Source organism: Malus domestica, chromosome 11 (genome assembly GCF_042453785.1).
Source record: "Malus domestica chromosome 11, GDT2T_hap1".
Taxonomy (NCBI): domain Eukaryota; kingdom Viridiplantae; phylum Streptophyta; class Magnoliopsida; order Rosales; family Rosaceae; genus Malus; species Malus domestica.
Window position 1 is genome coordinate 5197043 of NC_091671.1, and position 134456 is coordinate 5331498.

At 39.3% G+C, this 134456-nt stretch overlaps 19 protein-coding genes and 1 pseudogene across 31 annotated transcripts; 5 read left to right on the plus strand and 15 right to left on the minus strand.

The window, feature by feature from the left end:
* The first annotated feature begins 1283 nt into the window (after positions 1-1283).
* On the plus strand, positions 1284-3809 carry LOC103447312 (CBL-interacting serine/threonine-protein kinase 10-like). 3 transcript variants are annotated; one of them, XM_008386511.4, is made up of 2 exons: positions 1284-1418; positions 1825-3809. In XM_008386511.4, exon 2 carries the CDS (start codon positions 2231-2233, stop codon positions 3632-3634), a length of 1404 nt encoding a protein of 467 aa, XP_008384733.2. In that variant the 5' UTR covers positions 1284-1418; positions 1825-2230; the 3' UTR covers positions 3635-3809.
* Positions 3810-4731: 922 nt separating this feature from the next.
* Positions 4732-7591, minus strand: LOC103447313 (UDP-glycosyltransferase 87A1-like). The gene is made up of 2 exons (XM_008386512.4): positions 6921-7591; positions 4732-5977 (listed from the first exon to the last, which is right to left on the minus strand). Exons 1-2 carry the CDS (start codon positions 7411-7413, stop codon positions 5100-5102), a joined length of 1371 nt encoding a protein of 456 aa, XP_008384734.3. The 5' UTR covers positions 7414-7591; the 3' UTR covers positions 4732-5099.
* Positions 7592-11739: 4148 nt separating this feature from the next.
* On the minus strand, positions 11740-14317 carry LOC103422658 (UDP-glycosyltransferase 87A1-like). 2 transcript variants are annotated; one of them, XM_070807643.1, is made up of 2 exons: positions 13761-14317; positions 11740-13002 (listed from the first exon to the last, which is right to left on the minus strand). In XM_070807643.1, exons 1-2 carry the CDS (start codon positions 14251-14253, stop codon positions 12161-12163), a joined length of 1335 nt encoding a protein of 444 aa, XP_070663744.1. In that variant the 5' UTR covers positions 14254-14317; the 3' UTR covers positions 11740-12160. The 2 variants fall into 2 exon arrangements, with proteins under 2 accessions (XP_070663744.1, XP_070663743.1); XM_070807642.1 differs by having other exon boundaries at positions 11740-13035.
* A 4119-nt stretch (positions 14318-18436) lies between these two features.
* Positions 18437-19594, minus strand: LOC103447602 (UDP-glycosyltransferase 87A2-like; annotated as a pseudogene).
* A 3913-nt stretch (positions 19595-23507) lies between these two features.
* LOC139189391 (uncharacterized) lies at positions 23508-24179 on the plus strand. Its single transcript, XM_070808337.1, has one exon. It carries the CDS (start codon positions 23508-23510, stop codon positions 24177-24179), a length of 672 nt encoding a protein of 223 aa, XP_070664438.1.
* Positions 24180-26666: 2487 nt separating this feature from the next.
* LOC139189392 (uncharacterized) lies at positions 26667-27104 on the plus strand. The gene has a single exon (XM_070808338.1). The coding sequence runs from the start codon at positions 26667-26669 to the stop codon at positions 27102-27104; it is 438 nt and encodes a 145-aa protein (XP_070664439.1).
* Positions 27105-28827: 1723 nt separating this feature from the next.
* Positions 28828-32047, minus strand: LOC103447314 (UDP-glycosyltransferase 87A1-like). Its single transcript, XM_008386513.4, has 2 exons — positions 31061-32047; positions 28828-30101 (listed from the first exon to the last, which is right to left on the minus strand). Exons 1-2 carry the CDS (start codon positions 31551-31553, stop codon positions 29227-29229), a joined length of 1368 nt encoding a protein of 455 aa, XP_008384735.2. The 5' UTR covers positions 31554-32047; the 3' UTR covers positions 28828-29226.
* Positions 32048-33002: 955 nt separating this feature from the next.
* LOC103412791 (UDP-glycosyltransferase 87A1-like) lies at positions 33003-36194 on the minus strand. Its single transcript, XM_029088164.2, has 3 exons — positions 35679-36194; positions 34173-34673; positions 33003-34089 (listed from the first exon to the last, which is right to left on the minus strand). The coding sequence occupies exons 1-3, from the start codon at positions 36133-36135 to the stop codon at positions 33170-33172; spliced, it is 1878 nt and encodes a 625-aa protein (XP_028943997.1). The 5' UTR covers positions 36136-36194; the 3' UTR covers positions 33003-33169.
* A 2029-nt stretch (positions 36195-38223) lies between these two features.
* Positions 38224-47754, minus strand: LOC103422775 (UDP-glycosyltransferase 87A1-like). Its single transcript, XM_070808772.1, has 2 exons — positions 47158-47754; positions 38224-39434 (listed from the first exon to the last, which is right to left on the minus strand). Exons 1-2 carry the CDS (start codon positions 47648-47650, stop codon positions 39055-39057), a joined length of 873 nt encoding a protein of 290 aa, XP_070664873.1. The 5' UTR covers positions 47651-47754; the 3' UTR covers positions 38224-39054.
* Positions 47755-51955: 4201 nt separating this feature from the next.
* LOC103412792 (UDP-glycosyltransferase 87A1-like) lies at positions 51956-56134 on the minus strand. Of its 4 annotated transcripts, none has more exons than XM_070807805.1 (3): positions 55594-56134; positions 54809-55326; positions 51956-53028 (listed from the first exon to the last, which is right to left on the minus strand). In XM_070807805.1, exons 2-3 carry the CDS (start codon positions 55299-55301, stop codon positions 52139-52141), a joined length of 1383 nt encoding a protein of 460 aa, XP_070663906.1. In that variant the 5' UTR covers positions 55302-55326; positions 55594-56134; the 3' UTR covers positions 51956-52138. The 4 variants fall into 4 exon arrangements, with proteins under 4 accessions (XP_070663906.1, XP_070663905.1, XP_028943999.2 ...); XM_070807804.1 differs by having other exon boundaries at positions 55559-56134; XM_029088166.2 differs by having other exon boundaries at positions 54809-55368; positions 55594-56120.
* A 3197-nt stretch (positions 56135-59331) lies between these two features.
* On the minus strand, positions 59332-61533 carry LOC103447316 (UDP-glycosyltransferase 87A1-like). The gene is made up of 2 exons (XM_008386515.4): positions 60975-61533; positions 59332-60394 (listed from the first exon to the last, which is right to left on the minus strand). Exons 1-2 carry the CDS (start codon positions 61471-61473, stop codon positions 59508-59510), a joined length of 1386 nt encoding a protein of 461 aa, XP_008384737.2. The 5' UTR covers positions 61474-61533; the 3' UTR covers positions 59332-59507.
* A 750-nt stretch (positions 61534-62283) lies between these two features.
* Positions 62284-64579, minus strand: LOC103447605 (UDP-glycosyltransferase 87A1-like). Its single transcript, XM_008386798.4, has 2 exons — positions 63967-64579; positions 62284-63369 (listed from the first exon to the last, which is right to left on the minus strand). Exons 1-2 carry the CDS (start codon positions 64562-64564, stop codon positions 62462-62464), a joined length of 1506 nt encoding a protein of 501 aa, XP_008385020.2. The 5' UTR covers positions 64565-64579; the 3' UTR covers positions 62284-62461.
* Positions 64580-72191: 7612 nt separating this feature from the next.
* On the minus strand, positions 72192-88468 carry LOC103422776 (UDP-glycosyltransferase 87A1-like). The gene is made up of 3 exons (XM_070807857.1): positions 88299-88468; positions 74306-74802; positions 72192-73369 (listed from the first exon to the last, which is right to left on the minus strand). Exons 1-3 carry the CDS (start codon positions 88427-88429, stop codon positions 72462-72464), a joined length of 1536 nt encoding a protein of 511 aa, XP_070663958.1. The 5' UTR covers positions 88430-88468; the 3' UTR covers positions 72192-72461.
* A 5986-nt stretch (positions 88469-94454) lies between these two features.
* On the minus strand, positions 94455-96630 carry LOC103447319 (protein CHLOROPLAST IMPORT APPARATUS 2). The gene is made up of 3 exons (XM_008386517.4): positions 95759-96630; positions 95083-95232; positions 94455-94980 (listed from the first exon to the last, which is right to left on the minus strand). Exons 1-3 carry the CDS (start codon positions 96287-96289, stop codon positions 94957-94959), a joined length of 705 nt encoding a protein of 234 aa, XP_008384739.1. The 5' UTR covers positions 96290-96630; the 3' UTR covers positions 94455-94956.
* A 6711-nt stretch (positions 96631-103341) lies between these two features.
* LOC103447320 (LOB domain-containing protein 12) lies at positions 103342-104490 on the minus strand. The gene is made up of 2 exons (XM_008386518.4): positions 104198-104490; positions 103342-103790 (listed from the first exon to the last, which is right to left on the minus strand). Exons 1-2 carry the CDS (start codon positions 104354-104356, stop codon positions 103419-103421), a joined length of 531 nt encoding a protein of 176 aa, XP_008384740.2. The 5' UTR covers positions 104357-104490; the 3' UTR covers positions 103342-103418.
* A 6350-nt stretch (positions 104491-110840) lies between these two features.
* LOC103447321 (protein DOUBLE-STRAND BREAK FORMATION) lies at positions 110841-113759 on the minus strand. Of its 2 annotated transcripts, none has more exons than XM_008386519.4 (5): positions 113455-113759; positions 113176-113383; positions 112788-112931; positions 112023-112209; positions 110841-111411 (listed from the first exon to the last, which is right to left on the minus strand). In XM_008386519.4, exons 1-5 carry the CDS (start codon positions 113490-113492, stop codon positions 111227-111229), a joined length of 762 nt encoding a protein of 253 aa, XP_008384741.3. In that variant the 5' UTR covers positions 113493-113759; the 3' UTR covers positions 110841-111226. The 2 variants fall into 2 exon arrangements, with proteins under 2 accessions (XP_008384741.3, XP_017191366.2); XM_017335877.3 differs by having other exon boundaries at positions 110841-111400; positions 113455-113620.
* Positions 113760-114298: 539 nt separating this feature from the next.
* On the minus strand, positions 114299-117918 carry LOC103412797 (transcription initiation factor TFIID subunit 15b-like). 6 transcript variants are annotated; one of them, XR_011572840.1, is made up of 8 exons: positions 117614-117918; positions 117411-117528; positions 116471-117188; positions 116119-116269; positions 115967-116042; positions 115309-115515; positions 115132-115186; positions 114299-114614 (listed from the first exon to the last, which is right to left on the minus strand). XR_011572840.1 is itself a non-coding variant. In XM_029088170.2 (6 exons), the coding sequence occupies exons 1-6, from the start codon at positions 117834-117836 to the stop codon at positions 115407-115409; spliced, it is 1395 nt and encodes a 464-aa protein (XP_028944003.1). In that variant the 5' UTR covers positions 117837-117918; the 3' UTR covers positions 115128-115406. The 6 variants fall into 6 exon arrangements, 2 of the variants coding, with proteins under 2 accessions (XP_028944003.1, XP_028944002.1); XR_011572839.1 differs by having other exon boundaries at positions 114299-115024; XR_003766598.2 differs by having other exon boundaries at positions 115309-115518.
* A 362-nt stretch (positions 117919-118280) lies between these two features.
* On the minus strand, positions 118281-121025 carry LOC103412795 (glucan endo-1,3-beta-glucosidase 9-like). The gene is made up of 2 exons (XM_008351326.4): positions 120555-121025; positions 118281-119571 (listed from the first exon to the last, which is right to left on the minus strand). Exons 1-2 carry the CDS (start codon positions 120890-120892, stop codon positions 118458-118460), a joined length of 1452 nt encoding a protein of 483 aa, XP_008349548.2. The 5' UTR covers positions 120893-121025; the 3' UTR covers positions 118281-118457.
* A 5196-nt stretch (positions 121026-126221) lies between these two features.
* Positions 126222-128555, plus strand: LOC114819455 (uncharacterized). The gene has a single exon (XM_029088171.2). It carries the CDS (start codon positions 126222-126224, stop codon positions 128553-128555), a length of 2334 nt encoding a protein of 777 aa, XP_028944004.1.
* Positions 128556-129519: 964 nt separating this feature from the next.
* On the plus strand, positions 129520-131576 carry LOC103412915 (nuclear matrix constituent protein 1-like). The gene has a single exon (XM_029088172.2). The coding sequence runs from the start codon at positions 129618-129620 to the stop codon at positions 131574-131576; it is 1959 nt and encodes a 652-aa protein (XP_028944005.1). The 5' UTR covers positions 129520-129617.
* The last annotated feature ends 2880 nt before the right edge of the window (positions 131577-134456 follow it).

A 134456-nucleotide genomic window follows, 5' to 3' on the forward strand; every position in this document is an offset into this window, starting at 1 on the left:
TGCCAAAATTGGTCTTTGACACCTATTTTCCACCGCCAACCAACCCTCTCCCTGCTTTTGTGACATCAACCGTATATAAATACGTTTTACCGCAGTTGATATTTGTTCATTCTACTACGGATTTAGTTTCCACTAATTCTCTTTCTCCTTGATAACTAAATCAGTTGGAAGATAAAACATTTTAAATAATAGGAAAACTAATGAAAAATGCTTGAAAACTTTGAGTTTTAACGATAAGGACAAAATAAAAGGTAAAATAAATAGTACCATATTTGACCTTTTAGTGTAAAAATGTGGTTTTTCATTAAAGTGAACAGTACCGCGGGCTTTTTATTAAAACTTCCTTTAATAATACTACACTTAATTATCCTTAAAACCTTTCTTTCTCCATGTAATTATATAATAATAAGGATTTGATCTAAAAATCAAATTCTAATACGATAATCCCTAAGATAAGATTGTCGAATGAGTACGAGTTATGGATGAGTATGACAATCCATTTATATTCAATTGATATATACATAGTGATATTGATGCGCAATCTATTTTAATTCAAGGCAAATCAAATTACGTCGGAGTTGTCTTACTAGTGTCGGATCTAGAAATTTTACTTAACGGAGCAAAATTAGGAAGAATTAAACACCAATCTTATCAAATTAAAAAGTAAAAATAACAAATAACCCACAAAATCTTAACGTGTCTAGGCACACGCTCAACTTGCCATATTTTCTCTCCTAAACAAGGATTTAGTGTGCACGGGTTGCGCATGACCATGTTGTGTTTAATGACGTCATAACGAGACTGCAACAACAACAGTAAAATTAGGTCAAAGGCTGATCATGCACAACTTAGGATGAATCGTTATAGTGTCAGTGGAATATTAAAGTATCGTTATAGTGTCAGTGGAATGTTAAAGTATCGTTATAGTGTCATTGTAGCATCTTAGACTGTCATTAGAATGTTATTACGACGTCATTAGATTAAACCAAATCATTGTGTGCAGTTGAGAAAATCTACTCAATTTACTTCTTACGCATGAGCTCACACGTAAGACCGCACAAATTAATATAAAAATCGAAAGCCTCACAAATTAATTTTGAAGTAAATTTTAGAATAGTGTCATCCATACATTTGTTTTGGTCGTACATTTGTTTTTATCGCAACAATTTTTTGTTAAACTTTTATCATTAATTTTTTGTAATTTATATAATTAGGCGGTTTAAAATTAAAAGAAAAGTAAAAAATTAAGAAAAATATAAAAAGTTAAAATGAACGGCTGGATAAAAAATTCTCAAATTTTAATGTTAATATTTTGAATTTGAGCACCACTTCCTGCTTTCCTCTCTCTCTTTTTTTTCGTTCGGCCTTTGGTTTTGGGGATCGCCATCCCCAGGAGCTTCTCCTTCGTCAACAAAAAGGTATGATTTCCAATTTTCCATTTGTTTTTTATATTATTTTTCATCGTCTTTAGCTGCTTTTGAGAATTGATCGAAACACCTAGAAGAAGTTGGAATTTTCAGTCAAGAACTTAGCCGGATTATTTTCCGATCAAAAGCTTATAGAAGAATTAACTGCTAGTTATTTTCATTAAGGTTTGTTGTTTTATAACCTTGTTCTAGTTCCTCTGCTCGGCGGGCTTCTAATTGTTTTGATGAATAAAAATTTGAATTTTGATTCAGGGTGTGTTATCAATTTTTTGTCAAATTAGAGCTTTTTCTTATGTATTATGTGTAATTGTTTCAAAGGGTTGGTTTTTTTTCCATGGAAATGACAAAGATTGTTGCTTTTTCGTGTTTTAATCGTGGTGCTTTTTTGCGTTTTCAGGTTTTGCTTTACAAATTTGAGCTAAATTATGGGTATTGTATAGAAGGTCGTTGCGTTACGGTTTGTTTGCATAATTTCAGCGTTGTCTTGGAAGCAAAAGCCCAGGGAATGCTGGAAGATGTGCCTAAGTGCGGACTCTGCCTCACAACTCCATGAGGTTGTGTCTATAATCGAACTGCCCTTCTTGATTCTTGCTGGTGGGGAACCCGTAATTCATAGCTGGTTTGTTCTCGGTTCCCAGAAGCAAGTTGGGCCTCTTATTATGCACGCAGCACCGGTTGTGTTAATGCATGACCATTGTGAAGATGGTTGAGCTTCTGGTGGTATTATAAACTCCTGCTCTGTAGATTGTGGATCATACGCAGGAGGAAGTAGTGTATTTATTGTTTATTAGGTTTAGATCGGGATGGAGAATAAATCGCATGTGCTGATGCAAAGATATGAGCTAGGGAGATTGCTGGGTCAAGGCACATTTGCCAGGGTTTACTATGCAAGGAGCTTGATAACTAATCAGGGTGTGGCCATTAAGGTTATTGACAAAGAAAAGATTATGAAGGTCGGGCTGATGGATCAGATCAAGCGAGAAATCTCTGTTATGAGACTGGTTAGACACCCTAATATTATACACCTCTACGAGGTCATGGCAACCAAAACTAAGATATACTTTATCATTGAATATGCTAAAGGTGGTGAGCTGTTTAACAAGGTCGCTAAAGGAAAGCTGAAGGAGGAAGTTGCAAGGAAATATTTTGCGCAGTTAATCAATGCTCTTGATTTCTGTCATAGTAGGGGTGTATATCATCGGGATATAAAGCCAGAGAACTTGTTGCTCGATGAGAATGATAATTTGAAGATCTCTGATTTTGGGTTAAGTGCCCTCGCTGAATGCAAGCACCAAGATGGGCTACTCCATACCACGTGTGGTACTCCTGCCTATGTTGCTCCAGAAGTTATTAACAGGAAAGGCTATGATGGTGTGAAAGCTGATATTTGGTCTTGTGGGGTTGTTTTGTATGTATTATTGGCAGGCTATCTACCATTTCATGATTCAAATTTGATGGAGATGTACCGGAAGATTGGGAAGGCAGAATTTAAATGCCCAAATTTTTTCTCACCAGAGGCACGTAGGCTACTGTGCAAGATGTTTGATCCAAATCCCAATACTAGGATTTCCTTAGCCAAAGTTAGGGAAAGTCCTTGGTGCAGAAAGGGGCCATACTCAAAAAATATGAAATCTGAAATGGGAAACAAGGATGTGGCTCGTACGAGCGCAGAAGCTTCTACTTCCAGTGAGAATATTATGGCTTCTGAGGAAAAGCAAGAACCAGGAAGACCTCCGAACTTGAATGCTTTTGATATTATCTCCCTTTCTGCTGGATTTGATCTGTCTGGCTTGTTTAAAAAAGATCCTTTTTACAAAGAAGCAAGATTCACTTCCAGACAACCTGCGATGGTCATCATCTCCAAGTTAAAAGAAATGGCTAAGCAACTGAAGCTGAAAGTGAAGAAGAAGGATGACGGATTGTTGAAAATGGATGGATTAAAGGAAGGTAAAAAGGGGATTTTGTCCATAGATACAGAGATATTTGAAATCACTGCAACTTTCCATCTTGTCGAGGTGAAGAAATCAAGTGGGGATACTTTGGAATTCCAGAAGATGTTGGACGACATAAGACCTGCTCTCCGAGACATAGTCTGGGTTTGGCAAGGTGAGGAAGAGCAACAGCTGCAGGAGGAGCAGCAACAACAACAACAAGAAATCCAGCCACATCCACAAGAAGATCAACTGCCTCAGCATCCGCCACAATAGTAAAGTTACCAGCTTTCCCATGGTATCATATTTTTGTTTGTACATTTTACAGTCTGATAAGTTTTCAACTTTGCATGTTTGTCCTTGCAAGTGTCATGACCGGCTTAATAAACTTTGTTCCTCTTATACGTACATGATTACAATGATAATATGAAATCTCGATTGTTGTTTTTGACATGCTTGCATTTTTCTGCAACCATGATCTATTCATGGATTTCGATACCAGTTCTATAATTTGACGATATTTGGAGAATTAGTCAAGTCAATAATCACAGGATAAGCACCAGTTACTCTGCTTTTCTTGCCGCATAAACCGCTTCTGCATTGGGGAGCTGGAGTCGTCAAATCTATTTCTTTTTATTTCTCATCAAACGAATGGTATTACCCCGGCTCCACAAGGCCTGAGATAGCTTTTTCCGGGTGACTGATCATCACCGCAACCATAGTTGTCAGTTGTCACCCTGCACGTTGGCTCAATACAACGCTACTGGAATTCATATCATCATTTCATCCCCTTCCATATATTCATTTCGAAAAGGTCATCAGATAGTTTAATGCATTAAGGATGCTCAAACTCTCACCTTCATCTGTTCCGGGAGGCGAGGACAACCAACATAATGCTTGGTGTACTGGCTGGAAAACAAGTTTCTAATAATGTTAAAAATTGAGAGGGGCAAGAAGCACCCCCCCCCCCTCCCTCTCCCCTTCTCTCCTTTTCTCCGTTGATGAATCAAAGAAACAAATTTCACTTTTTTATTAGTAACAGAAAGGTCATGGTTTGAGTCGTGAAAACAACTCTTTGGAAAACAAGGATAAGGCCCATAAGGGTGTGTACGATAGACGTTCTTTGTCCCCCCCCCCACCCTCGCAAAACGAGGAGCCTTGTTGTCTTGGAGCCACCCTTTTAGTAGTAACAGCAAAACTATGTGTACACGAATAAGTCCTCCTAGGGTTTTAAAGCTTGCAGCAGCCTTGCCTGACTGACTGCTTTTTATATAGTTTGGTTGTGCCAGACCCATTCAAATTGAAACTGGAAAAAGACCTTCACATTAAACGTAATAAGAACATAGTTCTCAAAAAAATTGGAATTTGGAACGTTCCCGAATGCCAATCTTTATTAATCCTCAAATAAATTTGATCCCGGTCGATCAATATAATCTGGAACCAAATTGATCCCAGATTTGGTACAAACTAGAGTCGAACCAAACTGGAAACACCCTCAGATGAAACACAATTAAGTATTTTAGAGTCCCAATAGCAGGCCCTTGAATAAAAACGAAAGTGCATAAACAGATGCAAACAACAACAACAACAAAGCCTTATTCACTAAGTTGGTTAGGCTGGCAATTGAAGTACAACCCCTTGAACCGACGCCATGTATTTTCATCGACGCACCAGACAAGTCACTACAAGCTTTCACCATCTTTTGAGAACCTGTAACAAGAAGTTTCATTGTGCTCAATGCTCATGCATGGCTCTGAGAAATGTCTCTAAGGAAGGCACTGATGTTCGTTTGAGATGATCCGCCTTCGTCAATGGCACCATGACATATCTGCTTAAGTTCTTTGGCCCTTCTCCTCATCTCTCTCCCTTCATCATCCTCCAAATCCATAAACTTCTGCGCCAGCCCAGCAATCTCCTCTCTTGTCACCAAATGGTCCATTCTGTCCTCAGCCTTCCTCAACCTCCACCCAACTTTCCAATCCTCCACAATCATATTACTAACCATGCCTTGATCCATAAGTAACGGAAACGTCAGAAACGGGACACCAGCAAAAACAGCTTCCCTAACTGAGTTCCAACCACAATGTGTCAAAAACCCACCAACACTAGAATGGCACAAAACCCTCAACTGCTCACACCAAGGGACTACCAAACCCATGTCGCCACAAGCATCTTTTAACCTATCCGTTTCCCCACGAGCCACCCAAATGAACCGAACCCCACTCATGCGTAAACCTACTGCAATCTCATCCATTTGGGCACCTGAAAAAGAAAGAAAACTTCCCATGGAGATGTACAGAACAGAGCTGCAAGGTTGAGAATCTAGCCATCGTAGATAGTCGATGCCAGCACTCGGGTGATCGTTAGATTTTCCGTAGGGTATTAATGGACCAACTGTGTAAATGGGTAGTGAGAACTTTGATCTTAAAACGTCGATGACTTGGGGTTCAAGCTCATAGATGGAGGGGAATAAGAGAGACTGTGCTTTAGGCACCCATGAGAAATCTTCGTGGATGTGGTGGAGAATCCTTGGGGATATTCGATTCATGAAATGAGGCAGGTCTGCTAGTCGTGTTGAAGAAACTCCTGGGATGTAGTCCACCCGTTCATTGCCCCTCTCTATAAACACACAGGAGAGCAAAAAAAATTAGAAAACGACATGGAGGGCACAAAATTGTGACCCATGCGGTGAAAAACTTTCTTACAAACTCATGAACTTTGTTGTTAAGACTTAAGCATGCTCGATCTAGTCCAAATCGAACTTTGCATCCTAATTTTGAGCAAGTTATGGGTTAACATGTTATTTTAAAACATTGAAGCTCTTGAAATGACCGTTTCACCATTCCACATGAGACACACACCGGTAAAACTTAAAAAGAGAACAAAATTAGATTGTTAAGTTTGATATGGATGATATCGACAAGAAGTTTAACCACAAGGGCATTGTTAACATACATTGAGCTTTGATCCCAAAATTAGGAGAGGCTATCTAGAAATTCTTTTATTTTATTTACACAAGCATAAAATTAGGGAGGAATATCGATCACGTACCCATAAAAATGTATAAGGCTAAAAATATGGGACTTGGCTTCTCTGTCCTCTCACTTCCCATACACTCTTATCTCCTCCTATTTGTGCGGTCACGGTTAACTCACGTCAACATTTTATATTACTATTGTTTTTTATCTTATTATTTCTATAAAAAAATCAATATAAAATGTTGACGTAACTTAACCGTAACCGCACAAAATAGGAGGGGATTGAAGTGTATGGAAAGTGGGAGGACAAAGAAGTCGGTTCCAAAAATATGTGTTAACTTACTACTTAATCTAATGGTACTTCTCTTTTCATGGCGCCAGATATCCAAGCTTTCGACTTTCTAGCTATATTTATATAGCTACAATTTTTATATTACGTATATACTAGCATAGGCTGTATAGCTAACTAAAATAACTAAAAATCAGCACCAAAAAGGAAAGAAAGAACAGATAAAAAAACAACATTCTTCAGAACAATCAGATATGTTACCCAAAAGAGAAGTCAATGTGACAGAGACACTAACCTAACAATTCAACCGGATAGTGCCCATTTTGCGCTAAAAGATCAAAATGTTGGAAAACGGAGAAAAGGGACGCCGGCATCGGCCAAAACGACGCCGCCGGGATACTCCTCCGGTTCCCGACACGGACCGCCCAAGGCAGGAAAGTGTCGGCCACGATCAGGCACGGAGGCGGCTCGAGCCGATCCATGAGCCGCTCGAACGGGGCCTCCATCTTCGTCATGATGGCGTCGATGAAGCCATCCATGTCGGCGGCGCGGACCAGCTCCGACGGGACGACGTTGGGAATCGTGGTGAGTCGAATGTTGTCCGGGGTGGCTTCGGAACCGATGAAGCCGAGCCATTCCTCCGTGACGACGAAGGTGATGAGAATGTCAGGCTTTTGTGAAGTCAGTAGCTTGCAGAGGTTCATCATCGGGTTGATGTGGCCCCGACCGGGATACGGCATGGCCACCACGTGGCAGATAGGGGCTCTCTGGTCTCTGGCGGGGTTCATGTCTGCGTTTATGAAGAAGAAGATGTAACTTTGTAGTTATAACTTATAAGAGTGGTTATATAGAGAGGTAGGTACAGAGGAGAAAGAAGGCAGTTCGAACTGAAATTAAGTTGGGGTTGCTTGATGGGTATGGTTGGCGACTCCATTGAATATTCAAGGTTCCGTATTTGGCTTGCTTGCTTGATTTGGTAAAGGGATTCTCTTGTGACGGATCCAAGACGATTATGGCATTTTTAATGATAAATTGTTAATTATGATGTTTATATTAAGAAAGGAAAATTGTTATTGGTATTCTACAATTGTCATTTGACACTACAAATTTTTTATGTTTAGAAAGAACAATACACGTGTGAAATGCAAATTGAGATTTATAGAGTCTAAGAACGGTTTTCTAAGACTATCTCCAACACTTGGGCTAAAAGTTAAATTTTTTAGTCCGGAAAATTTAGCTTTTGGCTTATATCCCATAAACAGTTTTTTTACTCCAACCCTTCTGGCCTAAAATTTTAGCTCAGGATTATTAAAGAATGAATTTAGGCTAATTTTTTTCTTAAATTAACTTTAAAAAAAATTATGTAGACTATCGTAAATTAATTTTACGAACATTTTAAGCTAAAAATATTTAAATTCCGATTAATATTGAAAAATTACTAAATCGATATGTGAAACTCATGAAACACTGTGATGAATATGAAAATCATGATAGAGATGTATAAACACAAAATACATAAAACACACAAGGTACACAGAACACATGTGAAACACATACAAAACACATTTAAAACACGTACACATGTGAAAGACATACAAAACACATGATAGAGATGAAGCACACATATAACACATGTGAAACACATGACACACACGAAACACATACAAAATACATACAAAGCAAGCCTTCAACTTTCACCAATCGATCAACTTTCACCAATCTTTCAACAAACTTTCAACTTTCACCAATCGTTCAATTTTCACCAAGGATTTGGTTGAGCATGTATGGCGCCGAGAAGGTGAACGTTGATGATGTTAGTTAAGCATTTATGAACGTTGATGATGCTGGTTAAGCATTTATGTAATAATTTTAAATATACTATGTTGGTATTTTCTAGTAATAAATTTAAGTGTCTTCTTGTGCAAAGTATTTTGTGTAGTACATTGGATAAATTATTGAATGGAGATTGAATTATTGAAGACATCTATTCTACATCAAAGTGCGGAATAATAAATACAATAATTATTGAAGGCATCTAGATTAATATAAACAATAATTCATAAGCCATAAATTTAATACACATGACAATTAATAAAGTACATAAACTTAATACAAACGACAATTAATAAACCACATAAACCACATAAACTTAATATAATCGATAATTCATACACTACATAAACTTAATAATGATATCTACTATCTTGACTTGGTGGTGGACTTGGGATATAGAGTTGAGATGATATACTCCTTGTAGCATACTTTCGCAAAATTTCATTTTGCTTACCACGTAAGAACTTCTTCATTTTTAGAGTGTATTTGTTGAGGTCCTCAATCATGAAATTAATTTCAAACCTATCTTGCTCCCTATCCCCTTCTTCCTTCATTTGCAAACGCATTTGGGCCGCTTCTTTTTTGCGAGCGCTATGGGTTTCGCTCAATCTTGCAATTATTTTAGTTATTTTAGCCGTTGGATTTAAATTTGGGCCGTTAGATTATTTTTTTACCGTTATATTTGATTATTTTCGATCTCAGCCGTTGGATTCAATGTATTTTAAAATTACATTTTTTTTAAAAACAAAATTTGAATTTGGACCGTTGGATCAACCAACCAATGGTTCGTAAAGCCCAGCTGTAGGATGTAGAAAAGAGCCGTTGGGCTCTGGTTGGTGGCCGACAGCGGCCCTGATAGTGGGCCCCCCTGTCAGGCGCTGAAGCCAAACGGCTCGTGTGGGGCGAGTGCGCAAGTGAACGGGCCGAGATTGGGCTCCCTTTGGGTGAGTCCACGCGTTTGTGGGCTATTTCTTAGGGGGGTATTTGGCCTTGGTTTGGCATTTGGCTTGGGTTGGGTTTTTTTGGGGGGGGGGGAGGGTGGTATAAATGAGGTAATTTGGCAAATAGCCCAGGGTTAAGTGTGGTCTAAGAAAGATCATTTATATATGTTGCGAAACTTTTCAAACTCTTTTAAAATCTTTCCAAAATCTCAATTGAATATGTAATCTTTTAAATGTGTTATTCATGTTCAAAAAGTATTAGACTATTAAAATACTGAGTCAGGTATCAACACTTAAAAGTGAACAAGTGCATGTGTGGATCCACGTAGGTACGAGTGGTCCTGAGACAAACCTGAGGTAGGAAAAAAAAGCTAGTGAAGGTCCTTCGTGGACTATTCAGATGTTTTGTGTCCATCCAATGTTTAATGAATGAATGTTTGGCATATATAGATATCATTTTGCTGGACGTGTCGATTTCTCTTAACACAAGTTGCATCAATCAGCAAAGGATCTCGACAGCACTTAGTAGATACATCTACGTGGCACGGCTCGATAGAGGACAATAAGCACATCAAGCGCTCGACGTAATTTCCTTTTTGAAACAAAAAAAAAAAAAAAAAACTAAAACAAGATCTGCACGTTGCGTGCTATCTTTGTTAGAAAAATGAAGATCATTAAACCAAGACCCCTCAAGGTTAGAATTTTGAATCTGTCAATTAACATGTGCCTAGAAGTTTTAAACACTTTCATCACAAACATCAACAAAAAGTAGAGTTTTATTTGATAGAAAAAGAGAACAAAACAAGAAATGCTCAATCCTCACGCACGCCCTCTGCGAAATGACTAATGAAGGCCTTGATGATGGTATGAGATGATCCACCTTCTGCAATGGCATCATGACATAACTGCTTAAGTTCTCTGGCTGTCCTCCTCATTTCCTTCCCTTCATCATCCTCCAAATCCATAAACTTCTTCACTAACCCTGCAATATCCTCTGTTGTCACTATCCTCAACCTTCCTCACCCTCCATCCAACCCTCAATTGGTCACACCAAGGCACTACCAACCCCATGTCACCACAAACCTCCTTTACCCTATCGGTTTCCCCACGAACCGGCCAAATGAACCGAACGCCACTCTTGCACAAACCGGCTGCAATCTCGTCCATTTGGAGTCGGACGCTAGAAACTGAAAGGAAACTTCCCATGGCGAGGTACAAAATGGATGCAGGAAAATAAGCAAGGGTCTCGAAGAGACGAGGGATAGAACCTGGGAATCGCTCAACCAAAGGCAACGGAGCTTGCTCAACCTCGCTAATCGTGAATTCACTCACACGATCAAACCAAACGCTTGATTTGAGAAGAAAGAAAATACTCTTTTCGGTTGCACAAAGCAATATATTTGTAATTAATCGTCTCCCAAATGCTTGTATTTCATCATAAGAGACTCACCATAATTTAGATGAACTTAACAAATTCCCGAAGTAATTAAAATAGACAGCCTTTATTATTCCCAAAGCATAGTAGTGGTCTTCAAATTGTTTTCTTCAAGGCCTGCCTCTCCCTCATAAAAAACTGAGCTACAAGGTTGAGAGTCTAGCCATTGGAATAGTTAGCATCACTAGTTACTTGGGTAGGAGGGTCATTTTGCTCATAGTAGGGTATTGATGGGCCCATAGTGTAAATGGGTAGTGATAATTCTGATCGTAAAATGTCGATGGTTAGGGTTTCAAGTTCATAGGAGATGGCAGAGAATAGCAGGTATTGTGCTTTAGGTACCCAGGAAAATGAGTTAAGCAAGAATATTTCGGTTGCTTTCATAGATGAACTGAGGGAGGTGCGCTAGTCGTGTCGAAGAAACTCCGGTAATGTAGCTCACACGTTTATTTCCCTGATCTGTTAACAATGCAAAATTGTTGTTATAAGTAGCAAACTTACACAATAAAAACGAAATCTTAAACGAAATGTTAGACTTACAACACGAGGATGTGCTCCTGTCATATACGTAAAACTATCAGTTAACACTCACTAATATCTTAAGAAAAATGTTCTCTTCCTGCACGTTGGCTCAATTCAACACTACTGTCATCAGAAATTGTGGTAGCGACACTCAGAAGATGGCACTCTCACCGGTGATGTAATAAAACCAAATTGCAGTGTGCAATCTTCTCTTACTTCTTGATTGCATCCATATATGGAAGCTAGAACTTAAAAATAAGTCCTCCAGGGATTTTAAAGCTTGCAGCGGCCATGCCTAACTGCTTTTTATACAGTTTGGTTGTGCCAGACCCGTTCAAAGTGAAACAGGAAACACCCTCATATGAAACATAATAAGAACAAAATTCTCAAGAAAATTGGAGTTTGGAAAGTTCCCGAATTCCAATTTTTATTACTCCTCAAATGAATTTGATCCCAATCAATCAATATAATCGGGAACCAAATTGATCCCAGGTTTGGTTCCCAACCAAACTGGATACACCCTCAGATGAAACACAATTAATTATTTTAGAGTGCCAATAGCAGCCCCTTAAATAAAACCAAAAGTGCAAAACCAGATACAAACAACAACAAAAAAGCCTTATCTCACTAAGTGGAGTCGGTTGGCAAAACTAGATGCAAACATTCCACATAGTTGAGAATGCACTTGAAGTACAACCCCTTGCACCGACAGTTTGTATTTTCATCGACGCACAAGACAAATCACTACCAGCTTTGCACCGTCTTTTGAGAACCAGCAACAACAAGATTCAGTGTGCTCAATGCTTATGCATGGCCTTGAAAAATGTCTACAATGAAGGCATTGATGTTCGTTTGAGATGATCCGCCTTCTTCAATAGCATCATGACATATCTGTTTAAGTTCTCTGGCCCTTCTTCTCATTTCTCTCCCTTCATCGTCCTCCAAATCCATAAACTTCTGCGCCAGCACAGCAATCTCCTCGCTAGTCACCAAATGGTCGATTTTGTCCTCAGCCTTCCTCAACCTCCACCCAACTTTCCAATCCTCCACAATCATCTTACTAACCATGCCTTGATCCATACGTAACGGAAAGGTCAGAAACGGGACACCAGCAAAAACACCTTCCCTAACCGAGTTCCAACCGCAATGTGTCAAAAACCCACCAACACTAGAATGGCACAAAACCCTCAATTGTTCACACCAAGGCACTACCAAACCCATGTCGCCACAAGCATTTTTTAACCTGTCCGTTTCCCCACGGGCCACCCATATGAACCGAACCCTACTCAAGCGCAAACCGCCTGCAATCTCATCCATTTGGGCACCTGAAAATGAAAGAAAACTTCCCATGGAGATGTACAGAACAGAGCTGAAAGGTTGAGAATCTAGCCATTGTAGATAGTTGATTCCAGAACTCGGGTGATCGTTGGATTTGATGTAGGGTATTAATGGACCAATTGTGTAAATGGGTAGTGAGAATATTGATCTTAAAACGTCGATGACTTGGGGTTCAAGCTCATAGATGGAGGGGAATAAGAGATATTGTGCTCTAGGCACCCATGAGAAATCTTCAAGGATGTGGTGGAGAATGTTTGGGAAGATTTCACTAATGAAGGGCAGGTCTGCTAGTCGTGTTGAAGAAACACCTGGGATGTAGTCCACACGTTCATTTCCCCTCTCTATAAACACACAGGATAGCATAAAAATTTAAAAACAAAATGGAGGGCACAAAATTGTGACCCATGTGGTGAAAAAGATTCTTAGTACAAACTGAACTTTGTGGTTAAGCATGCTCGATCTAATCCAAATCGAACTTTGTATCCTAATTTTGAGCAATCTAACCGGAACTGGATCCAAAAGGATCTGAGTCCATTAATTAATGAATCTGGACCATTGATATTTGATACAACGATTACAATTATTATAACTTTAAATGAATCTTCTGTTTGTAATCGTTAGATCAAATTTCAATGATCCGAATTCATTGATTAGTGGGCTCTGGAATGAATCTAGTTCCAATTTAACCCATGTGGACATCATGTGCAAAGATGAAAAGATCATTTTAAGACGTATAAGCTTGTTAATTTATATCTTAAAACTTGCTTGAAAAGATCGATTCACCTTTCTACAGGAAGCACACACTAGTTAAACTTAGTAGTGGACAAAATTAGATTGTTAGGTTTGATGTGGAAGCACACACTGGAATGAACGTTTCACTCTTTCATGAAGTACTTTAAATTCTTTTTCAAGATTTCTTTGAGTTTTTATTAAATATTAGTTCTAAAAACATTTTTATCAAAAATATTTTAAATTATTTAAAAATATATCTAAATAAGTTTTAAGATAAAAAAATGCGTTCGTATAAAAATTAAAAATTAAAAAAAAAAGGGACAAAGACACTAACCTAACAAGTCAACCGGGAAATGCCCGTTGTCTGCTAAAAGATGAAAATGTTGGAAAAAGGAGAAAAAGGACGCCGGCATCGGCCAAAACGACGCCGCCGGGATACTCCTCCGGTTCCCAACACGGACCGCCCAAGGCAGGAAAGTGTCGGCCACGATCAGGCTCGGCGGAGGCTCGAGGCGATCCATGAGCCGCTCGAATGGGGCCTCCATCTTGGTCATGATGGCTTCGATGAAGCTGTACATGTCGGCGGCGCGGACCAGCTCCGACGGGACAACGTTGGGAATCGTGGTGAGTCGGATGTTGTCCGGGGTGACTTCGGATCCAATGAAACCGGACCACTCCTCCGTGACGACGAAGGTGATGAGGATGTCAGTCTTTTGTGAAGTCAGTAGCTTGCAGAGGTTCATCATCGGGTTGATGTGGCCCCGACCGGGATACGGCACGGCCACCACGTGGCAGATAGGGCCTGTCTGGTCTTTGGTGGAGTTCATGTCTGGGTTTAAGAAGACGACGACCTAACTCTGTAGTTGTATATAACTTTGTTTGGACCCAAATTTACATCATCGGCCCATGTAATCAAAGCCGTTGAGTAAACGTAGTTCTCAACCGTCGGATGGAAAAGTGGAGATAATTTTTATTGTTAAAGGATAATATTATGATTTTTATCATAATATTTATCGTTTAAAAAATTATCTTGATTTTTTCTTGTACAAGATGAGGTGCAAATTATATCTTCAAAGTGAGCAGTACAGTTCTATTTAATTTGGGGTTCTTGGGATTTAAACGTGAGGTAGATTAGAGCATCGGAGTATTTTATTGTTATTATCCATTTAAAAGTGGGTGATAAATGGTGGATAAATGTTGTTGAGCACGTAGCTTGGAATCGATCAAGATGGTTTGTTGAGATGCATGCATGATGCATGGATGGGATGAAATTATGAGATAAAATGAATTTAATATTCATTTAAAGGAAGCCTAGAAACGTAGGTCTTTTTGGTGATGTGATGATACGGTAGGCTAGGTTTTTAATGCTTATTTCTTGGGTTGGTTCCGTGAAGATGGATGGAGGAAAGCAAGTGGTGAAGCCACGTCACCAAAGATCAAATCCTTTATAGATCAAGTCACGTCAGATATGGGAATTTGAAATAAGAGTCTGATCCACGTCAAGAAATTCTCACGCAATACTCGGCAGCACATCCCTATAAATACAGAGGCAGTAGCAACGAAGAGAACACCCCCACAAAATCAATACAAAATTGCCCTGCGCAAACTTTCACAACTTGTGATTTTTTTTTTTTCCTTTTTCGCTGACACATCTTCCGTTGGCATCAACAGCACTGTGGAAGCAACCGGTGATATCTTAAGTCGGCATAGATAGCTCTGTCACCGTAGAGTCAGTCAGTCTCGCAGTACCTTCCGTTGGCATCAACAGCACTGCGGCGAGAACGATTGATTACCTATCCAAGTCTCGGTCGAGAAGGGTTTCTAAATCCTTATTGGTCGAGGTCATCTCATCAGCCTTCTCGGCGAAGTGAGGTGTTACAGTTATTACATTCGGCACATTGAAAGCCGAATTTGATATTGAACTTCGTAAGAATAGTAACCTTGTCTTCAGGTTCGAGAGCCCAAGAGGCCGAGACGTGTTCCTTTCTCGGCCGCAATCGCAAGACGCAGAAGTCAGTAGCGCGACCCAACGCAACATCAACAAATTTACTCCTCGGCCGACGAGTTGGCACGCCCCGCATTCACCGAAGGACGTAGTTAGCTCATTAATTACTCGGCTTGCGCGCCACGTAGGCTTTGTAGTTTCTAGGGTCAACAAACTTATAAGTGGTTATATAGAGATGGATATATACAGAGGAGAAAGAAGGCAATTACATCTGAAATTAAGTTTCCAACTTTCCATTGTTGGCTTGGCTTGCTTGATTTGATCAAAATACTCTCTTTTTATGAAGGACTTAGATTGTCTGTCCTCACATCGGCTTAGATTGTCTGTCCTCACATCCCATATCATTTCCATGTCCTTTTATTTATGTGGTCATGATCAAGGTATAAAATATCGATGATATCGGAAATATCGGTAATTTAAAAACACGGAAAATTCGATGGAAATATCGGAATATTATCGATATCAATAAAAATTAAATAAAAACCACGGAAATTGTAAGAAAAACTTGGAAATTTTTATTGAAACTTTGCAGGATGTTTATTTAGTCAATTATCTATTAGTTTATCCCAAAACAATTGGAAGGAAATGCATTGGATGATAAATATAACTGATTTAAGTTGAATATATAACGAGCTGGCAAACATTGTGAGTGTAGAAAATATGTAGTAATTAATGAAAAAAGTTTAAACACACCATAATCATTTATATATAATGAATTAGTACAATATTTTACACTTTATACATTGCATAGTAAGATACATGAGTGACTTAGCAAGGTCTAAAATATCGATGATATCGGAAATATCGGTAGTCCAAAAAAATATCGATAGTCCAAAAACACGGAAATTTCGATGGAAATATTGGGATATTATGGATATTTTAGACCATGGTCATGATTAAGCCACATCAACATTTTATATTCTCATTACTTTTTATCTTCTTATTCTTTTATAAAAAATCAATAGAAATATTGATATAACTTAACCGTAACCATATAATATAAAAGGGCATGAGACAAACATGAAATGGAGAGAACAGACATTCCAAGTTCTTTTATGAAAGCTTGCTTGATTTGATAGAAATATTTTTTTATAATGAAAACGATAATATTGCATTGATAGCAAAGTTACAAAAAGAAATGCTAGGGAAGTCTTTCAAAAGTGAAGTTTTTCACAAATTCTTTGACACTTAACATTTTTGAGAATTATTTTTTAAGAAAACTAATGAAAAGAGTTTGAAAACTTTGAGTTTTAATGATAAGGACAAAATAAAGAGTAAAGTAAATAGTATCAGATTTGACTTTTTAGTGTAAAAATGTAATTTTTCGTTAAAGTGAACAGTACCATGGGCTTTTCGTTAAAACCCCCTTATTTTTTACATTGTTTTATAATGTTGATACGGAAATTGACGTTAAACTATGAAGTGACAAAAAATTGATAATGAGTCTCTATTTTGAAAAAATCCTTTTAGCATTTCTCTTTTAGCACAAAAGGAGAACACAAAGGTCAGTCCATTACCATTGATGAACATCCTCCAAGATCACATCGGCTATAAAGCCGGGAGGTGCATCTAACCAAATACAAGGACTAACAGCTCCAAGGGCATAACGAGCTAGATGATGAGCAACATTATTGGCTTGACGACTGACTTGGGTATAAGAATCCTTAGCGATCCTCCTCAGCCTCCTCAGTAGGTCTCTGGAATCTTCAAAAATATGGCCAATGGGAGACATATTAATGGAAGGATCCTTTAGTGCCGAGATAATCTAAAGCAAATCGCTTGTGATGGAACAAAGGCGATTATAAGTTTTTCACGATGAATCGTTAATTTTTTTGTTTTGTATGAACAGTTAAATCATTTTTAAACTAAAGTACTTTTCTAAATTAATTTTTAAAATAAGATAAAGAGAATAAACAATGTCAACTATGACGTTCATTACGAAAGATGTTGCATTAATGAGGAAGGAGATCTTCCCCCTTTAATAAGAATGAACTCTCCAATAAGAATGAGAAATAGCACTATCCTTCCTAATAGCACTTAGAACGTGAACAAATTTCTTTGTTCAATTATGTATAGCATGTCAAGTTCATTTTTTTCTTTGTTAGATAGTGTAGATGTTATACTGCCAAGAACGTGAACAAATTTCTTTGTTCAATTATGTATAGCATGTCAAGTTCATTTTTTTCTTTGTTAGATAGTGTAGATGTTATACTGCCAAACTTTTAAAACACTTTTAAAATCTTTAAAATTTCAATAGAATATACAGTCTATTAAACATGTGATTCATGTTCTCATGGTAAATACTGAGCCAGGTATGAACACTTAAAGCAACACAAGTGCTTGGGCAGATCCACGTAGAAACCAGTGGTCTCGGACGCTCTTGAGTTCGGAAAAATGCTAGTGAAGGTCTTCTATGGACTCTTTAGATGTCTAGTATGAATTTTTTTTTTGTGCCAACCATTTAATTAAGGTAACTTTAACGAAAAACTCATAGTACCGTTCATTTTAACGAAAAACCATATTTTTACACTAAAAAGTCAATCATTGTACTATTCACTTTATTTTTTATTTTGTTCTTATAATTAAAACTCAAAGTTTTCAAGTCATTTTCATTAGTTTTCCTTTTAATTAATGCATGTTTGTCATATCTCGATACACTCTGCATGACGCGTCGATATCTGTCGGTAAGATGCATCACTCGACATATGGTCACGACAGCACTTGGTAGATCTCAACATCTACGTAGCATGCCTCGACAAAGGACGATAGAAACACCAAGTGCTCCACGAATTATGAATCTGCCACTGAACAAGTGACTACAAGTTTTAAACACTTCCATAAGAAACATCAAGAGTTTTATTTGATAGAAAAGGAGTTAAGAGCACACATTGGAAGGAAACTTATTTAGATTCTACACTATTTTACATACCAGATACAAGGCTAATTTGCATACTGAACCTCCAAGCCCAAGTAGATATATACCACGCACAGCCATGTTAAATGGATCATGGATAAGGAAGTCGTGTCTCCATTTGAAGATTGCAGGTAGCTTTGCCAATATCCCTGATAAAATCATCAAGATTTGTATCAGATGAACCTCATTTTGCAATCACTCGGTGTCACAAATCTCCGAGCTCTTTCGCTCTTCTCCTCATTTCAGTCCCATCACTGCTTTCAGGATCCATAAATCTCTTCACAAGTTCAGCAACCTCTTCTCTTGTCATCAACTTTTCATCATGTACCTCTGATTTAACCCTCTTGCCAATCTTCCATCCTTCAACTATTTGCCAGTTGTTTGGAATTTGATCGGGAAAAAGAGGAGAAGTAAGCATTGGGACACCGGCGAAAACAGCTTCTAAAGTCGAATTCCATCCACAATGTGACCAAAACCCACCCACAGAAGAATGGCACAACACTTTAAGTTGCTTACACCATGGCACCACCAACCCCATACCATCACTACCACTACAGCTCTCACTCAATCGAGCCACCTCCCCCAACACAACCCACAAGAACCGAACCCCCGCTACATTTCAGCCCGGCTGCGATTTCATCCATCTGCATGTTTGAAACAGAAAGAAAACTCCCCAATGAGATGTACAAGATAGAGGCTATTGGTTGGGAATCAAGCCATTTCATATAGTCAATGCCATTGTCACCAACTGACACAGAGGAATTTTTTCCAAGCTCCAAGTAAGGTATGGCAAGACCAATTGGGTACACAGGGAATGGGAGTTTCTCCTGGAAAGTGTTTGTGGCTAGAATTTCCGTTGGGGATGTTTCCTAGCGGACGAACACACAGCTCCCCGAGAGGTTGGCGCAGGTTGATACTTTCTGTCGGGCTTCTGCTCACTGGCGGGCTTGTCGGGCAAAGCTTGTCGAGCAAGGCTTGTCGGGCAAGGCTGAAAGAAAAGGACATGGTTAACTTTGAAAGGTGTCTTTATAGGGCCTTAGGTGTAGGCCTTTAGGCTCACAATTAAGATTAACTTTTAGGTGTTCAGGCGTGCCATTGCCATCTTCAGCATGGCAGATGTAAAACAGATGTTGAGTTTTAATTGTATATATACCCGAGAAGCTGTTTTAGTTTATGAAAAGTGCCTTTATGGGGCCTTAGGTGTAGGCCTTGAGGCTCTCAATCAATAACTAACCCAGTACTCGAACATATAATGTTTGTTTCATTGATTGCATAAGTGTTATGACTATTATACTTCTAATTACCCGAGCCCGAAAAGTAGAATGAATCCAAATATGTGCCTTTGTAGGGCCTTAGGTGTAGGCCTTGAGGCTTCCCATCAGAATTACTTCTATACTCAAATGTTCTACGATAATCATAATATAACAGAAATAAAACTAGGAAATAGGTCGATTACTTGCGCCCCAAGTAACTTCGGACTTCTTCTTATCAAAGACTGTCGTGGATGGGTTAAATCCACATAAGGTTCTTTTTTATGCCTTGAGACCAAGGACTTTTGAATGATCAATCTTACATGTCCGAGGGTTTAGAACTTAGATCTTATTTAAACTGTGAATACAGATTCCAATCGAATTCAAGAACTGAGGAGTCTTTTAAGCATTAACTTGCTAGAAATAACTTGGATACCAATGGAAGTATACAACATATTACTAGACTTATGAATGAAAAGACAAAAACAAAGAGGGTCGGGCAAGGTTTCACCTTGTCGGGCAAGGCCTGTCGTCTTGCAACTTCCTATCTTTATGACTGATAAAGGGGTTTGAGAGCTTAGAGAAAAGGATAGGGGGATGAGTTTACAGAAAGAAATCGATACTACAGTAAGATTTAGACAAGGTAGCAGAGCTTTTACAAAGGCTTTTGGTGAGGGTTGATCCCGAAAGGGATGAAAGCTTGGGCTGACTACGGCTTCGTTGAAGGCAAATCTGGCTTGAGCAAAGTTTGTGCTTGTATTTGTTTGTTTGTTTGAGTGTCCTCATCTCTGATTTCTCTTTCTTCCTTTATAGACAGTTTGACTTGGCCTTCTGTAGCATTAATCTTGCCTGAATGCAGCTTGAAGGGCAATGACTCATCAGTTTTTTACTTGTACTGCCACTGTAAAGTGATTTTAGGCTGATTAGCTGGCTGGTCTACACCACTTGGTCTCTAAGTAGGTGAATAAGTGGTTCAAATGATCTGCACATAGTCGGGAAAAGGCCTTTTCTGCCTTCTGGGCTTTGGCTGAGCTTCGGGCTCCTTTCCTCCTAGTCCTTCTTTTGGGCCAATTCCCTTTTGAGCCCAAAGTTCAAGTTTTAACCCAAACAGAAATAGTGGAAGGTTTCAGGTTCGAGCTTATAAATTGTAGTGAACAGAAAACACTGAGCTTTTGGAACCCATGAAATGCATTCCAGAGCAAGCTTCATGACTTTAGGGTCGATTCTTCGAAACACTTCTCCAAGGTCTGCTAAATCAGATGAAAAAATCCCTGTAATTTGGTCTCTAGAATCTATCACATAGAAACAGAAAACTCAATTTCCATATTAATTTCAATTTGTTAGAAAAAGGAAGATCTTTAAAGTAAGACCCCTCAAAGTTAGAATTTTGAATCAGTCAACTAACATGTGCCTAGAAGTTTTAAACACTTTCATCACAAACATCAACAAAAAGTTGAGTTTTATTTGATAGAAAAAAAAAGAACAAAACAAAGGCAAACAACAAAACAAGAAATGCTGACCAGGTGGGACAAGGATTAAAATACTCAGAACCAGGGAGAAAAAAGTCGACCAGGACCAACAAAGATAACAATCGCTGTTCTGGTTTTCTTCCATTAATTGTTGTGTTTTCGGCTGGTGATTTAGTAATAGGGATGGTTGGGGATTGTATTTCCGCTTTGTTTCTTTAGTATTATTTTGGATCATTTTCGCCCCTTTCAAGCCCTAATTAGTTTTTGTCAGAATTGGGGGAAGGGTTTGGCCCATGTGGTCCTTGTCTTAATGGGGAAGCTGAGTTCCCTAATCCCCGACAAAATGAGTCGGAAGGGGAATCTGACACAGATGATTATGCCTGACTGTAATGAGACGAAACCCATAACTACTAAAGGCTTCAGGTCTTCAATTTCCACCGGATACAGGTTACTCCAACCACCAATATTAATTGCCATTATCTTATATTTACAACAAACAAAAGAAACTGATTGTGGGGTGGAAAAGAATACTATTTACTCTGTTGTTAGACTGGAAAAAGCCCATTTGTTGCACTTGAAGTACTCTGCAGTGCAAACGAGTCAAACTTTGCAGCTCAATTCGGATATGGCGCAGCAGGGAGTGGAGGAGCTTATGGTTCATTTGGAGAAAGCAATGGACTTGTTAGCTATGGAGCAAGGTGTTAAACTTGTGGGTTCGGTGCTAGCGAACAAACCTCTAAACAGATGGGGAGTGAGGAACATTCTACGTGCGACTTGGAAGAGTTATGGTGAAATAAAGATCAAATGGGTAAAAGACAACATCTTTATCATCACGGTCCCAGATGAAAGTGTGGCAGTAAAGATTCTTGATCAGGTGCTTTGGAGGGTTATGAAAAAAAACTTCTTGGTCAATATTTGGCCCGCAGTGCTTGCTTTGGAGGAAGTTGAAGTGGAGAAAGTCCTGTTTTGGGTCCATATACGAGGAGTCCCTCTTTGCATCACCTCTTTAGAGAATGTCAAACGGTTGACTACAGAGGTGGGGACATGTATGGCTATGGAAGATCCAGTAAAAACTCGCAGGTTTTTTAAGGTTAGACTTTTGATTGACTCGACCAAACCACTAGTTACTGGATGCTGGTTAAGAAGAGAGAATAATTAAGATACGTGGGTAGAATTTTACTATGAGAGATTACAAGATTTCTGCTATAGATGTGGACGCCTAAGACATGTTAATACGGATTGCACTTTTAAGGCAGCCAAAGCCGGGGCAGCAGGTTTCGGAGATTGGATGAAGGAACCTCCAGTTAGGGATGTGACGGAGGTATCAAAAGTCATGATGACAGGAACGGGTGATCGAAGGAAAGCTGGAGCGGTCAGACTGCCTGCTACATATTTAACTTCTTTAGGGACTACTAGGCTGGATCATTCCACAGAGTTTTCTGCGGATAGTGTAAAGGATAGGGATAAGGTGCAAGTTCAGGGAGAAGGAAGTGCTATCCAACCAAATGGGAGGAAAAAGTGGCAAATGAGGTCTCGTGACCAGAGACACATCGAAGGTTCGGTGGGGATAAATAATCAGCTACATTGGCTTATTCCACAGGGTGTAAGACAATCGTTATGGGGCACTGGGTCTAGTTGCTATACTTTTTTTAAAAACTTGAATGTGTAGCAGCCGGGGGCCGGTATGCAATCGGTTGTTATACATGAGATCAATGAGGAGACGACTACATTGCAACAAGTGGCTGATAGGGGTAAAGTAAATGATCAGGGAGAGGGTGGATCCTTGACTTTCCCAGACTCTTCTCCTTCGGTTAGAAATAGACAGAAAAAGGAAAAGGGAACCTCTAGTGATGGAAATATCACAATCTCCTCAAAAGAAGGGCAGGGGTTCTGATAATGCTTTCTCTGTAAAAGATGCGGGTCTTCTGGCCTGGGATGGTGGCGGCTGGCCCTCAACAACCGCAAAGTCCCCATGATCTTTCTATTTTGGAACTGCCGTGGTCTGGGGTCGGACATAGTAGTTCGGGCCCTTCATGGGCAGATAAGAAATGCAAGACCCTCTATGATCTTTCTTTCTGAAACAAAGATGAAAGATCATAGAATTAATGGAGTACGTAGAATGATGGGGTTCACGAATGGGTTTAAAGTTCCTCCCATGGGAAGGGTAGGCAGCCTAAGTTTATGGTGGGAGGATTCAATAGAGGTGAACATTCTCTTCTCCTCTAAACATGTAATTGATGCTCAGGTGAAGTCTTGTGAGATACAGCAATGGGTTCGTGTCACTGGGATTTACAGAACAGCTTATAGAGGCGAAAAAGCGGAATTCTGGGGATGGATGAATGATCACTTTACCTCTTCTGATATGCCCTGGCTTTGTGGGGGGGGGGGATTTCAATGAATTTATTTGGGATCATGAAAAATCGGGCGGAGCTCATGGCAAGGAATGAGGAATGGCGAACTAGTGGAGGAACGTCTAGACCGAGGTCTGATAAACAAGAAATGGCAGGATCTTTGGCCAAATTCCACTGCTATTCACGGGACAGTTCTGGGGTCTGACCACTGTCCGGTTATTATCAAAACGGAGTTGGATGGAAAGAAGGGAAGAAAACTCTTCAGGTTTGAAGCTTTTTGGGCGAAGGAAGATGATTGCAGGAAGTTGGTGGAAAATTGTTGGGCCCGGCCGAACTGTGGGGATGTCCAAAGGAGATGGGTGAAGAAAATCTATGACTGTCGATCTCTCTTGATCAAATGGAGCAGAAACAAATTTAAAAAAAAAAGGAGATTACAGATTGAGGAGTTACTCGGACAGTTGGGGGAACTTCAAATGAATTGGAGCACAAATGTATCCGAGATAAAAGAGAAGTCCAAACTTATTGATACTATGTGGGCTCAAGAGGAAAGTTTCTGGCACCAAAGGTCTAGGGTGAAATGGTTATGGGAAGGAGATGCGAACACTAAGTTTTTCCATCAATCCACTCTACAGAGACGCGGACGAAATATGATACTAAAGTTAAAAGATGGTGAAGACAGTTGGGTGGAGAATCCCACCCAAATCCGGAAGCTGGTGGATAATCATTTTCTAAATGTTTTCAAATCGGGGGGACCTCGGGACTAGAGAAACTTGCTAGAAGGCATAAATACTGGAGTTACAGATGAGATGAATATGGCTCTCATGGAGTCGGTTTCCTTGGAGGAAATAAATGAGGCTGCTTTTCAAATGGGGGGTCTCAAAGCTCCAGGTCCGGATGGTTTTCAGGGGATTTTTTACCGGTCTTTCTGGGAGATTATTGTGTAAGATGTAAACAATCTAGTGAGGTCTTTAATGCAAGATGTGGTCAGCCCGACGGAGATAACTAACACCCATATTGTGTTGATCCCAAAGATTCCAAACCCAGAGTCAGTGTCTCATTTTCGTCCCATAAGCCTATGCAATTATTCTTACAAGGTGCTATCCAAAGTTCTGGCTAACAGGTTAAAAGTCATTCTACCGCAAATTATTTCTCCTTCTCAGAATGCTTTTGTGGCAGGAAGACAGATTCAGGATAATATTGGGATAGGACATGAGGTGTTTCATTTTCTGAAAGGGCGCAAGTCAAAAAATAAGTTCGAGTTGGGTATTAAAGTGGACATGCAAAAAGCTTATGATAGAGTCGAATGGGATTTTCTGAATGCAACAATGGAAAAATTGGGTTTCTGCAAACAGTGGAGGAAACTTATCATGGGATGTGTGTCTCCTGTCAAGTTTGCTGTCATTCTCAACGGGCATTCCGGAAACAAGTTTGCTCATTCTAGAGGCTTACGGCAGGGAGACCCTCTATCACCGTATTTGTTCCTTCTGATTGGAGAAGTTTTATTCAGATTGATCCAAGTTGCGGTGGAAAACAAGTCTTTGGATGATGTGAAATTGGGAGTCACTGGGCCAGTTCTTTCCTATATTTTCTTTGCAGATGATATGTTAATTTTTTTTAGAGCAAATGAGAAAAATTGCAGGAATCTTGTCAATCTCCTTAGGTCGTTCTGTGATGCCTCAGGTCAGGAAGTAAACTTACAAAAATTCAGTGTTTTCTTTGGGGCGAATACTCTGGTGAGAGTTTCTGAGGAGTTGGGATCTATTCTTGGCATGCCAGTAGTTGACAACCCGGGTACTTATTTGGGAGTCCCGACTTTATGGGGACGCTCAAAGAAACAGGGCCTCGCTTATGTGAAGGGGAGAATTATAGAGAAACTTCAAGGGTGGAAAAACAGTACCCTTTCGAAGGCGGGCAAAGAGGTCCTAATTAAGGCGGTTGTTCAGGCTATACCTGCATATCCAATGAATATCTTTAAATTTCCGGCTATGGTCTGTGAGGAGTTGGACACTTTGGTTGCTGGTTTTTGGTGGGGAAACATGAGTGGTGACAATAAAATTCACTGAGTGTCGAAGAAGGTCTTGGGCCTCCCTAAGAATTTGGAGGGTTTGGGCTTTCGAAACTTCATGGAATTCAATGATGCGCTTCTAGCAAAACAATGTTGGCGTCTTCTTTGTGATCCATCCTCACTGTGTGCTAAAGTGATTAAGGCTCGTTACTTTCCCAATTGCTCTTTCTTGGATGCCAAAAAATGGGGTAGGGCCTCTTGGGCTTGGAGTAGCCTTCTTATGGGTCGTGATCTTCTTATTAATGGAACTCACTGGCAAATTATGGGAGGTCAGGATGTGAGAGTCTGGGTTGATCGATGGTTACCCTTCATTCCTTTAGAGCGTCCTTCTCCGCTTGGTGAGGCTATGGTGACTAGAAACCTTCATGTTAGCTCGCTTATTTTCCCTCAGTCTCGTGATTGGGATATCATTTTTCTACTTCCTTTCCTTTCGATGGCTGACCAAGAGGCAATTGAAGGTACGCCTATTGGGGATATTAGTAGACGAGATCGTTTGATTTGGGCTGCAACAAAAAATGGTAGGTACACGGTAAAATCTGGGTATAGATGGTTGCAATCAAGGTCTCTGAGCATGAGAGATCATCGCCTACCTCTTGTTCGATCTATCCCGGAGAAGCTGTGGAATTGTATATGGAAGGTCGATGTTCCACCAAAGATCCGCCATTTTCTATGGAACTCTATGCACAATATCGTGGCAACTAAAGCGAATCTGTACAAGAGGCGGTCTACCACTTCCCCCACCTGTCCTATTTGCTTGGGCGATGACGAAATTGTTGAACATTTATTCCTTGTCTGCCCGTGGGTTCAAGCTGTTTGGTTTAGAGGGGTTTTGGGTTATAAGATAAACAGGCTGGCTATTAACTCATGGATAAGTTGGTTGCATGATATTTTTAATCCTAATATTGGTAATTCTGTTGAGTTATTATGAATCCAAAGGATGGTGGCTTACATTTGTTGGTATATTTGGAAAGCCAGGTGTGCTTTTGTGTTTAACCAGGTGCGAATCAACCCATTAAATGTTGTTTTGGCAATCTCTAATGCGGTGAGGTCTTTCCTGGCTGTTTCCAACGATTCGGTGGTTTCTAGGGTTTAGGAGTGTGTCGGCCAGGCTCCAGGCCGAGCCACTTTTTGGGTTCCTCCTCCTCCTCCTTTCACTAAAATAAATGTTGATGCCAGCTGGTTCAAGATGTCGTGTTTGGGGTTTGTGGGAGTGGTTTTACGAGACACTGAGGCTCATTTCATTGCGGTAGCTCGATACCACATTCGGGCCCCATGTGCTGTAGTTGCCGAAGATTTGGCTTTGCTTCGCGGATGTGAACTGGGTGCAGCTTTGGGTTTTTCTGAGGTAATCCTGGAATCTGACTCTTCCGAGGCGATTTCTTGCCTCTCAAATTCTATGAAGAATGGCAGTTGGGAGGCTAGTCCTACATTAGAAAGGGTGAAGCTCTTGGGGGAAGACTTTCAGAACTGTCGCTGGTCTTGGGTCCCAAGATCAGCCAATATGGCGGTTAATGCTCTTACGTCGCGTGATTTTGCGGAGCTGTGTGATGTTGTTTGGGTCGATAGGCCACCATCTTCACTGGTTTTTGTTTTAAACAATGATGGTCTTCCATGTCCTCATTAGCTGTAGGTGGTAGTGTAGGGGGTGACGTTTTTGCCTAGTGGAAGCGTCTCTGTTTGTAACTCTTTACACTGCCTTCCTTACTTTTTCTTGTCTGTTGTTTGCCTCTTTGTTGACTATCTTGTTTCCTCTCTAGCCTCTGTGCCCTGGAATACTATTTCCTTGTTCTTCAAAAAAACAAAACAAAACAAAACAAAACAAGAAATGCTCAATCCTCACGCACACCCTCTGCGAAATGTCTAATGAAGGCCTTCATGTTGGTATGAGATGATCCACCTTCTGCAATGGCATCATGACATAATTGCGTAAGTTCTCTGTCTCTCCTCATTTCCTTCCCTTCATCATTTCCAAATCCATAAACTTCTTCACTAACCCTGCAATCTCCTCTCTTGTCACCAAATGGTCAATTTTATCCTCAACCTTCCTCACCCTCCATCCAACCCTCCAATCCTCCACAATGAGGTTACTATTCATTCCTTGATCAAGTAGTATAGCTAAGGTTACAAAGGGAGCACCAGCAAAAACACCTTCCGTAACCGAGTTCTATCCACAATGACTCGAAACACCCCCCCCCCCAAAAAAAAACCCTCGAATGGCACAAAATCCTCAATTGATCACACCAAGGCACTACCAACCCCATGTGGTGACCGTAACCGAGTTCCATCCACAATGACTAGAAACACCACTCCTCCCCACACAAATACTCGAATGGCACAAAACGCTCAATTGGTCACAGCAAGGCACTACCAATCCCATGTCACGACAAACCTCCTTTATCCTTTCGGTTTCCCCATGAACCGAACGCCACTCTTGCGGAAGCCGGCTGCATGCTAGAAACTGAAAGGAAACTTCCCATGGCAAGGTACAAAATGGATACAGGAAAATAAGCAAGGGTCTCGAAGAGACGAGGGATAGAACCTGTGAATCGCTCAACCAAAGGCAACAGAACTCGCTCGACCGCTAATCGTGAATTCGTTCACACGACCAAGTCAAACACTTGATTTGAGAAGGAGGAAAATACTCTCTTCAGTTGCACAAAACAATATATTTGTAATTAATCAAGTCTCCCAAATGCTTGTATTACATCATAAGAGACACCATAATCTAGATGAACTTAACAAATTCCCAAGTAATTAAAATAGACAGCCTTTATTATTTCCAAAGCATGGTAGTGGTCTTCAAATTGTTTTCTTCAAGGCCTGCCTCCCGAATAAAAAACTGAGCTACAAGGTTGTGAGTCTAGCCATTGGAATAGTTAGCATCACACGTTTATTTCCCTGATCTGTTAACAATGCAAAATTGTTGTTTTAATAGCAAAGTTCCACAATAAACACGAAATCTTAAAACGAAATGTTAGACGGACAACACGAGGATGTGTTACTGTCATATACGTAAAACTATTAGTTGACACTCACTATTATCTTAAGAAAAATGTTCTCTAGCTGCACGTTTGCTCAATTCAACACTACTGTCATTAGAAGTTGTGGTAGCGACACTCAGAAGATGGCACTCTCACCGGTGATGTGATACAACCAAATTGCAGTGTGCAATCTTCTTACTTGTTGATTGTATCCATATATGGAAGCTAGAACTTAAAAATAAGTCCTCCAGGGATTTTAAAGCTTGCAGCGGCCATGCCTAACTGCTTTTTATACAGTTTGGTTGTGCCAGACCCGTTCAAAGTGAAACAGGAAACACCCTCATATGAAACATAATAAGAACATAATTCTCAAGAAAATGGGAGTTTGGAAAGTTTCCAATTTTTATTACTCCACAAATGAATTTGATCCCAATTGATCCCAGGTTTGGTACAAACTGGGGTCCCAACCAAACTGGAAACACCCTCAGATGAAACACAATTGAGTATTTTAGAGTGCCGATAGCAGCGCCTTAAATAAAACCGAAAGTGCAAAATCAGATACAAACAGCAACAACAAAGTCTTATCTCACTAAGTGGAGTCAGTTGGCAAAGCTAGAGCAAACATTCCACATAGTTGAGAATGCACTTGAAGTACAACCCCTTGCACCGACACTTTGTATTTTCATCGACGCACAAGACAAATCACTACAAGCTTTGCACCGTCTTTTGAGAACTAGCAACAACAAGATTCAGTGTGCTCAATGCTTATGCATGGCCTTGAAAAATGTCTCCAACGAAGGCATTGATGTTCGTTTGAGATGATCCGCCTTCTTCAATAGCATCATGACATATCTGTTTAAGTTCTCTGGCCCTTCTCCTCATTTCTCTCCCTTCATCGTCCTCCAAATCCATAAACTTCTGCGCCAGCCCAGCAATCTCCTCGCTTGTCACCAAATGGTCCCTTTTGTCCTCAGCCTTCCTCAACCTCCACCCAACTTTCCAATCCTCCACAATCAGCTTACTAACCATGCCTTGATCCATACCTAACGGAAAGGTCAGAAACGGGACACCAACAAAAACAGCTTCCCTAACTGAGTTCCAACCGCAATGTGTCAAAAACCCACCAACACTAGAATGGCACAAAACCCTCAATTGTTCACACCAAGGCACTACCAAACCCATGTCGCCACAAGCATCTTTTAACCTGTCCGTTTCCCCACGGGCCACCCATATGAACCGAACCCTACTCAAGCGCAAACCGCCTGCAATCTCATCCATTTGGGCACCTGAAAATGAAAGAAAACTTCCCATGGAGATGTACAGAACAGAGCTGCAAGGTTGAGAATCTAGCCATTGTAGATAGTCGATTCCAGCACTCGGGTGATCATTAGATTTGATGTAGGGTATTAATGGACCAATTGTGTAAATGGGTAGTGAGAATATTGATCTTAAAACGTCGATGACTTGGGGTTCAAGCTCATAGATGGAGGGGAATAAGAGATATTGTGCTTTAGGCACCCATGAGAAATCTTCAAGGATGTGGTGGAGAATGTTTGGGAAGATTCCACTAATGAAAGGCAGGTCTGCTAGTCGTGTTGAAGAAACACCTGGGATGTAGTCCACACGTTCATTTCCTCTCTCTATAAACACACAGGAGAGCAAAAAAAATTAGAAAACGACATGGAGGGCACAAAATTGTGACCCATGCGGTGAAAAACTTCCTTACAAACTCATGAACTTTGTTGTTAAGACTTAAGCATGCTCGATATAGTCCAAATCGAACTTTGCATCCTAATTTTGAGCAAGTTAACCCACGTGCGTGCACGGGTTAACATGTTATTTTAAGACGTTGAAGCTATTAAAATGACCGTTTCACCATTCCACATGAGACACACACTGGTAAAACTTAAAAAGCGAACAAAATTAAAAGACAAAATGGACGGCACATAATTGTGACCCATGTGGTGAAAAAGATTCCTAGTACAAACTGAACTTTGTGGTTAAGCATGCTCGATCTAATCCAAATCGAACTTTGTATCCTAATTTTGAGAATTTAACCGGACCTGGATCTCCTTCGGATCCAAAAGGATCTGAGTTCATTAATCAAAGAATCCAGATCGTTGAAATTTGATACAACGACTACAATTATTATAAATTTAGAGATGTTCTCTGTTTGTAGCATTTGAATCAAATTTCAATAACTCGGGTTCATTGATTAGTGAGCTCAGATTCCTTGGAACCGGAAGGGATCCAGTTCCAATTTAACCCATGTGGACATCATGTGCAAAGGTGAAAAGATCATTTTAAGATGTATAAGCTTGTTAATTTATATCTTAAAACTTCCTTGAAAATATCGCTTCACCCTTCTACAGGAAGCACACACTGGTAAAACTTAGTAGTGGACAAAATTAGATTGTAAGGTTTGATATGGAAGTCGAAAGTTTTTCAGAATTTCCTTATCTTTACTAAATATTAGTTCTAAAAACAATTTCATCAAAAATATTTTTAATTATTTTAAAAATATATCTAAACGAAAACACGCGTTCATAAAAATTAAAAAATCAAATAAATAAATAAAAAAAGTGACAGAGACACTAACCTAACAAGTCAACCGGGAGGTGCCCGTTTTCTGCTAAAAGATGAAAATGTTGGAAAAAGGAGAAAAAGGACGCCGGCATCGGCCAAAACGACGCCGCCGGGATACTCCTCCGGTTCCCGACACGGACCGCCCAAGGCAGGAAAGTGTCGGCCACGATCAGGCTCGGCGGAGGCTCGAGGCGATCCATGAGCCGCTCGAATGGGGCCTCCATCTTGGTCATGATGGCTTCGATGAAGCTGTCCATGTCGGCGGCGCGGACCAGCTCCGACGGAACCACGTTGGGAATCGTGGCGAGTCGGATGTTGTCCGGGGTGACTTCGGATCCGATGAAACCGAACCACTCCTCCGTGACGACGAAGGTGATGAGGATGTCAGTCTTTTGTGAAGTCAGTAGCTTGCAGAGGTTCATCATCGGGTTGATGTGGCCCCGACCGGGATACGGCACGGCCACCACGTGGCAGATAGGGCCTGTCTGGTCTTTGGTGGAGTTCATGTCTGGGTTTAAGAAGACGACGACCTAACTCTGTAGTTGTATATAACTTATAAGTGGTTATATAGAGATAGATATATACAGAGCAGAAATAAGGCAATTACATCTGAAATTAAGTTTCCAACTCTCCATCGTTGGCTTGGCTTGCTTGATTTGATCAAAATTCTCTCTTTTTATGAAAGCTTGCTTGATTTGATAGAAATATTCTTTTTATTTTATTTTATTTTATTTTATTTTTTTAATGAAATCGATGGTATTGCGCAATATTAGTACAAAAAGAAATTCTAAGGAAGTTTTTCAACAATAAGACTTTTCATGGATTCTATAACATTTAATATTTTTTAGAACTATTTTTTACTTTATTTCAGACCGTTAGAGTGAAAATCGACTTTAAACTATGAAGTGACAGAAAATTCATAACAAGCATCTTTTTGGAAATAGTCCTTTTAAAATTTCTCTTTTAGCACAGAATGGAGAACACAAAGGTCACTCCATTACAATTGATGAACATCCTCCAAGATCGCATCGGCTAGACAGCCGGGAGGTGCATCTAACCAAATACAAGGACTAACAGCTCCAAGGGCATAACGAACTAAATGATGAGCAACATTATTGGCTTGACGACTGACGTGGGTATAATCTGAAACAAATAGCTTGTGATCGAACAAAGGCGACTATAAGTTTTTCACGAAGAATTGTTAATTTCTTTGTTTTGTATGAATAGTTAAATCAATTTTAAATTAAAGTATTTTTCTATATTAATTTTTAAAATATGATAAAGAGAATCAACAATATCAACTATTACGTTCATATTATGAAAGATGTTGCATTAATGAGGAAGGAGATCTTTCCCCTTTAATAAGAATGAGCTCTCCAATAAGAATGTGTGCACCATCCTTCCTAATAGCACTTAGAACGTGAACAAATTTCTTTGTTCAATCATGTATAGCATGTCAAGTTCATTTTTTCTTTGTTAGATAGTGTAGATGTTATACTGCCAAACTTTTAAAACCCTTTTAAAATCTTGAAAATTTCAATTGAATATACTGTCCATTAAACCTGTGATTCATGTTCACATAGTAAATACTGAGCCAGGTATGAACACTTAAAGCAAACAAGTGCATGGGTGGATCCACATAGAAACCAGTGGTCCCGGACGCTCTTGAGGTCGGAAAAATGCTAGTGAAGGTCTTCTATGGACTCTTTAGATGTCTAGTATGAAAATTTTTTGTGTCAACCATTTAATTAATGCATGTTTGTCATATCTCGATACCACTCTGCATGACGCGTCGATATCTATTGGCAAGATGCATCGCTCGACAACACTTGGTAGATCTCAACATCTACGTAGCATACCTCGACAAAGGACGATAGAAACACCAAGTGCTCCACGAATTATGAATCTGCCACTGAACAAGTGACTACAAGTTTTAAACACTTCCATAAGAAACATCAACAAAAAATTGAGTTTTATTTGATAGAAAAGGAGTTAAGAGCACACATTGGAAGGAAACTTATTTAGATACTACACTATTTTACATACAAGATACAAGGCTAATTTGCATACTGAACCTCCAAGCCCAAGTAGATATATACCACGCACAGCCGTGTTAAATATATCATGGATAAGGAACTTGTGTCTCCGTTTGAAGATTGCAGGTAGCTTTGCCAATATCCCTGATAAAATCATCAAGATTTGTATCAGATGAACCTCCTTTTGCAATCGCTCGGTGACACAAATCTCCGAGCTCTTTCGCTCTTCTCCTCATTTCAATCCCATCACTGCTTTCAGGATCCATAAATCTCTTCACAAGCTCAGCAACCTCTTCTCTTGTCATCAACTTTTCATCATGTACCTCTGATTTAACCCTACTGCCAATCTTCCACCCTTCAACTATTTGCCGGCTGTTTGGAATTTGATCGAGAAAAAGAGGAAAAGTAAGCATTGGGACACCGGCGAAAACAGCTTCTAAAGTCGAATTCCATCCACAATGTGACCAAAAACCACCCACAGAAGAATGGCACAACACTTTAAGTTGCTCACACCATGGCACCACCAACCCCGTACCATCACTACCACTGTAGCTCTCACTCAATCGAGCCGCCTCTCCCCGCGCAACCCACAAGAACCGAACCCCGCTACGCTTCAGCCCGGCTGCGATTTCATCCATCTGCATGTTTGAAACCGAAAGAAAACTCCCCAATGAGATGTACAAGACAGAGGCTATTGGTTGGGAATCAAGCCATTTCATATAGTCAATGCCATTGTCACCAACTGACACAGAGGAATTCTTTCCAAGCTCCAAGTAAGGTATGGCAGGACCAATGGGGTACACAGGGAATGGGAATTCCGCCTGTAAAGAGTGGAAGGTTTCAGGTTCGAGCTCATGAAATGAAGTGAACAGAAGACACTGAGCTTTTGGAACCCATGAAATGCATTCCACAGCAAGCTTCATGACTTTCGGGTCGGTTCTTCGAAACACTTCTCCAAGGTCTGCTAAATCAGATGAAGAAATCCCTGGAATTTGGTCTCCAGAATCTATCACATATAAACAGAAAACCCAATTTCCATATTAATTTCAATTTGTGTTATATAAATATATATGCAAAATATTTACTTACCAAAACATTCAAGTGGGATGTCCTTGTTTTGTGAGAAAATATTGAAACGGTGCAGCATTGACAAGAAGGTGGCTGGCATAGTCCACAGCAAGGCCACCGGAATATTCCTCCGAATCCCAACCCCGACTCCCCACCGGACCTCTATATCAGCTATGACGGCTGTGGCCGGCGGGTCGAGCTGGCTGAGGAGGAGCTCGAAGGGAGCTTCCATCTTGGTCATGACAGCTTCGTAGAAGCCAGGGAAGTCGGCGGCTTTTAGCCGCTCGGCGGGGATGACGTTTGGGATGGTGGAGAATCGGATGTTGTCGGGTTTTGGGTCGGAGCCGATGAAGCTCAGCCACTCTTCGGTGATGATGAAGGTGACAAGGAGTTGAGGGTTTTTGGAAGCTAGTAACTTGCAGAGGTTCATCATGGGGTTGATGTGGCCTCGGCCGGGGAACGGCATCGCCGCCACATGGCCGACGGTAGTTGAGTCAACGTTGAAGTGATCCATTAGATGTTCTACTTTGATAGTTTGATAAAGAGAATGAGCTTATGGCTTATGGCTTATGGCTTTAAGAAGAGAAACTTGGCAATATTTTAAGACTCCATTAAGCACTCATGTATAATATAACCTATATGTTAACCTATACGACAATAAGATAGGATTTCACTCAGGAAAATGGTAGGGACACCAACTATTTAGATTAAATTTTATAAATTATATGACGTGGTTGTTGATGATTGGATTATTAAATGTTTATTAACGTGCATATTTTCACTTAGTGATACATGATTTACAAATTTGGTCTAAAAAGTTAATCTACCTAGCATTACTCTTTCACTTAACATGCACCTATATTGTTATATATTCTAATTTATCATGCAATAAAGTGAGTATTGATCTTGAACTAAAAATTCGTGAGTATTGGTCTCTGAACTTGTTATAATGCGGAGCGATGCTCCTTTTTGACTAACTCTATTAGAACTTTCATCCAAAACAAAGGGTTTAAAGAGAAAAAAACATAGATGAGAGTTCTAATAGAGTTAACCAAAAGTATAATTGCTCAAAATTATAACAAATTCATGTACGAATACTCATGGATTTTTAGTTCAGAAAGCAAAAGCTCCAATTATAAATTCATAGACAAATACTCACGTATTTTTAGTTCAGAAATCTAAGCTCTAATTAGACCAAAAATCAAAGACGATTGTTCCAATTAACTTAAAAAGAAGTCAAATTGTCATGCAGTTCAAGTCTAAAATTTCTTATACAAGTAGTGTCATTCTCGTCGCTTGAAAGTTCTTGGAATTTAAATTTCTCATATATGAACAAAATATGAACTTAAAACGCGATCATATTGTCATGAAATTAAAAATTTTCATATATAAGTGTGAAATTAGCTTAAAAAGTTGAGCATCAAAGTTGTTTCTCGTCTCTGAGGCATTTTATCATTCATTTTGTGTCCACTCTCAAAAGTGTAATTTTAACTAGTCATATTCGACCTAAACAGAAAACAAACATACCTAACAGATTCAGCTCCCTATTCCGGAAGAGGAGATGAAAAAACGATGCCGATGGAGTCGAAAGTGAAGCCACCGGAATATCTCTCCGGCGGCCGGCGGGAACCGCCCAAAGAAGCTCGATGTCGGCTATAATGGTGGCCACTGGAGGCTGAATTCGATCGAGTAATCGTTCAAACGGAGCTCCCATCTTTGTCATTACGGCGTCGTAGAAAGCGGGATAGTTAGCGCCGCGGACTAGCTCGGACGGAAGGACGTTGGGGATGGTGCTAAAGCGGATGTTATCGGGTTTCGGTTCGGGTCCTATGAATCCAAGCCACTCTTCGGTGACGACGACGGTGATTAGAATGTCGTTTTTCTTTGCGGCTAGTAATTTGCAGAGGTTGATCATGGGGTTGACGTGGCCTCTGCCGGGATACGGCATCGCCACCACATGGCAGACTTTGGAGGTGGCGTCCATTTGTCTTGAGGTGGTGCTCACCACGACACCACCTTTTATAAATGCTTTTAACCGAATTTTTTTTGGGGAAATTAGGTAGAACCTATATTTTAATAAGGATAATGTACTACTCACACACTCTCTTAATGACCGTGAGATTGAATGAATTGAAAATAAAAATCAATAACAAAAGATTAACAAAGATATGTGAGAGGTAAACATAAGTGTATCAATAACATTTTCTTTTAATAAAACTTCAACCAAATTCTAAATCGTTTATTCTTTTTTGAGTTTCTGCTCTCATTTTTCACTAGTTATTTGAAGAGGGTTTTGATGGTTTTTAATTAGAATGATCATGTCACTCCCTTCGAGTGTTCTAAAATTCAGCCTAGGCGCTAGGCGGAGACCAACCGCCGCGATTAAGTCTTAATCGGTTGCAAAATCGAAGAAAGTATTAGACAGACGTTGGGCGGGATTTGGCAGGTCTAGGCGGAGCTATGTAGGTCTGCGTGGGGTTGGATGGGGCCAGGCGGACTCTAGTCGGCAATATCTGAAGACGCCAAAACCAGGAAAAATTTCAAATCTGGAAAAGCTGTGTTGCAGATCGCGAGGAAGAAGATGACTGGTGGGAACCACCATTTTTTTTCAATTTAAATGGACGAATTAGGAATTTATGGTCCCACCATACTATTTTATGTTCTTTTATTTCTTTTTTTTTGTTGGGTCAAGATTCTTTTGTTTCTTTTCTCATCCAAATCAATCATCATTTTTTTTTTTTTAACATATTTTTGTTTTGTTTTATTATTCCTTTTTCTTTTAAGACCATTTATATTAAAAATCCTAACATGACATATATATTATTTATATAATAAATTTAAATTTTATATTAAATTAACATAAATCCACCTAGGACCCATCTAGCCGTCTAGGCGCTAGCCCCTTCTCGCTGCCCGATTAGTGCCTATCATCTTTTAGAATTCGTTACTGTATGTCCAATTTACGCTCGGCGCTCCTCAATGTCTCCAAAGTAAATTTTTTTAACTCTTTTGACGGTCTTCGTGCTTCCTTCTCAAAACAATTGCCTTTAAGTTCTACTCTTATCGCTACTCAGTACTACGGTCTGATGATATTCCTCTTTACTTGTAAGTCAGAGGTCTTAGGTTCGAATCTCGTGGATGACAAATTTGATACCAAATTAAGTTGCCCATTATGTGGCTTAGCCCAACTCCTCATTCTCTTAGTGTAAAATATATCGTTGTACTAAAAAAAAAAATTCTATTCTTATCATATTAAAATATTTCATCAAATTACTATGCATTTTTTATGAAGATTAAAAAAGGATTAAAGTCATGAATGAAGAATGAGCACTTTTTTGTATGAGTACTAAAAGGTATTGTACCCTGTGACTCTCCTTACGGAATAGGGCGGCACCATTGATTGGGGTATTGGCCATTTTATCTAAAGTGAAATTTTATGGCCATTAGTACTACTAGAAACATAAGCAGCGTCGAAAACTATTTCATGTATAACAAAAATCAAATACATGTGGTACAATGTGAAAGGAATAGTTTGCTCACGTGGTTAAATTTTGGGTATACTGTATGTTCAATTTATACAGGCGCTCCTCAACGTTTCTAAAGTAAAGATGTTAACCATTTCGTTGATTATCTAGCTTCATTCTCCAGAGGATCACTACTACAAAAGGGCCTTATAGTGTTAGTAGGTGGTGTCGGTTTAATATAATATAGTGGCGGACAAGACAGTTGCGACACTAAGGTTCTAGATTTTCTTATCAAATTAAAAAATGTCATCAAATTATCATGCACTTTTCTAATGAGGATTTAAAAAGGATTAAAGTCATGAAAGAAGAATAAGCACTTTGATGAAGGAATAGTTTGCTCACGTGGTTATATTTAGGGTATTCTATCACTATATTTAATTGAAAAATCCACTAGGGATAAAATTTGATTTCAATTTTTAACCAAATAATAGAATTTATTTGTTCATGGATTAATTTCACTTTCACGACATGCACAAACCTAGTTTGTGTTACACGTATTTGTACAAATTCATTGTTTTTTCGATGCATTTTTTATAGGAAATAAAACATTCAAGAGTAAAACCTTTAATACATCTGTTCTGAGTACAATCAAATAAGAAAGCGTTTCTAATAGCAGTAGCTAAGGACTTAATCTAAATATGAATATCATGAATAGAATATCTTGAGTTTATAATAGCGTTAGCAAAAAAATTCAACTATCGATAGACATTCACCCAAGATATTACTTATTACATATATCACAACCCAACTGCAAAAAGAAAATAAACTCCTCATTCATATTGATACCTCCAGTTATAATTTTGTATATTACAATTGTCTTGAAAAGCAAGCAAGCATGTGTAGCAGCTACCACATTCCTCAGCTTAATGGCACGCAATTAATTATGTCCTTGTGAAATATCCTTAAGAAAAGCATCAAGGTTTCTATCAGATGAGCCACCATTGACTATTGCACCTCGACAAATCTCTTGAAGTTGTTTAGCTCTTTCCCTCAAATCCTTCCCCTCCTCGCTTTCCACATCCATAAACTTCTTCACAAGTTCTGCAATTTCCTCGCTACTCACAACAAGTTCGACCCCCACCTTCTTCTTCACCCGGTATCCAATCCTCCAATCTTCCACAATCTGCTTACCGTTAGGAATTTGATCCCAAAGTATAGGGAAAGTAAGAATTGGAAGACCAGCATAAACAGCTTCCAAAGTTGAATTCCAGCCACAATGTGACCAAAACCCGCCAATCGAATCGTGACACAAAACCCTCAATTGGTCACACCAAGGCACCACCAAACCCAAATCACCAACACAATCTCTCAACTCACAAGTATCTCCACGAGCCACCCAAAAAACCCTAACACCACTACTTTTCACCCCAGCAACAATTTCATCCATTTGGGATTTCGAAACTGAGGAAACTTCCCATGGAGATGTACAAAACAGACTTTTTGGGTTGAGAATCTAGCCAATGCAGATAATCGATGTCGTTTTGATTAGTGGTAAGTGTTTTTGAAAGTTCAAAGTGAGGTATGCTTGGGCCAATAGGGTAGATAGCGAAAGCAAACTTGGCTTTGATGGCTTCAAAGGCTTGCGGATCAAGCTCATAGACTGAACTAAACAAAAGATACTGTGCTTCTACTACCTGAGAAACTGCTTCAAGGGGCTTCTGGAGGGCTTTTGGATCGTCTACAAAAAACTTTGCGGGTAGATCTGCAATGCATGTGGCGCTGACTCCAGGAATGTATTCTATTATCTCATCTCCATGCTCTGTAATTTTCACATCACATTGAATATAAAATTTTACGTTGTACAACATTATTATATTGTATATCAAGCAAGAAAAATTGCTTCTTCTTTAACAAAAACATAAAATTGCACCAAGAATACTCGTTATAAATTTATGAGAGACTTTTTAGTGTGCCAGGAACACGGTCCGGTACATAAAATGTATTAGAAGTTCGTATTTTTTTTTCAGGTCTCCAAACAGATATTATGACGTTTGGTGTACCTGGCCGTGTTTCCAATACACAAAAATTCTCCTTGGGTAGATCCTAAAAGAGCATACATATTATAAATGATATCATGCTATGTTACAGTTGAAAATTACTAAATTAACCAATACAAATTTTTCATAAGAATGTGTAAAGCTCGCAAATGCATCAGCTTCTTTATAAATTAGAGAAAGGCTTTATGCAATTATTTCTGGTTACCAATTTTATGTTGTGCACTTATTAGACAACAAGTGTCTTAAGAAGTATATGAATAAATATATTATAGTGTCTGAGGCTAAAGAAGAATCTAATGTGTATTATACCATATTGTAGAGACAAATTAAAGACCAAGGCATATTAAATTGATAAGGTCATGGTAAAATTCATTATAAATTTAGCTGAACTGGTGTCATGGTTCAATTACTATACTATTAATATTAATGTTAGAAATCTCTATAAACATTAAGTTTAATATTTTTCGGCTGCAGTGTTATCAAGGGCGAATAAAAGCCCTGACCAACAAACTTATTCGTGTTTGACTATGTTGCGTAACTCCGAGTATAGTTTACTCTGGAAAGATTGGCGAGTTAAAGTTATATTACACGAAAAAGAAGCAAAGGAAGAAAAGTTTTAAGTATTTTACTCTAACGTGATTAAAGACTTGAGTGAAATAAACTTAGAAAAGCATCTCCTAAGGCATCTAAGTCATTCTAGAGGTAAGTGGCGCATTTTGCCCTACATCCAGCTTTTCAACTAAGAATTCAGAAGTTTGACTAGAGGTCTAAAATATGGTTCAGAACTCAGGAATATCAAATTTTTTAGAGACAAACAAGTAGGACTAGCTGGACTTGGTTAGCTCCAGATCAACAAGCAATTCAAAGGTCATTTCAATTCACATTCTAGAAAGGTCATTTTGGAAGGATTCGCTCATGGTCCATTGTGCTATCCATACTCAAGCGGAGCACATTTTGGAAGCATAGTTAGGGTATTTGTGGGACCATTATTTTCTACATTTTTGACACGTGGCACTCAGGATGGTTAGACTGAACGAAAATCTCTCAAAGTAAGATGGAAGCTACATGGGTATTCCAAGTCAAACCACCACATGCTATGGCAGTGTGGGACGACTCCATTAGCTCTAAGGCCATTGAAGATATTACTTGTCTGGCAAGTAAAGAAAACCCTAATTCGTGTAAAATTAGGATATCTATAGATTAGACAATGTAATCATAATCTTGGAAGAATTGGGTATCTTACCCTAGATTCCCTCATAGATAGTCTCTTGATTTAATGGGAATTACTCTCAAGGTCTCTATAAAATACTATAGCCTTGGTATTTATCAAGGGACTTCTCTCTGACTGTTTCTATTTCTCTCATACACACCGTTCGTCTACGTAGGCATGGATAAGCATCTCCTATACACGTTGTGCCATAGATTATTCGTCAATGATATATTCAATGTATAGCACATCATACATACTCTTTTCTAGAACACCCATTGTTTGATTCTCATTCTTGAAGATATGTACATAGTCCAATATGGATTAACCCCCCCCCACACCCCCCCCCCCCCCCCAAAAAAAAATTCAGTTCATTCAACCGTTGTTGTTATTCATGGGCAACTTGTTGTACCAGGTTGCATTCCCGTATACAGAAAATAGTTACAAGAATGAGATGAGAGTCCAGATGCTTGATGAACACAAAATAAGAAGAGCAATTTTTACAGTGCTTTAAATTTTGGCCCTTACAATTCATGATTCCTAGATAAAAATACATCTACATATAAACGTCCAATAAAAAACCCAAATTTAAAATCTGCAGCCATATCGGAACACTATTGACCTACTAATACAATTTATTTACACTCATGCCACTTTCTCAAATCCCTAAATTTATTCCAAATTAAAAGTTGTAGAAAAAAGTGAAATAAAATATATATACTGTTGTATTGCACTAATTGTATCCATATGATACCAAAAGTTTACCTTTTTTGTGATATATATATTTTGCATTAATTGGGAAGTAAATTAATTTGCTCCAATTACTAAAAAAAAGTATACTAAATTTGTATTATATATTTTGAATCAAATAACACTTCTCTAACTTGTGCATAAATTATTTTTCATGTATTGTTACATATATTAGGCACGTTTTATTGTTGTATAAATATAGGTATAGAAGAGAATGCTTTGAATAATAATATATTCTTCTCAATAAGAGGAACTTATAGGGGTACAACCCTAACATAAAAGGAAAGAAAACTAATTACAAGTTATTACATGGGATTACATATCAATTAGGGATCCTACCTAAAATACAAAAGTCAACACTCTCCCTCAAGTTGGTGCATATATGTCGCTCATGCCCAACCTGTGTAAGAAACTTGAAAACTTGTGACTCGAAACAGCTTTTGTGAGGATATCTGCCAACTGATCTTCTGTTCTTATCGCCGGTACTTCAATTATTTTCCTTTCCAATTTTTCTTTGATGAAGAACCGATCAACTTCAACATGCTTTGTTCTATCATGTTGTACCGGATTATGTGCAATGTCACGAGCAACTTTATTATCACAAAATAATTTCATGGGCTGATCATGTTGTATACCCAAATCGCTTAACAGAAGCTTAAGCCACAAAATTTCACAAATCCCCAAAGCCATACCTTTGTATTCTGCTTCTGCACTGGAACGGGCAACCACATTCTGTTTCTTATTTCTCCATGTAACCAAGTTACCCCCAACAAACGTAAAGTAACCTGATGTTGAGCGTCTATCATCAATGGAACCTGCCCAGTCTGCATCAGTATAACCTTCAACACTAAAGTGATTATTCCTCTTAAACAAAATTCCTTTGCCCGGACTTCCCTTCAAATATCGCAATATTCTCATCACGGCATTCATATGTTGTTCTCCAGGATCATGCATGTATTGACTCACTACACTCAAGGCATAAGCAAGGTCCGGTCTTGTGTGTGCCAAATACATCAAACGGCCTACTAACCTTTGGTATCTTCCTTTGTCAACTGGTACTTGATTAGGATAAACACTAAGCTTCAATCCTTCTTCTAATGGTGTAGCTACTGGCTGACAAGCTGACATGCCAGTTTCGTGCAACAAATCAATAATATACTTCCTCTGAGACAAGAAAATTCCAGAACTGTTTCTCGACACCTCAATCCCTAAAAAATATTTCAGGGATCCAAGGTCCTTCATTTCAAATTCTGTAGACAGGTATCTTTGCAAGGCCCCACGTTCTTCCGGATCATTACCTGTTACCACCATATCGTCTACATACACAATAAGTGCAGTAAGCTTCCCATTCTGTCTTTTCAGGAACAAAGTATGATCAGAGTTACTTTGTATGTAACCGAATGCTCTCATAGATTTTGTGAATCTTCCGAACCATGCTCGAGGAGACTGCTTCAAGCCATACAAGGATTTCTTCAACCTGCACACTTTTCTTTTGTATTTATCTGAAGCATTACATCCCGGTGGAAGATCCATATAAATCTCTTCTGTCAAGTCTCCATGCAAGAAGGCGTTCTTCACATCGAACTGTTGTAAATGCCAATTAAGATTTGCAGCCAATGACAACAAAACACGAACTGTGTTGATCTTGGCTACAGGTGAAAATGTATATGTGTAGTCGATTCCATATTTTTGAGTGTATCCTTTTGCTACCAGTCTTGCCTTGAAACGATCCACCGTCCCATCTGCTTTGTATTTCACAGTATAGACCCATTTGCATCCCACAGGTTTCTTACCTGCTGGCAAATCTGTGATTTCCCAGGTAGCATTCTTCTTCAAAGACTTCAACTCTTCATTCATTGCTACTTGCCAACGTGGATCAGTTAAAGCCTCATGCACACTGTTAGGAATAGATACAGTAGATAATTGATGCACAAACGACTTATTTGATTCTGACAGGTGACTGGTAGACACATAATTACTTAACGAGTATAACACATTAGACTCAGGGTTGGGCTTACTCACTGGATACCTAGTTTTGCATTTAGGGTCGGCTTCATGAGTAAGTTTAGGAATACCTCGGTTGACGCGATCAGGGAGACGACGTGGTGGTGGTGCATCCGGGATCGAAGACGATTGATTATGGTTATTGGGACTCAAGATCGACTGTGAGGTAGCTGGCGACACAGGGCTGTCCGGTGGTGAGGAAACTGGCAGTGAGCTATCAGGCAGTGAGTTATCTGGCGATGTCGACTCGTCCCTTTCAAGGTTTTCAACATTGTTTCCATGTGAATGATCACCACTTGTCTCCAAGACATTACCACTTAATTCCAATTCATTCACATCATTATTTTCGTGTGAATGATCACCACTTATTTCCAAGACATCACCACTTAAATCCAAATCATTCACTCTATCTATATCTGAAATAGTATAATCAAGAGTTTGAACTTTTTTCTGATTCTCCCCCTGAAGTGAAAACTCGGGATTGGCAAAGTACATATCATTCTCATGAAACGCAACATCCATAGTGACAAACAACTTATTCGTCGGTGGGTGATAACAACGGTATCCTTTCTGCCTTGATGCATACCCCACAAACACATATCGTAAGGCTCGAGGTTCAAGCTTACTTCGTTGTTGTTTCTGAAGATGAACGAATGCCACACAACCAAACACATGAGGTGGAAGATTAGGGACTACAGGAGCATCAACATGTGAAGAAAGTGCCTGAAGGGGTGTCTGAAAATCAACCGATCGGGATGGAACACGATTAATAAGATACGCAGCTGAGGTGAGAGCTTCTCCCCAATAGGATAACGGGAGACGAGCCTCGAGTAAGGAAGCACGAACAACCTCCAGAAGCTGACGGTTCTTGCGTTCGGCAACCCCATTTTGTTGTGGAGTATATGGACATGTAGTTTGATGAACAATCCCATAATGATCAAGAAAGGCACGAAGTTCAGAGTTAACATATTCGCCACCATTATCACTCCTGAGAACCTGTATTTGTGACTTATATTGTACTTGTACCATTTTGTAAAACTATTGAAACAAAGAAGTAACTTCACCTTTGGATTTCATCAAACAAACCCAAGTCATACGTGTGCAGTCATCAATAAAAGTAACGAACCAATGAGCACCACTAAATGTAGCAGTTTTAGATGGACCCCAAACATCAGAACGAATTAACATAAATGGAACAGAACTTTTATTCAAACTGGATGGAAACGAAGCACGATGACTTTTAGCTAGTTCACAAACACCACATTTAAAGCTAGAAACATCATGCTTACCAAAGAGGCTAGGAAACAACCTCCGTAGATAGCCGAAAGAAGCATGTCCAAGTCGACGATGCCACAACCAAACCTCCGAAGCTTTATTCCTATCCCCCGGATTTCCTTCCACTGCAAGAGCTTGAGTCAACATTCGAGAACTGTTTGATGTCAGCTCCAAGTAGTAGAGCTTCCCTTTCCTAATACCATAACCAATCGTCTTGCAAGTCCGAATATCCTTAAAAACACAAAAAGAAGGCCAAAAAATCACAAGGCAATGCAGGACGACAGTTATTTGAGCAACAGATAATAAATTATAGTCAAGAGAAGGCACAACAAGTATGGTATCAAGACTAAGGGTATCTGAAAGGGAGACGGTTCCTTCCCCGATAACAGGGGCAGGATTACCATTGGCGACACTGACGACAGTTTTGGTGGATGGTTTTAGGGTTTCTACCTGTCTAGAATCACAAGTCATATGTTCAGTAGCACCAGAATCAATTATCCATGTATTATTCGTAACAGAGGTAGAAACCTTTAAAGCCTTACCATTGTTACCTGTATTAGCAGAATCACAAGTCCAGACTGCCATTCCCAAGCAACTTCAATCAATACGTCACTCGGTGATTGATAAAGCCCAAATTTCCAAGCAAACCAAGCCCAAGAAGCTTCAATTTTTCACGGCTTCAGATCAAATCAGAAGCAAATAGGCCAATTGGTCTGTCGTGTCACACAACAGAGAGTCAAACGATTCGATGAATTCGAATCAGCAACGACGGCGTCGCTCGCTGTTCGTTTCGAATTCAGAGAGGGTAGCAACGACAACAGTCGCTCGCTGATCGAGGTCGACGCACCACACACGGCTGAGCCGCAACAGTGCTATCACAGCTATGGGGTAATTTTTTTCTTTTTTTTTCCGACCTGGCTCTGATGCCAAGAAGAGAATGCTTTGAATAATAATATATTCTTCTCAATAAGAGGAACTTATAGGTGTACAACCCTAACATAAAAGGAAAGAAAACTAATTACAAGTGATTACATGGGATTACATATCAATTAGGGATCCTACCTAAAATACAAAAGTCAACAGGTATGACATAATATTTTTCAATATAATACATCAAATTATATTTCTTCTTGTTATGGGTAAATTATTCTCCATGTATTAGTGAAAAAAAAAGATATTATATTACACACGGGGTATAATTTTTTGTAGGTAAATTATTGGAAATTAATTTGTAGGTAGGTAAATTAATTTGTTCCAATTATATAAAAATATATATATACTACACCTAGATTATATATATATATATATATTTTGAGAAAACCTAGATTATATATTTTGAATCAAATAACATTTTTGTATACATGGTAGGTAAATTATTTTTCATGTATTATTACATATATTAGCCTATTAGGGACGTTTTTTGGTAAAAATATATAAAGTAATATGTATATGATTGTTTGTAGGTAAAAGATAAAATCAAAAGCATGATCCAATTCCTAAGTTTATGCAATATTTTGTTGTTGGTATACAATATCTTGCATAATTGGAAATGAACATTTCCAATAGTAGGTAGGTAAATTAATATGGTCTAATTATATAAACACACACACACACACATATATATATATATATACACATTTTGAATCAAATAACATTTTTGTATATGGTAGGTAAATTACTTTTTTTTTTATGTATTATTACATATATTAGGTTTTTTTTTTTTTTTTTGTAAAAATATATATATATGAACTCATAATGCCAGATACATAGAATTAAGCCAACAATTCAATATTTGATATTAATATGCAATGAATTTTTTAACATTAATGTCTTATTTTTCTTTTTGCAAAATTATTAACTCTCTCCTTACAATCTGCATAGAATTAATTGTGCACATCAAATATGCAATAGGGGTATTTTAGGCATCTAAAAATGTAAAATGTGTAAAGTAATATGTAATTAATGAATTCACTTAGGTGGATCCTAGTCACTGGAATTTTTTTTTTTTTTGTGTAAAAAAATTATGTTGGGTTTTATATGAAAAAATTTGAATTTGAAGGGTTAAGTCAGATTTTCAGTTATTTATATTCTAGATTTTGTAATCAGTCTTAGTTATTATATCTTTTATTAAGAAAGTCTTAGTTATTATATCTTTTATTAAGAAAATCTGATTAAATATTGAATTATAAGACACTATAAAGTAACTTTAGAACATACTCCACTAATGATCGTGGTAATTGTACACGCACCTGAGACATCGAGAGGGGAGTGGCCATTTTCTTTGAACAGCTCAAAGTGATGCAACAATGAGAACATCGTCGGCGACTGGGTCCAAAGCGAAGCCACCGGAATATTCCTCCTAATCCCGATCCTCAAAGCCCAAACAAGGAAGGTATCAGCAACTATGGCGGTCACCGGCTGCTCGAGCCCATCCATAAGCTGCTCAACCGGAGCTTCCAGCTTGGTCCACACAGCTTCCGCAAACGCGGCAAAGTGGTTCGCGCGACCGTGCTCTGAGGGTAGGACGTTAGGTATGGTGGCTAATCGGATGTTGTCGGGTTTTGGGTCGGACTCGATCAGCCCGTGCCACTCTTCGGTGACGACGAAGGTGATGAGCAGTTGAGGGTTTTTTGAAGATAGTAGCTTGCAGAGGTTCATCATGGGGTTGATGTGGCCTCTTCCAGGAGTGGGCAAAGCCACCACGTGGCAGACTGTGATTGGCTCAACTTCCCCTGTGCCCATTTCTCCCTTGTATGAAGATTGAATATTGAAGCTTTGGAGCTATTGCCATCCCTTCTTATGTATAATATGCAAGTTGACTGAAGGGTCATGGGGAGCTGCTTGCGTGAAACTCTTTGAAGACAAAAATACCCTCATGGTCGCCATGAGTGTAACAAGTGTGTAAAAAGTATTTGTGATTGACGCTTTGTCCAATTAATCTTGGAAAGCGATTCTCCTGATTCTTTCTTCATAATCCACCAAATTCAAAAATTCAGGCTGTTGAAATTTGATTTTACGGCTACAAACAGGGGCCCAATTTAAAAGTTATATTAACTTTAGTCGTTGAATCAAATTTCAACAATCCGGATTCCCGAACTTGATGGATTATAAGAAATGGATCCGAAGATGATCTCTTTCCATTAATCTTTTTCAAAAGTATATAAAAGGAATTTTCAATTGACTCTTTTTAAATAGTCATTTTCAAATTTCTTTCGTATGTCTTTGTAACGCACATGTTGTAGAAAATGCGGATCGTTTTTCTTGACAAAGTGAGTAGAAAATTCGATGTTAGGGCAAGCATGAGCCATGCCTTTCAACCCACGTGGGATCTAGAAGTTGACACCCAAATGTAAACTTGAAAAGTAATTTTTTTTTGTTGGAAATTTGAAAAGTAACATTAAGAAAACTAAAAAGTAATGCTAGGCAGATTAAACTAGCAAACTAAATGATGTGTCACTAATAAAAATAAATAAACACGTTAATCAATAGTTAATAATAATTCAATTATTAACTTTCATTTTAATTTATTAAATTTAGTCAACAAATGTAGTCACCATAACATTATCCAAAACTAAAATGGATCCACCTCTTCTTCTTATCCAGCAACCTTAGATCCCAATAGGTTGACGGAGAACAACACCACGTACCTCTCCACTGGAAACTCCCACCTCGATCACTTCGTCAACATCGTGACGAGAAGCTCCCGCAAGCCTGGGCCTACAAGGTGCGGAGGACCCAACGGGTGGAGTGGAGGAAAAGGAAAAGGAAAATAAAATATTAAAGAGAAAAACCTTTAGTATATCCATTCTCGGTACAATTAAATAAGAAAAGCGTTTCTAAGAGCAGTAGATAAGCAACACCTATCCCAAATATGGAACCGGATCCTCTCCGGATCCAAGAGATCTGAGTACACTAATTAATGCATATAGGCTATTGAAATTAGATCAAACGACTACAAACAGAGAGTTTATCTGAAAGTTATAATAATTGTAGTTGTTGGATCAAATTTCAATTGTCTGGATACATTGATTAGTGGGCACATATCTTTTTGAATCCGGAGGGGATCCAGTTCCCCCAATTATGAATATCTTGAATACAATATCTTAAGTTTATAATATTTTTTTTAGTACATATAACACAACCGAACCCAAATCACCAACACAATCTCTCCACTCAGAAGCATCTCCACGAGCCACCCAAAAAACCCTAACACAACTACTTTTCACCGCAGCAGCAATTTCATCCATTTGGGATTTCGAAACTGATCGGAAACTTCCCCTGGAGATGTACAAAACTGACTTTTTGGGTTGAGAATCTAGCCAATGCAGATAATCGATGTCGTTTTGATTAGTGGGAAGAGTTTTTGAAAGTTCAAAGTGAGGTATGGATGGGCCAGTAGGGTAGATAGGGAAAGCAAACGTGGCTTTGAAGGCTTCAAAGACTTGCGGATCAAGCTCGTAGACTGAAGTGAACAAAAGATACTGTGCTTTCTCTACTACTTGAGCAACTGCTTCAAGGGCCTTGGGGACGACATTTTGATGGTCTGCAAAAAACGCTGGAGATAGATCTGCAAGCTTGTGGTGCTGACTCCAGGAATGTATTCTACCATCTCATCTCCACGTTCTGCAATTTTCACATAACATTTTACGTCGTGCAACATTATTATATTGTATATTAACCAAGAAAAAATGTTTTTTCTTTTACAAAACCTTAAAATTTAAGATCCTCAAAATTATAGAGCATGCATATAAGAAAAGTATCTGCTATGTAAGTATTACAGTTGAGAATAACTAAATTAAATAATACAAATTGTTCATAAGAATGTCTTAAGCTCGCAAATACATCTACTTGTTTATAAATTAGAGAATGGCTGTACGCAATTTTTTTCAAACTGATACAATTATTTCTGGCATATGAATAAAATATTAAGTGTCTTAAGTATATGAATAAAATAATATAAGAAAATATAACGAAAAATCCTTAAAAACTTTAGTTTTAATTAAAATGACAAAATAAAGGTATAAGTATGGTACCATGAGTGATTTTTCAAGGTAAAAATATTATTAACGTTAAATGTGAACAATACCATAAGTATTTCATTAATATTTCCTAAAATATAATATATTGTCTTAAGCTAAGGAAGAATCTAATGTTTTTTTAAAGGGGTATAATTGGTGATGAATCACAATTATTCACCTATTTAGATTCAAAGAAAGTAAAAATTACATCTTATTTTTAATTACGATCAAATAAATTCACAACTTACAAATTAAAGACCATGGCATATAAAATTCATATGGTCATGGTCAATTTTGAGCTTTCAAGTGCAAAATTGTTAATAAAGCACAAATTCATCTCAGAAGTCTCTAACACCTCCCGATAATACAGGCCACGTGCTTTATCCTTTTGGCAAGTGGCATGTGACAAATTACCAACTTGGAAGACAAAAAAGCATTTAATATTTCAGGGTTCGTAATCATTCTCAGTTATACGCATCAAAATCTTTCGCGCAACTGTGCTCGAAGGGTATGACGTTGGGTATGGTGGCTAATCGGATGTTGTCGGGTTTTGGGTCGGATTCAATGAACCCGTGCCACTCTTCGGTGATGACGAAGGTGATGAGGAGTTGAGGGTTTTTTTGAAGATAGTAGCTTGCAGAGGTTCATCATGGGGTTGATGTGGCCTCTTCCCAGATAAGGCAAAGCCACCACGTGGTAGACTGTGATTGTCTCAACTTTCGCTGTGCCTATTTCTCCCTTGTTTGAAAACTTTGAAGCTTTGAAGCTATTGCTATCCCTTCTCCTATATAATCTAAATTACATATTAATAGAACTCTCATTGTTAATCAAAAATTTATAAAATTACTAATTTAATTCTCTAATTAAAATTGAACATGAATAAGAAATATGGGCAGAAATGTAATCTTCCACAACCAAAATTTTGTTTTTTTTAAAGCCTCACATACATGTGATTCTAATATATCTCTAATAAAAATTAAAAATTAAAATAATAAAATAAAAAATAAAGCTCTCTCTCCTCGCTCACTCTCTTCCTCTCTCCTTCACTTAAAAAAAAACACTCACACACACACACACACACTTTGTGTGCGGCCATATACTAGTATATAATAAGGAAAAATAATGAAAAAAGCTTCAAAATTGTGAATTTTAACTAAAAATTTTGTAATAATTTTATTTAATAATAAGGGAAGAGGTTCCTCTTCAGATCCTCTTTGTGGGGATCCGGAGGATCAATCAATCGTGTCTATTCATCGTACATCGTGCGGTTAAAAATAATCTTAAATTTTAATTTAAAATTGAATATAAATAGTATTTAACAAAAACTGATCGCATGATGTACGATAAACGGATACGATTGATTGATCCTCGGTTCCCACAAAGAGGATTTGGAGAGGATCCTTGTCCGTTAATAAGGACAAGATAGAAAAATAGAAAGAAAAAAAAAACCAAAATAAAGGTGCGTGTAAGGAACTTCAGGCCAAGAAGACTTCTTCCAAAATAGTGTCAGATAAAGGCATGCCAACTTGTATTCAGTTTCAGCAATAGTGTCCTTGTTCTGCTTTAGAAATTAGTGTAGTACCTATGTAGTTTCTGAAATAATTAGCGTTTAATTTTCAGAAATAGTGTTCAGTTTCAGAAATAATATAGTACCGTTCAGTTATAAAAATAGTGTAATACTGTTCAGTTTTAGAAATAGTGTGTGTGATGGACGCAAGCGCGTCATTTTTTTTCTTGTATTAATATATTGAACTTTTGTTATTTTCATTAAAATTTTAAGTTTTTTTTTTCATTAAATAAATTTATAAAATGATTTTTTTTCTAAAATAAACTTAGACGATACCTATATATATGCAAATAGACTAGGGAGCTGCTTATGAAACTCCTTGAAAGACAAAAATACCCCCATTGCCTCCGTCAGCATTACAAAAGCGTATAAAAATGATTCTCCTCAGCAGGTCATTGAAGTCTTCAACAATATAGCCAATGGCAGACATAATAATGGTAGAATCCTTTAGTGCTGAGACGATTTGAAGCAAATTCGACTATCAATAGACATTTACCCAAGAAATTTTTAAGTACATATAACACAACCAAACTGCAAAAAGAAAATAAACTCCTCACTCATATTGATACCTCTAGTTATAAGTTGAATATAACAATTGTATTGAAACGCAAGCAATCGTGTCTAAGAGCTACCACATTCATCAGCTTAATGGCAATTATATCCTTGTGAAATATCCTTAATAAAAGCATCAAGGTTTCTATCAGATGAGCCACCATTAGCAATTGCACCTCGACAAATCTCTTGAAGTTGTTTAGCTCTTTCCCTCAAATCTTTCCCTCCCTCGCTTTCCACATCCATAAACTTCTTCACAATTTCTCCAATTTCCTCGCTACTCACAAGAAGTTCGACCCCCGCCTTCTTCTTCACCCGGTATCCAATCCTCCAATCTTCCACAATCTGCTTACCGTTTGGAATTTGATCCCAAAATATAGGGAAAGTAAGAATTGGAAGACCAGCATAAACTGCTTCCAAAGTTGAATTCCAACCACAATGTGACCAAAACCCACCAATTGAATCGTGACACAACACCCTCAATTGGTCACACCAAGGCACCACCAAACCCAAATCACCAACAAAATCTCTCAACTCACAAGCATCTACACGAGCCACCCAAAAAACCCTAACACCACTACTTTTCACGCCAGCAACAATTTCATCCATTTGGGATTTCGAAACCGAGAGGAAACTTCCCATGGAGATGTACAAAACTGACTTTTTGGGTTGAGAATCTAGCCAATGCAGATAATCGATGTCGTTTTGATTAGTGGGAAGAGTTTTTGAAAGTTCAAAGTGAGGTATGGATGGGCCAATAGGGTAGATAGGGAAAACAAACTTCGCTTTGAGGGCTTCAAAGACTTGCGGATCAAGCTCGTAGACTGAAGTGAACAAAAGATACTTTGCTTTCTCTGCTTCAGAAATTCCTTCAATTGCCTTGTGGAGGACTTTTGGATCGTCTGTGAAAAAGATTGCGGGTAGATCTGCAATGCATGTGGTGCTGACTCCAGGAATGTATTCTACTATCTCATCTCCACGCTCTGTAATTTTCACATGATAATTTACGTCGTACAACATTATTATATTGTATATCAACCAAGAACAAATGCTTTTTCTTCTACAAAACCATAAAATTTAAGAACATTGCACCAAGAAGCCTCGGTATACATATAAGAAAAGATATCATGCTATATTACAGTTGAGGATTACTAAATTAACCAAATACAAATTGTTCATAAGAATGTCTTAAGCTCGCAAATGCATCAACTTCTTTATAAATTAGAGAAAGGCTTTAAGCAATTTATTCAAACTGATATAATTATTTCTGGTTACCTTACCAATTTTATGTTGTGCACTTATTAGACATAAGTGTCTTAAGTATATGAACAAATATAATATATTGTCTTCTGCTAAAGAAGAATCTAATGTATTTTTTTAAAAGGGAGACAATTGGTGGCGAACTATTATTCATCTTTTTCGGGTTCGGAGGAGGTAGGAATTGCACCCTACCCGTAACCATGATCAAGCATATTCACAACTTATAAGTTAAAGATCAAGGCATTAAATTGATAAGGTCAGGGTCAATTTTTTTTTCTTTTATTTTGTTGTTGAACAAACGATGTTATCTTCACTGAGGGGAGGGGGGGTGAGCTTAGCCTCACAATAGATTAACGATAATATGGTTCACATTTTCTTTTGGTGAGAATCGAATCTAAGACTTTTTACTTACAAGTGAAGATAAATACTACTAAATTGTAGTATTAAGTGGCAGGTCTTGGTCAATTTTGAGCCTTTTCTTTTTCAGTGTAAAATTGTTAATAAAGCAAATTCATCTCAAAAGTCTCTAACATCCCAATAATACGCCACATGCTCTATCCTTTTGGCAGGTGGCAAGCGACAAATAACCAACTTGGAAGGAAAAATATGGGTAACACTATATAGACAAAAAATTTATATTAAATTTGCAAACTAAATGATGTGTCACTAATAAAGATCAAACACGTTACTCAAGACTTAAGTAATAATTTAATTATCAATTTTCATGTTATTTAGTTTACAAAATTTAGTCTACAAAATTATTTTTCTGAGCATTGCTCGACCGAGAATAATTGGAGTGTGACAACTTACAAGACTGAGATGAGAGTCAAGATGTTTGATGAGCACAATATAAGACCAGCAATATTTACAATTATTTTAATTTTGTATCTTCCGTTTGGAAATTGGAAATAAAAAAATTCAACCATCTAATTATCCGTTTGGTAACATATTTATGGCGCTCTGGAATATTTAGATATTCCAGAGTTCATGGTCAATTTTAGTTTCTATATTTTTATATTAAAAAGAATTTATTTAAATATTTAAAAATTAAAAATTTTGAATTATAAGATACTCTAAAGTAACTTTAGAAAATATTTGTGTTTTTATAGACTTTTAAAGTGGGAACGCATCTCTATATCTTTGTTGGTGTAATTAGTTAAGTCCGACGAGAGAAAACTTTCACTTCCGGTTTTGAAAGGATGAAATCGTATAAGCTCCTATCCAAATTTTTCTTTTGATAGTCCCATAGCTAAAGAAACCTACTTTCTTATGATTCCGATATTCATTTGAATATGAAATCCAATTTGAAAAATACATTAGTCAACTTTTTATTATTACCCAAGGCTTTGATACATTTTAAAATAGAGAAATTTCTACTTCTTATATTTTTTTTATTAAAAATATTTGATTAAATATTTAATAGTTGAAAATTTGGAAGGATAGGACTCATAGGAGCATACTAGAAAATAGTCCAATAATGATCGTGGTAAAGTGGATATGCACCTGAGACATCAAGAGCGAAGTGGCCATTTTCTTTGAACAGCTCAAAGTGATGCAACACTGAGAACATCGTCGGCGACTGGGTCCAAAGCGAAGCCACCGGAATATTCCTCCTATTCCCGATCCTCAAAGCCCAAACAAGGAAGGTATCAGCAACTATGGCGGTCACCGGCTGCTCGAGCCCATCCATAAGCTGCTCAACCGGAGCTTCCAGCTTGGTCCACACAGCTTCCACAAACGCGGCAAAGTCTTTCGCGCGACCGTGCTCGGAGGGTATGACGTTGGGTATGGTGGCTAATCGGATGTTTTCGGGTTTCGGGTTTGATTCGATGAACCCGCGCCACTCTTCGGTGACGACGAAGGTGATGAAGAGTTGAGGGTTTTTTGAAGATAGTTGCTTGCAGAGGTTCATCATGGGGTTGATGTGCCCTCTTCCTGGATAGGGTAAAGCCACTAGGTGGCAGACGGTGATTGGCTCAATCTTCATTGTGCCCATTTCTCTTTTGTATGAAGTTTGAAGACTGAAGATTGGAGATTGAAGATGTGAAGCCCTTGGCACCCATCTTATATATAATATGTAAGTAGACGGAAGGACAAAAATACCCTCAAGTGTTACTTTAAAAAAAAAATTATAGCAATGATCTTTTAATTTTACTCAATTAGAATAATGATCATTCAATAAAAATTTTAATTAAATATTTAATAATTAAAAATTTTGAATTATAAGATACTTTAAAGTAACTTAGGAAATACTCCAATAATAATGATCGCGGTAAGTGTACACGCACCAGAGACATCAAGGGGGAAGTGGCCATTTTCTTTGAACAGCTCAAAGTGATGCAACATTGAGAACATCGTCGGCGACGGGGTCCAAAGCGGAGCCACGGGAATATTCCTTCTATTCCCGACCCTCAGTGCCCAAACAAGGAAGGTATCAGCAACTATGGCGGTCACCGGCGGCTCGAGCCCATCCAGAAGCTGCTCAACCGGAGCTTCCACCTTGGCCCACACAGCTTCCAAAAACGCGGCAAAATCTTTCGCGCGACCGTGCTCGGAGGGTATGACGTTGGGTATGGTGACTAATCGGATGTTGTCGGGTTTTGGGTCGGATTCGATGAACCCGTGCCACTCTTCGGTGACGACGAAGGTGATGAGGAGTAGAGGGTTTTTTGAAGATAGTAGCTTGCAGAGGTTCATCATGGGGTTGATGTGGCCTCTTCCCGGATAAGGCAAAGCCACCACGTGGCAGACTGATTGTCTCAACTTCCGCTGTGCCCATTTCTCCCTTGAAGATTGAAGACCGAGGATTAAAGCTTTGAAGCTATTGCTATCCCTTCTTATATATAATCTAAATTATTATGAGAACTTTAACGAATAGCATCCAGTACTGTTTACTTTAACGAAAAATCACATTTTTACACTAAAAAGTCAATCATGGTACTATTCACTTTACCCTTTATTTTATCCTTATCATTAAAACTCAAAATTTTCAAGCCAATTTCATTAGTTTTCCTAATTATATATTGATAGAACCTTAATTGTTAACCAAATCCTATAAAATTACTAATTTAATCCTTTAATTAAAACTGAACATGAATAGAAAATATGAATAGAAATGTAATTTCACATGACCAAAATTTTGTTATTTTTTTCAAAACCTCATCTACATGTGATTTTAACATATATCCAATAAAAAAATAAAAAATAAAAAATAAAATGAAGCTCTCACTCGTCTCCCACATTCTCACTCTTTTGTTTCTCTCCTTCTACGCTAAAAACAAAAACAAAACAAAAAAAAAGAAAAATTTCACACACACATGCTTTGTGTGTGACCATATACTAGTATATAATAAGGAAAACAAATGAAAAAACTTTCAAAATTTTGAATTTTAACTAAAAATCTTGTAATAATTTTACTTGATAATAAGAACAAGAGAGAAAAATAGAAAGAAAAAAAACAAAAATAAAGGTGCGTGCAAGGAACTTCAGGATCAAGCCCTTGAAGATCCATCCATCAAATGTTCATCAAGATCAAGCCCCAAAAGCCCTTGAAGGTCCGTTCATCAACAGTTCTTCAAGATGAAGCCCAAAAGCCCTTGAAGATCCGTTCATCCATTAACCTTCAAGATCAAGCCCAAAGGGCCCATTGAAGAAACTTCCAACCCTCCTTCAAGATCAAGCCCCGATGGCCCTTGAAGAACTTTCCCAATTCAAGATCAAGCCCCGACGGCCCTTGAAGCACTTCCACCAATTCAAGATCAAGCCCCGACGACCCTTGAAGAAAGTGTTCATCATTCATCATCCGTTCATCCCTAAATCAAGCCCCGACGTCCCTTTGGGTCAACGACATCAACAAATCCGCACAACTGTTCCTCCAGGATCAAGCCCCGACGACCCTTGGATCAACAACACAATCCACAAATTTACACATTACGAAGATCGAATCAAAGACTAAATTTGTAGAAGAGATTGTAACCCCTAAATCCTTAATACAAATATTATTTTGTACACGTGTTCTTGTCTCGTTAATCGCAGGAATTTCCATGTTCACAAGATCATTTGAATGTCAATGATATTAGCTGTACAAAATAAGGCGGGTAAAAATCCTATAAGTAGACCAGATATATTTTCAAATTTTTGCAGTGGATGCCAAGTATTTTTCGTTTTCTGTGGACCATGCTAAGATGCAAAGTATAACCGGGCACCTATTTTTACTTCTCACATACAATTTGTAAATTTTTGTCCTTTGATTTTTTTCAATACATTCGATATAACAATCGAAAATTGAGAAGAGTGTTTAAAAAGTTATATAGGCAAAAACTTGCTTCAACATAAAACCTGAGTAGACAAAAATCTTAGCGTAGGCAAATTACTAGTCAAACCCTTTTTTATTTGATGAGCTACGAGGCAAAAACTTCGTAGGTAAATTTGCCTACTCTCTCAAAGTAGGCAATATTACCTCACATTCTATTTTACAATAAAATACTCTATGTGGTCCTTCAATTAGGTTGTGTTATTTACAGTTTTGCCAAGTTTAAACAAATAATATATATATATGATATCTATTTGATTTGCCTAATTTATTGGAGTCGTGACTAAAGTTTTTCATAAAGCAAATGAATAGGCAACTTTATTTGCCTAAACCATTCGAGATGCCCTTAACTGTGTACGGCTGAGGGGAGATTTCATTCGAAATATTTCATGCTTTTCAGACTTGTCTAGGGACCCACAAGTTTTGACACAATGAGTATGGTTTTGTGACAAATTAGTATAGGAGGCGTTGTAATTTTCATGATGTTGCAGTCGTATAAGAGTTTACTATAGTTGTCTGTTTGAGCAAATTCACTTTAGATTATTTTCTTGGTCATCATAGCATTATACTCAATTGACACCTCTGTATTTGTTTGAATTTATTAATAAAATACAAGATTATCGCTCTTGTCAAAACAAGAAATAGTTTAAAAATAGCTTAGCCACCAAAGAGAAAAACAGAATGTCGGGCCTGCCCTTGACCAGAGCACTTTCGCCCATTTTGCCAAGGCAGTGGCAAGGGTAGGGCAATAGAAGTTAATATTTGCTCTAAATAATAAGTGAAAATTTTCGTTGGCACTCCAACAATCTCGTTTTACATTTCAAATTTTTTATGATTAGAAAAAAAAAATAAAACACTTTTGAGACAAAAAAAAAAGAGATTTTAACATGCTAATAACAGTTCTCGAATAATTTTGTTCAATTCAACTCGTTTTAAGTCATTGTCATGGCGATTATTATTTACAAAGAGATATTTTAGTTTTTTTTTTTTTTTTTCAAACATGATTGCGTGAAACTTTAATTTTCCAAATTCAACTATGCAGCTGTTTGGCCAAGTTCAATTTGAACTCTCTTACTTTTGGCAAAAGCTGATAGAAATACAGTTTCTCCTCCTTTCGGCTTATGCACGTGGGCTTTTGTCATCTAAGAAAAAACATAAAAATAAATGCTTTGCCCGGAGGGAGCAGCGCGGACAAGACTTGCCTTGCACCAAATCGGGCAGAGTAGGGCTCACTGATTCCCAGGTAATTTAAGTACCCATGGAGCTCCTTTCTTCCATTTGGGGAAATTCAACTCTCATGTTCTTGGGTTTTTTCATCTCTTTTCTTCCATGTTTCTTCTGTCTTAAATCTTCTTCTAGTGCTGTTCAAAAAAAAAAAAAAATCTTCTTCTAGTTGTAATTGCTCTCTAAGTAGTAAATATAAATCATTTGAATGTCACTAACACTAATTGTACAAAATAAGACGGGTAAAATCATGTAAGTAGATAATTTGAATGTTAGTGATATTAGTTGTACAAAATGAGATGGGTAAAAATTAAGGAAAACTAATGAAAAGGGCTTGAAAACTTTGAGTTTTAATGATAAGAACAAAATAAAGGGTAAAGTGAATAGTACCAGGATTGACTTTTTAGTGTAAAAATGTGGTTTTTCGTTAAAGTGAACAGTACCGGGTGCTTTTCGTTAAAGTTCCCTAAAAATTATGTAAGAAGACATATTTTGTTAAGATACTATTTTTTATTATTTGAATGGTGAACATATATCTTTGATTCCATCACGAGGATTGATGAAGAATAAAAATTAATACATAAAACTCAACCTGATTTGTTTTCAAACAAACGATGGTCTTTCAATAGAATTACATTGTCACACCCAATAATACAAATCATGAACTCAATGATGATGCCCTTGGGAAATATCTTTGATAAAAGCTTCAAGGTTAGTGTCCGATGAGCCACCTTTAGCAATTGCTTCTTGACAAGTCTTCTGAAGTTGTTTTGCTCTTTTCCTCATCTTTTTTCCCTCATTGCTTTCCAAATCCATAAATCTCCTCACAAGTTGTGCAATTTCCTCTCTAGTCACAAGATGTTCAGCCCCCTCATTCTTCTTCACTCTATATCCAATCTTCCAGTCGTCCACAATTTGCCTACTATTGGGGACTTGGTCCCAGAATATAGGGCAAGTAAGAACAGGAAGACCAGCATAAACAGCTTCAATAGTGGAACTCCACCCACAATGTGACCAGAACCCGCCAATCGAATCGTGACAGAACACCCTCAATTGGTCACACCAAGGTACCACCAAACCCACATCACCAACACTTTCTTTCAACCTAGACGCATCTCCACGAGCCACCCACAAAAACCTAACACCACTGTCCCTCACCCCAAAAACAAGTTCGTCCATTTGGGTTTGTGATACCGAGAGGAAGCTTCCCATGGAGATGTACAAGACTGAGGTTTTAGGTTGAGAATCTAGCCAATGCAAATAACTGAGGCCATCGTGAAGAATGGAAGAGCTTTCTGAAAGCTGAAAGTATGGAATGGTTGGACCAATAGGATAGACAGGTATCGGAAGTTTGGCTTTTAAGTTATCGAACACTTGGGACTCAAGCTCATAGATTGAAGTGGATAAGATATATTGTGCTTTGTACATGCTTGAAATAGTTTCCATGGCTCTATGCAGGAGTTGGCGATCGTTTCCATAGAGAATTGTTGGAAGATCTGCTATTCGTGTGGTGGAAATTCCTGGAATGTAGTCTATTACCTCATCTCCACGCTCTATTGTACATTAGGCACAAATAATCATTAAACCCAAAATAAATTTCAACACTACATATATGTTCGTCTATAGCATGAATCTAATTCATTCATAATAGTTATGTGATACACTGACATGTAACCTTTTTTTCACGCATGACTCATTTTGTTGTTCATTTATTTCCGACAAGTATCACACTATGCTTCTAATTTGTTTCTTATAACGGTAAGACACTATGACTTAAGGTATGTTTGGATGAGAAATTTTCAAATTTTAAGAGATTTAAGTATAACAAAGAAGAAATACAACATAAAAAATTAGACATGACGAATTAAAAATGAATTTACATGAACATTACAAAAGTGTGTAAAAGTGATTTGTACTTGACACCTGTCAAGTAGTCATTTTCACATTTATCTCACGTGTTTTTGTAACAAATTCAATGTTTCTTTTTATCCGACAAATTAAGTAGAAAAATCGATGTTAGGGCAAGCATGAGTCATTTCAACCATTAATGCACGTGGGATCCAGAAGTTGACACCCACATGTGAATGTACGTTTCATAACAAGCAATATAGTCTTTGATGATAATTCACTCACCTAACACATCAACAGGGAAGTGGCCGTTTTGCTTGAGTAGCTCAAAGTGATGGAACACCGTAAATACCGACGCCGACATAGGCCAAAACGAAGCCACCGGAATGTTCCTTCCGTTCCCCACCCTCACAGCCCAAACTAGGAACGGGTCAGCAACTATGACATTCACCGGTTGCTGGAGATCCCGTTCAAGCAGCAGCTGGTCGAATGGGCCCTCCAGCTCGGTGTTCACAGCTTCCACAAATCCCGGAAAGTTGGTTGCTCGAACGAGCTCCGAGGGTATCACGTTTGGTAGCGTGGAGAATCGGATGTTGTCCGGTTTCGCGTCGGAGCCGATGAATCCTTGCCACTCTTCGGTGATGACGAAGGTGATGAGAATGTCGGGTTTTTTTGAAGATAGTAATTTGCAGAAATTCATCATGGGATTGATATGGCCTCTGCCGGGATAGGGCAGAGCCATGACGTGGCAGACTGGCTTTCGTTCAAGTTTCACTGTACTCATTCTCTCCTGGGGAAAGATTGAAATATTGACGTGTGCTAGTGCAAGGGTTGGTGTTGCACATATATAATAGGAAGCCGGTAGGGATCCCTATTTTTTTAATAAAAATAGAGATTGGTTGTGGGTTCCACATCATATCAAACTTTAACGATCCGATTCATTTATTTTTCAAGTTGTACCTCATAGATCATCTTTGCAAAATATTAATCAAATCAGAAATATTTAAGACATCTAATTGAGTTCAAAGAAATAAACGAATACTTTGTTATATAAAAAACAATGAAATTTGATCTTGATAATTAAATAGGCAAATGGTTTCGGATTGAATTGAATTTTTGAAATGATGATCTATGAATCGAGACTTACAAAATAGATGATTCGGATCGTTAAAATTCGATGTAGAGTGAGCCCCACACCTAATCTTCATTTTTTTTTTCAAAAAATGAGAATCCCTTTGCATAAAGGGTCTGTATATATATAAGATAATTGGACCAATGAACCATGAATTATAGCTTAATTTAGAACTACGAATCCATAAGCATTGATCCCTGAACTTGTTATAATGTGAAACAATTGTCCATTTAGCTAACTATATTAACACTGTCAATATTTTGCAGCTTTAAACCCATTATTTTGGTTTAAGTTATAACATAACTAGCCAAAATAACCATTGCTCCATATTATAACAAGTTCAGCAACTAATACACACAAATTTTAGTCCAGAGACCAAAGCTTTAATTGGACTAAAGTTCAGAGACCATGAAAGAAGCATCAAGAATAAATACAGAGATTGTAAAGTTGTTGGGATTTAGGTCATGTGAAAGAGATGTGAACATATTTGTCTCATACATATTTGTGGTGGGCAATGAAACCAAATAATGTACAGCAACAATTGCCTTAATACTTCTTCCTTTATTCTTTTTAATTCACGATGTGAATTTATTATCTCTTGCAACAAAGTAGAAAGTAAGGTCACTAGACTATATTGTCATTAACAATGCTTCTCATAGCTTGATAGGTCACTTATAAATGCTTCAATATTGGAATAAGACGAGCCACCCTTTCGAACTGCTTGCCGACAAATATCCCGAATCTCTCTTGCTTGCCTCCTAATGTCTTTCCCTTCCTCACTTTCCAAATCCATAAACCTTTTAACAATTCCTTTAATTTCCTCTCTAGTCACCAAAATTTCTTCTTCTCCCATACCCTTCTTCACCTTCCACCCTATCTTCCAATCCTCCACAATCATCTTACTATTGGGCACTTGGTCCCAATAAATAGGAAAGGTCAACATCGGAAGGCCGGCAAAAACAGCTTCCGAGGTCGAATTCCAACCACAATGAGACCAAAACCCTCCAATACAAGAGTGACACAACACTCTCAATTGGTCACACCAAGGCACCACAATCCCCATCTCACCACACTTCTCTTGCAACTCCAAAGCTTCAGCACGTGCCGCCCAAAAGAATCGGACCCCACTCTCTCTCAAGCCACGTGCGATTTCCTCCATTTGGGCTTTGGAAGCTGAATGCAAACTCCCTTGCGATATGTACAAAACCGACCCTCTTGGTTGCTTATCTAACCAATCAAAATATTGGGACTCGTTGGGCTTAGGTTGGGCCTCAATGGGCCTTATTTGGGCCTTCACCTTGAAATGAGGTATTAAGGGCCCAATGTGGTAAACAGGAATCGAAAGTTTCTCTCTCAAAGCGTCGATAACTTGGGCTTCAAGCTCGTACACCGAAGGCAGCAGAAGCCAACGTGCTTTGGGCAGACTTGAAATTGCTTCTAGTATTCGATCCAAGATGTTAATCCCTTTGCCATAGAAACACGTGGGAAGGTCTGCCACACGTGTAGAAGGAAGTCCAGGGATGTAGTCTACGTGCTCTTTTTCTCTTTCTACAAAAAAAAATAAAAGGAAAACTAATAAAAAAATATTTGAAAACTTTGAGTTTTAACGATAAAGACAAAATAAAGGGTAAAATGAATAGTACCAATTTTGATTTTTTAGTGTAAAAAAATGGTTTTTTTTGTTAAAGTGAACAGTACCAGAAACATTTCGTTAAAGTTCTCAAAAAGAAAAGACCAACTGTTATAAATAGGACATATGGTTTGCAACAAACGTTAAATTCAGTCGTATTGGCAACCCGATTCGATTTGATTTTTTCAATAGATTATCCAAATTAAAAAAAAAAAAAATCAGACCAAACAATATGTTTTAATCGATTTGTTTTTCCCTCCTTTCTCACCTCCCTTTTTTATCACTACTTTTCTCATATGTTAAGCAAAAAACGTGAATATTAAAAACTAAAAACTAAATAGTTATCAAACAGACCTAAAAATGCAAATTTGGTTAGTTTTGGTTTTAATTCACAACAAAAATAAGCCACAATGCTTAAATTGAAATACAACATGACTGAATATGACATTTAGCAACAACAAAAAGTGGAGGTAAAAATTTAAAAACTTACTGAGTTAGTGCTGTTATTTACGTACCTGCCAAATTTACCGGGAAATGTCGATGCTGGACGAGGAGATCGAAGAAATGAAAGACGGAGTAGACTGAAGCGGACATGGTCCAAAGAGAACCCACCGGAATATTCCTCAGGTTCCCTATCTCAATCGACCACACAATGTGTGTGTCCGCAATCAAGGCAGTAACAGGCGGCTCGAGCCGGTCGAGGAGGTCTTCGACCGGGGCTCTTATTTTTCTCAAGACAGTTTCGTAGAAACTGGGTGAGTCGGCGCCTCGGCCGATCTCGGAGGGGATGACGTTGGGAATGGTGGCGAAGACTACGTTGTCGGGTTTCGGATCCGACCCTATGAATCCAAGCCACTCCTCGGTGACTATTAAGGTTACAAGGAGGTTGATGTTGCCATCGGCGGCGTTGAGGGAAGCGATGGAGTTGCAGAGGCACATCATTGGGTTGATGTGGCCGCGGCTGGGTATCGGCAGCGCGACCACATGGTGTGTAATGGTTTGAGAGGAATTTAGGAAGTCCATCGGATGGGAAGGTGGAGACTGGAGAGTCCGAAGCTGCGAAGCAGAAGATAAAAAGAGGAGCGCAGGAAGAAGACTACTAACACAAAGCATTGTTTTCTAACCTGACATATATTTTAATGCAAATCTTTCTCAGCACAATCACAAAGCATCAAACTGTTTCGAACTTTTTATTTTATTCCAACAAAAAAATAACCTTTTTTTTTATCAAATTATTATTATGGAAAAGATATTGAGGTAGAATATATCAAACATTACAAGCTTTAAAACATCTTCAAGAAAAGTTTTAAATTTATGTTAAACTAATAAGAGAACATTGTAGTCACTCGGTACTACGGTCTGGTGGTATTTCTCTTCACTTGGAAGTGAGAGGTCTTAGGTTTGAATCTCGTGGATGACGACTTCAATATCAAATTAGATTACCCATTATGTGGCTCAGCCGAACTCATCTTCCTCTTAGTATAAAAATATCAATGTACTCAAACAAAAAATAAGGGAACATTGTAAAAAACTATTTTAACTACTAAATTTAACTTTTTATGTCCAACAACACTCTTTATTCTAACAAATTTCAAATATTTTATTATTAATAATTCAAACTCAACCGCTCATACGAACACTGACGGAGCCAAGTTAAGGGTTGCCCTGGGTTGTAGCCTAGGTAGCTTTCGGTGAGAAATAAAATTTTACATTTAATTTTAATTGATTTTCGAATGTAGCCCACTAAATATTTAGTCACTAATCCGAATTCTCTAGGTTTAACTATATAAAATTATATAATACAGTTTACAAATCATCTTTTTTTCTTACATCATTTTTCTCATCGTTTCTTATACATGTACAAGTTTGGATTTGTTTAATTACAAATTTTTTTGGCTCACCTTGTGATTTTTTTTAAGCTAGTTGATACTAGGAAAAATACAGTATCAAGTTTCTTTATTTATATACATGTACAAGTTTGGATTTGTTTAATTACAAAATTTTTGGCTCACCTTGTGATTTTTTTTAAGCTAGCTGATACTCTGAAAAATACAGTATCAAGTTTCTTTATTTATAAAGATTTAAATTTTTAAGCTAGCCCATCCGGTAAAAAATTCCTAGCTCCGCCATTGCATACGAAGATAAAAAGGTGGGGTACAACTTAAGGAAATTAGCCACGCTTTGGTTAATGTCAATCCTCCATGGGATAAAGAGGAAATAAGAATGAAAAAGCGTAGGATAATGGTTCAGAGGTAGAATCGCAATTGAATTGCAATTCGCTTTATGGTTGCATGGATGCATCTGGACAACAAGGTTGGAAAATGGAGTCTTTTGATTAGAAAGCATCACTTTGGCATCATCGCGTGGTCTCTCATTTGGGATTATTTGATGTGGAAATATATGGCTTTGTCAGGAGTCTCAGGACCCACCCCTATAATATAAGAGGGTTTACAATGTAGAAAGCCCCATTCCACTCAATAAAGAATTTAGATGTTCTACGTGAAATCATTCTCATAACTCTGAGAAAAATACTAATATCCTAATCCCTCCTTGAGCACTTCAGTTTGGTTGAACATCACTAGGTTGACAACTAACACCGTACCTTTGAACTAATCATGGGAGTACCTTCAACTCGGTTGAACAACACTATTTTTGGTTTAGTTGGTTATCTATGTCTTAGCAGGTGAAGGGTCCTTGATTCTTTTGCCGAAAGACGTCACTTCATTAGCTTTCCTAGAGAAGTGAGGTGTTCTAGCTATGATCGGTTACTCGCAAATACATTTCAGAGTTCGGCATTCAGATAACTGAACAACTTTCACAATAAAGATACTAATTTCATTTGAGTATCTTTGCTCCTACAACCTAATACTGATTTGGCGCACTTTGCAGTGAATGAAGTAACATTGTCTTCAGGTTCTATAACCCTAGGCCAAGAGTATTCCTTTCTCAAACAAAGTCCTTAAATGCAAAAGTCAGCAGCGCGTTCAACACCACCACCATATCCACTCACTAGCCCGATCAACCTCGGCCACGAGTTGGCACGCCGACATTCACAAGAAAGATGTAGTTAGCTTAATAGTTGCTCGCCATGCACACCGCATAGGTTGTAATTTTTAGGGTCAACCATTTGGCACGCCTGGTTAGATTTACTGCTAAAACTACGAAGTTCATATGATATATCGAGATTTCCATTCAGCTCAATTAAACCGATTGGATGAGATCCAAGATCAACTTGAGAAATGCATTCAAAAGTGTGAGGAGAATAAAAAAAGCATAGTAAATGCAAAAAATTCTTGATGCCCATGAAGAAATGTGAAAATCCTTCACTCATACGTTGAAAATGAAAGCTCCAATTATCCGAAGAATAATGGGTAAAAGAGGACAGAGCCTACTTAGGGCTGGTTTGGTATTGCTGTGCTTTGAAAAAAAGCTGCTGTGAGAATAAGCGGCTGTGCTGTGAGAATAAGCGGCTGTGAAATAAATCAGCAGAGTGTTTGGTAAACTTTTTTGTAAAAGTGCTTTTGGAAAAAAAAAACAGTCTGATAGTGGATCTTTTCATTAAAGGAGCACTGTAGTTCTATGTGCTTTGAAAAAAAACCAGTTTTCCAAAGCTACAAATTGCAGCTTCAGCTTTTTCCTTTGATTTCAGCTTATTCTCACAGCAGCTTCCAAAATAAGCCATTTTTTTTAAGTTTACCAAACACCAAAAACACTCCCAGCTTTTTTTCATAGGAGCTTTTTTTAAAATCACCTCAACCCCAAACTGGGGCTTAGTATGTGGCTAAATGACAAAGATTTTCCTTGCTTTCCTGTATACAAATAAATTCCATATGAAGTGTGGTTGGGATCAAAAGACTGAGAGGGGGAATTTTTCCTTCGACCCCCCATTCAAGCCTCTGCCAGAGAGGATTATCAATAAAGTTGGGCCACTTGTTCCTTCATCTGAAGAGGAAAATATGGTTGGCCTGGAAGAAAATATTCAAGTTTCTAAACTAAATAAAAAAATTAAGTAAGAAGATGATTTGTCAGGAGAGTACTGCAATGACGATTTAGGCCAAAACACAGCCTTAGACGCAAAACCCATGTAAATCGAAATGGTTATTGGAGATAAAGTTGATATGGAGCAACCCCTTTTGGATGAATTGTTCGAATTAAACGCCAAAACTGGCAGCAAAAACCGCTCCAAGAGGAGTAAATTGCTGAGTAGGAATGAACGAGCCCGTTGTCAAAATTTACAACACCAATGGTTAACGCCAAATTCTTATTAGATTGATCTTGTTAAAAAAAAAAAAAAACTTATTAGATTGATTTATGTTAGCCGGTTGGCCCATTTCCCTTTATTAAAACACCTTGTTTTGTAGTTTTTGATAAGTGTGAATTTACCTCTTTCAATAAAAAAATATAAGCAAAAAAATTTAACATATCGGATGGAGTGACAAATCTCACGATATGTCAAATTGACACATAAACCATTAAATATAATTTGATGTTATTTGATATTTTTTTTGAAAATGCTCTTAGGTGTAGGCAAATGACTAGTCAAATCCATTTCGATGAGCTACATAAGCAAAAACTTTTTTCAAGAAAAAAACTGAGTGGGAAAAAATCTTAGTGGTAGGTAAATGACTAGTCAAATCCATTTTGATGAACTACGAGGCAAAAACTTGCTTCAACAGTGTAGACAAATTTTGCTTACTCCCTCAAAATACGTAATATTGCCTTACATTCTTTTTTACAATAATATACTCTTTGTGGCCCTTAAGTTAGGTTGTGTCATTATGTCTGTATTGATTTTGGTGTAGGATTGAAGAATAAGGTTTGGTTTTTATAAAAATATTTTTCTTATTCTCTGTGTTTTTACTTTCTTGTTTTTTCGGATTTTAAAACATAATTTTTTGACTTTTTTTTAACAGATGCTTGCATGAAGCTTTAATTTTCCAAGTTTAACTATGCAGCTGTTTGGCCAAGTTCAATTTGAACTCTACTCCTTATGGCTAAAGCTGATAAAAAAAAAAATGCAATACTTGGATAAGACTTGCCTTTGCACCACTTATTACCTGGGAAGTTCAACTCCCATTTTCTTGAGTTTCTTTATTTTTCTTTTCTTCATGTGTCTCTCATTTGAAATCTTCTCGTTGCAATTGCTATCTAAGTACTAAATACCAATATTTTGGATGTTAGAAAAATTAGTTCTACAAAATAAGGTGGGCAAAAACCCTATAAGTATAATAGTGTTGTAGGCATAATTTATTGAACAATTATGGAGGTCATAGAAAGAGGGTGCGGCACAAAGAGAGAGAAGAGAGAGATGTGTAATTGTCAAGTGTGTGTAATTCCACCCCCATTGTGCCTTTATTTATAGTAGTATGGAAGGTTAAATCTTTACCCTAATATGATTATAACTTAAATAGGATAATATATAATCTAAGAGATATTCTAGATATGATAGGATTTACACAATAATATTCCTAATCTAAAATGACTACAACACTCCCTTTTAAGTGTGTAAATACTCAACTAAAATGGCGCATCAGGTCTTTAGTGATGAAGTAAGTTCTATTGATGAAGTCGACGGCACCATGAGCGAATGCAAGTCTCGAATGAACGGAATAATGCACAAAAAGTAAAACTCACAAAACCTCGCTATGGTAAAACCCAATATGGGATACAAACTCATAGACTAAGGAGAAAAGTGAGAAGTTGCATTAAGTTAAAACCATACGTCTTCTAGACACAAGTAGAAGAGCTCACAAGGGTATGACCAACCCAGGATAAGTGTATTGTCAAAACCTAGTTAGGGAGCAAAAATCCAGTAGGAAAAATGCTCATAATCGTAAGGAAAAAGAGTACATTAAGATCAAGTGAGTATACTTATGGATACTCCCCCTGAGTTTGACAGAACTTCCAAATAAGAACTAAAATCATTGCATATGATTAGTTAGGCATACAAATTCCTCAGACAAACTTCTGAAAAGTTGACTTTGGCATTGACATTGTGTAGAGGTCAGCAAGGTTGTCTGGGATAGGGGTGGGCACGGGTCGGGAACAACATTTTCTAATATAGAAACCGAACCTAACCTAGCCTAGTTGAAACGGGCCGATTTGGGCCGGGTCCACGGGTCCTTTTTTTATGTTTATTATTAAAATAAAAAAATTAAAAAAACTAAAATTTGCACAAATTCACTACTAGTGCACATTGCAGTGTGCAAATTTTGCACAAATTCACTCCCTAGTCCCTACATAGATTCACATCCAATACAAACATTACAAAGTCCAACATCCAAGTCCATAGATTAACAATACAATACATTCAAAATAACAACATTATATCGTCCAACATCGTTCGATACATTAGATCCGAAACATTCAAAATAACATTCAAGAGACATCTAAAGATCAAACTAACATACAAAATATCCGAGAGTCCAAGACATCCAAATTTCAAAGTCCAAAATCAAATAATCCAAAATAACATAAACATGACATCCGCAATAAATTCCAAATTAACATCCGAAACCACTTCCAACGTCCAAGTTCCAACAACATTCCTCGTTGAATGTAAGGAAAAATAGAATATAAACATGACATTTTTAACATCCAATATCATATTATCCTCATTGAATCATTGAAATTTAAAGTTTATTCATTTGAGTTTAAAATATTACCGCAATTTCTTTTCCTTTATTTGTTCGAGTTGTTTAAGGAGCTTCAATTTCAAGAACACTTGGTGAGATGGTTGAACTTGTAAATATAGTATTTGCTTTTCTTCTTTTATATTCTACAACAAATAACAAAAGAAGCACGTTAATTTTAAATGAATAGAAGAAGACAACAATTAATATAAAGTTATAAACCAAACTATACAAAACAAAATAATTACATTCTTCACACTCTTGATAAAATTCAAGCTCTGCCGAACTTACTTCATACTCAATATTGCTAATTTATTCACTTCTTAACCAGTTTTGGAGACATATCAATGACTCAACTGTTTGAGGAAGGAGAGATGATCTAAATGGGTCAATTACTCTTTTTCCTGCACTAAATACACTCTCACTAGCAACTGTTGACACTTGAATTGATAACACATCTTTCGCTATTAAAGAAAGTGTGGGATATGTGCTCCTCCCTTTCAACTTCCATCATTTCAAAACGTCAAATGGTGGACCATGTGGTACTTTCTCTAGAGTGTCAAGGAGATACCTATACACCTCATGTGCAAGTGCAACATCATTGGTGGCTTCTAGTTCCTTCTCATAATCATCCATCATTTGACTAAATATCATTGGATTTTCTGTTGGTACACTAAAAGATTATTGTTTTACCCTTGAACAACTAAATCTTCTTTACCCTTTTGTTGTGTTTGTGAACCGAAAGCTTATTGAGCATATTCATCACACATCGCCTTCAACAATGTATTCACTTCATTACTTTTCTGTTGAATCTCTTCTTCAGGAAGTTGTAATGGCTTTCTACACAAGTGCATGTAGTGCCTCAATTTGAACCTTGGGTTTAAGACAAGGACAACTACAAATATTTGATTAAGGGACTTAATTGAACCAAAATACTTTCGGTATTTGGCTCTCATGCTCATTGTCATATCACGTAGCACCAACTCCACAGTTCCTCCAATTTGCATATATTAAAGCAAAAAAAGCTTTTCAATCTCGTTCTCCACAACAATAAAATCATGACCAGTTGTATTAGATGTGGGATACTTACTTGCACTAACTTTCAAAGTTACAAGATAGAAGACTTTCAAAAATTCCACAAACACTTTTGCACCATCCCATCTTCCTTCTTAGGTGGTCCAACCTTCTCTTTACTCGCCACTTTTTCTCTTTCATCATTAAGCACATTTTCCCTGAAATAGGTCGAGTATATATTGGCTTCATCATCTTCGGACATCCTTTCAAATGCCTTTTTAAACTTCAAGCAAGATTCTAGTATCATGTATGTGTTATTCCACCTAGTAGGCACATCCATAACAACTAGACCCCTACTATCCAACTTCTCATTCTCCACACATTTCTTGAAATAACTAAACCTTCGGGGACTTGATTTCACAAACCACACGACATTTCTAAAAGCATCCACATTTGTATCTAATCTTTTCAACCCATCTTTCACTACCAAGTTGATAATATGAGCTAAGCACCTCATATGCATAAACTTGCCATTCATAATGATTTTACTATTAGGCCATTTCTGCAGTTTTCGAACAACATACTCAATTGCCACCTTATTAGCTGATGCATTGTCAACTGAGACATTGTTCAATCAACTTCCCTATTTCTTGCCATCATGATCAAACAAAAGTTTAGAATCCTTTTGTGCATATTTCATTCATTATCCACAAAATGAGCGGTTAGCACCATGTAGTTCAAATTTTGCACACTTGTCTATGTATCAGTAGGTGCAACGGGAAGGTAATTCTGCAACTCATCGCCTTGCTCGTATGGGTATTGGGAGTTCTCAAGAGTTTATGTGGTTTGAGGAGCCTCCGGATTTACTCCAAGATGTTTTAGTTGAGAAAGGAATGTAATTTCTTTATTGTTCAGCTGAGGATAAGTTACATTGTTGTATGGGACACTCTTTTTCCCTTCGATTAGGTTGAAATTCCTGGCACGATTTTTATCGAGGCTCAGTGTGCACACTATCTTTAGGTTGTACGTATTCTTTGCCGTTTAATGAATATTGTACCGTTTCTCAAAAAAAAAAAAAAAAAAAAAAAAACCCCTATTGTAACTTATAATTGTAATATTATCTACACATCAATACAAAAAGTCATAATTCACGTTTTGAGACAGCACCCAAGTGAGTACTGAGTACATCTCCTGGATTCTTCTATTTGTCTCATACATATATATTTGTTGTGGGCAATGAAACCAATTTAATATACAACAACAATTTCCTTAATGCGTCCTCCTTTATTCTTTTTAATTCAAGATGCAAACTTATTATCTCTAACAATAAAGTAGCAAGTAAATGTCACTAGACTATATTTTCATCAACAATGCTTCTCACATCTTGATAGGTCATTTATAAACGCTTCAATGTTGAAATAAGATGAGCCACCCTTTTGAATTGCTTGCTGACAAATGTCCTGAATCTCTCTTGCTTGCCTCCTAAGGTCTTTCCCTTCCTCACTTTCCAAATCCATAAACCTTTTAACAATCCCTTTAATTTCCTCTCTAGTCACCAAAATTTCTTCTTCTCCCATACCCTTCTTCACCTTCCACCCTATCTTCCAATCCTCCACAATCATCTTACTATTGGGCACTTGGTCCCAATATATAGGAAAAGTCAACATTGGAAGGCCGGCAAAAACAGCTTCCGAGGTCGAATTCCAACCACAATGAGACCAAAACCCACCAATACAAGAGTGACACAATACTCTCAATTGGTCACACCAAGGCACCACAATCCCCATCTCACCACACTTCTCTTGCAACTCCAAAGCTTCCTCACGTGCCACCCAAAAGAACCGGGCCCCACTCTCTCTCAAGCCACATGCGATTTCCTCCATTTGGGCTTTGGAAGCTGAATGCAAACTCCCTTGTGACACATACAAAACCGACCCTTTTGGTTGCTTGTCTAGCCAATCAAAATATTGGGACTCATTGGGCTTAAGTTGAGCCTCTATGGGCCTTGAATGGGCCTCCACCTTGAAATGAGGTATTGTGGGCCCAATAGTGTAAACAGGAATCGGAAGTTTATCCCTCAACGCGTCAATAACTCGGGCTTCAAGATCGTACACCGAAGGCAGCAGAAGCCATCGTGCTTTGGACAGGCTTGAAATTGCTTCTAGTGCTCGATCCAAGACGTTCAGCCCTTTGGCATAAAAACACGTGGGAAGGTCTGCCACACGTGTCGAAGGAAGTCCCGGGATGTAGTCAACGTGCTCTTCTCCTTTTTCTACAACCAAAAAAAAAAAAAAAAAAAGACAAAATGTTGTATGGAAGTGTTATCTACCCATTCATTTTTATTTTTCATACACTACTCTCAATTTTGGACTATCAGATCGAATGAATTGAAAACGATTAATGACAAAAAGTTAACAAAGATGTATGGAAGATTCAATGGTGGAGCTAGAAATTTTTCACAGGGTGGACTAGCTTAAAGATTTAAATCATCATAAACAAAAAAACTTGATACTGTATTTTTTACAATATCAGCTAGCTTAAGAAAATTTTCACAAGGTAAGCCAAGAATTTTCGTTATTCAAACAAATTCAAATGTGTACATCTACAAAAAGCGATGAGAAAAAAATGTGAGAAAAAGAGATGGTTTGCAAACTTTATTATATAATTAAATCAGTGACTAAATATATGATGAACTACATTTAGTAAAAAATTTATTTAAAATTTTATTTTCTACCGAAAGTTACCTGGGCTACAGCCAGGTAGCCCTTAATGTGGCTCTACCAATGAAGAGATTAAAATAAGTGTGTGAATAACATTATCCATATTAAATAATACATAGAGTTTGCAACAAACGTCAAATTCAGTCGTGCTTTCAACCCGATTCGATTTGATTTTTTCAATAGATTATCTGAATTATTAAGAAAAAAACCAGACCAAACGATTTGTTTTAGTCGATTTGTTTTTCACTCCTCTGTCTCCTCTCTTCTTTATCCCTCATTTTCCTCATATATGTCAAGCACGCGCGGATCGTGAAAATTAAAACCTCAAAACTAAATAGTTATGAAACAAACCTAAAAAAAGCAGATTTAGTTCAGCCACAATGATCAAATTCAGTCAACAAACAAATGCATAGGTGTTTGCTATTATTACTAAACCGTGGAGGTTAAAATTGAAAAAACTAACTGAGTTTGTGCTGTTATTTACGTACCTGCCAAATTTACCGGGAAATGTCGATGTTGGACGAGGAGATCGAAGAAATGAAAGACGGAGTAGACTGAAGCGGACATGGTCCAAAGAGAAGCCACCGGAATATTCCTCAGGTTCCCTATCTCAACCGACCACACCAAGTACGTGTCCGCAATCAAGGCGGTAACCGGCGGCTCGAGCCGGTCGAGGAGGTCTTCGACCGGGGCTCTAATTTTTCTCAAGACGGTTTCGTAGAAACCGGGGGAGTCCGCGCCTCGACCGATCTCGGAGGGGATGACGTTGGGAATGGTGGCGAAGACTACGTTGTCGGGTTTCGGATCCGATCCGATGAATCCCAGCCACTCCTCGGTGACTATGAAGGTTACAAGGAAGTTGATGTTGCTATCGGCAGCGTTGAGGGAAGCGAGGGAGTTGCAGAGGCACATCATTGGGTTGATGTGGCCGCGGCCGGGTATCGGCAGCGCGGCCGGGTATCGGCAGCGCGGCCACATGGCGTGTAATGGTGTTTGGGCCCAAAATAGCAGTTTGGGCCGAGGGAGGTATCACTTTCGGCCCGGGAAGACTACGGCGAGAAAGTCATGGGGGCTTCAGCTCATGGGCTTCTAGGCCTAGATCGGTTAAATCAGAGTGCAAGTCGAGTCCTAATACAATAGGGACCCTCGACGAGATCAGTAAAACTAGAAGGCGAATCCGGCTCAGTTAAGGACTAGATTCGTAGTCCTAGCAGAGGTAGGACTGATTGAGGTAACGTTAATCCGGAGAAGGAAACCTAGTTCGAATAGGATTAGAACTCGGGCTCGGTGTTCTGCTTCTATAAATACAAGACATTCAGCAATGGAAAACCCCCACAAAAATCAATACAAAATTGCCCTGCGCAAACTCTCACAACTTGAGATCTTTTTCTTTTCCTTTTTCGCTGACACATCTTCCGTTGGCATCAACAGCACTGTGGAAGCAACCGGTGATATCTTAAGTCGGCATAGATAGCTCTGTCACCGTAGAGTCGGTCGGTCTCGCAGTATCTTCCGTTGGCATCAACAGCACTGCGGCGAGAACGGTCGACTGCCTATCCAAGTCTCGGTCGAGAAGGGTTTTCGAATCCTTGTTGGTCGAGGTCATCTCATTAGCCTTCTCGGCGAGGTGGGGTGTTACAGTTAATACATTCGGCACATTGTAAGCCGAATTCGGTTCGTGAACTTCGCAAATTAGCAGCCTTGTCTTCAGGCTCGAGAGCCCAAGAGGCCGAGAATTGTTCCTTCCTCGGCCGCAATCGCAAGACACAGAAGTCAGCAGCGCGCTCAACGCAACATCAACAAATTTACTCCTCGGCCGAGCCTCGGCCGACGAGTTGGCACGCCCCGCAATCACCGAAGGACGTAGTTAGCTTAGAATATATTCGGCCTGCGCGCCACGTAGGTTTTGTAATTTCTAGGGTCAACATTTTGGCACGCCCGGTGGGACCCAGTGCTAAACTACGAAGTTCATGCCAATTGAAACACGATCGGTAAAAAAAAAAACAGCTATGGGAAAGTCGACAGCCGATTTACCGAGTCAGAGCATAGGACAGAGTGTGCCACAGGCGCAGAATCCCCTTAGCGTTGGTACACCTGAGTCCACGAGCGCGACTCGCCGAGAGAGAGAACTTAATCTCGGCGGTCAACTCCGTGGTTTAGAGATCCCAAACAGAAACACATGCGTTCTCAATGAAGGGATAATAGAGGAATGTGATGAGGATGGTGGTGAAGGAACAGACCCACCAATGAGGTCGTTCCTCCGAAAGCGACTGGACGAGCAGTCTCGGTCAGTCGAGCAGACGTTCAGTCGAGGCATTGACAAGCTGCAGGACGCGATACTCAGTGCCAATGATCGGCAAACCAAACTGCTCGAAATGCTGGTTAGCCAAGTTGGTGGCAGCAGGCCTTTCGATCTTCGCCAAACTTGCTTACCAGAAAACAACCCGGCACCGATTGTACCGGCCGGGCCTATTCTGGCCCCGCTCAAAACAATTAACTTAGAGAAGGGAGGAGGGTCGAACAGTAGGTCAGACGGGACCGACCAAAGGGTCGAAGCAGCATCTGTTGATATGACCGAAGTTCAGCGGATGATCGACTCCGCTATGAAGAAAGGGCCGAAGTTTCCCAAGTTTATTCATCCATACCCAGCTTACGTTGAGACGTTTGGATACCCGAAGGGCTTCAAGATCCCAGATTTTAGTCTTTTTGCTGGTGAATCGTCCCTGTCTTCGTTGGAGCACGTGGCTCGTTTCACCGCGCAATGTGGAGATGTGAATAGTGATTTCCACAAGTTACGGCTGTTCAATTTTTCATTGACCGGCTCGGCATTTGCCTGGTACATCAATCTCCCGCCTAATTCCGTCCAAAACTGGGAGGAGTTGGTCGAGAAGTTCCACGAGCAATTTTATCGGCCGGGGATGGAGATGTCAGTTTCTTCATTAGCACGGATGGCTCAAGCGTCTGATGAGTCACCAATGGATTATCTTACTAGGTTTAAATCGGCTAGGAATTGGTGCCGAGTGCCCTTACCCGAAGTCGAATTTGTCAGACTTGCTTTGAATGGTCTTGACGTCGAATATAAAAAGAAATTCTTGGGGGCAAATTTTCGGGACATGTACGAATTGGCCCAGCATGTCGAGCAGTACGATTATTTGCTCCGCGAGGAAAAAACTTCGAAGACTCCAACTCGGGGAACGATTTACAAGAACCCTACTGTCAATTATGCATCAACCGAGGATGAATGTGTTAGTGTGGATGCGGCTGAGATAGTAATAGATAAACCATACATTTGCAAGGCATTAACTCAGGTTGATTCTAGAGAAGCCAAAAGTCGCTCGGCCACTGAAGGAACATCGAAACCGTCAAAGGTTTATACTTTTGATATTACCAAGGCTGACGCAATTTTTGACCAACTGTTATCAGCAAGAATCATTAAGCTTCGGCCTGGTCATAACATTCCTAAGGCCGAGGAGCTTAAAGGAAAGGTGTATTGCAAATACCACAATTCGAGCAAACACACGACAAACAATTGCGTCGTATTTCGTGATAACGTCCAAAGCTGGATTGATAATGGCAAACTGAAGTTCCCCGAGAAGAGGATGAGTGTTGATACTGATCCGTTCCCCACGGCAACAGTAAATATGGTCGACGCGTACCTACCCAAGGACAAAGGGAAAGGCAAGGCTGAAGTGGTTGAGACACAACGCCCGCGGAATCAGAATGTTCGGCCACGGTTCATGGCCGATTCGCGTTCAAATAAACTATCTGCGGCCTTAACGGGGCCCGCTATTGTCAAATCTTTGACGGAGTATAGCGCCGATGAAGATAGTGGGACAGCGGTTCTGTGCAGGAAATGTAAAGCGAAGGTCGACAGTGAACCAGAAGAGAAACCTTCTTCGCAACCCGTGGCCGTAACTCGGCAAAAGATAGCCAATGAAGACCAACATCATGGGGTTTTTGGGAGGCTCGGTCCTAAAGTACGGATGGAAGAGACACCCCCGGTCAGGCGGCGCCTCGATTTTGATGCTTCATTTTATGACGATGATTACTATAAGCGTAATTCTAGCAGTTCAGGATCATCACGGAGTCAAAAGACCTTCAAGCCTCCTGAGCCTAGAGATCAACGTTGGTATACGTACCATTCTTCGAAGGGCGTCTATACCGCGTTGTCCAAATCTCAGAAACGCCGGCATCAACGGATGGATTGCATGGCTCGCCGACAAGCAGCCCAAGAAACTTCGGCCCCTAAGTGGCGACCGAAGGATACAGTTGCCACTAATGAAAAGCGACCACCTCCACCAATTATGACAGAGTTGGCTCAGGGAAAACGGCTGGTCGGTCAAGACGTCGAGACCATGTTTGAAGAAGCTGATAAGCGGATCAAACTTCTCATTCGACCAGGGGAAATGAAGGCACGTGTTGAACATTTCAGGCAAAAGGCCGAAAGCAAATTATCCCCGATAGCTATACAAGAGCCTTTGGTCAAAATTCGACGGAATTTGCACCCCCCGTTCCTTGGGGAGTCTTTGGAATATATGCGAGAATTTCATAAGGAACATTCGGCCAACGATTTGTATGGTTTGCCGAAGGCATGTCAGGACACCATTGATCTTGTCTTGGCTTGTCCGGATGCTGAGCGGATCATCCAGAAGACCTCAGATCCAGGATTGAAAGCAAGGTTCCAGCACATACGAGAAGCTCGTGTCTTTGGATTTGAAGTTGACCCGTATACCGATATCGATGTCGCTGACCTTCCTTTCTCGCTAGAGGACCTTCAGTATTTACGGTATCACTTTGAAGTATTTTCAGCAGTTTCTCTCTTCGGCCTTACGACCGATGAAATCGCCCGTATTGCCCGTCTTGATGCTTATCTCGACACTAGGGATGCTCGGCTACACTACCAGGAGCAGGTTCAGGACTTGACCCCAAGCTCATTGTCAATCTCGACCTTACCTGAGGCGGTCACGCGGAGCCAACAAGTGGCCGAAGCAGCTCCGCCGGGTGACATTGTTGAAGGGACGGAAGAATCTCGTTGTCCGACTCTGACGACAACCAAGTCCGTAGTCGCTAACCAACCGAACGAGGAGGGTCTCGACCTGATGGGCCCGTCCGTCCTGGATAATATGGAAATTAGTATGGTTCATGTATTACCTGCCGATTTTCAATCAAGCACGGCTCAACCAAATTTCCTCGATGGAGATGTGGTTGTCGAGGAACCTGGCCATGTTGATTTTATATCGATTGCTGAAGGCGAGTCAACAGCAAGAGATGATAGCCTAAAGGCCGCTTTGGCCGAATTGTTCCCTCGTTTATCATCGGCCAAGCTTCACCATTTAAAGCCATTGTATGTAACGGCACACATCGAGGGATATCCGGTTTCTAAGGTTTTTGTCGATTGTGGAGCTACTGTCAATATCATGCCCCTGAACATCATGAAGGCCTTACGCCGTTCCAATGACGAACTTATTCCGTCAGGGATCACAATGAGCAGTTTTGTCGGCGACAAGTCCCACACCAAAGGTGTGCTTCCGTTGACTGTGAATATTGCCGGTCGCACCCATATGACCGCCTTTTTTGTGGTTGATTCCAAAACCGAGTATAATGCATTGCTCGGCCGAGATTGGATTCATCAAACCAGCTGTATTCCTTCCTCATTGTACCAAGTGCTTGTCTTTTGGGACGGCAAATCGGTCACTGTTCATCCGGCCGATAGCCAGCCCTTCGAAGCCAACATGATTCAAGCACGGTATTATGACGATCACGTCGGCTATATTACGTTGCAAGGCTTCAATGAAGAAGGACGGCCGACTCGGATTTCCGTTCAGAAAGCTATCGAGGTTGGCGCCGAGACTGTCCAGCAGGATTCGGCGAGACTCGGATTAGCTAACTTTCTCCCCGAATCCGATGTTTGACGCCGATCGGGAAGCACGTAGGGCCGCGGTTTCATCTACTATGGAACGACTGCTGGCCCATTGGTATACGATATCCAAACAACCAAATTCGGGTGTCAACCTCGTCGAGTTCCTTGCTGAGGGAGATAATGGGCCTGTATTATCTTTTGATAAAATTCGAGCCGCCCCGGCCAAGCTCGAAGATCATCGGCCCCTTGTCAAGGACCCTTTGGAAGAGATTAATGTTGGGACGGCCGATGACCCACGACTTTTGTTTATTAGTGCGTTACTTCCTCAACAAATGAAGGACGAGTTGCGGGCTTTGCTTACGGAATTCAAAGATTGTTTTGCTTGGAGTTATCATGAAATGCCCGGCTTAGATCGTGCTTTGGTCGAGCATGAATTACGTATTAAGCCCGGATTCAAGCCTTTCCGTCAGCCACCTCGTCGATTCTCGACCGAAGTACAACTCAGTGTTAAGGACGAATTAGTTCGGCTTTTGAAAGCCGGGTTCATTCGGACAGCTCGATATGTCGAATGGTTGGCGAATATTGTTCCTGTATTAAAGAAAAGTGGTGCACTGCGCATCTGTACCGATTTTCGCAATCTGAATCTGGCAACGCCCAAAGATGAGTATACAATGCCGATTTCAGATCTGTTAATCGATGCCGCGGCGAATCATGCGATCTTATCTTTTCTGGATGGACATGCCGGATATAACCAAATATTTATTGCCGAAGCCGATGTGCACAAAACTGCTTTCCGGTGCCCGGGGGCACTCGGCACTTACGAATGGGTTGTCATGCCATTCGGCCTCAAGAATGCCGGCGCCACGTACCAACGGGCGATGAACACCATCTTCCATGATTTAATTGGCACCATCGTCGAAGTTTATATCGACGATGTTGTCGTCAAATCTAAACGCCGACAGACACATCTGGACGATCTCCGACAGGCTTTTCTCCGTATGCGTCAGCACAACCTCAAGATGAATCCTGCCAAGTGTGCCTTCGGTGTATCGGCCGGGAATTTTCTTGGTTTCCTCGTACATCATCGTGGGATTGAAGTCGATGAGAACAAGGCACGCGCAATCATCACCGCCCCACCCCCAACAACGAAGAAACAATTACAGTCCTTACTCGGCCAGATCAATTTTTTACGCCGATTTATTGCTAATTCGGAAGGTAAAATGAAAGCCTTTTCCACACTGTTGAAGCTCAAGGACTCCGATAAGTTCATGTGGAATGAGGAGCACCAGGCGGCGTTCACACAGATCAAGGTTTCCCTTACAAACCCACCTGTCCTGGTCCCTCCTCAGCGCGGTAAGCCTCTCAAGCTGTACATTTCGGCGGCCGCCGAGTCCATCGGTTGCCTCCTCGCGCAAGACAATGATGCCGGCCGGGAACAGGCTATCTTCTACCTCAGCCGTAATCTGAGTCCTCCGGAGATCAATTATTCCGCCGTTGAGAAGCTCTGTCTCGCCGTGTTCTTCGCTGCATCCAAGCTTAGGCATTACATGCTCCCGTCGGTCACCCAAGTCATTGCCCAGACCGACGTTATCCGGTACATGCTTACCCGGCCAATTGTGAAGGGCCGAATTGGGAAATGGACGATGGCGTTGTCCGAGTTTAGTTTGCAATACGTGCCGCAAAAAGCTGTGAAGGGACAGGCGTTGGCCGATTTCCTTGCCCAGCACCCTTCGCCTTATGATTTCGGGGGTGCTGATGTTGAGATTGGCATGGTGGTGACCCGCGACAACTATTGGACGATGTATTTCGATGGTTCCAGTACTTCGTCCTCGGCCGGTGCAGGCATCGTCATTCAGTCTCCTCACAACGATCGTTGGTATTTTTCGCTCAAATTGGATTTTGACTGTACCAATAATCAGGCCGAGTACGAGGCTCTGGTCATTGGTCTAGGCCTCCTTCTTGACCTACATGCCACTCGTGTCCTCGTCCGCGGGGATTCTGAACTAGTAATTAACCAAATTAATGGGTCTTTTCGCTGCATGAGTTGTACTCTGGCGCCTTACCACATGATCGCCAGCTATTTGGCCGAGTCCTTTGACGGCATTACATTCGAGCATATTTCTCGGGTTCATAATACCGACGCAGACGAGTTGGCTCAAATCGCCTCCGGTGCACAACTCCTGGGGGGCAAGCTAGGCCGGGAGATACCAATATTACAACAATTATACCCGGCCTTGGTTGATCAGCAAATCCTCCGTCGAGACAATGTGATACGCACCAGGGTCATGTCCTTGCCTTCGTTGTTGGATCGGCAGGACCAGGACTCTATAGAAATTTGCGCGGCCGAGGCAGTACCAGATGATTGGAGAAAGCCCATTATGCAGTACCTTGACAATCCTAACGGAAAACACAGTCGCAGGACACGGGCTCACGCCACGAACTATGTCACGTACCAGAGCGAGTTGTACCGAAAGGGCGAAGATGGTTTGTTATTGCTATGCCTCGGCCCTCAAGAGAGTGCTCGAGCGATCGCAGAGGTTCATGAAGGGGTATGCGGAGCTCACCAGTCTGGACGAAAAATGCGATGGCTACTCCGACGACACGGTTATTTTTGGCCGAGAATACTGAAAGATTGTATCGAGTTTGCACGAGGATGCGTGCAGTGCCAAATCCATGGGCCTATACAAAGGGTCCCGGCCGAATCGCTACATTCGGTCATTAAGCCGTGGCCGTTTAGAGGATGGGCCATGGACGTAATCGGCAAAATCACGCCGACTTCTGGAGCTGCTAAGCATGCATGGATAATAGTCGCAACTGATTACTTTACTAAGTGGGTCGAAGCAAAATCATATGCCGAATTAACGTCTAAAGAAGTTTGCAATTTCGTGGAGGAACACATTGTGACCCGGTTCGGTGTGCCAGAAACGATCATAACCGACAATGGAACAATCTTCACAGCCGAAAGGTTTAAGGAATACACGGCCAATTTGAAAATTCGGCTGGAACAGTCCACACCGTATTATCCACAGGCGAATGGGCAAGCCGAGGCAAGTAATAAAGTGTTGATTGGCATCCTCGAAAAAATAATAAAAGAGAGGCCTGGCATGTGGCATTTGAAGTTGAACGAGGCATTATGGGCATACCGAACGTCGTCCCGATCGGCGACTGCAACAACCCCGTACGCATTGACTTACGGACACGATGCGGTGCTACCAGTCGAGTTGAGCATAAATTCGTTGCGATTAATTGAACAAAGTAGTTTGTTTAGCGCCGAATATAATCAGTCCATGAGACAGGAACTAGAAGATTTGGAAGAAGCGCGACTTGACGTTTATAACTTACTGGTGGCACAGAAACAGATTGCCGAGCGAGCCTATAACCAAAAGGTACGACAGAAAACGTTCGGCGAAGGTGAATTGGTGTGGCAAACGGTGTTGCCCGTAGGAATAAAAGATCCTAGGTTCGGCAAGTGGTCGCCGAATTGGGAAGGGCCGTTCATTGTGCATAAGGTATACGGTAAAGGGGCGTATCATCTCAAAGACCGGACTGGAGTAGTTCACAAATTACCAATTAATGGGAAGTTCTTGAAGAAATACTATCCGGTCACATGGGAAATGCGTGAATAAAAAGTTTGTTGTAGGAAAAGTCATTCCATTAAAATTGACAGGTATTACAAAAATGAGTAGGTCTAATACATTCAAGGAGACGAGGGAAGAAGAGTGCTGAGCAGAGCTTTCAATTCCAACCACCGCACGTCGGCCATGATGACTTCGGCTTGCCGATTCTTTTTGTCTAGCCTCAGGCGCTCGACCCGCTTTTTGGCCGCCGCATACTCAGTTAGGCGATCCTTCCCGCCTGACTCGAAGTCCCTCGCAAGTTCAGAAGCAATGACCGACCGGCGTTTTGTTAGTTCGGCCATCTGACGGTCGAGCTCGGCTAACGCTTCTCCTTTTGCCCGTAGATCGTCAATATTCGGACGGAGGGTGTCTTGAACGGCCGTGGCGGCTTGCAGGTCCTGTTCGGCCTTCAGAGCAGTCTGGAAGATGCCAAATGTCTCCCGAACGCGCTCCAAAGCAGACGATGCCCGAACAATGGCATCTCCGCTTAGGCGACCGTCGGCCCCAAGGTCGTTCAGACACACGCCGAGCAGATCAAGACCGTTGCGCTCAAGTACTTGCGATGAAGAGAGCGACAGGACTTCTCGCAACTGGGTTAGGGCGCTTGGATCGGCAGCCTCAGTTGGAGCGGCCGAAGGGCCGGACTCTGCAGTCGTACTGGAGAGGAGAGCTTTGAATTCAACCTCCCATGAAGCCTGCACGAATAAACAAGGTTAAGCTTAAAGGAAGTCATGACAAGAATAGCAAGAAGGTGTCGTTTTTTTTAACCTGCTGAGAGGAGACCTCGGCCATGTCCCCAGGGTCGTTGCTCGAACCTAAAGAACTCAATGGCCGAGCCCAGTGTCTCAGATTGCTTCTCACTTCACGAGGCCGATGGAAGTTATCTACGTTTGATGGCCACTGAGGCGGCCAGGAAATATAGATAACGCCCTTCGGCGCATAGAATTGACGGTGAAAAGAATGTACAGGCACCTGACATTTAGTTTTTCCTTGTTTAGAATTCTAAAGCAGAAAAGCAATCAGGAGGAAAATTGAAGGTACTTACAAAAGCCGAGGTAACCTCTTGTGGAGGGATGTGGAAGCCTTGGTCTTGAGGATGGATCGGCGATTCCGCCGTGGCCTCGGGTTCCTCGAGCAGGCGTTTGCCACGGTCGGCTGCCGATGGGCCGATTGGCGCAGCTGCTTCAGTGGAGGCAGGGACGTCCTGGTCTTGAGAAGGAACGAGAGGTTCGGCCGCCGGGGTCGGTTCCTCGACCGTGTGCTTGCCACGATTAGCCGAGGAGGGGCCGGGTTGAACCGCCATCTCGGATACTGGAGGAGTTCGTTGACGAGTAGGAGGACGACGCGCCAGCGGGACCTCGTCGCTCCCCTCACTCTCTTCCAGCACGAAGACCGTGGGCTTTGGATTCTTGGGAGAGGTTTCCTCGGTCGTAGGAACCGCCTGGTGTGAGACAGGTGCCTTCTCGACAGAGGGAGGTACGACTGATTCGCCGGCCACAGAAGCAGGCCGCGCTGGGATCGTCTCTATGGCCGAAGCCGGCTGTTTCTTGACCCCAGAATGGCCGGCGGCGGGAGAAGGGGAAGCACTGGGAGTCGTCGTGTGGCTGGAAATAACGTGGATCTCCCGTGCACCTTTCTTCGCCAGTTGCTTGACCCGCTTGGCAGGCGGGGAAGGCTTGATAGCCGGCCCGGCCTCTTGGCGAGGCCGTTTGGTCAGCCCGGCCCTACCAGCAGGTTTGTCCTTTTTGGCCACGACCGATTTTTTCCCGGCCATAGCAGCGGCAACTACCTCTGTCTTTCTCAAAGGCCGACTACCTAAAAGGATAAAGACAATTCAGTAAGGCGTACAACATGCAAGGTTGAAGAAAAAGGGGGAATTGAACAACTACCTTGAGAATGGGGGGCCGGGGCTTTCTTAGGTCGGTTACCGAAGAGCCTGTTTAGTACATCCTCGACCGGCGCACCGAAGAACTCTTGAGTATAATTTTCCCACCACTCACCGAAGGTGTCAGTGCAATGGGTTTCTGGGGTGGCCGGTCGTAGGCGAAATCTTTGGCAGTACTCTTGAAACTCCTTCGCGGCAGTCCTGCACTCGTTCTCTGAAGAGCGAGGCTCGCGTCCGCGGCTCAATACTGTGCGGGAAGAGAGAAGGGGGACGGGACAGCCCTGAAGATAGCCGAGCTGACGGGCAAGGAAGTTCGGATGGTACACTTCCCACCCCGACCGTTTCCCGTCGCAGCCGAGAGGAAGGTCGCGAGCAAGCACGAACGACCCCCAGGTTCGGCGAAGAGCGGCGTCCTCCTCTGCCGCCCACGTAGAGGTAGGCAGTTTGATGGAGGGGGGGTAATCACGACGACGACAAATCAGGAATTCGTCGCTTGTGAGATCGTCAAGGGCAAAGAGGTACCTAAACACCTCTTCGGCCTGATGAGGAGGCGTTGGTCGGGAGGCTAGCTGAGGACCAAGAGCCTCTGTTGCTGAGAAATCAGCTATAGCCGGCCGAAGGGAGGCGAAGTACACCTGCAACCAGAGCTGGAAGACCCAGAGAGGGCCATTCTGGTGGGGGTCCACCGTGTGGAGAGTCGCCTCGGCCAGGCAACGGAAGAGGTGGGCAAGAATATTAGAACTCAGCGCCAGGACGCGACCACTGGCCAGGGCTTCGGCCACTGGCATATTCTCGACCAAACATTTGTTTGATTTGGTACAACAAATGTATTTATTGTACCAGTAGAAGAGGAAGGCTTCATGCTCTCCTTCTCGCAGGTCCTCTTCCCCTCGACCGGCGAAGTGAAGGTAGAGGGTGTTGTAGTTGAGAAAGTTCTTGTGGAGCTTCTGTATTTCATCCCTCGACGGGATGTGACCGTCACTATTCAGGGTCTCGAAGGCTCGACGGTCGAAGAGCGTCTTCAGATCGATATTCGACGGGTGCCCGGAGAGGGTCGCGTCGATAGGGATCCCGGTGGCCGAGGTCCCCAAAATGGCGGTGATGTCCAGGATGGTGGGACCAATGGGACCAAGGGGAAGGACCATTGTGTTGGTGGCTGAGCACCAGAAGCATAGAGCGGCTAGGAGCAGCTCCTTGTCAGGGACAATGTCCATCGACGAAAGGAGGATGGCGTCGTAGATGCCCAGGATTTTCCATTTTTCGCCGAAGAGCCGTTCCATTAGGACAACCCAGGTCGCCCAGGTGGTGGTCGTCGAGGGCCAGGAGCCTTGGGGCTTTGCCGCCTCCCATCTCGACCATTCAAACCCTTGGAGCAAGGGTGTAAGGCAGTGTTCCTGGAGAAGACCAGTGATGGTCGGCGGGATTGTTGCCTTGAAGAGAGGACCCAGGATTTGGTGGACGGTGCTCATGTCGTTCTCGAACCGTATATTCTTGATCGAGCTCCGATCAAGGATCTTCTGATGCTGGTCGCATTCCCGGGAAAGCTTGGAGATGAAGGAGGCCATTGTAAAAGCACAGCGTAAGGAGGTTTTTTGGGTTGGGGATTTGAGGACGAAAGCTTGGAATGGAGGAATGTACTTGAGAGCAAGAGTAGGGGATTTCAGGAAGTTTGAGAACGTAAAGTACAAATGAGGAAATTTCGGTATTTATAGAGTAATGGGAGGAAGAGCAATCGTTCGAAATTCAAAACAAAGGGCAAAATCGACCGGAGGAATCGTTGATCATGATGAGCATTTGGGGAATGCGGTTGAGAAGACCGACGGTTTTAGGTTTTGGGGGCGCACGATCGCGTGTGACGGCGAAGTTAATGACGAAAGACGGTTCGACGCCTGCACGATGACAGGAGGGCTCACGGACTGATGAAATGGCTCGCGGATTGAGATAGTGGTCATAATGACGAGACGGTTCGGGCAGGCGCACGCTTCAGACGTCATTATCGGGGATTGGCCATGTTAGGGGATGCCACGTGGCGAGTGGTTTAGCAGGATCAAGATCGTGCGATCATGTTCAATAAATGCGCCTTGGAACTCGGGTATTGGGATCCTGAGTGGTAGATTCGCTTCTTCAAGGCCGAAACTCGGCCGAAGGTTTCAGGCCGAGGACCTCAAAAGCGAGGGGGCAATGTTTGGGCCCAAAATAGCAGTTTGGGCCGAGGGAGGTATCACTTTCGGCCCGGGAAGACTACGGCGAGAAAGTCATGGGGGCTTCAGCTCATGGGCTTCTAGGCCTAGATCGGTTAAATCAGAGTGCAAGTCGAGTCCTAATACAATAGGGACCCTCGACGAGATCAGTAAAACTAAAAGGCGAATCCGGCTCAGTTAAGGACTAGATTCGTAGTCCTAGCAGAGGTAGGACTGATTGAGGTAACGTTAATCCGGAGAAGGAAACCTAGTTCGAATAGGATTAGAACTCGGGCTCGGTGTTCTGCTTCTATAAATACAAGACATTCAGCAATGGAAAACCCCCACAAAAATCAATACAAAATTGCCCTGCGCAAACTCTCACAACTTGAGATCTTTTTCTTTTCCTTTTTCGCTGACACATCTTCCGTTGGCATCAACAGCACTGTGGAAGCAACCGGTGATATCTTAAGTCGGCATAGATAGCTCTGTCACCGTAGAGTCGGTCGGTCTCGCAGTATCTTCCGTTGGCATCAACAGCACTGCGGCGAGAACGGTCGACTGCCTATCCAAGTCTCGGTCGAGAAGGGTTTTCGAATCCTTGTTGGTCGAGGTTATCTCATTAGCCTTCTCGGCGAGGTGGGGTGTTACAGTTAATACATTCGGCACATTGTAAGCCGAATTCGGTTCGTGAACTTCGCAAATTAGCAGCCTTGTCTTCAGGCTCGAGAGCCCAAGAGGCCGAGAATTGTTCCTTCCTCGGCCGCAATCGCAAGACACAGAAGTCAGCAGCGCGCTCAACGCAACATCAACAAATTTACTCCTCGGCCGAGCCTCGGCCGACGAGTTGGCACGCCCCGCAATCACCGAAGGACGTAGTTAGCTTAGAATATATTCGGCCTGCGCGCCACGTAGGTTTTGTAATTTCTAGGGTCAACAAATGGTTGGAGAGGAATTTGGGAAGTCCATCGGATAGGAAGGTGGAGAGTCCGAAGCTCCGAAGCGGAAGATAAGAAGAAGAACGCGGAAAGAAGACGACAAACACAGAGCAATGGCTTCCAACCCAACATATATTTTAGTGCAAATATTTCTCAGCACAATCACAAAAGCATCAAAGTTTATCGAACTTTTTTATTTTATTCCAACAAGAAGAAAACCTTTTTTTTATAGTTATTAATGTAGAGAGACTAAATTTTGTAAATTAAGTATAACATGAAAGTTGGTAATTGAATTATTATTTAATATTAATTAACGTGTTTATTTTTTTATTGGTGATATATCATTTAATTTACAAATTTAGTCTCTTCATCATTAGTTGTTTTACAACATCTTCAAGAAGGGTGCTAGGAAGACTAAATTTTGCAAATTAAATGACTTGTTAGTTAATGATTGGATTATTACTAAAGTGTTGATTAACGTACTTATTTCTTATTGGTGACACATCATTTAGTTTAAAATTTTTTACTCTATTTTGTTTGGCAAAGAACATTAGTTAATTAATTAAGAGTAAAGCTCCTGAGTAAACACATTGAAAAAATTTCACTCTAAACCTTCACATAGCTACGTTTTGTTATTTGTTAAGTGACATGTTTCGTTATTTGGTGCATTGAGCTAAATAACGGTGACATTATGTTGTTGTTGGTTTGTTAAGAGAGGGGTGATGCTACCACATCCAAACGATATTTTTAATAGGAGTATCGTTCGTAATACATGTGAGTCTTGTTTTTATTAGAGATATGTATGATATAAATGTGATTTATAAAACATGGTCTCTCTAGCATTTTCTTGAAGAGATTTGTTAATATTTGTACAAGTTTAACCAAGAAACACAATAGTACAATACAACTAGCTTCCATTTTCCTTTCTTCTCTGTCTTCATTTGTGAGGTTCTTCTTCTCTTTCTACTATCTTATGATTACAATTAATATAAGTGGACAAACATGTTGGCGTGAGTCAACAATAATACAATAGGAATGTAATTGTGTTTCCTAGTTTGGGTATAACTCTCTTTTTATGTCTTTAATATTCCTTGTAGTGCAAGGATTGAGTATGTATATATATGTGTTGCCTCTTATAAGAGAAGAATATAGAGAAATAAATTAAAACCCTAAAATTAGTTTTATCTTGGCATCAGAGTTGGTTCCGCCCTGTCTCTTTCTCAACCCTAATCTCAATTATTGCCAGTGTGAAAAAAAATAAAAATAAAAATAAAAAATTCTTGCTAGCTGCCCAGCCGACTGCAGAAAGTCAAGAGATCCTTGACTAGCTGCCAAAACCACAGACCAAAAGCAATTACCTGTTTTCAAAAGTTGAAAGTCTCGAGGCAAGAGACATTCATAAGAATCTTGAATTAGGATCAAAACAGATAGAAAAAAAAGAAAAACTAATGAAAATGATTTGAAAACTTTGAGTTTTAATGATAAGGACAAAATAAAGGGTAAAGTGAATAGTACCAAGATTGAATTTTTAGTGTAAAAATGTAGTTTTTCGTTAAAGTGAACAATATCATGTGCTTTTCGTTAAAGTTCCAAAAAAAAAATCACAAAAGCCACAACCTATTGTTGACGACAGGGTCACATCTGCTAGTGGGCTTACCAACCCATGCGAACAAGGAAAGGTTGCAGCGCCTGGAAGCAGGCCTGACCAGTCAGGGCCCAATGCGGAAAAGAACTTGCTGCAGCATCTGGAAGCGGGCATTCCAAGTCAGGAGCCCGACACTCCCATGGAAAAGCAACAGCAGACTATGCAGCCGGTCCAAAAGGCATGGGCTCAACCTGCCCACCCGCGGAAAACGGTCAGAAAGCAAACCCAGATGAATTGGGCCCGCAACTCTCTTTATTAAATATGATTGCTTCAAACAAGGAATCCGATGATCTAGGTTATACAGGCACAGCTTTGATTGCATCTATTGATCATGATATGGGTTGGATTATTGACTCCAGAGCTACTGATCATATGACTTATGATCATGCTTTATTTAAGTTTACAACACCACCACCCAAGGATAGTATACTCACTGCTAATGGACGTGTTGCCCCAGTTACAAGGGCGGGTTCGATTGCACTCACTTCTACTCTCTCCTTACACAATTGCTTACTTGTTCCCACACTCTCTAGCCATTTTTTATTTGTAGGACAAGTCACCTATCAATTAGACTGTGTTGTGCAAATGTTTCCATCTTTCTGTTTACTTTAAGATATCCGAACTCAGGCGATCATTGGGCGTGGTACTAAGAGGAGGGGGTTGTACTATGTTGATGATGTTACACAAGGTCGTGTTCATCAAGTTCAAGGTCGTGATAGTGGAAAGTTGAAGACTATTCAGTTGTGGCATCGTCGTCTTGGTCATGCTTCCTTTGATTATTTGCGAAAATTACTTCTGTCATTATTTGGTAATATTTCATATTCTTCGTTAAAGTGTAACATTTGCACATTAGCCAAAAGTCATCGAGCTTCTTATCCCCCAAGTTTGCATAAAAGAACAATTATGTTTGAGTTAATTCATTATGATGTGTGGGGGCCATCTCCGGTTACTACTCAGCATGGTGTGCGTTGGTTGGTAACATTTGTTGATGATTGCACTAGGATGACTTGGTTGTACCTCATAAAAAATAAAAGTGATGTGGGTGACATATTCAAAGCATTTTATCACATGGTCTATACTCAATATTCACTCTCTGTTAAAGTGCTTCGGTCAGACAACGGTGGTGAGTATCTTAATTAGGAACTTTCTCATTTTTTTTTTACAGAAAACGGCATTCTTCATGAAACTATGTGTCCTCAAACCCCACAATAAAATGGAGTTGCCGAACGAAAAAACCGGCACATCCTTGAGATTACTCGTGCCTTTCTTATTGGTAGTTGTGCACCCAAGACATATTGGGCTGATGCAGTCACTTATGCTATTTATATCATGAACCGAATGTCATCGCGTGTTCTCTCTTTTAGAACCCCTCTTAGTCGTGCTTGCTGATCATGTTTTGCTCCCTTCCACTCTTCACCTCGAACCCCAGGTTTTTGGTTGTGTGGCATATGTTCATCTTCACAAAAATCAAAGAAGCAAGCTTGATCCATGTGTGGTACGGTGTGTGTTTCTTAGCTTTCATCCTCAACAAAAAGGCTATAGATGTTATCATTCATCCACTCAATATATATACGTCACCATGGATGTTACCTTCTCTGAAGACGAATTATCTTTCCTTTTAGCCATACTCATCAAAGGGAGACAACCTCAGGTGAAGATTATGGTTGGTTTGATATTGTGCCTACTGTTTCTGTAAATAGCCCAAATGAGAAATTTAGACCAAATCGGCCCATATGCTACTGACCAAACTGGCCCAGATGAAGCTAATTGTGATTGCCCTGATGGGCGTGCTGACTATGGCAGAGGGAATGGGCTAGGACCGTGTAATTCTTGCCCAAGTGGGCCGCATGTTGTACCCAGCGAGAATAATGATGGGTATCATGCTGACGCTGCTGTCTACAGCCCAAATTATGGTGGTGTTGGTCTAAATGGGCCTTCAAGGGTGATAATTGCCCTAAATTCAAGTGATAGTTCCAATGAGTTAGAAGACAATAACAAACTCCCTTATACTCTAACGGATATTCCAGAGGTAAGTACTCACTCGAAAATTATTGAACCATCTTATATATTGAACCACCAGACATGTACTCTCTAGAAGGAAATGTGCGGTATTCCATTTCAAACTATGTCTCTACTTATCGACTTTCACCGAAATACTGTGCATTTGTTCAGCAAATAGAAACCCACTAGAGTGGAGGAAACTTTGAAAGATTCGAAGTGGACAGAAGCAATACAAGTTGAAATGGAAGCACTACAAAAGAATAATACATGGAGTGTGGTCCCACTTCCCAAAAGAAAGAAATCAGTGGGGGTGCAAGTGGGTGTTCACTATTAAACATAAGGCTAATGGAACAATTGATAGATATAAGGCGAGGCTTGTGGTGAAAGGTTTTACCAAAACTTTTGAGGTTGATTATCAGGAGACTTTTGCTCCTGTTGCAAAGATGAATACCATTAGAGTTTTATTATCTCTTACTGCGAACCATGACTGGCCTCTGAGACAATTTGATGTTAAAAATGCTTTTCTGCATGGTGATTTAGAGGAAAAGGTGTACATGGATATTCCACCAGGTTATGACATTGCAAACTCCAATCGGAAAGTGTGTAGACTTTGGAAGGCATTGTATGACCTTAAACAGTCACCAAAAACGTGGTTTGAGTGGTTCACCCAGGCAATGAAGAAGTATGGGTATCGACAGGGAAACGCAGATCATACATTGTTCATCAAACGCAAGGATGGCAAGGTAACTCTGCTTATCATATATGTAGATGATATGATTGTCACAGGTGATGATACAATGAAAATCAAACGTCTGCAAGAGCATTTGTCTTCTGAGTTTGAGATGAAAGATCTTGGAAGACTTAAATACTTTTTCGGAATTGAAGTGGCTAGGTCTCAGGAAGGATTATACTTATCTCAGAGAAAGTGTGTATTGGATCTTTTGTCTGAAATTGGTATGCTAGGGTGTAAACCAGTGGATACACCTATTGTGCAGAATCATTATCTAGCAATTTATTAGGATCAAGTCCCAGTGAATAAGGAAAGGTATCAAAGATTGGTATGGCGGTTGATCTAGTTATCTCTTACAAGGCCAGATATTGCTTACACAGTAAGTGTAGTGAGTCAATTTATGCATGCTCATAGTGAGGATCATATGACAACAGTAATGCGGATTCTGAGTTACTTAAAATGAGCTCCAAGAAAATGGTTGATGTATAGAAAGCATGGGCATATGGAGGTGAAAGGGTATACCAATGCAGATTGGGCTGAAAATATCACTGATTGGTGGTCTACATCGGGATACTTCACATTTGTAGCTGGTAATCTTGTGACATGGAGAAGTAAGAAGCAAAATGTGGTGGCAAGGTCTTCGGTTGAGGCTGAGTACAGAGGAATGACACATGGTATTTATGAGCTTCTATGGCTTCGGATTCTACTCACTGAGATAGGGTTTAAACCAAAAGGTTCTATGTTGTTGTACTGTGATAATCAAGCAGCACGGGAGATAGCTAACAATCCAGTGCAGCATGACAGGACCAAACATGTTGAGGTGGATAGACATTTTATCAAAGAAAAGTTGGATGTTAAGTTGGTTAACATTCCGTTCGTGAAGACAAAAGAACAGTTGGCAGATATTCTAACTCATGCAATTTCTGCAAGAAGATTTCAAGACTCACTTGACAAGTTGGGCCTAGATGATATATATGCACCAACTTGAGAGGAAGTGTTGGCGTAAGTCAACAATAATATAATAGGAATGTAATTGTGTTTCCTAATTTGGATATAACTCTCTTTTTATGTCTTTAATATTCCTTGTAGTACAAGGATTGAGTATGTATATATATGTGTGTTGCCTCCTATGAGAGAAGAATATAGAGAAATATATTAAAACCCTAAAATTAATTTTATCTAAACATTGTTCTACAACTTGCAGCTTCTTTCATCTTAATCTTCATCTTCGGTTTTGCAATTGTTTCTCTCGTGTAGATTATTGGATCTAAGGCTTCTTGCTTTGACTATATTTGAAAGGCTTTTTGTGAATTGGGTTGTTTGGAGGGTGTTTGATTTGGTTGAGCAAGTTTGTTTAAGAAAATAACTTGATTGTTCTTGATAGTAAAAGCTGCGAGGTATTTGAGAAATTCATGGGGATGAAGATGAAGATGACATAGTGTTATAAACTGAAGGGAGATTATTCACGTTATATCAACAACATAACAATTTCGTATTGACAACTATTTATAGCTATTATCAACAATATCAATATTATTGTGTGAGATATTCAAAATATCAACAATATCGTTCTTATAGACACCGTTTCAACAATATACACATCTCAATAATATATTTATACCCGAGTACTTTAGACATTTCCATTATTTCGCCCTATCATTTAGGTTGTTTTTCTATTTCAGCAACCAAAGTTTAAAATCTTTTAATTATAGCATTTGCTCTCTGGCATTGGCATTGGCGTATTAAAGAAAATGACACAACGTAAACAAAAATCCCATAAAGAACAAAAGAAAATGGCCCTTGAGGACCACTATTTATATGACCAATATTGATCCCACCATCTCCAATAATTACACATTTGACAATCCACTGAAATTAACCCCTTGAATGAATATATGATAGTCAATGTGATTGATCGAGCTTGTGATCATGCAGTCCAATTCCCATGATTGATCGAGCTCGTGATCATGCGGTCCAGTTCCCATCACTAAATACCAGGAAAAGACCATGCTATATATACCATATAGCTATGAATCAAACTATATCGAAACCATACAATTTCATGATAAGTAGACCCCAGAAACAGATAGTTTTTGGAATTAATCAACTCCCTAAAATAATAGATATATTCAATTTTTGTTTTCCATGTAGTTAAATTAGAGATATTTTCAAGCGACAAACACAAACATACGCAAAAGATTAAGTCCACGGATATTTGAGTGAGATATTTGTTGAGATATTTCGTCCTCTCTTTTTGTTGAGTTGATATCTTCACGTCGCAAATCAAACCCTCTTCACAAATCGACCCTGCAACACCAAAGAAATATAACAAAAAATTAATTTCAAACTTTCAGAATATTAATTAGCTAGGGAAAAAAACGAGAGAGATATAGGGAGGAAGACAAAAACCTTGAGTCTAGGTCTTTTATCTGCATTGAGCTTGCGGACTTGGTACCTTATCTTTTTGGAGAAGAGCCTAGACTGGCGTTTCTCCTTGTACCTTAGAACACTTGCCTCTCTTCTTGTCTTGTCTTCTTCCATTACCGGCACCTCGCCCATCTGATGATCATACACAATTAATTAACATAATTAAGATTAATATAACATTCTGGTTAATTAAGAGGCTCATGATATATGCAAAACCCACTTGATTTATTACAATCTGTGGAGTTTGGTACTTAAAACCAATCTCAATTGATAGTGTGATCCTGTGGGGAAAAAAATAAATCAATACAATAATTTACATACTACAAACAACAAACTAAATCTCATTCACCTAAAAATAGAAAACTAAATTGTAGAGCATTTAAAAGGGGTTTCCACACCTCAAGCATTTTGAAAAGGGAAGCGCTATGTGCTCATTTTTATGACGAGTGTTATTTACTCTTCTTTACGGAAGCGAAAAGAACAACAGAGAGTGTGAATAGCGAATCTCTTTTGAAACAAAGAAGAAAGAATGCAGAAGAAATGCATGTTATATCAATGAGATCCATTTTATTTAAAATTGGGGAAATAAGAACTATGAAACAAGGTCAGAAAATACTAAAAGGATGATAATATATAATAAAGTTAGTCAAGCACTAACATAATTGCCATTGCTAGCCATGGAAGAAAGTGAACAATCATCTGCCCAAAGAGAACCACGATCCGACCAAGCATCCAAAACCTCTTGATAATTCAAATTCAAATTCAGTTGCACCTTCTTCTCATCATCATCATCCCAAAACCCTACACTCTCACTCTTTACTACTTTTTTTTTGTAGTAGCTCTCCTCTTCAAAAAAGCACTTATTAGTGCCTTGATAAACCTTTTGCTCTATCTCCTCCCCTTCTTCTTCTCCATTGGGAAACTCATCCCAATCCATAAAATCCCAATTGAGCTTGTGCCCGCTGTACATGTTATCGCTCGGCAATTTTCCATCTTCTTCCTCTTCGATTCCCAAAATTCGCTCCCAATCATCCATGATATCAACCTCATGATCATTGTCTCCATTGGTGTAAACACAATCTAATTTTGTATTAGTAGTGTCAGAGAATTCTTCACCAGAATTATGGGTACAGTCCGGCACTTGTTGCTCTTCCTTCTTTGGGCTTCTTAAGAAAGAATGGTACCTCATCTTATCTTTGTCCACTCTCTTTCTACTACCCAAATTTGAATGTAACAGATGATGAGAGATGTGAGAATAAAGATGTAAGTGGGAATTTGTATGTATGGTATGTTTATCCTATGTGGCATCTTATCTTCTAGCCATTGGTTGGTTCAAGGCCTGAATATATATCAGTTGAAAGACTCCAGCTAGGAAAACTGACAAAGGCTAAAGAGGACCCTACGATTACATGCCTTTTTACTCCATGAAAAGAGGAGTTGGGGACCAAATGAAAGACTTGTTGAATTGTTGCATCAAGAAGCACGTGACCTAAAAGGGTTGATAAAAGCAATAATTTAGATATTTGATCAATGAAGGCTTCGACGTTCAAGCCCATCATCTCTTAGCCATATTGCCTTAGATATTTAGTGTGTGATATATGTAACAAAGACTTTTGGGCTGCTGTGAGACAATGTTCTTGACTAGAATAATTGATATAGATACACAGAGGGTGTGAGCTTAGTGCTTTCGGGTGAAAAACATTTCTGTGATCTTTCTTTTTTTTTTTCTTTTTTTTTTGTGATTCTCCTAAATTAGTTTGATATTTTAAATCATCTTATTATTTGCAGTTATCATGCATGTCTATCACAATTTAGTACCTTACGCGGGAGATAACTAGGTCGTTGTAACAGTTCGGGCTTCAAGGTATTTGAGAACCACATATTGAGTTGTGCTATCTATAGAAGTTAGAGAGAGGAAGACAAGGCTCTTGTAGTATTCGAGTATCAAGAGCATGATAGTTTCAGTCTACTAAATTAAATATATTATTGAACATATTTCAATCACACAATCTGATATTCAGTCTATTAAATAAGTATGTTATTGAACATATTTCAATTTTACAATCTGATTTGAACATATCTGTGTACTATCCTAATGAGTTTTCACCCCCCCCCCCCCACATAGCCACTTTGGAAAGTGATGTAACAGAAACCTAGGGTGGCTGAGAATTTTTAAGCATTTTTGTGGGTTTGTGGAGAGAAATGTGTGAGTGAGATTTAAGCATTTTTGTGGCTACTCCCCTTGACGACTGGTTTGTGGATAAAGATTTAAGTTTTATTTTTACCAAAAAAAAAAAGATTTAAGTTTTATGGAGAACAATGTATGAGTGAGATTTTTGAAACATTTATCTCATGTTACCTTATTTTAGAAAACATTTGGATCTTGTAATGCAACATATATAGAAATGTTTGTTTGATTGACTAACTGTGAGGATGTGTGAAGGTAAAAAAGTCTCACACTAATGAAAGAAAAAACATTGCAAGGACTTATAAGAAGTTGTGCCACTCCCCTTGACGATTGGTTTTATGGTGGAGTCTCAACTTTCTTTATGGTATCAGAGCAGGTTAACCGACATGTGAACCCCAACAGCCACAGGTGCTCCACATTACCCAATTCATGGTGTCCACATGTTTTGCTTAAAATTCGCCGCACGTGAGAGGGTGAGAATGTGAAGATGAAATAGTCTCACATCAGTGAAAGAAGAAACTTTGCAAGAGTTTATACAGGCCCTTTAAGGGAAGGGATCCCCATTTTTTTTTTCAAAAAATAGGGATTAGTTGTGGGACCCACTCCACATCAAACTTCAATGATCCAACAGTCTATTTTGTAAGTTTCAATTCATAGACCATCATTGCAAAAATCAATTCAATCTGAAACCATTTGCCTATTTAATTATCACAATGAAATTTCAATATTTCTTAGAGAAAAAAATGTTGGACAATTTCTTTAAACACAAATAGATGCCTCAAATATTTCCGATTTGGCTAATATTTTGCAAGAATAATGATCTATGAGGTGCAACTTGGTAAATAGATGGTTCGGTTAGTTAAAGTTCGATGTGGTGTGGCCTCACAACTATCCCCTTTTTATAAAAAATAAAAAATAAAAAAAATGAATCCCTTCTCTTCCTATATATGTATATATTGTTTTTGTATACACATATTGTGAATGTGGATCACTGTATCATGATAATGTCTGCCAAGATGTGCAATTCAGATTCAGGGTATTTAATTACCTGTCAACTTTGCATCAGTTTCTAATCAACCGTGTTTAGCTGGTTTCCTCGTAAACTTCCAGTCCACTCATGTGAATCAATACGAAGCCAACTTTCACTGTACTTCAGAAATTTTAATATTCCATAGAGGAAAAAAGGTGTTTTCTATGTCAACACACGCATACAGCCATCGCCCATACATTCCAAGGCGTGTTGCCTCGACAGTTCATTAGGCGACCATAGATTGGTGTTTGATATAATACAATTTCAAGTCATAAATATTATTATTCTTAATTAAAATATACTGATCATTGTGGTCTAAATAACATTTGTTTTCGTCTAAAAAAAACAATATTTGTTTTGTATTAAATATTTGAAGAGAACAGCGTACTTCTTTGGAGATTGTAGCTCCTCATGTGAACACGTTAGAGCAAGCAGCTGCAAGCTGTATTAATTTGTAGGGGGTTTCGAAACATGCTCGTTTGAGGCACCATGCACTCTGATCAGTCGAGATTTGGAACGCAAAAACAGAATATATCACTTGTCAACATAATATTTGCTTAGTCAAGACTCCATCAAGGCTTTGAAATTTAGGAGTCATCGATCACATAATTCTGATGAATAGTTTGGTTAACTAGTATCGTATGCATGGCTTCAACTTTCTTCAACCGATCAAAGATTCATCTAAACAGTATATTTTATGGTAAAATTTCAACACTCTTCACTTATATACCTCATGGTAACATAATTAGAATTTGAAAGTCGGTTAAATACTAACTTTTTTTAACAAAAAATATTATCTACACTAAGTGATGGGGGATGGGCTAAGCTTCATAATGGGCTAGCAATAATGTGGTTCAAATTCGCCTTTGATGAGAATCGAACCTAAGACTTCTCTTTTACAAATGAGGAGGAATACCAATGACCATAGTACTAAGTGGCCGTTACATCCTAAATTAGAAACAAAATCTGATGAAATTTCTGTTGTTTCTTCACTGTTTTCTTATGTTTACAAATCTCGTTAAAATGATATACAATTGATTATGCTATAAAAAGAAAAACTCTTTGATACGAGTGAAATTAAATATTTTCACTGCAATTATACTTGAAATTAATTTTGATATGTTTAAAGTTCCACGGAGAATCTTTTGTGCAATTTTTTTTAAGTTTAAAAAATAAAAAAGAAATTTTATTGTCACTTAGTACTACAGTCTACTCATCTCCACTTCAAAAAAAAAAAAAAGATCGTACCCCAAAAAAAAAAGAATATATAAGAAGTGATCAACGTTAGATAAAATCTTTAATAGAAGAGATTGTTAACTACATTACAATGTTTGGGAATTGAAGGGAAAATCAAGAAGAAAGGATGGATGAACACAGAGATATTAGAGAGAGAGAGAGAGAGTTTAGAGAGAGAAATAGGATTTGTATTAAATAACCAAATGAATATTACACACTCTGTTTTTATAAGAGAAATCCTAACTACTTTAACCAAATACTAACAAACTTACTAACTATATTTCTAACTGTATTACTTAATAGAGATGTTAAAACATTAGATCAAATCTAACATTACCCACAATGCAAGCAATCTATTTTTTTAATACAAGTAATATTATTAAGCGAAGTGGAAATTAAACTTAGAATCTCATGTAGAAAAGTGATGTTCTTAATCGATTGAGCTGCAAACCTTTTCAAGCATTAAGATAGAAAATGGCCAAAGACGATAAAAAGGGAAAGCTTGAGACCAACAAAAAAAAAACATAAAATGGAACATAGTTGTATAAAACATGAATTTGAGTACTAATGAGACGAGGAGTACGGGAGACCAAAACAAAAGGCATCTGCATAAAAGAGGATGCACCGTGCACCGTTCGCTTTTTTATTTTACCCCAACAAAATTTCCTCGAAATCTGATTAATGCTCTAGAACAAAAGGCCTCTTTGCTTGTACCCACATGTGAAGAAGTTAGGGTTTCACTATAAGATCAATTGATGATATGAGAAGTAGCTTAACATACTAATATGTTCATGTAAGGTCCATTCTCCTATCAATGTCAGATTCATTCTCAACACACTCCTTCATTTATGGCAAATTATCAAGCTTAACACGTGGACAAAACAAATTGAGACACGTAGAGCACTTGTGGCCATTTGGCTTCGCACCTGGGACAACCTGCTATTATACTGTTTAGACTCGAAATAGTGGGCTTAGGCCGAGTGTGACTTTGTGCTCGACCCAAAGTGAAAAGCCTTGAGTATACATGATAGTTTTTTAGATAGAAGTCTAGCCCAAGGTGAGTTAACCGAATTCTAGACAATGTTGAATTCTTTAAGAGTTAGGATTGGATTCAGCTGAGTCCTGAAACAAGTAGGAGTCTTCGGGATTGGGATCTGCTTTATTAGGATTCGTAATATTCCAGGAATCTAGGTTCAAAGTTGATAAGGGTCATGAATGAATTAAATACATTAAAAGGACTGGGTTCAGAGTCCTAAGTCTGGTAGGATTGGTCGAGGTTCATACAAGGATCATAACGGATTGGTGTTGATAAAGTACAATCCAGATGAGACTTTACTTCAGAATGATCTGCAGAAAATCACTTCTATAAATAGAAGACGGTCTGTAACATTCAAGGCATCTTCAAATTAACAAACAAATATGCCATGCATAATTTCTCGCTATACATGAAACCCTTTCATCTTTGAGAAAACAACTGACATTCTTAACTTTGTCAAGCATATCTCTCAATTTGTAGAAACAGCTATCTGATTGACAATTGGCAACATCTCTCATTTTGTATAAACAATTCTGGAGCTGTAGAGTCAGGTGAGTGAGGAGCATCTTTTAGTTTGTAGAAACAGCTCTACCCTAAGTTCATTTGACTACCTATCCAAGTTTCTATTAGCAAGGAATCTTTGAGTCCTTGTTTGAAAAGGTCACCTCGTTAGCTTTCTTAGCAAAGCGAAGTGTCATTAGGTTACGTTGTTCGGCTATTGAAAGCCAAATTTATTTTATGATTGGATTCACAAGTGCATTTTAGAGACCGGCATTCTGCCAGCCGAACCACATTTACGATAAAGACACTTATCTCTATTGAGTATTTGTGTCCATACAGTCTGGTACCAATTCAGCACATTTTTACAAATATAATCTAAGCAGCCGAGCTCGGTGCAGACGATTCGTTAACTTAGCAATAACTAGTAGCCATGTCTTCAGGTTTTAGAACCCAAAGGCCGAGAGAAGTTTCTTCCTTGGCCGCAATCGCTTAGATAAGAAGTCAGCAGCACATTCAACATCACTGCCACCACATTCATTTACTCACTGGCCAAGCTCGGTCGCCAAGTTGGCATGCCCTATTCAACTGAATGACGTAGTTAGCTCATTAGCTATTCAACATGCGTGCCACGTAGGTTTGGTAGTCTTTAGTGTCAACAGATACCATGAAGAAGTTGAGGTTGTTGAATAAATGTCTCACATCAAGAAATTAAGAAAAATAAAATACAATATATAAGTGTACGGTTTCACTCATAATTAATAACATCAAGGTCTTTTATAATAAAACACAACACTTAGCAATATGTGGTTAAGTTAGGATAGTATAAGTGTGGTTAGAATTGGCCCAGTGTCCGTCTCTCTGAATATCTAATAGAAGTTCTACCATAAAATCAATTGACAATATGGGAAATAGTGCAACTTACTTATATGTCATCAATAAAGTCGGAAATGGAGGCCAAAGATTATGAGTTTCATTATAAAAATGCATCAATGTGGGATCCATTCAATATTATGGTCTTGTTTCTCTAATTAATGTGCATAAACTATCTCCAAAAACCCCATAGTTCCAAGAAATTTAATCTCTTAAAGAGAAATCTGGTTATCTCTCTAACCACTGGTTTCATCTTTGGCTTTCTTGGTTCATATCAGTGTTTTAAAAGGCTCGCCTCAGGGCGAGCCTAGGCGGCCTCTGAGGTTGGGCGTCAGTGTTCCCACCTCTGTTTTGAGGGAGTGGGCGGAAGGCTTCACCGGAGCGTGTCTGGGTGGCGAAGGCGCGCCTCAGGGCGTCCGAGGAGTTCATCTGGCCTTTTTTTTCTTCAAAATCAAGGTTTTCTGAAATGTTTTTTGTTGTTCTAGTTTCAATGAAGAAGAATGAGAGACTTTCTCTCTCCAAATACTCCACAAATTTCCATAATAATTGATCCACTCAGCCTTTATTTCATTTTAAATACCCTGTAAATACTTCACTCAACCCTTTATTTTCCTTGAAATTCCCATAATTATTGCTTTATATCTTTTTAAATACCCTATAACTACTCCATTCATCCTTATTTTCCTTGAAGTTCTCTATAATTGCTTACAATAAAATAAATAATTATAACATTTTGAGACTATATGACATTGTTTCCAAGTACAACTAGACTTAGTAATAAAGAAGATGATATTATCTTTGATTTAGTTATAGTTATATTTGTTTTTACAAGGTATTATATTGTTATAAATATACTTATATATATATATATATATATAATATTAAAATTTTAGGTTCCGTGAGGTTTCACCTTGTGCCTAGGCTGGACTATCCATTGGACGCCTCGGCCACGCCCCCACCTTTTAATACATTGGTTCATATGTAGGTTTTTTTTTTTTTTGTTGTTTGGAGAAAATATTGGGAGTGCTTGACACACTTGTTATAGCAGCTATATTACTGTACATTGGGGTAGGAGGAATAGGTTGAACCCCAGTGAGTCATTTAGCGTGTCAACAAATATTATGGTGAAAAAACTAAAAGAAGGAAATACTAGTCAAAGAGCGCTAATAGCTTTACATTCTACAATGACGTCTACAATAAGAAAAAGAAGCCTTGTAATCCCTACTTTACTCCATCTCCCACATGCATGGGTTGACCCAAAATTCCATATACAAAATTCTCTCTCTCTCTCTCTCTCTCTCTCATACGTACGTGCACAAAATGAAACCGATGCCTGCGTGCACATGCGGATCACACACAAATAGAGTAGTACTAATTGAATGATCAAACAAAGATAAAGGAAATTGTATTGGAAAGATGGATTGGCAGTACTTTGATTAATGATGATAAGCAAATGATCAAGTCCAAAGAGACTCTCTTTTAAGAGGGTCTTGGATTACATTGCTAGGAGAAGCAAAGCTGCTGAAGTATTGATGTGGAATGCTATTGATGTCACTGTTGGATAAAAGAAGGGACTTCTGGTCATGATCTTGATGATGGTGTTGGTGTTGGTGTTGATCAATCTGGGTTGGTAAGGCTACAGGTTCCTGTTGCATCTGGATGCAAAGTATCTCTGCCTGAGCCACTGCAAGCTGCATTTGCAGCTGAGAAACTTGATTCTGCAGGAAAGAAATTGCCCCAACGCACCCGTATACCGGGTCTCTCACTCTTGCATTTGCTTCATAAACCAAACTGCTCACAGCATCTCCTCTTTGATGAATGGGAAGCTCCTGAATGAACAGGAAATCATAACTTATTAGACACATAAAAAACCTAATTTTGTAATTGTTCTTTGTTTGAACTCATCTCTTGTCACTAGTTTAACGATATCAGAAATATGCAACAAATAAGAAGTATAAGCATTGATCAAGGGGATGCTTGCACTTCTATGGATGAGAGCAAATAACATGCCATCAATTAATTGTGATGGTCTTGTTTGCAGTACCCTTCCATAAAAGTGCATGAAGCGAGTGCAAATAGCGTTTTCTCACAACCTTTTTCATTTGTGAGCTTTCATGTTTATTTATATCTACTAAGTCTCATTTAATTTATTCAATTCAAAAACCATAAATAAACAGGGGTCTGCAGGGGGAGAAAAAGGGGGTGTGGAAATTCAAGTTTAGAGAGAGTAAGAAACCTGCAACATTTTGCTGACATTGCTAGCACCAAAGACCTTGTGAACAATGGCAAACTTATGAGGGTCATCAGAAGGGAAGTAAGGGGCAAAGATGCAGTCTTTGGCGCACCGGCGCCTCAACAACTTGCAAGAAGCACACGGGGAAGAGCCCGATCCCATATTTTACCCTAAAAAGAACAACCCCAAAAAAGAAATGTTTCCCTCTGAAGAACTGCGTGATTAAGAAAAGCTGGAAAGCTCTTTCTTACTACTGAAAAGTTGTAACAAAAGGGAGCTTAGTAGTGTTCAAGCCAAAGAACTGAAACTGCATATTTATATTGGTTCAAGGATGGTAGCCTTAAGGTAGAATGGTTCCACATGCTTCGCCATTAAAATAATATTATCATCACAATTAACAATCATAAAACAAATTCAGACTTAAAATAACTAGAATCTGGATATCCCCAACTAGGCAAATTAGCAATTTCGTATGTGAAATTACGACGATTATAGCCATGAAGCGTGACAGATTTGAATGTGATTAGCAAGGGCAACTAGGTCAAATTGGAGGGAATAGATTCTTCTCTAGTTGACCACCGCCTAGGCTCGTGAATTGTATGATATATATTTGCACATATGTAGGTTGGCAAAAGCCATGCAGTTGTGTAGTTCTCACGTTCTGGTTTGACTCTTCAATTTCTATCTTCTGCTGCACTGTGTGTATTGGTATAAGCAAAAACTAGTAAGAGAAGAAGAAAAAAAAAGGATTAATTATTGAAAACGAATATTAAATTAGAGATTAATTTGAAAGCCATTAATTGGGGAGAGAGGTTAACTAAGGTTAGGGTTTTAGAAAGAGAGAGAAATTGAAAGGGATGTGAAACCCTAACCGGGACCAAGACACCGAGAGAGATGGACTCAACGACGTGAATGTTTGTTGGCAGACATTCACATGGAAACATACATTTTCACAACATTTCTATCTCACAGCCCCCAACGCCTACATTAGAACTTTTGAATCTTCGATCAATGCTCTCACTCACCCAAAATATATTAATTTCTATTAAGTTTATGTTTACCAAATATAATGGATTTTATTTTTTCAAACAAATATAATGGATTTAGTTTGTCTTGTTTTTTTCATGCAGCTATGTTGACCAACCACAAATATTCTTTACATACCAAAAACATAAAACCTACCATTCTTTAAATATCAAATATACATATATGTTAGCCCCTTTTCCGGAAATAGAAAAAAAAAAAAAAGATTAGACCTCACCAGTCATTAGACTCATCATAACGATTAAACCAAACGCGTTTATTTTCATGTTACTTAAAATTTGCAAAAATTATTGGATCCTCAAGAGTTCCTATACAGATCTTGAATAAAATTCATACAATGTTATTTAAAGGGAAGGCCTACAGACATTATGCGGATTATCTCTTTCTCTAAATGGTACAATCCTACAAGTAAAGTTTCAGCAAGAAAGATTTTTAACCCCAACTTTAATGAGCATTTTCGGGGACTAGCCCCACATCAATTTTGAAAATAAAGTTCATGACGACTTCATAGAAAAATGGTAATTTTGCCATTGTTTTTCCCTACCAGATTGTGACTGCTATATATGCACATGTTTTTGTTTGGCGTTATGTAAACTCATGTTTATCGTTTCTGATGGACCCATGTGTAGATTATACTCTAAAATTCATCGGCAACAATGAACTGGTATAATTCTTCACATCCTTAATACTCCTTCACGTGTGACGAAACTTTAAAACCTAACATGTAGACAAAGCACATATGGCCATTGAGCTAGGGTAAACAAACTCCAATATCATAATGAAAATTAACGTTACTACAAAACCAATTAGCAACTAGTAGAATAGCAAACTTCTGTTGGCAATTGGTAGACCTTACTTTCATGAAGTAGCTAGAAATTGCACAGCTTAGCTTGTAAACTAGTAAGTTCCTAAGGCATATGCACCAATCCATCTACCACAGTCATGCAAGGCATGAAACATTTTATTTTAATTCAAACCTAACAGATATATAATTAATCAAGTACAAACTTATATATATCGAATTCAATTTATTGAGAGAAAAAATAAAAAGAAATACAAGTTGTAAACTATTTTTTTGGCACAATGCATGCATGTTCAAACATTGCATGGCCGCAAACCATCCATGAATTAACACGTCACACGAGTGACCAGTACTACTAAGTTTTATCTAATTTAAAAAAATCCTCAATCACATGTATACGTTGTATTAAAAATAAATAAGCATATTAGATAATACTAAACCTCCACAGAGAAATTAATGTGACCCAATTAATGAGATCCGACATGAAGCAAAGGCTTAAGAAATTAATAAAAAGGAAACCCGTTTCGAGAGAGATTGAAACTAAAACAAATAGCAGTTGTGAAACCCTAAGACCTCTTCTCACTCTCTTGCATTTAATGATCTCCACATGATTCCAAGCTTCTAATCTTTTGTTCCGAGGAAAACAGCTCTCTTCCCCTAGCTAGTTGTCATGGCATATGTTTATATATATCCGTTTTTCGTTTTTTATTATTAAGTCGTAGCATCAATTAATATATCTTAAAGTATAAATAATGCCTGTGTTTTCAATTAGACACTCATCTCTGATCTCTCACACAATATATGTATATATGTGTGTGTTATTCTAATATTGTAATGGGGGCGATAATGTGAAGTTATTTGCCACTTAAAACTAGAGTCTCATAACTAATATTCTTTTCTATTTATCAGTGAGAGAGTTTTAGATTCGACTACTGAGGCCTGGAAAACGGGTCATGTTGTCGCATTTGTATCATTTTGTCATACTTCGTATCGTATCAAAGAACAAGTGAATTAATAAGGACTCGATTCGTTACAGATTATGTTGTTTCTTGTTGGTTTAATGGGTCATGCAAGAAATTGTCATGCCTAATGGCCAATGTCTAAACCTGACAAACTGGTGACCCGACAAACAGATCGTGTTCGTATCGAGGTAATAGGTCTGAAAAGAAATTGTCATGCCTAATGTCTAAACCTGACAAACGGGTCATTTATGTGTCATACCCGTCATCTTAATGGGTTCTTAATGTGTGATCCGATAACAAACCAAATCATTAAAGGTCGGTTCTAAACGGATGACCCAATAATGACTCGACTCATTAACAGTCTGACAGAGGATGATAAGTTCAATACTAAATTATTATGACTTGTTCATTATGTGGGGCTATAACGTTGATTTTTTTTTACACTTAAATAATATTCTTCTCTACTTACAAGTAAGAGGTTTTAAATTCAACTACTATATGGATGACAAGTTTGATACTAAATTATTATGGTTGGTTTATTATGTGGCGTACTTAAATCCCTCATCCCTCAGTATTTGAGGTTCTACTATAAACCCATTAACAATACAGTAGGTAACCCAACAACTTATAAGCATATATAGACCTAGTTTGGGAGTGAGGTGCTTAAAAAAAAAAGCACCCATGAAAAAAAAGCTGTGAGAGTTTTAGGTGTTTGGTAAACTGAAAAAAAAAAGGCTTATTTTAGAAGCTGCTGTAAGAATAAGCTGAAATCAAAGGAAAAAGCTGAAGCTGCTATTTGTAGCTTTGGAAAACTGGCTTTTTTTCAAAGCACACGGAGCTACAGTGCTTCTTTAATGAAAAGACCCACTATCAGACTGCTTTTTTTTTCCAAAAGCACTTTTACAAAAAAGTTTACCAAACACTCAGCTGATTTATTTCACAGCCGCTTATTCTCACAGCACAGCCGCTTATTCTCACAGCAGCTTTTTTTCAAAGCACAGCAATACCAAACCAGCCCATAGAGTCTCTTCTTTCCCTAATGAGCAATTATTACTTTCAACAAATACATCATATGAAGAAGAAAAAAATGTTGAATTTCTTTCTTCTTCGGCAATATATTATTCCTCTGCTTTCTTCATTTCATCAACACATTACCACAGAAAACGCGTATATATTTTTAATTAATATTATACAAGTTTCAGTTTTGTGTTTCAAGTTTCAAACCCTAAGGTCTAGGAAGAAGAAAAACTTCTACGCTCTAGACGGTGAGATCTATGTGAAGTTTTTGTTTTACTGTATATTTTAAGCAAATGAATAAAGTAGAGGAAAAACAGACATCTTTCATCAACTTAGAGGAAAATAAAACATGCAACCTCCGATGCAAACATTGAATGCAATTGCCTTGGTCATATGGAAGATTCGATTCTTGAGATATATGCATGCAGGTTTTCTTAATATATATTCTAAAATGGTGGATAACATTAGAAGCCATATAAGTTGGACAATGGCACCCTCAAACTTCGGTCATATGGTGCTATCCTCACCTCAATTTCAATTTCAATTGCTTGAACAGAGTGGTGTTGGATTTCCGATGCTTCCATTTTCCCACTATCAACTCAAAACAACGAAAATAACTATATATGTTTGGGTTTGCATTCTTAAAACGAGTCATATTCTCTTCTTTTTTTCTACAAAATTACAACCACAATTTGACATATTAGTAAAAGTAACTCATTAAAAGTATGTAAAAAGAAATATATATATTCATACACGCGTGTTAAACTGTGCATGGTTAATATGTAAACAAATAAAAATAAGTATTTTCAGCTTAAAAATATTAGGGCAAATATGATGCGGCCGGTAAAAGCTAGGCCACGTTAATTATCAGTATAGCCATAACTTTCAGTTACATAACTTTTTTCATAGAAGCGAGAAATAGAAAAATTAAACCTAGCACTTCTGCAGTATGATTAATTGCTCTCAAACACTTAAACTACAAGTGTGTTGCAAGTACATAAGTTTTGATTTCAAAATTCTACGTAGTACCCAAAAGACCATTGCCAACATAAACTATACATAGTGTGTAAAATGGAAATTACTAACGCACTTTGTTTTGTCTTACTGCACTTTTTTTTTCTAGCATTTAAATTGAATGAATTAAAAAATAATCAAGAGACGGAAGTAAATAGGAGAGACTCTTGTGTGCAACACCAGATGAGGGGTGGTGTGAAAGGGGTGAACTAGAAGTGGACAAGGACTAGCATGACAAATTAGAGAAGGGTGATGTTATCTACACATCATTTTTTACGTTCCACATACTCCTCTCATTTTCAAGTTGAATAAATTGAGAAGAGTAAAAAAAAAAAAATTAACAGGGGGTGTATAGAAGGTAAGAAAGGGTGTGTGGCTAGCACCACCCAAAAAAAAAAGAGTAGAATAGGTGCATTTTTTGGTGTCTGAAGCCGCACGGACACGTGGTTCGACTGTCGGACCCAGAATTTCTTAGAAAATAGGAGTTGAGATTCTCTCTAGATCTCTGTGTCCGGAGCATACGAATCGAAAAAGCCGGGCCGTCAAGGGAGAGAGAGATCTTACTCGTCAAGGGTTTGGTTTTATATAAAGTGGGCCAATGAGAATTGCATAATTTAAATTAAGTGGTCTAAATTTTCAAATTCATTGAAATGAAAAATAGCAGAACATATTCGATGATAACGAGAGAGAGTGCTAAGACTGACTAGAGGAAATTGTTCGAAGTACTCAGTTTAAACAAAAAGGAACTAAGATGGAGAAACTTCGAATCTAGATATCGAGGGAGGATCTCAATTCATTAGAGTAGCACATAGACCACTTTCACGCACAAAAAAAATACAGAAGAGAGTCAAATTAATAAACAAAAAAAAAAGGAAAAGGAAAGATAAGTATGAGTACCTTTTGTCCTATGGCCCTCTAATTGAGCAGGCCTGAGAATGCCACCTGGGTGCCTGCGATCAGGCCTTGCAGACTGATACACAGAACTCCAAGCCTAAGAGAAAACCAATGTGATTTTTAAAATAAAAGAGTGATATTATCCACACTTATTTTTATTTCTTACGTATTTTTTTTTAATTTTTTATTATCATATCGAATGAATTAAAGAACATTAATAAAAAAAATTAAAAAAGTTATTCAAGAAGTATAAAGAAATGTGTGAATAGCACTATCTAAAATAAAATAATTAAAGAAAAAATGTTTGGCTTTCGTCTTTCACTTCGTATCTAGCCTTGATTTAAGAAATCCTTTGTCGTCTGTATAGCAACAAGTTTATTGTTCCTGTAAATGAACAACACCAACCTATTGAGTCTGAAACGGATGAACTCGTAAAGAGCTTGAGTGGGCTTTGGTTTATATTTGAGTCCACAAAGTTACATTATTTTTGAAAACTTTAACGAAAAATTTCCGATACTATTCACTTTAACGAAAAATTATATTTTTACACAAAAAAAGTCAATTCTGATACTATTCATTTTACCCTTTATTTTGTCCTTATCGTTAAAATTTAAAGTTTTCAAACATTTTTTTATTAGTTTTCTTTCTTTTTCTTATTAATGACATTATTTTAGATTGATCATACAGTTTACCTCAGTATATTTACTCTTGTATCTGCTCTAAAACAAGAGGCACGCATTTAGTGAATTATGGTGCCACTAGAATTCAATCTTGTAATCTAGGCAAAATGTCTCCAACTATGGTACGTATTTATTGAATGATGATGTCACTAGAATTCAGTCTTGTAATCTAGGCAAAATGTCCCCAACTATGGTACGTATTTATTGAATGATGATGTCACTAGAATTCAGTCTTGTAATCTAGGCAAAATGTCCCCAATCGTGGGGGTTTAGAAGCCATTTTTGTTTATGTTTATTTCTGGTACAAGTAAATATCCCGAGAAAGCCATTTGAACACAATACCTAAAATACAGGATAACGACTCTTAACCACATAAGCTACAAGTCCGCCCCTTGTTACTGTAGTTTGACAGCTACAATGTCAATGTAAGACATACTACATGAGACCAATTGTTATTGTTGTGATTGTAGACCTTATCTTTGTTATGTTTAAGATATTCAGGCACTTGGTGCACAAAAGCACCTCTAAATTAAACTTCAGGGTTCCCCTTCTAGACTGCAAATAGAATCCACCAGCACGAGCACAAGGATGTTGACAATGTCCCCCAAAATGGACTAGGCTACGATTCATTAGTCATCCCCAGCAAGCTTCGACTCGTGTTCAATTTTCGTAGATTCCGCCTTCTGATTCCATTTCGGAACAAAGTGCTTGCTACAACACATTTTGGCTCCTTGAAATCTAAGGGACGCTCCGTGCTCTTCTCCTTTAGTCTCTTTTTCAAGTAGTCTGCCGTCTGCGCTTGAACTGATATCAGCCAATAGAAGTTTCCACGATCAAATTATAGCAAACAACCCCCGAATGCCGTGGATAAGTTAACACATTAACTTAGTTACCAAATATGAGTCACATAAAACCAAAGAGAAGAACTACATTGAGATTTCCTGTAGAGATACCTAAGCAGGAGTAACTATCGATTGAGGAACTGCAGCAAACACTGCAACATCATACATTTGTTTTCGTTACAATGGAGAGTAGCGAACCCTTGACATAGCTTAATCCTAACCGACTTCCCCACCTACCCATATCTTTGCATTTCATTATTGCCCCTATTACGACGAAAGCGAGAGGTTTGTAACCTGAGTATAAACTGAGTATAAATTCTCACTATTTGGAAGCAGAGATAATAGCATCAAAACTTACTTCACATCGCAAATAGGTTAACCGAAAGCATTCAGTATTATGACCTAATATTACGAAGCAAATAGGAAGCCTGGAAAGCAACCACAGTAGAGTGTGGACATAATTATCAATTCACCTTTCAAGTTGACTCTATCAGCAATTCTGGCACATAAAAGTACACAAACAAAAATGCGGCGTTCATATTGAAGAAAATCAAAACGGTTAGGAAGAATTACCAGAGTGGGAAGAAGCAGATGCCATGGCACAATCCTTGAGTCTCTTTATCTTTTCAATTGCTTGCACACTTTCAAGGACTTCATCTGTTTTTAGGTCTTCAGTAGATTTCTTCATAACGTTAACTTCATCTGTTTTACGGTCTTCAGTAGATTTCCTCTTAATGCAATCCAATGCATGTTCACATGCCTACAGAAAAAGCTTAAATCAGGATATACACCACAATAACAAAGATTGACGATACAAGAAGTGAGTCGAAAAACAAACATAGCATGCAGTTTGTTATTACATATAACATGAGCAATTACATGATAAAAATGCAATAGTTTTGCGTGTCTAATCCACCTTCATCTAGTAGTAAATAAGCCATTTGTATAGCACTAAATATAAGATCTGTTGCACTTGTGCCGCTCATTTTAGGAATCAATAGCAATCAAAAGAAACAATAACAACAAATTTAAAACATGTTGTCCCAAGCTTGAAAAATAAGAAATCTGCATGTTGTCAACTGAATTATGTGTTGTTAACTTGAAAACAAGAAATCTCATGGAAAAGGACAACTTGGGTATCGACCACAGATTTAGTTATCAAGCAATTGATCATAGATATGGGTAATAAATCAATCATAATCTGAAAATTTATCAAACAAAATTCCTTCTTTATTCCTTTAGCTACACCTGCACTGCTTCTCCGGATACGAATAAGTTAAGAAATTAAGAACACTGATAAAAAGTAGTGATAGTTATGAAGGTGATGATCACACTCACCTTTCCTGCAACTGAATAGAAACCACTATCTCTTGACTGGTGAGCAAAATTCAGCCATTCCGTATAAGAAACTTGTAGCCATGGATTCGTCGAAGATTTGATGTCCCGCAAAAGCAATGCCTCATATCTCAAAGCCAAACAACTCTGCAATCACAAACCGATCCACAAGCACATAGCAGATAATTAGTACCAAATTCCAAAGAACCCTAGCGATTTGGCTTATGACATAATTAACTTCATAAAATTCACCAATTTCGCCAAAGTGGCATGAAAAAAAATTAAACTTAGGAATAATTACGCCTGAAATTGAAATCTTTAATTGAATCAAAGTAAGGAAGTGCGATGAACACGATGAAATTGAGAGGATTTGAATTTTGAGAATATTTGCCTCAACATCGCCTACTAGTGCAAAAGCGCGAACAAGAAACTCGAGAACAAGAAGCTTCTCTTCCGCATTTTTCTCTGCAGTTTCTCGCAGAACGGAGAGCGATTCCGACCTCATGAACTGCCTGAAGCCGGACCTGACTTCTATCGACGACTTTACGTCCTTCGAAACCAATGCCGATTCCAATACTCGTAGCGTCACGTCATCGAACCTGAAAAAGCTCAATATTTTCAATACCAGAGAGAGAGAGGGTGGAAGATTGGAGAAGAAGCAGAAATGGACCTTCTGTTCAAGACGAGTGAGCGAAAGATCTCTGACATTTGGGCGGCAAAATGGTCTCTGAATTCCACTTTGAGTAGGGTTTATAAAAATAAGATGGGCCATAATGGGCCTGCAATCTTTAACCCATTTAAGGCATGTTTAAAGGAAATTAAGGCCCACTTATACCAAAGAAAGGCGAAATCTCATTTGCCACTTTCAATTTTCTATTATTTTTTAACTCACTACATTCCAAGTTCAAATTCTTCACTCTCGATGGAGTAGTTTAGAGCAAAAATATTGATTGCATTTAAAATTTAAAAAAAAAACACATTTTATGTTACTTTTCATAACTTGTATTGACATGTTTTAAAATATTAGATTATTCGTAACTAAATTAAAAGTCATAATCCAAAAAGGTTAAGTTTACGAGTTTTTGACTCATTGCTAAAATATCTTTTATAAACATAAGAAAGCGTCGCAATGCTACAATCTTACAATATTCTCTCTCATTAATAAGTGGAAAGTTTTAAACTTGGCTAAAATAAATACGACCGGCATAATAAAAAACCATAAGATGGGGTCGAGGGCCTGCGTTGAGACGCCGACGTGCCGGGCAGTAACAACCATTAGATGTGGTATATGAGTTACACAGAACCGAGCAGTAATACCCAATAAGTTGAACACTAGGCAAACACAATAGAGGGAAAAGGGATCGACAAAAGTTCTAAGCAAAACAAGCACCAAATCGTATCGCAAAATGTCAATCGTACGGAGACGGGCGGTTTTAAGCCCAACATTTAGCAAATCAATTTACAAACAAACAGAAAATCACCACTTGAGACCAAAAGGAAAAATAGAGAAGATATCAAGGAAACAAACGGTTTGATTCAAATATGCAAGTGTTTGGGATGTAGTACAACGATTTAAACTCCGACCGCAACGTGATTACTAGGGTGTACTCCATCATTCCCTAAACTAAAAATTGAAAGAAACCCACAAGGCAAATGCCAAGAATACAGTAGAAGCACATGACAGTAAGCATCCATCAGCAACAGAATGGAGGACATGACAGTTGACGCTAGGAGCTAGGAGCTAGGAGCTAGTAGCTACGCAGATATTCTTGTCATCCACAAGTACTTTGCAGCCACCCTCAAGGAAGACTAGCCCCACCCAGTAAGTAGCTGAACAATGAAGGCAACCGGTTGGCAAAATTTTAGGCACCATGACGTTTTGGCAAACAATACTAGATCTTAAACACTAGATTGATGTGGTGAAGTAAAATCATCGCAAAGCGAAAGCCTCGATGTAGGAAAAGAGCCTCCACACAACATGATCAAAAATGTCTAACCAAAATAACAAAATCCTACATGGAAAACCTATTCCATGTAACATGATAGCAAACTTAAATAAGTTCAGCTGGAGATCAAAGTTAAGCAAAATCCAATCCAATCCAATCCAATGGTCAGGATTCACATCTAACATCAAGTACATTCCAATATAAACTCCCAGCCACAGGAAGCATCTTCAGTGATTTCTCATACGGGCAACAAATTTTCAGTCAGAAAGCATGTACAGATATCAATGCTTGCATCTGAGCCATAGATATAAAATGATCAGATGCAATCAAGAACCCAGTGATGCAAATCTGGGCAATCTCCAAATAAGTGTTAATAATGGTTACGAAAGAGCAGCACTCACCTGAAAATATCAACCTACCATAGCAGCAAGCAATTTGGAGATTATCGACTTGTCTCTATAAAACATTCACACAACTAATATCAATCCCATGCACATAATTGAAACTCCTCCAGATAGTTTTAGGTAAAGTTAATATAGGAGGACAGAGGCCTTGCTCAGGGTTAGTGAACAACCTACCTCTTAGTCTCCAGTTTAAGAACCCTCCAACGGAATACTACAAAAACCCTCAGACAACAATTCTCATTACATAAAATCTGCTTCATCTGGAAATTCTCTCAGTAAGGACGCGAACGGTTTCCGCCGTGTTGATGTCTATCAGCTCCACCGTCTCTATAACTGTTGCGCCTGTCACCGCCACCATATCCACCTCTACCACCACCACCACTGCTTGCACAAGAAAAAGCAAGTCAGGACTCGGCATGCAGACAAAAGCACAAAATTAAATAAGCAAACCAGAAACTCATTCACGCAAAAACAGTGGACCCACAGTTAAAATAAACCAGCATGCAAACAAATTGCCATAATAAAAAAAAAAAAAGCTACATCTCTTCACCACAAAAAACCATATATTGCAAAAGAATTTCATAAAGCACATCGGAAATTCAGTGTATCACCCATTAACAGAATACCACAATTGAATTACTCAATGACTTTAGTGATTGTGACATCAGGAAAAAGAACAATTTATAAAACCCACAAGCAAATATTAAACATCAGGATACATATCCACATTGGAAATTTCTCCCAATGTGAGGAAGCAACATAGCACATGAACAACAAGAAAAAGAGTTATTTTCAACTTCATTCAAATTATAAAATGTACATAGATATCTACCCTTGTTCAAACGAAGGCCTTGGAGCTGATCTCTCCGCCATTGTAACACTGATCTTATAGCCCCTTAAGTCATAATCTGTAAGCACAATACCTAGTTAGAATAGAACGACTTAAACATCATCTTACCATGCAGAATAAAAGAAAAAAGTTACCATTGTAAAATCCACCAGCTGAATGTGCAGCAGAGGGATCTTCATAGGCTAAACATGCGTCGCCTTTGTTTTTTCCAGACTCGTCTGTGTATATTTTGATATTATATGGCCATTGATCCTTATAGCCACGTTTCTGCTTGATTCTTCCCACCTGAACAATAACTTAGCATTAAGTAACCGAATAAATGTATACCAATTTGTGGAGCTGACAAGGCAATTTAACCTGTTCCTACAACTGCAAGAGAAATGAAAAATAAATTTCCATACAGATCCTCAAACTATAAAAATCAGTAAACAAAATTCAATCTTATAAACTCGGATGCACAAAGTTCAGAAGTAGGTATGGATTTACTTGTCCAATGCCTCCAAAGAGCTGCTGAAGTTCGTCAACGGTAACATCTGGTGGTAAGTTTGATATGTAGATTCTAGCATTGTCACAAGTATCATCACAATTCTGGTCGCACTGCTTCACCTTAGCTGCGGCTTCTGTAGCACCACTGCCATATCCACCACGACCACCAGCACTGTATCCACCATCATATTTAGCTGGAGGGCCCCCACGCCCACCACCCCTTGCATCACCTAGACCATCACCACCATAACCGCCTGCAGGACCACCGTAAGATGGGGGATACGATCCAGGTCCACCAGTATAGCTTGTAGGAGGAGGAACTGCATCTGTTCCATAACCAGCATTGTAAGATGGTGCGTAATTGCCTCCAGCTGCACCATAGGACGGTGGAGCACTTGGAGGAACCTGACCATACCCACCATCATCTCTTCCTTGGCTACCACCATAAGAACCACCTCTACTACCACCACCGCCTCTACTGTCATAACTACCGCCTCTGCCTCCATCATAACTGCTACTTTTACCTCCTTCATAGTTACCACTTCGACCCCCATCATAATTACCACCCCTACCACCACGGTTACCGCCACCGTAGCCCCCACCACTTCCTCCTCTGTTATAACCACCACCACTGCCACGATCACCACCGGCACCCGAAGGAGAGGGCGTGCCACACTTATTACACTCAACTCTTCTTGCAAAGTTCGAATTCCCACAGCTATATACAACCATACCGATTCCATAAACCACAATATACATATGCAATAAGGAAATAAACAAAAATAAATAAATTTCGACTTAAAGCTAATACTTTAAGTTTTAATTCTAAGAAGTTAATTCTAAAACCCAATAAAATATACGGATAAGATTAAATAAATAATAAAACCGATCAAAATCAAAAAGAAAGAAAGAACGAGATAGAAAAAGAGAAAGGGCTTACCCTGGATTAGGACACAGCCAATCACCATCTCTTCCACTGCCACCGCGGCCGCCTCTGCCGCCACCACCACGGTCGCCACCTCTGCCTCCACCACCACGGTCGCCTTGATATCCTCCACCTGCAATCAAAACCAAATTCGTCAAATCAAAATCAAAAGAATTTAAACAATTATAAACTCGAAGGAACAAAGTAATGAAATTTACCTCGACCGCCACCGCCCCGTCCACCACCGTAACCACCTCCATCGCCGCCCTTACCTCCATATCCACCGCCACCGCTTCCACCATAGCTCCCGCCTCCACCACCACCTCCATAACCACCAGAACCGCCTCCGTATCCGCCAGAACCACCATAGCCGCCGCCGCCGCCGCTAGATCCGTATGTCGGAGGGGCACCATCGCCCCCTTGACCGTAGATTCCAGCCATGATCTAGGTTCGAGCGAGAGAGAAGCGAAACAATCACAGGGACACACAGATTAGGGTAAGACTCGAAATAAAGATATTTACGCGCTGAGTACTTCTACTTTATATATGTCTCCAAGACTATGGCTCCAACACGTGTTGGTTAATCATGTCAAAAGCCCAAACCCGAAACCCTTTGAGTCCGTATTGGGTTTTCTTAGGGCCCAGACCAGTGAGCTTCTTTTGTTTTTTTTTTTTTTTCATACAAGTCAGAGGAGGGAGATTCGAATTCGGCATAAGTGGCAGGTACATTAGTCTAACCAATTAAATTACAAATCAACTCGTGATAACTCCGCCATCAACTGACTTAATCCACACATGCGCACGTACATCTCGTCTTTTCTTACTAATTGGGAAATTGAAATGCTCACACTCACTCTGCATACTAACAAGAAACAAATATAGAGATTTCCCAAACCCTTCTTTTACTATCTTTAATTTTGTAGAGCAATAGCTTCGATAAGTGTTTAAACTTACGAGTTACAAAAACAACACCGGCACCAATCGATCAGCAGACGGATAATACAGCGGCTAAAAAATTCCTCGGATATCTATTTTCTCAAAACTGTCCTCAAAATCTATCTTCTATGTAAATCGGGGTAAAGATAACAAAAGGGTTGTCACTAGCAAGGTCATGCACAGGGAAAGGTAGTCCGGGCGGAAGGAATCTGAAAGAGAAGTGCGTAGCTGAACCGAAAACCTGCAATTATCCACGGATGGATTGACAGTTGTGATTAAACCCAAGCCACCAAAGTCACAGCTATCTGCACTCTGGTTATGCTGCTGATAGTAGCTGTTAAATGCATATGAGATATTGCCAGGCCAACTGATATTGGAGCAAGACCCGCCAGGAGACATTGCACTGCAATCGGCATGCAAACATGCCTCTGAAGCACTAGCAGTTGCATTAGATAAGTCCCCGTTATTGTTCACCACGCACCACTTAGCCGGAAGGTACTCCACATTCTGTGCGTCCACGAGATTTTTCGAACCTTGGATGAAATCAAAACGGTACTTGGCTTGACCATCAAAAGTGAAGACACCCCAATGTCTCTCAAAATTTCCAGAGCTTATGCTTCTTTGGTCCTCATCTAAGAGGCTAAAAACATATGTTTCGCTTGGAGGATTCCGAGGTCTGAGTGGGGTTCCCGATTTGCTACGAAGGTGCGCCATCAGGCCTTTCATGAATGTCTCTGCAGTGGAAGAGGTTGCATTTGCTGCTCCATCTGTAGGCCAACCAATCTGTGACACAACAATTTCCATCTTCGGAAATCCTACTGTTGACAAAGCAGTAACCAAGGTGTCATGGCTCAAGTCAAAGCTGTTTTTGTATGTTTTGCGGCTGTCGTTATGAGGTTTTGCATTATCTTTAAATAGAGTGAAGTCGAGGGAAATGTTTTTGTTCTGGCGGAGACTTATGAACGGGGAAATGGTTGCAAAGAATGGTGAATTGTGCTTGCTGAGAAACGTGAGCAGTTTAATCATGGTTCTATTGAGGTCAGCCCGAAAGTGTCCTTTTGAAGGATGGCCAGACTCTGACAGGAAGGAATCAAAACTACAAGGCACCACCACTTTCACATTGCTCTCCAATTTTGCTCGGGCCAAAGCTGTGTGGATATTCATTGCCGCTCCTATGACGAATGGGTGAAATTGCTCACCATAACTCTGGAGAAATGACTCATCTCCAACAGCAACATACCTGAAAATAGACCAGTTAGAAACCAATATATACAATACGAAACAACCATATATTGATTCATGAATGACCAAAGTCCATTCGACATCTGATTTGATCAACAAACAAATATTCATTAGCTACTCTAAGATGCTAATGAGTTCATGAACCGCAAAATCCCTGCTACAAAAATTTATCTGTCAACTTGTCCTTGCACGGCTGGCTAATCCTAAAAGATTCCTTCTCACTACAAAATTTGCTCGTTCGACCAGTCCTAATGCAATTAAGCCCAGTGAGAGATCACTGATACTGACATGTTGAAGAGGCAACAGGCTCCTCTTTAAAAATTAATAGACAGAGGAAAGTTTCTTTTTACTCTAGCCTCTAGGTATATCTCTCATCTCCTAGAAAGTTTATCAGTTTATTTGCCAAAAATCAAGCACCAATGCAGCACTTGAACACGCCAGGGGACTTGAACTAGTAGCATCGGAACACAAATACCATTATACTATTTTCTTTCGTTCTTCAACCATGAAGAACACAATAAAAGTATCTTTAAATTCCATATGCCGGCTCACACGACATCAAAGATTAACCTTGACGTGATGTTTAAGCATCTACTCTGAAAAACATAGTGACGAAGATTTCGACATGGTCCCCTTTCATTTGTGGTTCTTTTCATATACATTAAACTAAGGATAATTTCACAAAAGTCCCCACTTCATGCGCAATGCAACTTCGTTCGAAAACTACGATTTTCTAACATCCTACATTGCCCCAGAATTGCAACACAATGCCAACGGTATCACTTAATCTAAGCAAAAGCAGTAACAAGATACATTCTTTCTAAATGTGTAACACAAATACAATGCAATTCAGCAATTGGGTATTTCTAACAATCAAATTTCATCGACAGTAAATTAACTATTTACCACCCAAAATCCAAATGCAGCATCAAATTAAAACCCCATCGGGCAAAAAAACCAAAGAGAAGGACGAAAACTCACTCAATTTTAACACCGCCGCCGTCGCCGTTGGAGACGTAGCGAGTGACATTGTCATGAACCCAACTCTCGGCAGCCTTCTTGGAAGAGTTGAGGGATTTAAGCAATGCATTGGGAATGCCCACAGTGACGCTAAGCTTGGACCCAGAAAGCGCTCCGAGGACGCCTGGGTCGGCGTCGAACAGCTTGACCTTGGTAACATTGTTGGACTTCAGCAGCTCCACCACCTTGGCCGGCGGTAGTGGGTGCGACGCCGTCGTACCCCAGTTCACGCCTATGGATCCGCAGGTGGAGACGGTGGTCGCCAGGAGAAAGATGAGTGTGCAGAGATTTGGGGGCATTTTCTGGGTTTGGACTTTGGAGTTGGAGAGGGAGATTAAAGGCTGAAGCTTTTTTTCGCTGAAAAGTAGTAAGTGAGAATGTTGGTGGAGGCTTTTGGCAGTTAGCGGTGTTCTACGCTAATTAAGCAGTCCTACTTTGCAATTTCGTCTCTCTCTATAAATTATATAGTTTAATTAGATTTTTTATCCCTAGACTCTAGACATTAAGATCTCGTTTGGCAACTTCTATAAAGAATCGGATAAGATTAATAGTACGGAATCGGCCATTTGGTGCTCTTCCGTATTAAATAAGCACTGAACTACTTTAACCGATCCACTTATTTTATTCAGTATACACCTGACTAATAAAATCATCCAAACAAAATGTATTATTAGTCCGGTTCTCTTTCCTTTCGCTCGCGCAAACTCGGCTACCCATCTAAATAGCAAAACAAGTAATTTGCTTCATACCATGTTTATGAAACAATTGTTCAATGCTAATGCATGAAGATTCACTCATGTCTATACTACAAAACACGTATCTCACATGTTTCATTCACTTTCTATTGTTTTTTTAATATCATCATGTCATCTCGATCCCCAAGTCCTCCCACAAGATCCCTGCACAAAGAAGATATTCTCTTTTGCAATCAAGATATTATTATCACTTTGATATTAGTCACATGTTCAAAAATGGACTGCCCATTCAAAAGGATACTTGCTGCATGGTTAATTAGTGACAAAAAAATATATATTTCCACTTAATTAAAAACCGTTTTTACCATTATTCATTTACTACAATAAGATTGATGAATCATGAGAAAACTCCGACATCCACCATCTTATAAAACAAATGACAACTTAAATTAAATACTTCTACTTCTAATCGCACTAAGAAAATTTTGGATTAAACCTCACGCCTATTCAATTGAATAGGTGGTTAATTCGGTGATAGTATTTGTGTGGTTAGTGGTGAACCTTCTCAGGCATTTTTTGGTAGTTCGGACTGTATTGACTATTTTAGTCAGATAGGATAAATAGCCACTAGATAATACTGACTAAATTAGTCGGGCGTTTGGTGCAGTATTGGATTAATGACCGTATTATTTATATCGTGTTTGGTATTGAACCGGATAAGATAAGAGAAAAAAAAATCAACAATTCTATTCAGTAAACCACAACAGAGCAATACTTCAACACCCAATCAACAATTCAACAACCCTAGTCCAAAATTATTCACACATATATGGAGCACAATTCCTGAAGTACAACTCCACCCCCAGGTCCCCACTCGATTACAGTTCTCCAAATGTTGCAACGAAAATTGGATTGGACAAATATATAGGAATAAAGAAGTAAAATTTTAATATCATTCAACGAAATTGTTCATAATTTTCGTCATCCAGCCAAAACCAAAATTGGGGAAAACGAAAAGGGGCTGGGTTTGGGTGGAGCAGGTAGAGAAGAAGAAGAAATTTGCAGGTGGGGTTGGGTGGCAAAATTGGGGAAAACGAAAAGGGTTGGGTTTGGGCGGAACAGATGGAGAAGAAGAAGAAATTTGTAGTTACAAAATTGGGGAAAACAAAAAGGGGTTAGTTTTAGGCATAACAGATAGAGAAGAAGAAGAAATTTGCAGGTGGGAACAAAGAGAAAAGAAGAAGAAATTTGCAAGTGGGGTTGGATAGAGAAATTGGGGAAAGCGAAGAGGGGTTGGTTTTGGTTGGAGCAGGAAGGGGATGAGGAGGAGGAGAAGAAGACGCAAGGCGCGATGCGAGACAGAAAGGAGAGAGCGGAGGAAGCGAAACTACCTGACTAATAATACAAAGAATTTTGGGATGATAATTTAGTAGGCGTACACCGTATAAAACGTGTGTGGCCAGTTTAATTAATCCGGGTACTATTTAGTACAAATTTGCACCAAATATCTGCATCCGTACTATTTATCCTATTCGGTGTGTTATACGGGCTACCAAACGAGATAGTCATTTTGTTTGAAATCTTAATATCAAATAAAGTTTGCTTGAATAACTGATGTGAAAGTGATTGGACGTTTGATGCGTTAAATAATAGTTCCAAGTGAAGGGACATGTTTAACAATGAGAAACGCAACACATCGGCCATCTTAAAATTACAAAATACTACTTATATTAATTAGTTTCACTCATATCTGCACTTTTTAAAATAAGATATTACTCGTATTTTTAACAGTCGTAACTAAAATACTCAGAAACTTAAAAATAAGAATCCTCAATTTCATTCAGATACATTTATTCACAGACTCGGATCCTCTTCGGATCCCAATAACCTAAGCCTAAGAATCAAATGATTTGGAAAGTTAAAATTTGATCCAACGACTATAATTATTATAACTTTTAGAAGTGTTCCCTGTTTGTAGTTATTAGATTAAATTTCAACGATCCAGATCATTTGATCCTTAGGTTTAGGCTATTGGGATTCAAAAATGATCTGAGTTCTTTATTCACAATCCAACTCATTTTCTTTGTATCTTTTTCTCACTCTTTTACTTTCCACTAATGCTTTTCTCTGGAAAAGGATCAAGCGAGGATCCTTAGGAAGGATTCTCGCTGGATCCTTTTCCTAAGGATCCTAATGATTATGTGATTATGACCGTTCATCGTATATCGTGCGGTTATAAATTATTTCAAAATTTAAAATTTAAAATTAAATATAAATAGTACCTTACTAAAACTGAATATACAATGAACTGTCACAATCACATAATTCCTAGGATTCCTACCGAAAGCATCCGGCGCCGAATCCTTTTTCCTTTTCTTTGTATCTTCTTCTCACTCTTTTACTTTCCACTAATGCTTTTCTTTCCTTAGTCACCAAGAACTGCATCACTTTTGTGTGTCAGTTGCTGTCGATAATTGGTGAGAAGCTAACATAATGGGACCCGTATGAGGAAGTGTGTTGCATACACGTGCTTGTGAACCATATTTCCTACGGTTGACACAATTGCTTTTGACTACTCAGCATTGAATGGTCAGCAAAGAATTCTTCTCCTAAGCATTGAATGGTGAATGGTGAATGGAGAATTTTAGTCCTAGGGCATTGAATAATGAACAAGAATATCCAAAGGCAAGTAGAATAGTTGTTAATTGAAGATAAAATTAGAAAAAATTAGTTAAGATGATTTAGACACATGAGCTACAAACATACAAATACTCCGATCAAAAGATGCGACAATAAGACAGAGGGTCAGAGCAAAATGACTAGAAGAAGATCTAGAAATACTTGGAAAGAAACTTTTAAGAAAACATATGAAATCCTTGAATGAAAGACTTGGCGCAAAATCAAGCGTGATGTTATTATAGGAATCATACAGTCGACTCTACTTAACGAAGTAAGACTTTTGTTGTTGTTGTTGGCATTGAATGGTAAATGAAGAAATACGGTGTTAGATAGAAGAAAATTTTCAGGATACGCTGAACACGGGACAAAACAACACATATCATTATGCAATTGAAGGGATACATTAAAAATACACTTTCTAACAATTGTATAATAACGTATTATGCCCCGTGTTCCGAATACACTGAATATTCTCTTCTTTAATGATGTGTGAATTGAAGATCACTTGTGACCTGTTGGCCTAAATCATTACTCGCTTTCCACCGACTCCCTTCGAGTGTAAATTATTGTGATAACGTTTGTGGTTGAAATTAATCTCTACTAATTAATAAAACACTTATTATCAACTAAAATTCTATGAAATTACCAATTTAACTTTTTAATTAAAAAAGAACATGAATAAGAAATATGGGGCATAAATCATTTTAAATTTTAAAATTTAAAATTAAATATAAATAGTACCTAATGAAAACAGGTCGTACGATATATGATGAACAGTCACAGAATCCCTATGAACTCTAGAAAAAAGATCCTCGCCCGGATCTTTTTCTCACTCTTTTTACTTTCCACTAATGCATTTGTTTCCATTGTCACCAAGAACTGCATCACTTTTGCATGCCAGCTGCTGTCGATAATCGATGAGAAGCTAACATAATGGGACCCGTATGAGGAAGTGTGTTGCATACACTTGCTTGTGAACCATATTTCCTACCGTTGATGCAATTGCCTTTGACTCCTTGGCATTGAATGGTCAACGAAGAATTCTTCTCTTAAGAATTGAATGGTGAATGGAGAATTTTAGTCCTAGGTTATTGAATAGTGAATGAGAATATCCGAAGACAAGTAGAATGGTCGTAACTAAATATAAAATAAGAGAAAATTAATTAAGATGATTTAGACATATGAATTAAAGATTTACCTATGCTTTGGTCAAAAGATGCGACAATGAGATATAGGGCCAGAGGAAAAGGACTAGAGGAAAATTTAGAAAGACTTGAAAAAAGCCTTTTAAGAAAACATATGAAATCATTGGAGTTAATGAAAGACTTGGCGCAAAACTAAGTGTGGTTGTATTCTACAAATTATACAGTCAATTCTACTTAACGAAATAAAACTTTTGTTGTTGTTGGCATTGAATGGTAAATGAAGAAATATGGTGTTAAATAGAAGAAAATTTTCAGGATACGCAGAACAGAGGATAAAACAACACATATCATCATACAATTGAATGGATACATTAAAAATAAACTTTCCAATAATTATATAATAACGTATTGTGCCGTGTGTTCCGAATACACTAGAAATTCTCTTCTTTAATAACGTGTGAGTTGAAGACCAATTTGTGACCCATCAACTTAAATCATTACCCGCTTTCCACCGTCTCCCCTCTAAGGCAGATTCTCTGCTCTTACACTTTCCGTGCTTTTTGTTTGTGTGATCACGGTTAAGCTACGTTAATATTTTATATTACTACTTATTTTTGTCTTATTATCTTTATAAAAAATATATAAAATATTAACGTGACTTAATCGTGACCATACAAAACAGAAGGGAGGGAAGAGGAAGGGCAGAAAATCTGCTGCCGCTCCCCTCGAGTGTAAATTATTGTGATAACGTTTATGGCTCAAATTAATTACAAATTAAAATAAGGAAACTTTAACGAAAAGCACCCGGTACTGTTCACTTTACCGAAAAACCACATTTTTACACTAAAAAGTCAATCCTAGTATTATTCACTTTACCCTTTATTTTATCCTTATCATTAAAACTCAAAGTTTTCAAGTCCTTTTCATTAGTTTTCTTTAAAATAATCTACGGAACTGCACGACACTCTGACTTTATCTACTTACGGAAGCCAGAGTACAGTTCGCTGCGCTCAATAATCTCGCTCACATTTGCGGGCGATTCCTCACCGCAACGACGCCCTTTTCAGCAAGGAGGTTATGCAGAAGCAGCTGCGGCGGCGGAAGAGACAATGGAGAAGCTAGAATCCGCAGTGAAAAAATCGGAGTTGAAGCAGAGGACTCTGCGCCAGGCGTACGACTGCGTCCACGAGCAAGCGAAGTCCCTCATGTTCTTTTCCGGACAGTGGAAGGACCTCGAGGACCACTTGGAGTCCACGCGCCGCTCCGTCGAGGCCCGATTCCGGGAACTCGAGCACCGCGAGGAGGAAGTCCGAGTCCGGGACGAGGATTTGGAAGCCAGAGAGTCGAGTTTCCGCTCGGAGATGGAGGCGAAATCCAACGAGTTGCAAGTGCTTCAGAAGTTGATCGAAGCGAGAAAGGACGAGCTGATCTCGCTCCAATCGGTGATTCAAGAGCACAGCGAAGAGGTTGCTGTTCAGGAGAGGCGGTTGACGGAAGTGGAGGATTTCGTAAGGGAGAAGGAGAGGGAGTGTGAATTCATCGAGGGGCGCATTGGTGAGAGGACGAGAAAATTGAATTGGGTGGAGGCGAAGGAGCGGGAGGCGGCGGAGCGGTTTGAAGAACTGTTGGACAAGTGCAAGGCGGACATTGAGTTGAAAGAGAGGGAGTTGGGAGACATTCTGAGGTCGATCGAGGCGCGAAAGGCGGAGTTTGATTTGAGCGGGGAGGAGCTGGAATCGGCGCAAAGGTTGATTGAGGAATGTGAGAGGGAGTTGAGAGCGAAAGCGGCGGACATTGAGTTGAAAGAGAGGGAGTTGGGAGAGATTCTGAGGTCGATCGAGGCACGAAGGGCGGAGTTTGATTTGAGCGGGGAGGAGCTGGAATCGGCGCGAAGGTCAATTGAGGAATGTGAGAGAGAGTTGAGAGCGAAAGCGGAGGAAATCGAATTGAGGGTAGGAAGGATAAGGGAAATGGATTTGAAAGAGAGTGATTTGGGTTTGCTTGAGAATGCAGTGGAGGAGTGGAGTTGTGAGCTGCAATTGAGAGAGAAAGAGCTTGAAAAATCGAAAGAAGAAGGCGAAAAGTATTTAGATAAAGTCTCCAGGGGACTTCAAGGGAGAGAGATCCAACTGCAAAGGAAGGAGAGCTTACTGCAGAGGAAGGAGAGCCAACTTCATCAGCAGGCCAGAGAGCTTGCATTGAAACATAAAGAAATGAAGGAAATCGCTGAAGAACACACCAAAACTCTGAAGTCGAAAGAGAGGCAAATTGAAGATCAGGCCAAAGAGATTGAGTTGAAGCAGAAAGAAATTGATTCGTTAAAAAAATCCGCTGAGGAACGTACCCAAAACCTGAAATCGAAAGAGGGACAACTTGAAGACAGGGCCAAAGAGCTTGAGTTGTTGAAGCAGAAGGAATTGGATTCGATAAAAAAAATGGCTGAAGAACAAGCTGAAACCCTGAAATCCAAAGAGATGCAACTCAAAAAGCAGGCAAAGGAGCTGGCATTGAAGCACAAGGAATTAGATTCGATCAAAGAAACCGCTGAAGAACATGCCGAAACCCTGAAAACGAAAGAGGGCCAACTTGAAGACATGGCCAGAGAGCTTGAGTGGAAGCAGAAGGAAATTGATTCAATGAAAAAAATGGCTGAAGAACAAGCTGAAACCCTGAAATCGAAAGAGATGCAACTCGAAGAGCAGGCAAAGGAGCTGGCATTGAAGCACAAGGAATTAGATTCGATTCAAAAATCCGCTGAGGAACACACCGAAAACCTGAAATCAAAAGAGAGGCAACTCGATGACAGGGCCCTAGAGCTTGAATTGAAGCGGAAGGAAATCGATTCAATGAAAAAATCCGCTGAAGAACAAGCTGTAACATTTCAATCTAAAGAGAGGCCACTCGAAGACAAGACAAAAGAGCTTGCATTGAAGCAGATAGAATTGGATTCGATCAAAAAGGCAGCTGAAGACCACACCGAAACCTTGAATTCGAAAGAGAGGGAACTCGATCAACGGAGGAAAGAGCTTGCAGTGCAGCAGAAAGAAGATTCGATCAAAGCAGATCATTCTCCCGCAAGTAACGAATCCAGCATCGATTCGGGTGGCAGAGGTCAGAAACGCAGTACCGCCACTTTTGACTCCGGGATCCAACCGCAACAACAGCGCAAAAAGAAGTTTCGTCGGAAATACGAATCAGCTGTTCCACCGCTAGCTTTCAACCCAGGCTATCCTCCGCCATCTGAATCCGCTATTGCACATTATCGAGAGCGAAATTACACCCCAGTAGGCTATCCATCTCGGCATTACAAAAATGGTGGACACCTCCTACACGCCATCCATACTTTTGGTCCGGATCCGGGAATACATTACCGGCCGCATCCATACTTTCCCGGCCCTCCTCCTACACGCCGTCGGAGATATGTTCGTCCGACTTTGTTATAAATGCTCTAGACCTAGTTTGACTAGTTTTGAAATATGACTTTTAACTTTTATGTATAAAAAATAAAAACCTTGATTTTTGGAGAGATTGTTATTTCTTATGTGCAATCGAGGATATATTATGCAACTGAAGGGATGGACCGAATGAACTTAAAGAAAGCATCTCATCTCCACCGTTAGATCTCTACCGAGGGAGATGAGATGCTTTCTTGGTTGGGTTTGGCGCATGGTTTGATTGAGTTGTGTTTGCTTACAAAGTATCTGAGACATAATGGATTAAACAAAAAAAAAATCCTAACAACCAGATCAATACATCACTTTTACTTACGAAGTTTTTTAGGTAATTTATAAAACGTTGGCTTAAGCCTTACATCTCAATTTCTCTTTCTAGCTATCTTTCCAAACTACCTTCCCCTGTTCCGTAGGACATGTTATTTTAAAATAATAGGTTTTTAACCAAAATGGTACCTAAGATTAATATAACTCTTTACTTTGATCTTGGATATTTAAATTCGATAGAAGTAGATTCTAAGATTGTCCACCGTCAATCATTTTGTCCTTTCCATAAAAATCTCCATTAGTTAAGTGTATTTTTGTCAAATCATCCCCTCCACTTTTAATGATAGAATGACCAAAATAATTGACGGTAGACAATTTCAGTAACCACTTTTATTGATTTTAAATCTCAATGATCAAAATGAAACTCAAAAAACATTTCGGCTAAAAAGCCAAATAAGTATTTTAATCCTTGAAAACATGAATTACTTCTTTTTTTCCTTTAGGGCACGTAATTTACACAAGAGAGCTATTATTCATAATTTAATCTGGTTTATTGATTAATTTTTATTATCTCATTATCTTTTTAATCCTATTTCCTTTATTTTTCCTAGATGCTGTGGGAGTGCCACTTTCCTTTGTTTTCTCTTAATCCTCTTTCCTTAAGGAAAACAGTGTCTATTTAATCAAATACGTGAACTTGCTTTAACCATTTAGCACAACTACATTACTCTCTCTTCTCGTCCTCTTGTTTCTAGGGTTTTTAGCAGACGATACCTCGCCGCCACGATGTCGTTTTCGCTTAGTGTTTATGCAGCAGAGACGATGGAGAAGAAGATAGAGTGCGCTTTGAAAGAATCAGAGTTGAAGCAGAGTCGTTTGAGCAAGGTGTACGGTTGCCTTCGCGCCCAAGCAACCTCCCTCGCCATGTTTTCGGTACAGTGGAAGGAACTCGAGGACCACTTAGCGTCCACCCGACAGTCCATCGAGGCCAGATTCCGGGAGCTCAAGAACCGCGAGGAGGAAGTCGGAATCCGCAACGAGCAGTTGGAAATCGAAGAGTCGAAGCTCAATTCACAGATGGAGTCAAAGTCCAAGGAATTAAGCGTGCTTGAGGAATTGATTGCAGAGAGTAGGAACCGCTTGCGCTCGCTTGAATCATTGATCAAAGAAAACAACGGCGAGGTTGGTGTTAAGGAGGAGAGATTGGAGGAAGTTGAGAATTCTGTGAGGGAGAAGGAGAGGGAATTGAATGAGATTCTGGGGTCGATTGAAGCGAGTACGGAGGAGTTTGATTTGAGAGAAGAGGAATTGAATTTGGTGCTAAGGTTGATCGACGAATGTGGCAAAGAGTTGGAAGTCAAAGAGGAGAAGCTTAGTTTGATTAAGCAATCTGAATCGAGAGAAGCGTTGATTAGGGAAGTAGATTTGAAGAGGAGAGAGGTTTGCTTACGTGAGAAGGCACTGGAGGAGTGGTCATGTAAGCTTGAACTGAAAGTGAGGGAGCTTGAATTGAAAGAGAAGCAAATCGAAGAATCGAAACAAGAAGGCGAAAAGTATTTGGATGCAGTCTCCAGTGAACTTCAAGGGAAAGAGAGCCAACTGCAAAGGAAAGAAAGTTTACTGCAGAGGAAAGAGAGCCAACTTCAGCAGCAGGCCAGAGAGCTTGCATTGAAGCAGGACTTTATCAAGAAAATCGATGAAGAACATGCTGAAACCTTGAAGTCGAAAGAGAGGCAAATAGAAGATCAGGCCAAAGAGATTGAGTTAAAGCATAAAGAAATTGATTCGATGAAGAAATGCGCTGAAGAACATACCGAAAACCTCAAATCAAAAGACAGGCAACTTGAAGATCAGGCCAAAGAAATTGAGTTGAAGCACAAAGAAATTGATTCAATAAAAAAGTCCGCTGAAGAACAAACTCAAAACCTGAAATCAAAAGAGAGGCAACTTGAAGAGCAGATAAAAGAGCTTGCATTGAAGCACAAACAAATTGATTCGATAAAAAATTCCGCTGAAGAACATACCCAAAACCTGAACACGAGGGCGAGGCAACTTGAAGATCAGGCCAAAGAGCTTGCGTTGAAGCAGAAAGAAATTGATTCGATAAAAAAATACGCTGAAGAACATACCCAAAACCTGAAGAAGAAAGAGAGGCAACTTGAAGATCAGATCAAAGAGATTGCGTTGAAGCAGAAAGAAATTGATTCGATAAAAAAATCAGCTGAAGAACATACCCAAAACCTGAACACGAAAGAGAGGCAACTTGAAGAGCAGGCCAAAGAACTTGTAATGAAGCAGAAATCAATTGATTCAATAAAAAAAGGCGCTGAAGAACAGACCCAAATCCTGACATCGATAGAGAGGCAACTTGATCACCGGGCGAAAGAGCTTGCAATGAAGGAGAAAGAATTGGAACATACTAATCAATCCATCATCGATAGGGATGGTACAGGTGTGAAGCGTAGTACCGACACTTTTGACCCCAGCCGGTATCAACAGCAACAACAGCACAAAAGCAAGTATCCTCGGACATGTGAATCAGCTGCTACACCTTTTCCAGTGCCAAACTTCACCCCAGTCTATCCGCGGCCAAACCCGTTATCTTGGCAGTATGAAAATTATGGACACTACGGGCACTCTGGTGCAGCTGCCAACAACTGTGAGTTTGATGATAGTTTTGGTCACAGTTTTGGTGGCAGTTACCGTGCCATACCGAATCCTGGAGTACGTTGCCCATTGACATAGTTTCGGTGCAAGTTTTGGTGAGATTCTTACGTACAACTGGGGATTATATATATCACGTTGTAGTAGTCGAGTTAGCATCCGATATGTTATCGTCTGAGCAATGATTGTACCTTAAGTGTGACACTGAAACACACGAACTGTGTACACGATTATATTTAGATCCAGAAGGCATTTGATAAGGCTTCAATCCCTTGAAACAATTTTTAAGTGATTTTATCCTTCAAATTAATAAAACTCAACAAAACCAAGATTGATCAAAGTATATACTCATCTTAAACTTAGCCAAAAAACTCAAACGCGATCGCGCTTGATGATTTGGCGGAGGCTTTTGGCCAATCAAGTCTCAGAGTTCTTAAGTGTCTTAGGAGGTGAAAACTGCAAAGCTTGGATCTCGCCCAAGAAGATGGTGGACACCATGCAAATCTCATTGCAGAAAATCAACGTACTATGCTAGCTCTTAATTTGTAGTTTTAATTCCTGGGGTTTTTGGTGGAAGCAACGGTGAAATCAAATTTGAGATGATATGTGAATTGGCGGGGAGGGAGGATGAGTTGTGAGGACGATGGCATCAACCGGTTTTATTTCCTGGAATTTCCAGGAGGAATCGAAAGAGGAGCAAAATTCGATCTAACCCTATTTTGACGTCAGCACATTATTGTAATAACCTTACACGCCAGCACATTTAATCTTATTTTGACGGAATAGACAGAACACCGTTAAAGTGGAGCAAAAATCGTTTTCCAAGGTGTAAAATGTGATGTTTTTGTTTCAGAGGGATAAGTGGGATTAAGTTCGAGTTCCAGAGGCATTGCAAAGAATAAGCCCAAAGATTATGTCAATTCTGCTTTTGTTTGGTTGGTTAATTAATAGAGAGATCAGTGCAAAGAAAACAAGAATTGCACAGATGTGCGAAGCAACACAAAGTTAAAGGATTACAAACACAAATCCCTGAAGAACCAAAAGTTTGGAAGCCACTAGTTTGAGAGAAATCCCAAAACGTTATTCGTTTATATATTGAAATTATGAGATTACATAGATAGCGGAAGGGCTTATAAAGATACGAACACAACTCTAGAAAAACTCGGAGGCCTAGGAAAACTAAAAACGACATAATCTGGACGGTAATGAAAAAGTCCGCTTTTTATTACATAATTTGAAATGTTGTTTTTGAAGCCTAAATTGCCTTGGATGACTAAAATCCATCATCGTTATGCATAATAAACCAAAGGTCTTCGTCCTCCTCTCTAAAGGCCCATAGATGCACCTTCTCACCTTCAACAAATCTCTCCTTTTTCACAATTTGTTTCCAACCATATGTTAAACTAAATCCATGAGTTTCCAGCTGGCGTAGGGTTAATCTTTCTTGCACAAGCGAAGGCCCCATGAAAAGTACTTCAAGTTTCTCGGTAATGTCTACACCACATAAGTATTCAGTTGTCGGGAGCAGCGCTAGAGGCAGAAAATCTTCGCTTATATTGTCTGCAGAAAATGTCAACTCACCGATGTACCTCCACTGTTGAGGACGCATCCCACACCCATTTAGTGCGTTGAGCATAGCTTGAGGAACTTGAGCCATCTTCTAAGTTATGAGAAAAAAGTGACGTCTTTTGTGAAATCGAGTGTAGGATGTATTTCTCCTCTACCATTGCCTTCATTTATAGTAAACTATGAGGAGAGAGAAACTTGTTTCCCAATTAATGCAATGTCTGAGAAGAAAGAATCACTAGAATAAAGAGTAATCTTAAATCTAAATTATCTAAGATTTACACAATCCTACATATGCTAAATATTAATTAAAAAAATATTTCCTATTCCTTCCAACCTAACTTTCTTCTCACAGTAAGTTTGCAATCCTAAGTCAAAAGATAAACTCGTATTATTTATTTTTGAAAATATCAAACCTTCCTAATTACAGCACACGTATATAATATAAGTACTCAAACTTTCCTAATTACATCAAACACACCAAGGAAGATAGTAATGGGAATGAAATCAAGACTTCGATTTGAACTAGGGCAAAAAGGGATTGCAATTGTTTGCTTGTGCATCAAGTAAAAACGGGGGCAATTACCTTTACAATCGTTTACTTATCTTGAGTGTCTCTACACCTTTTCCAGTGCCAACTTCACCCCCGTCTATCCGCGGCCAAACCCGTCATCTTGGCAGTATGAAAATTATGGACACTACGGGCACTCTGGTACAGCTGCCAACAAGTGTGAGTTTGGTGATAGTTTTGGTCACAGTTTTGGTGGCAGTTACCGTGCCATACCGATTCCTGGAGTACATCGCCCATTGACATAGTTTCGGTGCAAGTTTAGGTGAGATTCTTACGTACGACTGGGGATTATATATATCACGTTGTGGTAGTCGAGTTAGCATCCGATATGTTATCGTCTGAGCAAATGATTGTACATTAAGTGTGACACTGAAACACACGAACTGTGTACAGGACTATATATAGATCCAGAAGGCATTTGATAAGGCTTCAATCCCTTGAAACAATTTTTAAGTGATTTTATCCTTCAAATTAATAAAACTCAACAAAACCAAGATTGATCAAAGTATATACTCATCTTAAACTTAGCCAAAAAACTCAAACGCGATCGCACTTGATGATTTGGCGGAGGCTTTTGGCCAATCAAGTCTCAGAGTTCTTAAGTGTCTTAGGAGGTGAAAACTGCAAAGCTTGGATCTCGCCCAAGAAGATGGTGGACACCATGCAAATCTCATTGCAGAAAATCAACGTACTATGCTAGCTCTTAATTTGTAGTTTTAATTCCTGGGGTTTTTGGTGGAAGCAACAGTGAAATCAAATTTGAGATGATAAGTGAATTGGCGGGGAGGGAGGATGAGTTGTGAGGACGATGGCATCAACCGGTT

Excerpts from the sequence above, each read along its gene's own strand:
- LOC103447312 (XM_008386511.4), top strand. The coding sequence starts at position 2,231 with ATGGAGAATAAATCGCATGTGCTGATGCAAAGATATGAGCTAGGGAGA.
- LOC103447313 (XM_008386512.4), bottom strand. The coding sequence starts at position 7,413 with ATGAACCCCGCCAGAGACCAGAGAGCCCCTATCTGCCACGTGGTGGCC. Across the intron at positions 5,978-6,920 it reads CTATCCGGTTGAATTGTTAG|AGAGGGGCAATGAACGGGTG; the intron begins GTTAGTGTCTCT and ends GTGTGTTTATAG.
- LOC103422658 (XM_070807642.1), bottom strand. The coding sequence starts at position 14,253 with ATGAACTCCACCAAAGACCAGACAGGCCCTATCTGCCACGTGGTGGCC. Across the intron at positions 13,036-13,760 it reads TTTCCCGGTTGACTTGTTAG|AGAGGGGAAATGAACGTGTG; the intron begins GTTAGTGTCTTT and ends GTGTGTTTATAG.
- LOC139189391 (XM_070808337.1), top strand. The coding sequence starts at position 23,508 with ATGAGGAATGGCGAACTAGTGGAGGAACGTCTAGACCGAGGTCTGATA.
- LOC139189392 (XM_070808338.1), top strand. The coding sequence starts at position 26,667 with ATGTCGTGTTTGGGGTTTGTGGGAGTGGTTTTACGAGACACTGAGGCT.
- LOC103447314 (XM_008386513.4), bottom strand. The coding sequence starts at position 31,553 with ATGAACTCCACCAAAGACCAGACAGGCCCTATCTGCCACGTGGTGGCC. Across the intron at positions 30,102-31,060 it reads CCTCCCGGTTGACTTGTTAG|AGAGAGGAAATGAACGTGTG; the intron begins GTTAGTGTCTCT and ends GTGTGTTTATAG.
- LOC103412791 (XM_029088164.2), bottom strand. The coding sequence starts at position 36,135 with ATGGACGCCACCTCCAAAGTCTGCCATGTGGTGGCGATGCCGTATCCC. Across the intron at positions 34,674-35,678 it reads TAGGGAGCTGAATCTGTTAG|AACATCTAATGGATCACTTC; the intron begins GTATGTTTGTTT and ends CTATCAAAGTAG. Across the intron at positions 34,090-34,172 it reads CATCCCACTTGAATGTTTTG|ATTCTGGAGACCAAATTCCA; the intron begins GTAAGTAAATAT and ends TATATGTGATAG.
- LOC103422775 (XM_070808772.1), bottom strand. The coding sequence starts at position 47,650 with ATGGGCACAGGGGAAGTTGAGCCAATCACAGTCTGCCACGTGGTGGCT. Across the intron at positions 39,435-47,157 it reads CTCCCCTCTCGATGTCTCAG|AGCATGGAGATGAGATAATA; the intron begins GTGCGTGTACAA and ends TGAAAATTACAG.
- LOC103412792 (XM_070807803.1), bottom strand. The coding sequence starts at position 55,620 with ATGGCCACTTCCCCCTTGATGTCTCTGGTGCGTGTACACTTACCGCGA. Across the intron at positions 55,369-55,558 it reads CCGCGATCATTATTATTGGA|ATGGGTGCCAAGGGCTTCAC; the intron begins GTATTTCCTAAG and ends ATTATATATAAG. Across the intron at positions 53,029-54,808 it reads CTTCGCTCTTGATGTCTCAG|AGCGTGGAGATGAGATAGTA; the intron begins GTGCATATCCAC and ends TGAAAATTACAG.
- LOC103447316 (XM_008386515.4), bottom strand. The coding sequence starts at position 61,473 with ATGAGTACAGTGAAACTTGAACGAAAGCCAGTCTGCCACGTCATGGCT. Across the intron at positions 60,395-60,974 it reads CTTCCCTGTTGATGTGTTAG|AGCGTGGAGATGAGGTAATA; the intron begins GTGAGTGAATTA and ends AATGTACAATAG.
- LOC103447605 (XM_008386798.4), bottom strand. The coding sequence starts at position 64,564 with ATGCTTTGTGTTAGTAGTCTTCTTCCTGCGCTCCTCTTTTTATCTTCT. Across the intron at positions 63,370-63,966 it reads TTTCCCGGTAAATTTGGCAG|AAAGAGAAAAAGAGCACGTA; the intron begins GTACGTAAATAA and ends TTTTTTTTGTAG.
- LOC103422776 (XM_070807857.1), bottom strand. The coding sequence starts at position 88,429 with ATGTTGGGTTGGAAGCCATTGCTCTGTGTTTGTCGTCTTCTTTCCGCG. Across the intron at positions 74,803-88,298 it reads CAAATTCCTCTCCAACCATT|ACACGCCATGTGGCCGCGCT; the intron begins TGTTGACCCTAG and ends CCAAACACCATT. Across the intron at positions 73,370-74,305 it reads TTTCCCGGTAAATTTGGCAG|AAAAAGGAGAAGAGCACGTT; the intron begins GTACGTAAATAA and ends TTTTGGTTGTAG.
- LOC103447319 (XM_008386517.4), bottom strand. The coding sequence starts at position 96,289 with ATGAGGTACCATTCTTTCTTAAGAAGCCCAAAGAAGGAAGAGCAACAA. Across the intron at positions 95,233-95,758 it reads TGGCTAGCAATGGCAATTAT|ATGGGCGAGGTGCCGGTAAT; the intron begins GTTAGTGCTTGA and ends TATGATCATCAG. Across the intron at positions 94,981-95,082 it reads ATAAAAGACCTAGACTCAAG|GGTCGATTTGTGAAGAGGGT; the intron begins GTTTTTGTCTTC and ends TTGGTGTTGCAG.
- LOC103447320 (XM_008386518.4), bottom strand. The coding sequence starts at position 104,356 with ATGGGATCGGGCTCTTCCCCGTGTGCTTCTTGCAAGTTGTTGAGGCGC. Across the intron at positions 103,791-104,197 it reads ATGTCAGCAAAATGTTGCAG|GAGCTTCCCATTCATCAAAG; the intron begins GTTTCTTACTCT and ends CTGTTCATTCAG.
- LOC103447321 (XM_008386519.4), bottom strand. The coding sequence starts at position 113,492 with ATGTCAGAGATCTTTCGCTCACTCGTCTTGAACAGAAG. Across the intron at positions 112,932-113,175 it reads CACTAGTAGGCGATGTTGAG|AGTTGTTTGGCTTTGAGATA; the intron begins GCAAATATTCTC and ends TTGTGATTGCAG. Across the intron at positions 111,412-112,022 it reads ATCTGCTTCTTCCCACTCTG|TTCAAGCGCAGACGGCAGAC; the intron begins GTAATTCTTCCT and ends GGCTGATATCAG.
- LOC103412797 (XM_029088169.2), bottom strand. The coding sequence starts at position 117,836 with ATGGCTGGAATCTACGGTCAAGGGGGCGATGGTGCCCCTCCGACATAC. Across the intron at positions 117,189-117,410 it reads TGGCTGTGTCCTAATCCAGG|CTGTGGGAATTCGAACTTTG; the intron begins GTAAGCCCTTTC and ends GGTTGTATATAG. Across the intron at positions 116,043-116,118 it reads AGCTGGTGGATTTTACAATG|ATTATGACTTAAGGGGCTAT; the intron begins GTAACTTTTTTC and ends TTGTGCTTACAG.
- LOC103412795 (XM_008351326.4), bottom strand. The coding sequence starts at position 120,892 with ATGCCCCCAAATCTCTGCACACTCATCTTTCTCCTGGCGACCACCGTC. Across the intron at positions 119,572-120,554 it reads GGCGGCGGTGTTAAAATTGA|GTATGTTGCTGTTGGAGATG; the intron begins GTGAGTTTTCGT and ends GTCTATTTTCAG.
- LOC114819455 (XM_029088171.2), top strand. The coding sequence starts at position 126,222 with ATGGAGAAGCTAGAATCCGCAGTGAAAAAATCGGAGTTGAAGCAGAGG.
- LOC103412915 (XM_029088172.2), top strand. The coding sequence starts at position 129,618 with ATGTCGTTTTCGCTTAGTGTTTATGCAGCAGAGACGATGGAGAAGAAG.